General features: G+C 42.2%; 8 protein-coding genes across 11 annotated transcripts in view; 5 read left to right on the top strand and 3 right to left on the bottom strand.

Moving 5' to 3' along the window:
- The first annotated feature begins 33,926 nt into the window (after positions 1-33,926).
- Positions 33,927-44,660, top strand: kpna6 (karyopherin alpha 6 (importin alpha 7)). The gene is made up of 14 exons (XM_080045617.1): positions 33,927-34,056; positions 36,325-36,458; positions 37,418-37,510; positions 37,708-37,807; positions 37,904-37,998; positions 38,108-38,239; positions 38,337-38,425; positions 38,551-38,650; positions 39,546-39,709; positions 39,799-39,877; positions 40,430-40,555; positions 41,898-42,025; positions 43,157-43,341; positions 43,748-44,660. Exons 1-14 carry the CDS (start codon positions 34,053-34,055, stop codon positions 43,933-43,935), a joined length of 1,617 nt encoding a protein of 538 aa, XP_079901743.1. The 5' UTR covers positions 33,927-34,052; the 3' UTR covers positions 43,936-44,660.
- Positions 44,661-49,417: 4,757 nt separating this feature from the next.
- txlna (taxilin alpha) lies at positions 49,418-61,120 on the top strand. Of its 2 annotated transcripts, none has more exons than XM_080044951.1 (11): positions 49,418-49,496; positions 50,269-50,567; positions 52,131-52,388; positions 52,702-52,793; positions 55,693-55,863; positions 56,432-56,626; positions 57,051-57,170; positions 57,312-57,386; positions 57,785-57,877; positions 58,010-58,105; positions 58,805-61,120. In XM_080044951.1, exons 2-11 carry the CDS (start codon positions 50,318-50,320, stop codon positions 59,147-59,149), a joined length of 1,695 nt encoding a protein of 564 aa, XP_079901077.1. In that variant the 5' UTR covers positions 49,418-49,496; positions 50,269-50,317; the 3' UTR covers positions 59,150-61,120. The 2 variants fall into 2 exon arrangements, with proteins under 2 accessions (XP_079901077.1, XP_079901078.1); XM_080044952.1 differs by having other exon boundaries at positions 49,432-49,496; positions 50,305-50,567.
- Positions 61,121-61,574: 454 nt separating this feature from the next.
- On the top strand, positions 61,575-66,261 carry eif3i (eukaryotic translation initiation factor 3, subunit I). Its single transcript, XM_080045049.1, has 11 exons — positions 61,575-61,677; positions 62,134-62,226; positions 62,332-62,419; positions 63,019-63,084; positions 63,199-63,348; positions 64,309-64,436; positions 64,885-64,995; positions 65,085-65,174; positions 65,283-65,356; positions 65,778-65,870; positions 65,976-66,261. The coding sequence occupies exons 1-11, from the start codon at positions 61,675-61,677 to the stop codon at positions 66,055-66,057; spliced, it is 978 nt and encodes a 325-aa protein (XP_079901175.1). The 5' UTR covers positions 61,575-61,674; the 3' UTR covers positions 66,058-66,261.
- Positions 66,262-67,163: 902 nt separating this feature from the next.
- Positions 67,164-72,521, bottom strand: LOC307264164 (putative histone deacetylase 1-B). Its single transcript, XM_080045455.1, has 12 exons — positions 72,403-72,521; positions 71,920-72,032; positions 71,173-71,290; positions 71,002-71,076; positions 70,344-70,482; positions 70,069-70,210; positions 69,879-69,971; positions 69,659-69,767; positions 69,185-69,565; positions 68,479-68,634; positions 68,354-68,399; positions 67,164-68,041 (listed from the first exon to the last, which is right to left on the bottom strand). Exons 1-12 carry the CDS (start codon positions 72,449-72,451, stop codon positions 68,014-68,016), a joined length of 1,449 nt encoding a protein of 482 aa, XP_079901581.1. The 5' UTR covers positions 72,452-72,521; the 3' UTR covers positions 67,164-68,013.
- A 1,532-nt stretch (positions 72,522-74,053) lies between these two features.
- On the top strand, positions 74,054-80,799 carry cdca7b (cell division cycle associated 7b). Of its 2 annotated transcripts, XM_080045517.1 has the most exons (10): positions 74,054-74,161; positions 75,465-75,587; positions 75,681-75,778; positions 76,122-76,362; positions 76,488-76,550; positions 76,837-77,019; positions 78,558-78,713; positions 78,991-79,140; positions 79,961-80,097; positions 80,364-80,799. In XM_080045517.1, the coding sequence occupies exons 1-10, from the start codon at positions 74,144-74,146 to the stop codon at positions 80,383-80,385; spliced, it is 1,191 nt and encodes a 396-aa protein (XP_079901643.1). In that variant the 5' UTR covers positions 74,054-74,143; the 3' UTR covers positions 80,386-80,799. The 2 variants fall into 2 exon arrangements, with proteins under 2 accessions (XP_079901643.1, XP_079901642.1); XM_080045516.1 differs by having other exon boundaries at positions 75,465-75,778.
- Positions 80,800-81,866: 1,067 nt separating this feature from the next.
- On the bottom strand, positions 81,867-89,994 carry sp4 (sp4 transcription factor). Of its 2 annotated transcripts, none has more exons than XM_080045226.1 (7): positions 89,464-89,994; positions 89,096-89,166; positions 87,668-88,021; positions 86,360-87,551; positions 85,842-86,031; positions 85,048-85,247; positions 81,867-84,372 (listed from the first exon to the last, which is right to left on the bottom strand). In XM_080045226.1, the coding sequence occupies exons 1-7, from the start codon at positions 89,468-89,470 to the stop codon at positions 84,077-84,079; spliced, it is 2,310 nt and encodes a 769-aa protein (XP_079901352.1). In that variant the 5' UTR covers positions 89,471-89,994; the 3' UTR covers positions 81,867-84,076. The 2 variants fall into 2 exon arrangements, with proteins under 2 accessions (XP_079901352.1, XP_079901353.1); XM_080045227.1 differs by having other exon boundaries at positions 85,048-85,241.
- A 19,022-nt stretch (positions 89,995-109,016) lies between these two features.
- On the top strand, positions 109,017-111,305 carry LOC307264528 (transcription factor Sp8-like). The gene is made up of 2 exons (XM_080045946.1): positions 109,017-109,106; positions 109,797-111,305. Exons 1-2 carry the CDS (start codon positions 109,086-109,088, stop codon positions 111,003-111,005), a joined length of 1,230 nt encoding a protein of 409 aa, XP_079902072.1. The 5' UTR covers positions 109,017-109,085; the 3' UTR covers positions 111,006-111,305.
- A 2,572-nt stretch (positions 111,306-113,877) lies between these two features.
- itgb8 (integrin, beta 8) overlaps positions 113,878-120,000 on the bottom strand; it is a gene marked incomplete at both ends in the record, with an annotated part of 15,745 nt that continues 9,622 nt past the window's right edge. The window contains 6 exons of the mRNA XM_080045531.1: positions 113,878-114,006; positions 115,133-115,299; positions 117,482-117,598; positions 118,409-118,512; positions 118,638-118,860; positions 119,014-119,410. Coding sequence (XP_079901657.1) covers positions 113,878-114,006; positions 115,133-115,299; positions 117,482-117,598; positions 118,409-118,512; positions 118,638-118,860; positions 119,014-119,410 — 1,137 coding nt within the window. The remainder of the gene's footprint in view (positions 114,007-115,132; positions 115,300-117,481; positions 117,599-118,408; positions 118,513-118,637; positions 118,861-119,013; positions 119,411-120,000) is intronic.

The following is a 120,000-nucleotide window of genomic DNA, read 5'->3' as shown; positions in this document are numbered from 1 at the left end:
AAAAACAGACATGGAGCGTTGTAAAAGGTTGTTCACCAGAAATGATATCCAGGACCTTCCAGGATCCCAACCTGGGTGGACAACCTGGTCAACTAGCTGCTGGAAAGCTACAGGGGGCTGACATAGAGCAAATCAGAACCACTGTTTAAGTGAATGGGGGTGGGCTAATAGGGAATTTTTTAAACCTATAGATATCATTATGAAACTTTGCAAGTTGATTACTGACATTAAAACAACAACTTTTTGTATTACAGTATTTTCCAAAAAGTTTGAATAAATATGAAAAATCATCAATATCTTACTAGTACATTTGCATATCTGCAAAGCCCCAAAATCTAGATATTGGACAAAAGCAGAGTCAATTTGTTTTTACATTTTTAAAACAAAACAAGTGTCCAACTGCCTGAAGCTTTTCATAATCACAGTTCAAATTTGATCAATAACCCATGGAAAATGAATTTTTTACACTGTTTTTTCCAAGGGAATGTCTAGCCGTTTCCTAAAATACCAGCTGGAGACTCCAAAAGGACACCTTTGGTCCAAAGCACATGAAATATAACTGTGTAAAAAAATTATTTTCTATATGTTATTGATCAAATTTGAACTGTGATTAGGAAAGGCTTCAGGCAGTTGGACACTTGTTTTGTTTTCAAAATTTAAAAACAAATTGACTTTGTTTTCTTCCAACATCTAGATTTTGGGGCTTTGCAGATATGCACATTTACGCATCATTAGTAAGATATGGATTATTTTTCATATTTATTTAAACATTTTGGAAAATACTGTAATACAAAAAGTTTTTGTATTAATGTCAGTAATCAACTGGCAAAGTTTCATAATGATATTTATAAGTTCAAAAAATTCCCCATTAGCCCATCCCCATTCACCCCCATTCACTTAAACAGTGATTCTGATTTGCTATGTCGGCCCGCTGTAGCTTTCCAGCAGCTTGTTGACAAGGTTGTCCACCCAGGTTGTGATCGTGGAAGATCCTAGATGTCACTTTTGGTGAACAACCTTTTACAACGCTCCATGTCCATAAAATCACTTTGCCCCCTGGGTAGCATGGGAAATAAGTAAGGTTCTATTTCAGAAGGAATAATAATCAGTTGTCCACTCACGTATGGGATGGAATAGATAAACCTAGGATTTAATCAGCACAGCTGTCCACACTGGCTGTATAATGGCTCCTGTTTCTATCATAGCTGCCCGACAAATGTGTCATTTTTTGACCCAAGGTGTAAAGCGGTGCCAGTGACTACATTGGGGCAAGTGACCAGACGCACACAAACCACAAGGTCGTTGGAAGTGGAAGACCTCTCTCCATCTAACATTAACAGCACAGGTCATTGAGAGTGACAAGATTATGTGTAGGGTTAGGGTTCATCTCCCTCAAACACACAGAGAAAGCCTCAAAAACAGTACGATTTTCAAGTCATGGAAGAAAACAGGCTTTTTCTTTAGCATTTTATAGATTATTATTTTTTAACAGTATGAGTTAGAATTGTAACCTTAGCGTGCTGTGGGAAAATAGAGTAGGCTAGGGGTAACTAAACATCCATTAAAGATCGGCTTGTTGTATTTGATGATTGTGTGTGTCAGTGAAGTAACCATGTTACACACCTTCCACTGCAGACTGAAAACTCATTTGTTCAAACTGCACCTTGGTCCATCTGTCTGACTGTCTCTTATTGTTTTCTAATGGCAGCATAGTTGATGAAGTTGATAAACTTGCCTTATCATTGTATTTGTGTGTTATAAGCCACAAAGAGAGAGACACACACACACACACACACACACACACACACACACACACACATATAGATAGATAGATAGATAGATAGACAGACAGACAGACAGACAGACAGACAGACAGACAGACAGACAGACAGACAGACAGACAGACAGACAGACAGACAGACAGACAGACATACAAGGGACAGATAGAGAAAGACAGGATAGCTGGATACTAAAAAAAGAGGATAGGTTAAACCTGCGGGGGGTCCAGTAATGGAATGAGGCACCGACACAGCCAGGGGAAAAGTCTGGTCCCAGGACGACTGATGGTCCAGCACGAATAACTGAAAGTGAAAAGAGAGGACGGAGGAGGAGGAGGAGAAATCTAGGAGAAGTATTTCAAGGTGCTCTTTTAATAGTATCTCTACGGGAACTGTCTTCAACATCATCTTCAAAATATTACTTGATTTCCACTGAGGAAAGGAAATAAGAAATACTGACTGGCTATTAGCTGAATTCATGGTATAATATACAGTATATGCATTTTTTTTGTAATGCGCTTAAGCATACTGAGAAGGCCTATTTTCAGCTATAGTATGTGTATTTCTGATAGATGATATAGGCTATTGGGTATTCTGCCCCCATGTCAATCAATGCCATTAAAGGTTAAAACAAATGGAGTGTCTTCATCTGAATATGACTCGAAATTATTGTGGGGAAATGTGTGAACATTTTTAGCTGAAATTTGAATAAAGTTGCTCCTAAAGTTCTATTAACACTATCCATTATTCTAGCTTTTATTCGGTTTTTCATGTAAACTGTATGTATAAAGAATAAGATGTGTTGCAATAATTGCAAAGCTATAGCAGCGTGAAGAGTTTGACACACTGACACGAATCTGTCTTATTTCCCATAGTCCCACTGGGCAAATGAGTCCCAATGCATTTAAACAGAGTAAAATAGTGGAATGATTTTTCTTCCACCACTCGGCTTTTTCAATAGGGAAACAGAAATCTATGGATATGGTGAAGGTGTTTTTTTAAAGTATCCCTTTTGCCTCATCACATCTGGGGAAATCACAACCATCTGCAGGCATTGTGCCTTGGCCTAAACTTGCCGCTTCTGAAAAAAATTTAAAAAAGGCATGGCAAATTAAATCAAAAACAAGAAACAGGCTTACTCAGCAGAACAACTGCCCCCCGTCGGCTAACAAGGGCTCTCCTGCGACGCAATTAGGGGAATCACAGCCCGCGGAGAGAAGATGGAGTAGGAGAAAAAAAACAGAAGTTTACTGCAGGGACGCCACATGTTGAGAGTGTGTGTGTGTGTGTGTGTGTGTGTGTGTGTGTGTGTGTGTGTGTGTGTGTGTGTGTGTGTGTGTGTGTGTGTGTGTGTGTGTGTGTGTGTGTGTGTGTGTGTGTGTGTGTGTGTGTGTGTGTGCAAAGACGGCACGAAGGGAAGGAAAAGTAGTGATGGGTAGAGCTGTACCCCATGTGGAGCTACCTGTATTTTCACTGTGAGTTCAGCATAACAAGCTTAGAGATGTTGCAGCAGCTTAGAGCAGCAAGCAAGAGCAAATAAGGAGAAGAGGAGGAAGTAAGTAAGGAGAAAGTTTTCCACTCCACACAGTGTTTGCGTGCTCTTGTTTTTCAGCTCTAAGATGAAGGAATATATGTGCGTCGCACCACACGATATGTATGTTGAACACCATACTGTGAGTGTTACTTACGCAACACAAGTGCAATGTGCTTTATCAAGTCAAGCTGCACTCTGTTAACCGCTGTTAGCCGAGAAGGGAGATGATACGTGGACTACCACGGCATCATGCTGTGCACTACACTATCACAGTCAGCAGGCGCCTAATTACAAGAGCAGTCTCACCCATTTTTCCCCGCTCACATATGGCTTGTGTCCAATGAGCAGCATGGTTCGGTTCAGTTCGGCACAGCATAGTTCGGCATAGTTTGTTTGGTAGGCAGGGGTTTATGCTAGACGGTCAGAGTTTATAGGCCTATACAGTCTACGGGTCTGAGCCATTGAACTGCCCTTAGCTGCGGAAACTACGTAAGTATGGTGACATCATTACAACGGGACACTGTGCAGGCCACTGACTTATTCAATGAAGAGGAAAAATGACACACAATAAACCAAATGCTGCACGCCAAAAAAAAGGGACCCTTTGGGACAGCTTTGGAACTGCTTTGTACCCCAATGAAAGGATGACAAAAATAGGTGCGGCACGGTGCGGTTATTTTGGTACCCTTTACAACTGTTGTCGTTGGAAATGCAAATAAAAGCGCGCTGAGCTGCACCGAACTGCACCGTTCAGTGAGAACGAGGCTCTAGTCACTCTTACTCACAGTTTCTCCCCTCTGTCTCTCATGGTTTGTTCACACCGTAATACATGATCATAGTGTACCCATGAGATGGACACTTGGGGAAGTTAACCATTTCAGCTTGGCATATGTGTCAAGCTTGGAAACATATGGTGGGTCAGGGTCTATCTCTCTTATGGTGATTATGTTGCTGCGAACATGGCTGGGCGGCTTTCAAATGTTCCTCTCTCTCTGCTCTGTTATTTCCGTCCATCTCATTGTCCTCTATCCCATCCTCCCATCGCTCCGGATCTTTTGTAAAGGCAGACGCAGAACATGAATTTTACATGGGTTTGCACACACACACACACACAGTCTTTTGTCAATACTCCCACTGACCTCTGCAGTTATGCACTTCCCATACGCCCACGCATTCACCCACACATGTGCAAATACACACAACCTTGCATGACCCTGTAAGTCCATGAAATACAGACACACACACACACACACACTCACAAAAACCCAATTTATCCCTTAAAATGAGAATCGAAGCATGCAGCGTATTCACAACACAGATGAAATGCCTCCGATCAAAGAGGATCTGATGGCTGCCTGATGTTTTATTGATCATAAACCATGTTAAGTATATTTTTTTCGAGGGGTGAATACTTGCTGCAAATCTTGTTTATTTCTGGTGGAGTTTTGAAAGTTTTTTTTCTTTTTTGGCGCAGGAGTAGCTCTGACAGAGGAGATGATGATCCAAATGTGACACATAAAAAGGCAAATCTCATCCCCCCAGAAGCAGAAGTCCTAGATGTTACTCTTATGATTTTTTGGGATAATTTGGTCGACTGGGAGGGTAAACAAGCCCTCATCAAAGGCATGGAACAAGAAATTTGCGAGACCCTGGAGGGCGAGTCTTACAACACTTCCATTCACTTTGAACCGCAGAGTGATGACCGTGAGCACACACCACGGCTGACACTATTTGCCTCTCTGATTAAGGATACAAGCACATTTTCTGCTCCATAACTGCTAACATTATGACACGTAAAACAATGAATTATTTGTGAAAAGCTTGGAAAAACATTGCATGAAAAAAAAGGCTTTGCTCTGTTATTTCTGGGGTGTTTGGTTTCAAGGGCCTCTTGAGCTTTGCGTTTCCAGCTATTTGAGAGAGTTGTACACAAACATTGGCTGAACAGTCTGAGGTTATTACAAGTGTGTGATTTGTGGTTCGGGGGGGGGGGGGGCTGTATTTGCCTTAAAGCTATAGTGTGCAACTTCTGTTGCTCTGGTGAGTAGTTCTGAGTAATTACAACAACACTGTCAGCACATATACATGAGGTATAAGCTTTTGGTGATGGTGCATGGATTTTATACCTTCTTCTGTATATGTCCAGATGTTTTTTCTTAGCAGTAGAATCAACAACTGAAACATTTCTTGGGCACTTCTTCTGATTTGATCTGAGCTCCTCCACCAGTGTCGGGGGGCAACACCAGCTTGTGAACACTGCCATACTGAGAAATACAGATAGAGTTTTAGAGGAGCTGACAGACTTAATCAACTTTCATTTAATCAACATTCATTTATATATGAAAATGTTATGTAGGGGAGAACGGGGTAATCTGAGACACTTTTTACATTTGCTCCCCTCTAAGCGAGCTAAAATGATGTATCACTCAAGTTTACACATTTCCCATTAATTCAGGATGTTTCCTAGAAATGGGCATTAGCAGAATTGTTTCAAGACAAAGGGCAGTGAAAATATGATTGTTTTAAAAAAAGTTGTCATGTGTCTCACTTTACCTCAGCTGTGGGGTAAACTGAGACAGACCAGAAAAATCAAGGGGGTAAACTGAACCACTTACTTTTTACACTCTGAAACTGCCATAACAACAAATGTTGTAACGGTTACAATCCTGACAGCTAGCTTGAAAACCAAATATTACAAAACTAATGTCGGACTAGTAACAGAATCATGCAGTTTGGTCAATTAAGCAAATCATTTTTCTAAACACTTGAAAGTAACTCTGATCAAATACAACATATAATTCATATTCAATAATTAACATTCAAATGACAGATAGAACCAGTTAGATTAAAACACAGTTTGGGGGTCAGAACACAGGACCCTTAGAGCCAGCTAGTGTCTGGAGGTCAGAGAGAAGGACAATCAGAACCAGAACAGTCTGGGACTCAGAATAGGACTAGACCCAGCTGTCATTTTACATCTTTTGAGTCTTTTTTTCTGAAAATTTACTTTTACATACAAAAAAGACATTTTTGTGAAAAAAACATGCTTACCTCCTCTCTTTCATGGCCAAAGGGAAATGAGAGGGACTTGAAAACATATATCTCACATGACCAAAAATGTGTTCCGTGTCCTAGATACAGGGGGTGTCTCACATTACCCGATGGCTCACATACCCCGTCCTCCCCTACTATGTATTTAAAGGCCCAAAAAATTGACCCTAGTCTGGTGAAACAGGCTGTTTTTTCAACCTCTTTGATGATATCGAGGGCTATGGAGAACACAAAAGCGATTTGAGGTATTTGAGATCGGGCTTTGAGTGTCCAGCCTGGTCTTCACCCGGCTGTTTGGACACCAGCACTACAAAATGTAATTGACCCTGAACACCTACACATAGCACTGCCGACAGCTTGCCGATTGTCTTCACTAGAAGTCTTGTTCTCCCCCCATTTGCCATGTATTTGGTGATAGCTTACTGATTACATTTCTGGGCTGAACAAAAAAAACATGGTGGAAAAGAAAGTTGGAAAGTTGCTCATCTTGTTCGAGGAGTCGAGGAAGAAGAGACAGCTCCCAAATGGAGGATTCGTACTTGAGGGTAATGTTACTGACCTGTAAACTGTAACGGCCTTGGATTTTTCTCCGGGCCTGCCATTTTGCTTTTCCCCTCTCTTTTTCCAACGTTGATATATTCTGTGGGATGACTCAAATCGAGATTACATGAGCTGTCTCACCCATTTTTTGGACAATTAGGGCCTTGGGGTGAGAAACCCAGAAATGCACTTTGTCCAAATGTGTGACGCACATAATCCGTAACTAAAATGCCCAGATGGAAAACTTTTAGGGTACTGTAGGGGCTTGAATTTGGTTCAAGGGAGAGTTTCACCAACTTAGGTTTCCCTGGCTGCCAAAAAATTGCCATTTAAATAACTTGAATTTTTCATCACATCGGTTATACTGTCTCATGCATCAGGGGACAGCAAGAACTTTCTTGTGCATTTCACAAAACTTTCAATAGTCAGTGTCTGCGTCCCACAGGCTAACCGCTCCATTACCCTCTCTATGAGACCTGTTGTCATCATAAAACACATTACACGCTGCAATGTACTACTCATACTCTAGCCCTATCTTCTAATACATCGACATATCAATCATTTTCTTATGTTAAACGTGAACTGCTGCTTATATATATATATATATATATAATGGACAAAAAACCCAACCAGATGACTGTACAAAAAAAGTGTTGAGAGTTCAAGGCTCTGATTGGGATATATTGGTGTCATTGGTGTAACACTGCACACATCACTTGGCATTGAAGACTGTAGCTACTTAAACTCTGGCTGATTTTAAGGGAAGATGGTTGTTTTGGTCTAGAGAAATGGCTGCATCATGTCTTGCACTTTCAAACAATTTTTTTTCGTTTTTTTTCAAAAAATAAATCTTTTTTCAGATGCCTCATTCTACATTCCTTATTTCTCACTATCCCCAGACCTTTTCAATTTACAATCAAGACCATGATCTTTACCTGACCTAGACTCAATAGAAATATCTAAAGTTGGTATTACATTTGTTGCAAAAGAATTTCGTACTTCAAATTTGTACGCATGATTGTTTATTTTTCGGGGGACTGGAACATGGGGTGTAGGAAATAAATTAATTATCCTCTCCCCTGTGACCAAAAGACACAGTGAGAAACTTCACAGCATGGAAACGATATCCCAGGTGTCAACAAGATAGCTGACAAAGCGACGTCTCAAATTGATTTTCACCTCAATGTGAGCTATTTGATGGGTTTCAGAAAAAAAAATGTCAAGTACAGAGCGCCATTCATTATACATACATTGCCATCACATTCCTTTACTCAACTATCATTTTCATTACATCTCAGACACAGTAGGTGTCAATTACCTAGATTGCATTTGACCATTCAAAGTCTGTACATAAAAGATGCATGAGCCTCACCACAGGGGTTCCATTTCGACGTATACACCCTGTCTGATTGCTCTGCATGGCACACGGGGTAAGCCTGTGATCGCATAGGAAAATAAACACGAGCTGGTTTCATAACCGCGCCAACAGCTCAATCTCGGTTCATTATCTTCAACCGTATTTCTCTTTATGTCTGTCTCCATCTGTCTCTCTATTTTCCCCTCCTTTATTGCAGCTTGTCTCGTCGATTCTCCCTTTCAGCAAATTCCGCGGCCTAGCAGAGATATTTACGAGAATAAATAGCTGTCCAATTCCCTATCTGTGCCTTCCATTGCCTGTCATTTTGTCAGATCTTCCCCCTTTATTTCCAACCCCCCCCCCCCCCCACACACACACCCTGTTGCTTTGCTTCCTCCCACCCTGTTGTCCCTTCTTCTTTCCTCTATATTGCACCTGTCCCTCAAATTCTTTAGTATCTCCGGAGTCCTCTTTATCCTCCACACACAAACACACACACACACACACACACACACACACACACACACACACACACACACACACACACACACACACAAACACGTTTACTTGTATACTTGTGAGGACATGCATTTACATAATGCATTCCCTAGCCTCTTACCCTAACCCTATAGCCATCCAAACTATGCCTAACAAGCAACCACAACCCTTACACTAACCCTAACCTAAACCCAATTCATACCTGAACCTTAAAATGTAGCCTTTTTAAGTCCTGAAGTGAGAACAGGCCACAATGTCCTCACTCCTAAGGTCTTAAACTGAAATTGGTTCTCACAAAAATAGTTCTAGAAGTACAGACACACACACACACACACACACTAGCTGCCGTTCTCTGTCTATTGCTATCTTGCCTTCTACCCTGTTTTATTTATGCCGGTCTTCTCCCAACAGAGGTGTATCACAGCAGAGGTGGCTCTCAATCTCGGAAAAGTCACTTTATCATGTAGCTAGTCTGCTGCGGGTGGCGGAGCTGGTTTGGTGGCGACCGGCGTGGCACTGCATTGCTTTTACATCCGTCAAATGCTTTGGGCACGCACACACAAACACACAAACACACACACACACACACACACACACACACACACACACACACTTGATAAGACATGCAGAATGCGCAACCGTCATCCTCCAATCGCACAGTCGTCCCAGGTGCATATCCTCCTTAAGACATAGTGAGATTGCTGTACACACACACACACACACACACAGCCCAGCACTACATCCCAAAGCTATTAGTTCCTGACAGCGTCCTCCATTCAGCCTTGTCTAGCCCCCACCCAGCCCCTCTTGTTCCCCCTCCCAGCACGCACTCACACACAACTCTCGGGGCTCGCCTCTCCGCATGCCACGCAGCACCCCTTTAATAGCTTTTCCACGCTGGCAATCTAGCCGCCCGCCCGCCGAGTCAATTGAGTGCATTATATTCGTAATTGGAGGCTATTGATTGACAGACTCTGAAACGCATCACGGGACAAAAGACTATGTGCACAAAAACGCAAAGCACAAAGGGATTTCTTTTTTTGTGTGTGTGTGTGTGGGATCAGGACAGGACTACACACACGTGGGCTGTGTCTATACACTCACACACAGACACCTGCGCACACATGCTGACAGTTGCCAAAAGGAAGCTTAAAGTCCTCGGCCCCAAAGTCATTCCATCAACAGAGGCTGAAAAATTCCCTGAGACAGGGACTTGAGAGAGATTCCAGCCAGACACAACTGTACAGGAAAAGATGGCTTTGGGTCTATCAGTATGCTTGATTTGTAGCCTGTTGTGTGCTGTGTAAAGGAATGTGTCGTTAAGCCAAACAAACCCGTGTGTGTGAGTGTGCGTGTGTGTGTGTGTGTGTGTATGTGTGTGCGCTAGTGAGTGAGTGAGTGAGTGTGTTTGTGTCTGCCTGTACGGTATTTACCAATTTTCAAAACAGGCCTCATAAAAGTGTCATAACTTTACGTTAAACGACTCTGACGTGCCCTCGTCCTCATCCCCCCTCTCCCTCCTCCCCCACACTTAATCAAGATCCATCGCTCCCAGGAGGCTCGCAATGTGTGTGTGTGTGTGTGTGTGTGTGTGTGTGTGTGTGTGTGTGTGTGTGTGTGTGTGTGGCTGTGTGTGTGTGACTGTGTGTGTGTGTGAAAGTGTGTGTGTGTGTGTGTGTGTGTGTGTGTGTGTGTGTGTGTGTGTGTGTGTGTGTGTGTGTGTGTGTGTGCATATTTGTGTGTGAATTTCCGTTTGAATTAGTGCCTGTCACATCATTAATACGGCGTCTTCAAATATATGCTCTCCTTTCATCAGCGCTGCTTTTGTGTAACTTCTTTCACAAAGTCAGGCCTGGCTGGAGGTCATGCAGATGGATGACTGCATGTTTCTAAAGGGAGAGGAGGAAACCGGGCTGGCTGATGGGAAATTACTAAGAAAAATGGCCTGAAATGCATTTTGCCAAACAGAAAGACTTTCAGTGGGTGGGCATTTATTAATAAACAGAATTGGATGCTTTGGAGGCTTGACCTTGTAGTGTTGTTATGACCAACTAAGCTCAAAGCCAGGTGGCCTAATTGCATACAAAGTCAATAAAGAGAGGAAAGTGAATGTGAACAGATCTAGATGGCGCAAACCAAAGCAAAGACAAAACTCTATGGGCTTATTGCACTATGAATCCATAGACAACAGTTTTAGAATCCAATGAGAGAGAAGAAACAGTTTGGCAAGTTTCAAATTTTAAACATTTACAGCTAGTCTAGTGGTACAGTACATTTGTTAGACACTGAAATAGATACAATATAGGATATGTTGCTAGCAAGCAACAGATAGCCTCTATCCATTGGAAAATCAAGGACGTTGCTAGCAGGCCTCGAGTCCAACCACGTTAGCAGCTTGTCTCTGTACAGTCGATACATTAGGAACATTGCTATAATTACAGCTCTAAACAGTTGGTAAATTAGGCTTTTTTTTGCACAGACAGTGGGCCAACTATCAGAATTGGATTAATAAGGTAATGTAAAAAATAAAATAAAAGAGTTTCACTTACAGTCTGAATGCACCTCTAGATATATCACAAGAGACAGAATAGGAAGGTCGGCATTTTCAAGGTTTAGTCTGTATTCAATATTCACTGGTGTAGACATGGATCCCAGGTGTAGCCTTTAACGAATGGAGAAGATCAGCAAACCTTTTCTAAAGAGGAGGGCAGATAATACCGGGCAATATACGATTAAACCAGACAGTTCACACAAATCAATACAGAATCAAATGTTCATGATCATGTTCAAACCCAGGAGTGGTTTATGTCAGGGGGTAGTCATGAAATTCTACATCTGGGTCACAATGTGTAAAACAAAATAACTGCCCATTAAATGTTCATGTGCTTATGTGTGCACGGTCCACTCTCCACCTTGCGTTTCATGAGAATGCTGCCATTTCAACAGCAACATATCACAGCCATTCCTGTCATGTCCATTTTCCTCTTCAAACGCATTCAGAATGACATTGTGAGGTCACAACCCAACTGGTAACAAACTGAACCAAGAAAAACACAAGAGAAGAAGGCATGCAGTCCCAGTAGGTGAAAGAAAGAAATTGCTACTAATAGTCACCACAGTATACGGCGTGGGGAAGAGGTCAAGGGTGAGGAGCAGGGGTTGTTGGATGTCTTTAGTTGTGGGGTCAAATTAGCCAGGGGGCTCCACACAGGTGCCCTGGGTCACCCTGGCCCCAATTGATCCCGACCCACTCTTGGGTTGACATCGTGCCAGAAACTGCCTGCGTTCGCAATTCAGCCTCGGGGAGACGGATGCTAGTTAGCTGCTCCAGTTGAAGAAAAATAACCAGCAAGACAACAACAGAACAGAGACACAGGCAGGATCCATGTTAACACGACCAACTAGGGAATATGCTGTAAATTAAGCCTTGTTTCAACTGAGCGGTATGCAGTTTGGTTCCGTACGGTTAAAAGTTGGGAAGGGTACCAAAAATAAGCGTACAGTGCCGTGCTTATTTTTGTCACCCTTTCGTTGGGGTACCAAGCTGTCCCAAGAGAGAGGAGCTACACACTGTAATCCGTTGATTGGTTTTGACAAAATAGACATTTGATATTACACCGCCAAGAGTGAAGAATCATGTGTTTTTAAGAAAAGTGTTGGCACGCAGCTCTTAGATTACCGTGTTGCATTCTTCCTCTTTATTGAATTCATGGCGGGAAACACTGTGTCCCACCTTGGCTAGAGTATATATTTATAAGAGCCAGTGCTGTTGAATGGCTAAAGCGCACTGCCAGCACAGCATACATCTTGGACACTGTCTCTTTTCTCTGCAGCCAATTATGCTAGAAACAAATTCCTCTGAGAATGGCATATTGAGATTAATAGTCTACATGTTGGGGCTTTTAGCTTTTTTTTTCCATCTGGCTCCATCTTTGCCTTTCACACCTTCACACCTTCTCCCCCATCAACACTGACCCGCAAAAGGCTTTCTATCACCGTTCCAGCTAGCAAAGCAAGGATTCATTTTCTGCACTTGTAAATAAGAAATATGGAAAGGCTAAAAACCTCTCTTCCCCTCGTGTAGTTTTTCCATTTATTTTTGTCTGGGCACTTGCATTTTTAAGTTAACATTTAGGAACACGTTTTTTGAGAGTGAATAGCCTTGTTTTTCCTTTTTTTAACTGTAGCCTATATGCTTATGAGTTGCATACTAAAAAACATCCTTGCAACTTAAGAAGAAAAGGTAATTGCTAATTGTATAACTGTTGCAGCAGTTTAATTTAAACTATGTTATGATTCACTATTGATATTTGAAAGTGGAGTGACTTAAATGTCTGTTTAATAGCCTACTGTAGGTTGGACTGTTATTTTGACTGTCTTTTTTTAAGCTTCATTGATATTGTACTATTTTACGGGACTTGCATTTGAATTGACTTGTGTTTTTATAATTCAATTCTAATAGATCTATACAATTTTATGTCTCTTCGTTGCCACCATTCTCTGCAGGAAATAGTTGAAAAAATATTTCACTCATATAAATACGAATAATAGCCTACGTGAGGCTGTCAAATTAAACCAGAGTGTTGTCGTGGCCAATGACCGGACCTATATACTATTGCCACTTGTGACAGCGAGAACGTTTTTGGAATACCTCAAGAGGCAGTTCACAGGCTAAATTAATTTAATTGTGGCGTATCCAGTGAATGATGGAAGGGCAGGGGGTGAGGGCAGTCTGTTTCATCAACATTTCACATGAAAGCTGTGGATGTAATGAGAAGAAGGCTGCTCTTTGAACCCCCCACCACCCCCCCCCCCACACACACACACACACACACACACACACCACCAGCCGCCGGGCTTTGATATGAGCCGGGGCCGTCTGCGGTGAGTGATGTATTTCGCCGGTGAGCGCTCGACCGCACTCTTCAACCCTTTTTCCTCTGAGCTTACAGTATCTAAAGAGGAAAAAGAGCCTAAAGAGTCTCACCTTTTTCCTTCCTCCTTACCTATTGACCAACTCCAGGGCTTTTAAGAGCAGGCATTACTCAAACCACTCAAGTGCACTTGTGAGTGAGCTGTTTAGCCAACTAATGCACAGTGTACGAGCATATTGCTATTCCCCTAAACTCGCTTTCCGACTTAAGTGATAAAGGAACAAGTCGTTTTTTTTTATGAGTGCTTGTGTGGGTGGTACAGGAGATGAGGAAACACTTATTTCCCTGAGCTAGTATATCAGAACTCCTGGGGAAATCAAATCCCCCTATAACTTGAATTGGGTGTTAAATATTAAACACGAAGCAGTGTTTTTCCCAGAATTCTGCTTTGAGTGGAAGGGATGTTAAGGGGTTAAGTTAAGGTTTTTTTCGACGCGCTAATTTACCCTACATGACCGTCCGTGTGTCCTTTTGGGTTCATCTGGGATAAGTTATAGCCTAACGCTCAGAGACTCATTGCTATTCCGGATCCAGACTTGACATTTCTTTCATTCGTTCCAAATGTGACCATATCTGATTGAGCCGGTTTTGTCAGAGTCACGGCTGCAATGTTCCCCGGTCAAGTTGTTTCATCTTTTCTGATATAAAATCTCCCTATCTCATCTTAGGCGCCCAGGTAACAATTTTGCACACACGTACATACACATTAATACAAAGAGCTTAGGGATAACTTGATAACCTTCAGTCTACATTTGGCTCTGTCTGTTCAAACATCCCCAATTTGATGAACATGGAAATGTTGAAAAAAGGAAAGTTTCTGTAGCCTATTGGTTTTTAAAGTGCAAGTTGCCTCTTCTCTGATCTGTGCTATGGATCAGAGGAGGCTTGATACCAGTTTGCATACTGACCTTCCTGTCTGGTTGAAATGACAACTGACACGAGATAGTGCAGATTGTTGCACATCCGTTGGCATTTCAATCATCAGAAAAGATGTGGACATCAATGCGCCGCATGCTGACACTTGCGCAGGAGCTCAGAAAAATCCCATGAAGCGCCCACGAAATGTTTCAGTGGTTGATTCTACTACTAAGAAAAACAAATGGACGTACAGCAGAAGGTACAGTATAAAATCCATGCGGGATCACCGAACGCTTTCCTCATGTAGATGCGCCGACAGAGTCGTTGTAATTGCGCAGAATTCCGCATGGGTTTCAACAGAAAGTACGCACTAAAGCTTTAAGTCAAAATCTACTGAGACCTGACATTATAATTACTATATTAATGTGATGTGATCACTCAGAGGGCTTTGGTTAAAAAGGGTCATTCTACCCTTTCATGTAAGACACAATGACAAGCGAGGAATTAATCACCAGACATAAAGAACAGAACACTTTGATACACTAAGTCAAGAAAGGGCCGGGAGAGGCATGCGTAATTATAATTAAGCCAATCCATTTCTCAACCTGCATTTGAAATATCACGGTGTTCCCTATTGGCCTAAAATGCGGGTCTGTCTACCAACCAGATCCCACAATACAGGAATTGTTGCCTACCAATGAACAAATCATAATTTATCAGCTGTAAAGGGTTAATACATGGACAGTAGGGGCACAGGAAGATGATCTTGCTGTATGTGATATTGAGAGTAGCATACATTTAGTCTTGGATGAGATATATGAAAGGTGTAAATCGGATTGTAAATATTTCAATGGCCAGATTAAGAGTAGAGCTGGTGGCAAATAGAAGGGTATCATTTGCATTAGATGTACATTGCAATGTGCAGTGGCTCGGATGATATTATTCATGTATACAGTGTACAGAAGTGGACCATAAATAGACCCTTGTGCTGTCGGGTGACACCTTTAATAACCTTGAGAGCGCCTGATCTGGAATCACTAGAAACTACAGCTTGAGTTCCAGTCATAAAAGCCCATAATGCAGAATTTATTGAAAGCTAGAAATGATTTCCAATAGAATATGATCAACAGTATTGAATGTCCACTAACAATATCATTTATTACACACAGTGAAGCTGTATAGTGTGCCTTTATTACATTTGACAGCATTCAAAATAACAACAAAAAGGGTTAAAGTAACCAACTAATAATTGAATATGGCTTTCTGCGAGTGACATGGCATAATATTACATAACATTATTCCATGCTATTGCTGGTGCCAACGCTCGTTAAGACACCTCAAACACACACGCACACACACACACACACACACACACCAACCTGGAAAACGTGGCAAAACCTGCAGAGTGTGAACCTCCTTTAGTGGTCTGTGGAAAGTGGAGAGTAAGTCCCAGAAAGCCATTACATTGTGATGTCCTTTCAGTTATATAAAAAAATCTCTTCTTCTCTTAGAGGAAAATCCATTGTGACACCAACACTTTTCTTTTTCCTTTTTTTCTTTTTTTTTTACAGAAGCACGACATCAACAGTAAAAGTTCTGCTTTTTAAATGGAATCCATGGGCAAGCGGACTTTAATTTACTTTTCATTCAGAGTGTGTGATGTGCCTTTGATTGGCCATCAGTCTGGACTACCGCTGCCAATTCAAGATCACGGTTAATGGATGTCACTCGGCTTGGTGTGTTTTATTGTTGTTGTTGTTGCCTTTACAGTACATCAGGGATACTGTGTTCATCTTGGAACAGTGAGGGTGACTTTGACAGTGCGCCAGAGGGCAGGCAGAGAAGAAAACCAGGAAATGTGACAGAGGGTAAAGCCTAGAGAGTCTGCAGAGGCCAAGAAATGCCATCAGGAAAATCTGTGAATAGCAACAACAACAACTGTACGGAGTGGTAAACACAAAGAGCCTTCCTCTGTGGCTCCTCGTGCAATCGCGCCCGTCACATTCTGCAAAGCTTAAGTTCGCCTGTCACAAAAACAAGGTTAGCGGTTGTTTTATTTATTTTTTTCTGGCTTAGTGGCCCCCTTTCTGTGTGGCAGATACAAAATGTTTTATTAAAAAAAAACCTGTTTTGGAAAAATGTCGTGTCTCGCTGCGAAGAGGAACAAAAAAGGCAGATGAAGAAGAAAAAAAAACAGCAGAGTCTGACAAGCCCAGTGAGTGACAGGAAGTTCCAGCGCCTAAATGAAATTCAAACAGCAGGTTTTTTTTCTCTTTTTCTTTCGGCAGAAAATGACCCGCGTTGACGAGAAAAGATCAGTCGGCTTGATATATTCTTTCACGATGAACGCACATCGCCGCATTTTTCCCAGCGAGGTCTTGATGGGTTTAGAGATCCTATCTGCCAGTCTGTTTGTGGAAAGAAAATGCCCCAGTTCCACAGAAAGAAAAAAAAAATAACAGCAAAGATGTTAGAGGGAGATGATGGGAATGGATGTTGCAAAATGTATTAAAAGTTTTGCCTGTCAAACATTTGTGTGAAAAGGGCTTTGGGTTTACGCGTATTATTGGTAGCGGGGCATGCTATCTTGGTGCTGTTATAACCGCCAAGATGGCTTCCTCATACTGAATTTCATCAGCAGCCAATATGCTCTCAACGTAAAAATAAGAATTCCTACAAGTCCTCTCCATTGACCCAGTTAGATATCATTTGGCGGTCCCCAATTTCCAAAAGGCACCAGATGTTTGGAGGCTTGGCACCAGGGGATAGGCACATAGGAACAAGATCAAAACTGGGGAAAGCTGTCAATGATTTGAGTCCCTTTTCAATCTGTCAAGAAATAAAAGTTTGCTTCAGGAATATATTACATACTTATATAACACAAAAGACTTAACATTTCAAAGTACCTGCTGTGTCATCCTCTATAGGGCTATATATAATTCCGTAATAATTGCAATGTAGACTTCCTACCTCAGGGGCTAAGGAACTCACACATGCATATGTATAATGCGGAGGCCCTCTTGGTCCCCACACACACACACCCACAACAACTGAAGCCTTTCCTTGGAGGGAAGCAGCAGCAGAACACCCACATTCTGTAGTCTGCTGTGTAGCCCAAGCAGCTGCTGTCTGTTTAGCCAGACGGAGCAGAAAGCCGAGAAGTATCTTCCAGCAGAGAGAAGACCTTGTTATCCAGTGACCGCGAAAAAAAAGTGTACTGTAAGATCTACTGCACACAGCAACAGCAGCGGGCAAGTAACATCCAGTTATCCTTTGCCCCCCCCCCCCCCCCCCACCCCCTGGGAGGACTGCAAGGAATGAAGGAGATACACAATGCACCAGCCCCAAGCCTCATGTCACGCGCTGGGTCAATATATGGAGGGGGCTAATATAAACCCAGGCAGACGGGCCCGCAGAAAGGCTGCTGTATGGGGAACAGAGCGAGAAGCATGTCCCACAATTGGCAGTCCTGGTGGGGGCCCAAGAGGGTTGAACACACACAGAGGCGGACTTAACTTCAGGCAAGGGGTGCCTTGGGACCTCAAGCTACTAAAAAACGCCTCATAATGGTGAATATACAATGGTTCTTTTGTTGTTATTTGTCCGGCTTCTCATTAATTAATGATGTCTCCCTCAGAATTCCTATACTAAAATGACACAACAATGCCTAATTCATAAGTTTATAGATTCAGAGATAGATAATATAGATCTTGTGTTCCTATGGTAGATAACACACAAGAGGTCCACTATGGAGGAATATGTTTATATAAAAGAAATCATTATGGATGGAAAAATAGTTATTCGTATAGCTCCTTCTAAGTTCAATAGGGATTGAAAAAGTGGGAAAATAATACGATGTGGACGGCCCTGTGCTTGCATTTGCCTTGGGCCCCAAAATGATTTAATCCTACCCTGAACACACACACACACACACACACACACACACACACACACACACACACACACACACACTGCTGCATGGGATTCACAAGATGTGGAGGAGAATAATATGACAGGCTATGGGATGACAGTGGGAGGATATTATATTATGAAAGCTTTGTGGAGTTAATATCAGGGAATGGGGTTTGCCCTATTCAATCCCAGGGATCCAGGGGCTAAGTCTGTCATGTAATTAGATGCTCTTTCATTCCTCGCCTTCCTCTGTCTCATCTTTTTTTTCTCTCTCTCTCCTGCTCTTGCATACTCAATGAAACACGCCACACACTCGCCGTACAAAGCCGTATTTTCAAATCAAAAGGCTACACGTTAATGACACCCCCCCCCCACACACACACACACACACACACACACACACTGTTACACACACACACACACACACACACTTTTCTGTGTAACGTGACAGGCGTGACTGTTGAAATGTCACCCGGATCGTGGAGAGACGGGAGGAGATTTAGCGAAAATTAGATGAGGGAGAAGATACAAAAATGGGGTCGTAGGGAAGCGAACAAAAGATAGAAGAATACTGTGGCAGAGGTTCTAGGGTCAGACAGTGGGATTACAGAGTGATGGAAAGAAAATTGAAGTAGCCAGGCGGTTTCCAGGCACAGGAGGCCATAGGGTAGGACTGGGGGGTTGGTATAGGTGAGAGGGGCTTGATATAATGATATTATGGGGAAATGGCAAGCACGGGTTGAAAGCCATCGAGGAATATGGGCAACGCTCTCTTAATCCACATGCACAGTAATTGGCAGAGAAAGTCGATGTTGTAGCATCACCACGGGATTGATGATCGTATAGCATGTGAATTCATCTCGGTGTGAGAAATGACGGGTGTGTATCCAGTCATCTTGTCCATCTGTAAAAAAGAATAATGTTTTAAATAAGTAATAAAAATAATTTGATTTTTATTATTATTAGATAATATTATTTTCCTTTGTGATATACGTGTGTGTGTGTGTGTGTGTGTGTGTGTGTGTGTGCGTGCACCAGATTTTGGTAACTAAGTACATTTACTCAAGTACTGTACTTAAGCACAAGTTTGAGGCACTTGTACATTACTAGACTTTATACTTCCACTCTGCTACAATTCAGTGGGAAATATTCTAAGTTCTACTCCACTACATTTATCGGATAACTTAAAGGTATAGTGCTTAACTTTTGTTGCCCCCATGAGGAATTCTGAGTAATTACAACACAACACTGCCTGCAAATCTAAGTGAGGTAAGCCTTCTGTGATTGTGCACGGATTGTATTACTTCTGCTGTATGTGTAGGATTTTTCTAAGCAGTAGAATCAACAACTGGGACATTTCAAAGGCTCTTTTTGGATGTTTCGGAGCTCCTGCGCCAGTGTCAGGGGGTGACACCAGTTTATAAACGCTGCCATACTGAGAAATACAGAGAGATTTTTGTGGAGCTGATAGGCTTAATCAACATTGTGTCAACTCATTTCCAGATGGCTTGAATGTAACCGGCGTTCATTTATATGAAAAAGTTACGCACTATAGCTTTAAGTTCCTATTAACTTTACAGATTAAGATGTTTGCACAGGAAACACATTAGTTTTTAAAATATTCTACTCTAGCCAACAGTGTGTAGGCCTACAAGTACAGAAGAAACATAAGTTGATTCATTGATAAGTTGATTGACAAAAAATACCTCAACATTTGAGGAATTGCTGCTTTCATTAAAATGATTTCAATTGTTACCAAGCAAACAATCAATATATTGAATGAAATAAATAAATATTTATATCCCAAACCTGCTTTTACATTACTGATTGAATAATACTCTAATAGTTGTATAACAGAAGAACACTTTTACACTCTTACTTTTAATACTTTAAGTATATTTTCCTGATAATGTTTTAAATACTTTTAACTTTTAACGTTTTCAATGCAGGACCTTTATAATAGGCTCTTCATTCAATTCAATTCAGTTTATTTACGAAGGTGACACTAGTGCAAATGATAAAACACATGATATAACATGGGTTAAAAATGCCAGAATTGGCCAAAAAGGTTACTTTTCATCTGTACGTTGTCCCCCGGCCTCCATTCAGCCCTCCTGCAGAAATGGCCATCTATTTCCGTGCTGGGATGATAACAACGGAAGAGTGGAAATGGCTTTGGGGGTTTTTATTTTTCACTTAAGTCTCCCTGCTCTTCGGCAGGGTTTTTTTTTCCGGAGGCTATCTGCGATGTGTTTGGACTTCTTTGTGTGTCTCCCAGTGGTGTACTTTGCTGCTCACTGATACTGAGCTATGGTCTGTCTGTCTGTGAGTGGGTGTGGGAGAATTTGCAAGCAGTGGTGAGCAAGCCACTCGAAAAAATTATGAATATACGTATATATATAATGCTATGAATATTTTCAGTTGAAAAAGTCATTACTTTACTAAATTACTCATTACAATTCTTATTTAACTATAACCACCACACGTCACATCCTCTGTAGTTCATAAGTTTAGAACGAGAAATGAGTCATTGTGCTCAGACTAACACTTCGTTGTTTTTTTACTTTGTGCCAACAGAGGGACCGAAACACGAATGCTCCATAGTTGCAATTATGCTTTGATTACGACCAACTGAAATGCTGCTTTACTTCATTGAAATGATCTGATTTCGAAAATTGATGGAAACATTTGTGATGTTTTTAGTATACAACTCAACAATATATGTCAAATCGGTGATGTCAATTTGTATGTACATTTTGAATGTAAAACTAAAAGCCATATTGGCCCTTTGAGCACAGTGCATGAGCAAATGGACTAGTTTGTTTCTCTCGAGCCCTTGCATTGTGTACATCTGTTTTCTTCTGTGTGCAGTCTGTGTATGGCTCAGCACCCTCTCTTGGTGTGTGTGTGTGTGTGCGCGCAGAGACGAAACACACCGCCACGCTGAGCGATTGTACCCTTCCACTGACGGGGAAACAGCAGCAGCAGCAGCAGCAGTAGCAGCAGTTGTTCTCTGTCAGCTAACTGCTAGGCTCTGTCCTGCTGAGACTAACTAGAGGTGAGATTTCTTCCTGCGCTGCTTTGTCACAGCTATGCAGTCCACACACACACACACACACACACACACACACACACACACACACACACACACACACACACACACACACACACACACACAACACAGAAACAAATAAAGCACTCAGAGTGAAAAGTTTATCTCATCTCTCCTAGTTAAGGATTAGGATGGCTCTGCTCTCTCCTCTTTCTCTTTCTCTTTCACTCTCTCTCTCTCTCTCTCTCTCTCTCTCTCTCTCTCATATAGCTCCGAGGCATGTGCAGCAGACAGTAAATTTGGTTTAAGTCCCCGTTATTTTCATAATACCTGGCATTCTCCGTGTGCCTGGAAAACAGGCCGAGTCAGCGATCTCATGAAAAGCGTATAGGGGCAGGCCTTGGCGTTGGTAGCGCTCCCGGAATAAGAACACTTGAGTGTTGAGGGATTAACACAGACTCCTTGAGTATTTCTTAAAGGCAGTATTCATAGAGAAAATCAAAGAAGCGGTCCCCCCCCCATGGAGTAAGCAGTAATGTGACATCCCGGTCAATGAAGTGTATAGCTTTTTACAGTTTTACAACATCCATTGATTTAGAAATCTGTGTGACCTTCTGTGAGCATTAGGCCTATACACACACACATTGTGGGGCCGCCAAAGAAAAGCTGTATCAAATATTAAAGCACACATGAATTCAATGAAGCACCGGAGTGAAATGCTTTACATGTTGTAAAGCGTGTGTGTGTGTGTGTGTGTGTGTGTGTGTGTGTGTGTGTGTGTGTGTGTGTGTGTGTGTCTGTGTGTGAGAGAGAGAGAGGGGGGGGGGGGGTGTTGTGTACTTTTGATGCTGATGGGAAATTTAAAGGGGGACATTATTGTTCACTTGATGTTAAGAGGGTACAATAGTGTACAAAACAGGGTACAATGATATTGTTAAGGAGATTTTAGATTCAGTATACATGTCATTTTCAATTGTCAATGTTTCATTGAGTTAAAACAGGGCTTCGACAATTTTATATAAAAAGGTTAGTTCATGTAATAATGATATATTTTGGGAAATAAACAAAAAAAAATCGAGCAGATATGAGAAGATTGCCACTTTCATATGTATTGGTTGAATATGAAGCCACAGGCAGGAGACACTTTGTATAGCATAGCTTTGCCAAATGACTTCAATACAGGGAAGGAAAGGACTCCTTAGCCTGTGAAGACGGCTAAATAATATCCTCTGTGGTTAAAGTCTGGGAAAGTAACCCTGAAGATGTCATTCAATTATGTCATTGGGGTCATTGTTACTGGGATTGGTTGCTACACTTTAAAAACATAATAATGTTGTTATAAATTGAGAGTATGAATTTTGAAAGGCATTGGAATTCGGAGGCCTGGGAGAGTCTAATGAAAAGAGATGCAGGTGTTGCATTATGGGAATTGTAGGATCTAGTGTTTTTGGAGTTTGGCCCATCCTAGGAACCAAAAGTTAGGATGTCACCACTAACTGTTGCTTCAATTCTGTCCATTATTTCAGACAAAAACAATGTCTATTGTAAGTCATTAAAAATGGAAGAGCAATACTGGATTGCTGGCGTATTTACTTTGAGCAGAAATCAAATGGTTTACAGTCAAAATACAGGGGAGGAAATGTGCACATAGCCCCATACCCTTTTAAGGAAAGGCATTCTCTTTGCCGACAGTGACACATGTAAACATGTCTTGTGGTTTCTCCATGAAAAGATGAAAGGAAACTCATCTTTCATTGCAATCTCATCTCACCAACACTTCATGAAAAAAATAGACCATATGAAGTCGACTTCTATGTTGAGTTTGTCTCCATACTGGTTTGACGATGACAGGTGTAGACAGAGAAGACCTTTTCAAGAAATGTTATGTTTTCAAAGTGATTTTCTAAGCGCTACGTACACATCTGAAATAGATCTCTGCCTTTATTTCCATGTTGTTATGATGTTCCAAGCGTTTGTCTCTATACTTCGCCTGTCAAGAATTACTTTCATACACGTGTTATTTATACTGGAACTCCTTCTTGAACAGTCATTCATTTCTCTGTTCAGTCGTTTTACGCATGCAGGGATAAATCTGGCGTGTGTGTGTGAAACATGGCGGAAATAATTCGACTCATTTAAAATGCGTGACAACTTTTGTGTGAAATACCATGGCATCATTTCATACCCACATCTGTGTGTGTGAAAATGACCTAAAGTAAGTTGAACATCAGTATAAGACTCTAGCCATGTATCTGGCCCTTTTCTCGACAAGAAGGAAGAATCAACTATAGCCCTCGCTGACTTGTCCCTCTCAAATGTTAATGTTGTCGGCTTTGACTTTTTCTCAATGTAATGACTCCACTTATTTCTATCTAAATCCATTTTGCAATTAATTTCAGAAACAACCTTGGAGTTAACAACTCATTGCTAACTTTTTATTTCATTTGTTAGGCTGAAACTCTACCGAGGGAAGAAGACGGCCATTTGAATAAGTTTTGCATTGTATGACCTTGCAGATATCGTGGGAGCACACAGTACACACTTTCACGCGTGCCATGTTGGGCCGTGCCATATGGCTGTAAGTGATCAAAGATCCTATATTTGACTTTGAGATTTCTCCAGAGAAAAAGCGGCGCTGCATTGGAAAAAGGAATTTGCATTAAAAAGTCTCCAGCTGAATCTAATTGCTCCCCAGCTCCCCTCATTTCTTTAAGATGGAGCTCCTGCCATGCCGTATGTGTGTGTGCTTGTGTGTGTGTGTGTGTGTGTGTGTGTGTGTGCGTGCATGTGCGTGTGTGCAAGTGTGTGTGTGTGTGTGTGTGTGCGTGCATGCGTGTGTGTGTGCGTGTGCGTGTGTGTGTGTGTGTGTGCGTGCATGTGCGTGTGTGCATGTGCGCGTGCGTGTGTGTGTGTGTGTGTGTGTGTGTGCAAAGAAAGGGAATATGAGGGGTGGGGAGAGGCTTTGAGGAATATTGGTCTTATGGTATGGTGGATATTACATCCTTTAATAAAAGGCGGATGCCACAGGCGAATTGGGACTGAGCAGAAAATATGGACAGACAAGGAAAAGGGGCAACACTTTTTTTTCACTTCTAAGTCTCCAATCATCCGGAAGATATAAGACCTGCCTAATGAATTGATTCAATTATGTCTGACAACATCAGACATTGAGAGTTAGCCTCTGATGGTAAAATGATTAATTAGTTGATTAAGAAAGAAAGTGGTTCATACATAATACAGAGAGTTTCTAATAAAAAGAAATGCTGTTATTTATCCCACTGGGCATCTAAAAGAGGATTTTCATTTCTAGGCTCATAACAGGGACTGACAAGTTTGACAAAATCAGTTAAATGTTGCAAATGAAATAGTGCTGGCTATTTTTATTTGTTATGCATGACATAACTGTTATTCCAAATCATGGAAGAGGAAATGTTGAGGCAAAACTTGCTCCCTCTGGGGATCAGTCATGTTATGTCAAAGGAACACAAAACCACTTACGTGTGCAGAAAACTGTGTGATGGGAGACCTATCACTTTTACAAATGACTTTCAAAATTGTGTTCCTCAAAAAATTGGGGGATATTGCAGGAATTTTTAAAGGAACTTGTGCTCAAGGTATGTGCCTCTGGAAAGTTGTTTTTCTTCTAATGGCGAGAAATGATCACCGCACATTTCATAGTTTTACAGTGAGGCTTTGTATTGTCTTAAAACACAAGTATCAAACAAAACAATAATATGAATCATCATCAAGCAATCAACATGTATTATGTAGCCCTTTACAGCAACCAGCAGGTTTCAAAATTGCTTAATATCAAGGAAAAAATATAATAATATATATATCCCTTATGACTTTTATATAGGCTAGCATTGACAAATCCCATTTTGTTAGTGTGACTTATTGAAGAACCTCTCATCAGACTGGAAAAGTAGTTTCGGTCCTATATGTAGATCTCTGCAGTAAGGATTTCCATGAAGTTACAGACATTCATATTCCACTAAAGTATGAAGATGATAATAATCACTCTGGTGACCCCTTGACTTTCCTCTAGTGCACATGGGAAATGTACTTATTTTTCAGAATGTCTTGATATGTAGGCTATTGGAGAATGCCACACATCCCTATATGCTATCATTCCTATCGGCCTTAGCTGTACATTGTGTTTGGCACATTTTCTTTTAGATTAGCTTGTTTTTAAGTAATTTTCTTTTCTTTCACTGTGCTGTATTAATACATATGTTTTTGCTTCAAATGGATGAACATTGTCCTCATAGCAGATATTTAGCTCAAAGCAGCCCTGTAGTATAGGCTACAACCTCAGCAAGCTGCTAGCATGGCTGCAGACTCTAGTCTCTGCCTTTATTATACTATCTATGGTCTCTGCACACTCTGTAGCTGTATCCCATTCCAGAGGCCGCATCCTTCTAAGGACGCGGTCTACGCGGTCTATGAAGGCCATAGCCTGTGAAGGCCGATTCGAAGGCGGAACGAGCGTTAGGTCTCCGTTTACGAGCATTTCCGGTTTGCGTAACAAGCCGTTACCTTGCGTGACGACTCGCCGCTCCTGTGCTGCCTAGCAACCCTGATTGCTGCCAATGGAGACAGCCTTGTCAACGGAGGAAAAAAGAAAAAGAAGTTTCCTACCAGACAAAAAGAAAAAAAAAGTACAAGAAAAAAGAAAGGAAGATAAAAGTTAAGAAGATGGAGCAACACGTTGCTGTTTTGTTATTTTTTATTTTATTTTATGCCATCTCTGAAAAAAACGCAATGAATCTTGGGATATGTTGGGCCGCGAAGGATACATCTGTTGGACCGTTCAAAACCGGAAGGCTGCATTTCTCGGCCGCATATGAAGGAGCCTTCCAAATGGAACAAGCCTTTGCGCGCCGCTATGACGCAATCGGTCTTCGAATGCAGCCTTCGTAGGCTGCAGCCGCTCGATTGAGATACACCTACTGTCTCGTTTTCTGTTTGTTTGTTTGTTTGTTTACTCTCACAATGAAAGGCTTTGCTTGTGATACACTCATTGACCTTCATAATTAAATGATGTAATATACTTCATGAACTAGCTGTGTTCAAGAGCCCTGGGACAACGCAGAGCTGCACCAGTGAAGTGATAACACTCGATCTTCAAACGATCTGCATTTCCCAATTACTGATATACAAAAATGTGGAGTAATTATTTTTATCTATGAAAAGCCCACCCACACTCACACTCTCTCTCTCTCTGATGACACGCCATAATTAGCTAATTCAATTTCGAGAAACGCTTCCAAATATCTGACTAATGTTACAACAATGTTTTTGCTTGCTGTAATCAAAACCTATATTGTTGAGACAGTAATGAGGCAGAACCGCAGGTATAACGCGCTAGTATGACGCAAACACAAACACAGACACACCAACAGACACACATACAAAAACACATACACACACACACACACACACACAGACAGACGCACACACAAATGCGCTGCAGATGAAAGAGGTAGCACACCGACGAGGATCCTGTGTGTAGAGCCTGCCAAGTGCTCACCCATAATTAGGTGGTGATGTAGTGGCTTTTTGTTCTCTCTGATTAATTAACAGCCGCTTTCGGAGTATACTGAAACAGCCAATTAACTTCACCCAGGTTCTCATTCAATTACTCACACGCTACATGTTGAAAGGTCAGCAGAGGTTGAGTTGGGTTTTGGTATTTTGAGTAAACAGGAAAAAGGCCCTGTTTCCAGACTCGTGAAAGGGCAAGAGGCAATTTGTTGATCCACTTATCATCACGCCATGCTGTTCCCCCCCCCCCCCCCCCCCCCCCCCGACGTTTTCCCCTCAATCTCCCTGTTAGATCAACAACAGGGCGCTTGAATAACAATCCAATTGCCACTGTGGTGTAATGCCCAATACAGGAACACACCCGGTTAAAGGTGGAGGCCGCGATTCTGGGAGAGCTTGTTGACGAATACATTTTCATGTCAAAATCTGTGAATATCTACTCACGATCCGCTACCTGTACTTTGTGTGGACTGAAAAAAAATCCAGTGTCAATACACACCCTAGGCTTTGTATACAGGTATGTTGCTAGCTTTAGTAGCCCCCCTTTGTTTACATTTACCAGTTGTCAGAGCCTATGGCTGTGTATTAACACTAGATTTTTTCACTATGGACAGGCAGCAGATTTTAAGGAGATATTCACTGATTTTGACATAAAGGTATTTTGTCAACAAGCATTCTCCAGCATCTCTGACTCCACCTTTAAGTGACACACTGTCAGAAAACATCCAGACTTTTGTTGTTTGAAGTTAACTTAAAAAGACATGTGTCGCCTTGAAACCAAATTGTTCACCGTGTCCATCCATTCTACACGTCCGACTCTTTTGGAAAGCAGACAATCAATACTGCAAAGAATGCCAAACAAAAAATACGTTTACCTTTATTCAGTGAATTTGGACTCCTGTCAGAATCTATGACGCTTGCCAAGGCCTCTGATTGACTGGTAGGAGAGAGTCTTGGGTTTCAGAGTGCAGAGTTAATTAGATAGATTTACTGGAGGAAGGTGACTGTGGCAGACCAAGATGATCGGACCGCTGTCAGGGGGGCCAGGGCTGCTGTTATTTACGGAGAACTGTGTGTGTGTGTGTGTGTGTGTGTGTGTGTGTGTGTGTGTGTGTGTGTGTGTGTGTGTGTGTGTGTGTGTGTGTGTGTGTGTGGCAGGCAGCCGAGTGCACCAGGCCCCTCATTACCGATCCCCTCTCCAATCACAGGGTGGATTTATGGCGGCCGCCGGGTGTGTGTGAAAGCCCCCGTAGTGAGGTAGTTAGGTGCTCCAGCACATCCACAGCCATACACATCACCTTTATAGTCTTCTCCTGTCCTATTCTTACATCAGAAGCCAAGCCGTAGTGGTGGGACTCCCCAATGCTCAGGAGCGAAACATCAAACGGCTTTAATTAAAGTAAATACCAGTCGGGATGTTGAAAGCAATATAATTTGAAGGACTATTTTTTAATTTCTATGTTAAATTTTTCTGCAGTGGAAGCCATGGCAAAAAAAAAAGCAGTTGAGCGAGCTGGTATTTCCGGGACTTTAGACCTACTCAACATGCTCTATTGTAAATAAGGAGCTAATAGATAGGTGGAAATCCCTCGATAGTCAAGGACTTGCCAGACAAAAAATGCTTCTTCAGAAAATAAGTTTGATAAAAACAAGCAATGCTAGGTGTAATAAGTCTAATGAATCGGCCAATTGAAAAAGTTAAAATTCACATGGTAAGATTTCTTGAGAAAAGATGCTATATCAAGATATAGAAGATATCTTGAAATCAGCTAATTTTTTAGCTTTATTTTATGACTCGAGTGTTAGGAAGTGTGGTGTGTATCCTAATAAGCCTGTAATGCTCAAAAGCAGGTCTACCCCCGACTTGTCCATGTCATTCTCTTAATTTCAAATGCAATTGAACTTATTTTAAGTGGCACTCTTCTAGATTTAAGATAATCACTTACTTGAAATAAGATCATTAAGTGATATTTTAGCATTAGATGTATCTTGAGCTAAGCTAGAAATTGAGCATGTGTTATACAGTATAGGAAGAGCTTTTGTGTCATAGAAAGCCAGCCTTGTAATCTTCATTTTCAATTCAAGCGTATTGAACTAACAAGTCCCCATACATATCACTAAATTGTTGCTTGTTAGTTGATTGTGTCTTATATTAAGGGTCATTGGATATTTTGAAATAGACATAAGACCAATATACTTGGTGAGATTTAGAAATGTTGCAGTGTGCAGCACTTTGTTGCTGCCTGTCACTTTACAGAGAACCCAAAAACAACAACATTGAAAGGTCCCAGCACATGGTAAATTAAAGCACTTTGTGTTAATGGGGCCCTATTGACCCGCTTCGATTGGGGCTGAAATTGGCTTGTATATAGGGGTTAGAGAGTCGCGAGGAAGTCCTCCAAAGCCACGTGTTCATCAATTACAGTTTGTGTACAATAATTGTGTCGTATTGATTTCTCTGCTTCATCAACTTTGCCGGCGTCCCCTCCCCCTCCGCCTCTCTCTCTCTCTTTCTTGCTTTCTCTCTCTCTCACTCACTCTTTGGCCTCAGACTGGTGCATCCCTGCCACCTCAGCCCACACTGTGACATTGCCGTGCCATATTGTTAGCATCATTTATTCCACTTTATGAGACATCCAGCAACCGGGCAGGGCAGATATATTCTGTGGAGTGTAGAATTTCACTTGTTTTATGGCTTTCAGCAATCTGATATTCCGGGTCAGTACTGCCACCAATAGCGACTATCGACCATGCCTTTGACCTATTGACATTAAATACATTTCCTTTGTCAATGTCATTATACATTTACATTTTTTTCATAGCGCCATGACAATCAATCCCTGGCCTCACGTCACCTATCTATATAAATGATGAAGCAATGGGGTGTAGTCGATTTCAATTTAGGGGAAAAGAGAACACTTGTATTGGATGGGTACTTGTTATTCATAGATACTCTCCACATTGAGTTTAGGTTATTGGAATTTGTATGGGCAGAGGAAAAGTTGGCTCTGTGTACAGTATGTGTCTCCTGTGAATATACCAGCTTTGGTTCCTTGGATATATGAATAGATTTCACCGGAAGAGCGCTGCACAGGAGACATTTACATAAGGAAGAATAGGTATTTAGATGTTTATTTTATTTATTTATTTAACCTTTATTTACCCAGGCAAGCAAATTAAGAACAAAATTCTTATTTTCAAGTGCAGCCTGAAGGGGAAGGGGGAGGGGAGTGCTAAAAGTGAAAACAAGGTTATATATATATATTACACTTTTACAAAAATATATAAAATACACTTTAAAAAATTCAATATAATACAATACAATAAAATAAACAGTTAATCAATAGTGTATGACAAGAAGGGATGTTATACCTAAGGTAAAGGAACTCCACACTATAGAGAATTATCCATTACAAGTAGTAAGTCCTACAAAGAATACAATGATTAGAATTAAGATAACTCACACAAAGAGGAAAAAAACAAAACAAAAAAAGCGAACGTAACACCACACAGTGACAACCGCTGCATCTAAGCAAGAGACACAAACACAGACATCCAGACAATAAGCCTGATAGAACTAGAACTACCACCTGGCAGTTATATGCTTCAACGAGGCACACAATTTCCAAATGGTAAAAGAACAGTGAAGGTTGCCAAAACAAAAGAAGGCAAAAGCTCCGAATAAACTACAATGTGATACAAGGTCACCGCAACCTGTCAATATGAAAGGGTTGTAGTGACCTTTGACCTCCAAAATCTAATCAGTTCACCCTGGAGTCCACTTGTAAGTTTGTGCTGAATTTAACAAAATATCCCCCAGTGACCTTGACCTTTGAACCATGACCTGAGAACCAACTCTGATCAGAGCATCATTGAGTCAGAGTCGACAGTTGTGCAAAATCGGAAGAAAATCCCTCAAAGCGTTCTTGAGATATCATGTTCAACCCGAAAACATAATGCCGCCATAAAAGAACAATTGACAGTCTCCCCTTCAAGATATGAGTGGTGTTACAATCAGCACAAAGAGCCATAGAAAAAATAAAAATAATAAGTTCAACATTGTTGTGTGTGCCAATGAAGTGCCAATTCACATTTTCAGATGCAGCTGTTCCCCCACCAGCAATGTACATTAGAGGATCTGGCTAGCACTTGGATTGAAGCTATAACAGACCACTTTAGATACCACTTTAGTACATTAAAGAGAATGGCATTGAATTATAATTTGAAACGATCACACCACGACAACACAGTTAAAGAGTTCAGTGAGATCCCGTGCAGAACAAAATAACAAAACAGAGAAGAAGTGGTTGGCATCATTTTCTCAATGACATTGCCGTCTTTAGTCCACGCTTGGCTTTCAATCCACGGCTACAGATTTGTCTCTCCGAGCTTTTTATCCATGTGAGGTGAAAGTTATACATCAGTATTCAAAATGCTTTCCACAAATCTCTCCCCCCCCCCCCCCACACACACGCGAGGAATGATCGAATGATCCTCTGGAATAATATTCTAAAATCACCTACTCAGCATCTCTACTTATCGGCCCGCGCCACCTGCTAGATGTCAGCAAGCGAGAGGGGGAGACAGGGAGAGAGAGAGAGAGAGAGAGAGAGACAAGGAGAGAGAGGGATGATTCAGATAAAAAGGATTTTCCAAAAGGAATGGACAGCGCTGAATGGATTTTCAACACTATATTATGAAGACGTATCTTCTCTTTCCCATTCACGGCCCCACATACATACACTGACACACTGCTGCTCTCCATACGCACACTATATCCTCCCCACGGCGTTATCTCCCTCTACCCTTTATTTCTCTCACACAAAGCGTTCAGCAGACAGCTTTTGCAGATGTTCCCTATACTCTCCCACAGGCAAAGGCCCGCCCAACCACATTCTCCCATTTTAAGCAAACCAGCCCCTTATTATCATACTTGGGATGTAATTGAATTAAGCAGCAGTTTAAAGACGGGCATATTCGCACAATCAAATAAGCACAATCAAAACTAAACTGCTTTTTACATACTATAATTGAGTTTTTCAATTATGTTCAGGGCTCTGAAAACAATCTACTTGATGTTGTTAGCCTCTTTATGTGGTAAAGGTAAATAATTAAAGGTGCACTATGTAATCTTTGGTGTGTCGGAGAAGTGCATTTTTTGTAAGGTATTCTCATAAACAAACTTCACTCGCAGGAAAATTGGATCCCTGGAACACTGTTAGAAAGTTAGAGTATGTGTTTTTTTTGCAAACTACCTTATGGCTCTGTAAATGCAAACAAATCCCCCCCCACCTCTAAAACTGCACAGTGCACCTTAAGAGGAAATGCTGTGCTGTCCTTTCAGAATCAACCTAACTCATTTTGATGAACTCCGCTTTAATCTACATTACATCTAGCCGTGGCTCTCGCCGTTTTTTTAATTTGCTTGTTGACAATGCAGTGCGGTTTTTCAATATTGCTGACTCAGCCTGGATGTGCAACACACCACTAATGAGGTCGACAGCAGAGGCCTTACCATTTGCTCATTTAGATCTCGTTTTTTCTTTCTATTTAATTTACAGACGTTTGAATTTGGATTGAAAAAGAGGGTATCGATTGTAGTGTTTATTATATCTACATTAGGAGCTGACGAGTGGGAGGCTGCACTATAGAAGTGGCCGTGTCCTGTCTGTTTAAAACCCCTGGGTTGTGTGCCTCGCTCGGCTCTTATGATTCCATTACAGAGGCAGTCTTTACTCACTGGCATTGACTAATGGATAGCCTTTGCTTCTGTGCCGAGTGGAGGCTGCTGTATGATGTGCTTCAGCAGGCCTAGAAATGAGAACGGCTAAGGAACTCCACAAAGGAGGCTGTGTGAAATCAGACTGGATGAGCCCCAGCTAAAGCCCTGCAGGCTGGATCTGAGAGCATTTGAACGCTGCTGCCTCTGTGGCACAGATTGGTTGGGCGTGTACTGTTTGTGTTATTTACCGGTGGAGTGCTGCAGCTATCGTGCAAGCAAGAGTCTTTTGATTCATCCCCTCGCCAGCACACCTGCTGAAGACTGTGCATTCTCAAGTCATCATGGCTCATGGAGTGAGGCTCAGCCAAGAGCCTGTGGCTACACACAGATCTAAGAACAATATGTGTTCCTTGTCTGATAAGAAATTGTAATCATGGGAAAGTATCTCAGTTGTGCAACAGTTGACGAGACCTCCCACGATCTTTCCAATAGGCCTATAGGAAAGAGCAAGATTGACAGCAGCTAATGCTCTATTACATTCAAACTATTTTAATTGTGCAACATTGCCCCCTAAAGTTTTTCTCTGGTTTATCTCACCAGGCTCCTTTAGGAGCCCATGTCAGAAGACTACTCTGGACAACGCTTGCTGTCGAAATTTATTTTTGTCAGAAAAAGGGAATATCTCTTCAAGATCAGCTACCATGTAGTCTATACTGTAGGCTATGTAAAATGACAGGTAGCGGGTAATGGGGAGATATTTACTGATTTTGACAAAGTGATTTTGACAATAAGTCAATCCTAATTAGGCCTACCTCTAATCTCCTCACCTACAATTGACCTACTCCTAAGTGTCCACGGATGCAACTCAGCTGCATCAGCTCTATCTACTGTAGCCTTGGCCTACATGGGATGATAGGAGGAGTGCGACATTGGCTTTGGAATAATCAATGGTCTCGGACGTGAAATCATGTTTCCCTTTGACCTTCTCCTGGTGTGGCACTTGATTGGGCCATGTATGCAATGAACGCCGATACGTCTGATGTATGCATATAGTTGGTATGGTATAGTGTAGTTGGGCGGGTGTATCGTTTAGTTATTTGAGCCTGGCGCGCCCTCTGGTGGCAGGACGTCGGCGTTATAGTGTGACATTTCCGTCTCCGGCAGACATATCGCTTACAGGCGCAAATTCTGGGAAAGCTAGAGGAGAGAAAGGATTTAAAATAGATTTCCATCTGTAACATTTGATACTACCAAGCCACATAGGACACAATGGGTAAGCTGTTCGGCAAATCGTTGGTACAGATATGATGTCAAATGGTAAAGGACTCGTGTGTGTCATCGGGAGTAACGATTATGAAATCCTCATCCTGTCACTGGTGTTCAGCTAGTTGGCTAACTCCTTGGCTAGCTAACGATGCTACCATTTAGCGCCGGATGGGTTGCTATTTTTTACTTGCTGTACATTATAATAAACTATCGACAAACCATATGCCACAGAGGACGTAATAATATAATTCCAACCCATTCCGACAAGCAGTGTCAGTGTCATTTGTGAGCCAACTTGGAGAAATTTGGCTAAGGGCTACTAGCAGTCTAGCACCGTATCGTTTTTATTGCTATTTCAAACACACATGTGTCGTGTTATGTTCAAATATGTTATCGACTCTGTCAAGATATTGCCTTGTCTGTCGCCAACTGGAAAATAGCATTCGCCAGTCTCCTGTGCTTATTTACAACTGTTGCTAGCTGTAAGCTAACGTTAGCAAGCTGTCGAGGACAGTGCTTTTTAGTGGATATTTCAAAAACGTTGTTTATTTGGATGTTTGTTCTCTGCTATTCTGTGGGAAAGTCGACTGTAACTTGGCAAGAGTGTTAATACGACTGATAACATTTTACAAGTCATCACTTACAAGATGACACAATCGAATAGTTGATTTTATTGGGCACACGTTTGTCTAAGCGCAGGGGCTAGCGCTAACATTAGCTTAGCTGCGATAGCTCTGTTATTCAGTCTTGCTCATAAAACCCAATTATTCACATTTTACTTTATGAACATATAACTAATTTAATATAGTTAGTTTTCATATTCAACGGTTTGGTAATACCTTATAAAGCAGAGAGCTAATTTAAATCATGGAACATTTTTGTCGGCTTGCTAACACGAGTGAGCAACAGTGACACTGACATATCTGACAGTACAGTCATGAACCAACCAGCGTGTACAGTACATGTGACTCCGGGGCTCCCCATGATTTCCAGAGTGTTCCCGCACGGGCTTACCGGTGCATGTTTATTTGTGTTTGTTTGTTTTGTTGCTTTGCACGTCTTGTCATTAACAAGGTTAGCCTTTAATAAGGAAACTGTCAAAAGCCATATGTTTGGCATTTATTTGCTGACATGACTTGATGTTTAGAGTTCTTCTTCCATCACTTTACAACAGAGGGTTTCCATTCCACGCCTATTGTTTTCAGATGGTGACAGAAATCTCTGTAGCGTATACCACAGACATTAGCAAATAAAACCTAATCTCTTAGCAATGTTGGATACCACCAAATGCAACTAGGACCATGATTGTTTTTTCTTCCATTGTGCTGACGAATGCTTCAAGGCCTTCCACCATTCTGCTTTCTTTTCCTGACTAACTCCTTGCGGTAGTAGGTAGATAGGGTCTCCTCTCCTCCCAAATGCCAAAGCAGACATAGCGCTGTCAGCTCCCTCCATTTCTGTTTCATCCAGCTCCAATGGATATGCAGCACACACAGAGAAGCTTATCAAAACACAGTAGAGAAATGAGAGCATCCAGCAGCAACCTGTGCTCGTGTGCCGTTCACGCCTGTGGCTTTACCATCTGCACACATTACGCTCATACATAAGCTTATTATGAAGCTGGTCCTGGTTGTGCTAATGCCCCCGAAACCATAACATGACCTCAATTTGCGCCACTTGTTCCGATATTTAACCTCGGAAACCACCCGCTGGCAGCTGCAATGGAAGGCTTTTTGGCACAGAAGGCTGGCACCATCCTGCGCTGGTGGCAGTTTTTTTTTAATGTTGTCCCGGCCCTCACTTCTCTTTCTCTCCCTTTCCGCCCCCGGGTGACTCAGGGCTCTGCTGCCCAGTGCCCTGTTCTGGTGGCATGACTGCACAAATGCAGAGAATGGGCAGTCTGTCCTGTGCCGGCACAGCAGTGGGCACCAATTTATGCTAACTCTGCGATTTAACTCTACTGAATAAATAAGTTTGTGCTGCCCGCCCGCTGACCGGTTGATGAGGAGCTTAGCTGTGTGTGTGTGTGCGTGCGTGCGTGTGTATTTTTAGTCTATGTTTTCTATGAGCTTGTTTATACAAGGCATATTTATATATAGACTTATGTACGTACGTGCTGTTTTATAATCACGGCCTATTATTAGAGAGATGTCCCCTGACTCTTTCCTACCCCTCAACTTGGCTGTAGCATTTGGTGCACAACTTGCATAGTTTCTTGCTTGTGTTTTAATACTGATGTTTATGTGTGTGTGTGTGTGTGTGTTTGTCCAATCAGAGCCGTCAGCCAGTCCGGCCAAAGATACCGACAGGATGAACCGCTACAAGAACAAAGCTCTGAACCCAGAGGAGATGAGGCGCAGGAGAGAGGATGAGAGCATCCAACTCAGGAAACAGAAACGAGAACAACAGGTATTAGCCAAGCCCCTCTCTCCCACTCCTATGATCCTTCATCTCCCTTGTTGAGTTCATAGCAGTAACTGTAGTCTATCTATACCAGGGATGTCCATTTTGAGTTTTTTTCTGAAAGATAACCCACCCTCATTAACCCATCATGGCAAATCACCCGGATTGCTGACTCCACCTTTTAAATGTAGCCTATTTATAGTGAAATTAGGGTTGTGTTGCGCAATAGAGAGACTTTCATTTTAATCTATGCTGCTTTCTGCACCAGTTCATTTTTGCTCAGAGGCATAAAGACGACCTAAACAGAACCTTACTAACCGGACCTTAAGGTGGTCTGTCTGATAAATGAATATTGTTACCTTGTATGACTTGCTTCAGTTCAGTACATCATCTGCATCATCAATGCAGAATTTGAACGTGAAACTGTGTTATTGTGTTTTACCGTTTAATCAAGTCTGTTCGTTTTTTAGATCTGCGGTTCAGTTTGAAATAAATACTTCTCCCAACTCTGCACCTAGTCTGCAGAATCTAGTCTGCCCACACACACACACACACACACACACACACACACACACACACACACACACACACACACACACACACACACACACACACACACACACACACACACACACACACACACACACTCTTTAGGGGTCTGATATATTGACAAAAATGTCTATATTTTTGTAGATTTTGCCAATAACGATAATTTGACCATATCTTGCATGGCTCCAATGTGTTTGTTAAAGCTTTGTATTGTAGGCCTACTAGGTTGCTCTTGTTCATAGTGTATCAGATGTTAATGATCATTTTAAGAAAAACGTATTTTTAAACTGATATAATATTACCGGTGATCGGTTAAAAGTCTTATTGGTTTACGGTTAACATTGAACATGCTTAATATACTGATAATAGTCTGGTTTGAATGTCTGTATTGATTCTGGTTGTGTTTTTAATCACAGCTTTTCAAGAGGAGGAACGTGGACATTGTCAATGAAGAGGATGCCATGTTTGAAAGTCCTCTGGTGGACTCCTACCTCAGCTCTCCAGTAACAGTGAGTGTTAATTTTCCAATTCCACTCGCACAACATAGTCAAAAAAAAGGCTCACAAAGGACCTATCAGAGATTATTTCACATTATATTTCTCTTTCGATAGCAATTGTAGCCTAGTCTATTTTCCAGCCTGCAGCTTAGGAAATAGTCCATTCTGTGCTGTGTGTGTAAAGAGTGCTTATGTATGTATTGTTGCAGGAAGGAGTCATTACCAGAGACATGGTTGAGATGCTTTTCTCAGAGGACCCAGAGCTCCAGCTCGCCACAACACAAAAGTTCAGAAAACTACTTTCCAAAGGTAGATGATGTAACGTACATACAGTAACTGTAGTGCCCGCTACCATAGGCCAAACAAAATCCATTATATCCATTTTTGTACTGTTGTTCATTTCAGAGCCCAACCCACCAATTGATGAAGTTATAAACACATCTGGAGTAGTAGAGAGGTTTGTGGAGTTCTTGAAGATGAGTGCCAACTGCACACTACAGGTCAGTACAGTATACAATGAATTGAAATATATGAATGATCATTTGTTTTAATTAAGATCCTATGGCTTCACGTTAAAATATTGTTTTTTTGCATTTTGTGCCCGTGCAGTTTGAAGCCGCTTGGGCACTGACCAACATAGCATCAGGCACATCCATGCAGACAAAGACTGTGATTGAGGCCGGAGCAGTGCCAATCTTCATAGAACTACTTAACTCTGACTTTGAAGACGTCCAGGAACAGGTAACACGCTTTCTTAACCGTTGATTGTTTGTCTTGCGTTGTGTCATACTCTTGTACCCACGGGTAACACAGGTTTGGTGTGTACTTTTCCCTGCAGGCTGTGTGGGCCTTGGGTAATATTGCGGGGGATAGTGCCGTATGCAGGGACTACGTGCTGAACTGCAACATCCTTCCACCACTATTAATGTAAGCACATCCTCCTTGAATCCTTATAGGAAGTACTTATTAAAGCCTTTATCTCATCTGTCTATAATAACATATTTCTGAAGTCATTATATACTGCTTTTGACGTTTCCTTGTCATCATCACAGGCTTCTGACCAAATCCACTAGATTGACCATGACAAGGAATGCAGTATGGGCACTGTCTAATCTCTGTAGAGGGAAAAACCCTCCACCTGCTTTTGAAAAGGTATCCCTACGCTTTATTGAGTAAACATAAAAAAAAAAAAAAAAAACTGCAATCATTTGAGATCAGGCTCACTGCTTTTTTTGATTTTCAACGTTTTTGCAATGGACATGTGAAGCTGTTGAAGAATGCATAATGGTGAGAACAGCTAGTCACAGTAGCGGGTGCAGGATAAAATCTGTATTTGTCAGGAGTTCGTGCACGAGGATTGCCATTCTTGCCAAACCTGGTTCTACAGCTTAAGTGTGATAGTTATCATTGCTTAACCATAGGGTAGATGGTTAGATATATAGACATAAAGACAGACTCACACACAGACACATACTAGAGATCAAATGTCGCAGTGTAGTAACAGTATTTTAACTTCATAGGATTTATTTTCTGAACTTGGTCACCTTATGGAAAATGTAACTCGACAACCTGCACTCAAAATAGTCTTAGATCTAGAAGAGCAGAAATGTCTGGTTGACGGGGCCAGAAGTCACAGCAGTTTTATGCCCTTCTAAATTAAAATGTATGAATTGCATTCATGTGAAATCCTGGTTATCAGCAGGCTCACCCAGTAAATGCTGCTGATACCAGGTCAGTTTGACAAGCAATTTTTTCAAATAAGCTAACAGGTCTAAACTCATATCAGAAGAACCAGCTTTCTTTAACCCACATGTGCATGAGAACATTTTGCTGGGAATGTTTTGTCTTGAGTGTATAGATATGCTTGGTGCCCGGTGAATATTTTCAGCATAGTTTTAAAAGAAAAACTTGAATAATGACTTTGAAAAAGGTCAGTCACGCTGCATATCTGCCGAAACGTTTTGCCTGATTTATCTATGTTGTTCTTGGGGCGGTTTGTTGATGTTATTCCTCATCATAAATATGCATTTGTGTCCGCTTTGTCTAGGTGTCACCCTGTCTGCCAGTGCTGTCCAGGCTTTTATTTAGCAGTGACCCAGACTTGCTGGCAGACGCCTGCTGGGCCCTGTCCTACCTCTCTGACGGCCCCAATGACAAGATCCAGGCTGTCATCGACTCTGGTGTCTGCAGGCGTCTGGTGGAACTGCTCATGTAAGTCCAGCCCTGGCTCTCTGTTGTCCTCCAAGTCACAGTGAGTATGACCTGTAAATACTGAATTCTCTTGTCTATTGAACCTGCAGGCACACTGACTACAAGGTGGCCTCCCCTGCCTTAAGAGCTGTAGGAAACATAGTCACTGGAGATGACATCCAAACCCAGGTGAGAGCATAAGAAATACAACTTAACATTATAACCAGTCCTTTATTGCAGGACTGTTGCATTACATTACATTAGTTTTAGCAAGGTGTTCCGTACACTGGCAACTGTATTGTCTATTTTCTTTCTAAAGGGCTCATTTGTAGTCTCTATGAGAAGCTCCATCTTGGTATGATGAGCACAATCTAGGAGGATTAAACAGCAACTGCTGTGTTACAATGAAGGAATATTTTACTTTGGGCATAGGCAGAGCCGTAAACTATACTTGGCTGTGTAAAAGACCACATTTCTTATTAGAAAAAAAATCATCCATGGTTTTGAGTTTTTATACTTCAACAAGAACCATTTTTATAACTGAATGAAAGCTTTGTTAACCCCATTGCTTTAATTGTTAAGTTTTTAATCTTAATCACAAACCGTTTTTTATAACCTGCTCGAAAGCTTTCTTACCCCTAAGGTAAATTCATTGTTAATTTTAGTTTTTATATTAAATCTTGAAGCGTTTTTTTATAATCGACTTCAAAGTTGTTTCACCCTCTCTGTGGCTGTGTGTAGGTGGTGTTGAACTGCTCAGCTCTGCCCTGTCTGCTGCACCTCCTCAGCAGTGCTAAAGAGTCCATTCGCAAAGAGGCCTGCTGGACCATCTCAAACATCACAGCTGGAAACAGAGCACAAATTCAGGTGACGCATAACACACAAAGCTTCCAACGAAAATGGGGACAAGCTGCAGCATAACCAGTCCACCTAAGGGGGGAATAAATGGGAATGGCTTTGTAGGAAATGACTATGAACACATTGTCCATTGTGATACTTGAAAATAACCTATATTTTTCTACAATATGAAACATTTGCTTCTCTCTGGTTGCCTGCCCTGCACTAATGTTGTTCTGTTCTACTGTAGTAATGTAGCTCTCACAGTTTAATGAAAAAATGATTACCAACACTCCTCTGTTTTGCTACTAATAAATAAGTACATTTATACAAGACTGTCCCCCGCGCGCCTCGACATTTTAAAAAAACTGTTGCCGAAGGATTCGCGATGGTCTGATGTGGAAATGGAATGTTAGCTGCAAATATGGCCGGATAAAAAAAAATCATGCTCCAAATCCCAAACCTGAGCGCTTATAGACGTGGTGACGTATGGCGAGACGCAATGGTGCCTGGCAATCGTGCTTGGGCACGATACGGGGCAACTTTGCCTAGTGTGTGAGTGCACCCTTGTATTCACGCTACAAAATACCTTCGATATATTACTTTATTTATGAGAAGTATGCACTGTATTATACACAGTCAGTAATATGCTCATCAATTATATTTCGTATCCCACTGGCTGACCTTTTTCTCCAGTAAAACTTTTTTTTTTTCTCTCTCGTGGGGGCTATAGTGTTTTGTAATAATATTATGCATGTCAAAATGAATGGCATTGTAATCATTTGTTGTCAACGTAACACACCATTGTTGACCTTATTGTTTTACTATTAAGTCCTTGTGTTTATTAATTATTTTTTGTTTTCTGTTTTCTTTATTGTGTGACCTTATCAAAACTAATTCAAACTGCATTTGCCCGATGTTCAAACCTAATCTGTGTTTTACATCATCTTCTAATAGTCTACTTTGGGTCTGCATTAGATTGTGTGGTTGATTTATAAATACTGGCCCTCACTCTTGGAAGCATAAAACCAACTGGCTGTATTTCTAGTATTCTTCTAATTCTATTAAAGTAATTACACAATGGTCTTTTTTTTCTTTTCTTTTTTACTCCTAAGATTTATCTATAATGTAGACCATGTAGAATTTGAGTTAAGATGGGCCCCTGAAATACACACATACATACAGATGCGTCCATTCATCCCAGCTTTTATGACCCACAATACAGTATCTGAGATTCAATGGACTTGACTCATTCTTACACGGCCACCAGGGGTTAGGTTTTGTGGAAGTTGCAAAGGTAAATATGTCCTAACTATGTTGAGGCAGCTTTTTGAAGAACGTCCCTGACTCCATATCTTCTCCTGACCCACAGACAGTAATAGATGCCAACATCTTCCCCGTGCTGATCGACATTCTACAGAAAGCAGAGTTCAGGACCAGGAAAGAGGCGGCCTGGGCCATCACTAACGCCACCTCGGGAGGAACACCGGAACAGATGAGGTCAGACCTTTAGTCAGTTAACCATAGTATGCTACAGTGTGCCCTCAACTAATAGCATGACCAGATTGCATCCGATGAATTATTCCTGATTCATGTATTCCTCTATTGATGGTCCAGCTTTGAGTGATGACTGAGCTTACACAACGACTATACTTTTTAGTTGGAAGAGTTTCTAACGACCATTAAAAATTCTTGACATGTTTGAACCGTCCAGTCAACTCATCTGTGTATCATGTCGGTATGCTTGAATTGACTGAGTTATGACTGTGAGAACAAGGGATAATCTAACTGTGGCATTCGCGTGCTAAGGGAATTTGAAGCATCGTAATTGCCTTCATGAGATGTGTGTCCAAACCACAGCTGTGCCAAATGTTTGACTGTGTTGAAAAGCAATCAGTCTACAATAACTACCCACCACTTGTGTTTACACAACACAGAGGCATGCGCCCGTCCCTTTCACCACTCAAGCTGTCTTTAGCCTTGTTTCCACTGATTGGCTCGATTTGGCGCGGCTTGCACGCATTTATTTGCTTTTCCACTATCAAAAGTTGGGAAAGGTACCAAAATAAGCCAGCCGAAGCGCACCCAATTTTGTCACCCTTTCGTTGGGGTACCAAGCTGTCCCAAACACACTGCAGTCATTTCATTAGTCGACGGAATCTTTTCCATGTTAGAGATAAACAGCCGTGTATAATCACCTCGACAGGAGTAAAGAGTTTTGTGCACAGAGAAAAATGTTGGCGCTCAGCTTTTTGTTTATTGTGAGGCGTTTTTCCTCTTCATTGAATTAATCAGCGGACTCCACTGTGTCCCGCTGCTTAGATGTCACAATACTGGTAGTTATGTAGCTGCCGTGGCCAGCGCTCTTCAACAGCTATGACACATAGACTGTACTCTAATCGTGGCTACCGCATTCCATCATACACCCGCCCAGGTTGATGTCAGCAGTGGAAACGCGAGCCAGATTTAGATCTGGGGAAATTAGGCATTTGCCTCTCATCTCTCCCTGACCAGTTTGAAATTCCCCTTTTTGATCTGGAGTAGGAACACTGTATTGTAAATAAACTCATGGCCCTGAAGTTAACCATAAGAATTAAATGTGTATATGTGTTGGTGTGTCTGTCCTTGTAGGTATCTGGTGAACCTGGGCTGCATTAAGCCCCTGTGTGACCTGCTGACGGTGATGGACTCTAAGATCGTCCAGGTTGCTCTGAACGGGCTGGAGAACATCCTGAGGCTGGGAGAGCAGGAGGCCAAGCAGGAGAACAGCGCCACCGGAGTCAATCCTTACTGCAGCCTCATCGAAGAAGCATATGGTAATGTGCTCCATATCCACACACATTTCCCCATTTTTAAAATGAAATTTAGACTAGTTGACTGATAGTGAGGAAAAACAAGCACATTATAAATGTTTTAGGAGCCATCTAGCCTTAACATTCTTCTAGACAATTACCAAGTGATTAATGTGAATGTCCTTGTACCGTTAATTACTAATATTGTGCACATTAAGAAAAACAAAAAACTAGAGTTTCCACACCGGTTTCTTGAGTGATAAATACAGTTGCTGTGCCTTTCCAGCGGCGGTCACGGAAACCTCTTTGCTTTGTGCTCTTTCCCCTTTTTATCTCTCTCCCTCTTCTACTAACCTACACCTATTTAGACACGCATTCATTTGCTAAAATACATTGATCTAATGTAAGGTTTTTTTCTTTCTTCTTCCAGGTCTGGACAAGATCGAGTTCCTCCAGAGCCACGACAACCAGGAGATCTACCAGAAGGCCTTTGACCTGATCGAGCACTACTTTGGGGTGGAGGACGAGGACAACAGTCTAGCCCCCCAGGTGGACCAGGCCAACCAGCAGTTCCTTTTCCCCCAGCAGGAGGCCCCTATGGAGGGCTTCCAGCTATAAGTCAAGCACCCCTTGTCCTTCTAAAAACACACACCATTTACCCTCTCCACACCCACCCACCCGCTCCTACCATCACCACAAACTAAAGCTAAAACTCTCCCACTATCCAGCCCCTACAAATGCCCCCCCCCGCCCCACCTTTTCATCATTTTCCTCAACCTATTGACTGGCTTGTATCCGGGCAGCCTCCTGTGTCAGCTGGCCAGGAAGGGGTGGCGGGGGGCGAGCCACACAAATGTGAGTCTGCCCTGGCTTTAAAAAAACGCACACACAAACATCTTCCTGCCATTTGTCAGCTCTTAGATTTCATCATTGGCAGTTACGATAATAACTTGTTGGTTAGTATATTTTATATACACTTACATTTCTTTTCCAATGGGACATTTCTTTTTTTCTTTTCTTTTTTTTCTTCCTTTTCTTTTTTAGGATTACCCACGCATCCCCTGGAAAGACTGGGGTGCATGGGGGTGAACTACGCCTAGCTCTTGATGTCAGTTTGACTAAGATTAGTTTCCCAAACCTTTAATTTATCTGCTCCTTTTTTAGTCCTTTTGGATAATTTTTTTCTTGATTGGCTTAGGGCTGATCTCTGCTTATCTTCTGATGGACAAACTAATCTCATCTGTAAAGGGGGTTCAGAGGCACAAGTGTCCGACAACAGAGTCTGATGCCCAAGCTAACGTGTGATTTTTTTTTTTTTTCCCCTTCCGATTAACTAACAAGTGGGACACATTTCGGGGGCAGGGTTGAGGTGGGAAGAAGTGGGAAGATTTCTAAAACTATCTGGACTTGGGAAGGGCTTTGAGTGGGGATATTAGGAAATGGTTTGCGTTTTTATAGGATATGTTTAAAGGGCATAACATCCAGGTTTGGAGGGTGGTATAGTTAGAAATCCAATGTTCGTCGTGTGCCGTGTTATTAATAACAATACATTTGAATTATGAAGTGATCTAACTATTAAAACGAGGCACAGCCCTGGGGGTTAAGGGGTGAAAAGAGCCGACGGCAGCAGCAGCAGCAAACTAAACTTATTGTTTACGTTGAATTGAATTCAAAGGATTGCAGATGTTGAAAGTAAGGTAAAATAAAATACCACTTGGCATCTCCTGGGGGAATTTCACGAGACAAAACATTTCTAGTTTGAAATGTCTTTTGATTTCTTTGAAACCCAGTGTAAACAGGTTGCTGCTGGTTAGCTAATAGGCCCCTCCCCCTCCCCAGATGTTGGTGGTAGGGTTTTTGCATGGTGTTCTATTACCCTGCCTCCTGTCACTGAGTATCCCTGGCCAAACAGACAGTTGGCACAGAGAGAAACAGAATTGTGTGAAGAGAAACTCTTATTTGGAGGTAAAAATCCCAAAGTGGGCCACAATCGATTGGTTTGATGACGTGAACAGTGCTAGTGAAGTGACGGTGGTGGTGTTTCTGTATAGTGGTAGAGTTGATATATAACCTATGGCATTCTGTATCACATTTATTTTTTTGAGAAAGGGGGAATGGTCAACTGTAAATGAATTTTGCATGGGTCCATAGCGATAAGTCCAGGTGATGATGTAAATAGCCCCTCCTCTTCCAGGAGAGCAAAGCCTACGCCGCTTCTTTAATGACAACATTACGGAGTTTGGCTAGGGATACATCTCAGACAAAGTGACAAGCCTAACTGCAACAGAAGATTCAAGTATAAATGTTGATTTGAATTTCAATGTATCTGCATTATATATAGATATATATATCTGCGCACACTTCATGCACACTTGCATACAACACCAGCAGACACTGTACACACACCTCACACAGATATGAGTGGCTAGCAGCAAGTGAAATGGTTTCCATAGTGTTTGGAATGAGATTTATTTTTTTCTCTAAATTGTGCTCTTTCTCCACGGGTTGAAGAAGGCCATTTTGGCTGCTTTTTGTTACAGAGCACTTAGTATATTTTCTTCATTTATAAAAAAAGAATGTGGCCCTTGGTTCCGTTTTAATTAAGATTGTTTCCTGTTTGAATTGAGACAATGAAACGAGACGTTTGTTGAATTCAAAAGTGATTTGTAGCACAAACGGGGTCTTATGGAAACTATTTTTTGTTGTTCCTAGCCACGTGACTTACGATGGTTTTAAATTAGCCCCGTAAACCCTGATCTCGGGTCAGACGCTGATCTGGGGTCAGGGTTTGGGCTTTGTGGATGGAGCAGAACTGTGATTGTGTGATGTTTGACTGACAGGCACTGTGTGAGGAAGAGGTTGATTGACTCTATGACTACATGTCCCTATCAGAGGCTAGGAGCGCCTGTTCTGTGGATAACTGAACCAGCCCTAACATGAAATCATGGAACTATGAACAGAATGATGTTACTCAATGCAAATAGGATTGGATCAGTCTGAATATTGTGTATACATGGGCAAGCACTTTCATAAACACTTTGCATTTATATGACAGAACATCTCTTAAAGTGGATGGACATAGATTTTTCCATTTGGTTAAATTTTTATAAACACCTTTAATGTCAGTCAAATATATTTATAGTGATAGGGGCCGCTATGACATGAGATACAAAGGTTTGACAGAGGCCCATACGAACGCACAGGTTTTATTTTCTTTGTTTCATGACTTTGAGACGTTCTCCACAGAACACGTGTGCTCCTAGCAGACATAAAGAGTTTAAATCCAGAATAATTGAGCATCAATAACTTAACTCTACACGACAGATGTGTAGAAGCAGCATTTACAACTGAAATCTTTGATTTCATGGCCAATTCTGCGCTTGGCTTACAATAATTGCCAGAATTGCAATTATAAAAAATAAAAAAAGTTGAGAGAATCAGTGCATCAACCAGGAAAGAATATTTATATTTCTGGAAAGAAAATGAAAATGCACTCCTATTCACAAAAGTGCCAATCCGACCAACAAAGACTTGAGGTTCTTATGTATCTGTCTTTGATTTATAGATTATTTTTCTTTATATCTTTTATTTACTTGAATGTGCACACATTTTGTGCAGAACATTGCTGCTCTATTTTCCTTATCTTTAAAGTTACATTATTTGCCATTGTTCCTTTGGAAAAGTGGCATTCTTTACTGTGGGCACCTAAATAAGGAATGAATTAAAGCTGTGTAATTGTCTGGGGCGGAGGGGATTACTTGATTCATTGCATAAAACTGGTCTCTCCAGCTGCCTTTTGTAATTTGGTGTGATGCTCCCCACTATTGCAGTAAAACATTTTGGAATCGATTGATTTCATGTGACGGATACAGTCGAGTATTGTATTTAGCATTTTCTTGAGATTCCTCTTGGTGCAAAAACAAACTCGGCGCCGATTTAAAAAATCTTGTAGTACTTAGGAGACGTTAGTGACTATCATAGCAGACAATTGGTGGTACTAAACCTGTATTGTCATAGTTGACCAAAGTTTTACCATTGGGAAGGCTGGTTGAAATGATTCAGTGCATGTTTTGTTTTCAGGTCCTCTATGTAATTGGCTTGTGTTGACCCAGTCAGTAGGACTGAGAAATTGTTCCAGGCCATTAAAAAAACTGCTTCTTTTCATAATAAGCTGCAATCGCTCAGTCCCTTGCTCCTCAGTTTTATTTTGTACTCTAGCTCAAGGAACGGTTTATGTAGTTAAAAAATAAATCTGCAAAATAATCCCGAAGACTGCAATAAATATTGTCCAAAATCAGGCACCCCGGCCGAAGGCAACCATCCACCTACTTACTGCTCTCGAAAGGTGACGGGAGCTAACTGAGGCAACTTACTGGACATTTTTCTAAGATAAAATCTGGGATTCAGGAATTGTGCAGTGATGATTTACATTAAAAAGTATTATAAGTTAAACTATATGTATGTTCTGATACATTGATAGGGATTCACATGCAATTCTAATCACTTCTGAGAAGTGGAGAAAAAAAGCCTCATTAGAACACGTCACAGGAAAGAAGAAATAAAGGTAAAATAGGAGGTGAGAATACACGCCTTTTCTGCTTTTTCTTGGTCTTTTTCCGGATCAGGATATTCTGGGCTATATTTTATGGATAACTGTGTTAAGAGAGTAAAGGTTTGTCCTAGTCAGGCTGCGTGACCAGGAACCTTGTTATCCATAGGGGAATGAAGAGATGTCAATATCTCACATCTGACTTGTCTTCCGTCCTAGAAGCTGTTCTATGTCTATTTATCAAAATACATGCCATGCTCGGCTTGGTCAAATGTCATCTACGCTACAAATGTTTACAATGCTACATGTTTGTAAAAAAAAAAATACTTTTCATATGCCATCACTGACCAGTCCTGATGTATTCTCTACTCTGGTCCTCTCATTTCTTTTACATGTATTTATTTTCTCTATTCTTGTTTGATTTTTTTTTTTTTTTTTTTTTTTTTTGCTCAAAATTACCCATCTTTAAACTGTGACTTGACTTGACTTTACCGACGGTATGAATGAGTGACGAGAAACTTATACACTTCAACTGAACATGACACACAAACATGAACATGAGAAGAAACATGCATACAGGAAACAGCAACAATATTAAAAGTGTAAAGAAAATATATATTGAATTTATAATTGTTCAGTGGGAATACTGTGCAAAGACAAATAAAGTTATGTTGCAACCCTTTAATGCTAGTGTTTGCTCTTTTGTTTCCGACGTACTATGCAAATGAATTGCTATTGTACTATGCCATGTATACAACACTGGAATGACTAGCAAATCTGTGTCTTTAGCTCAAGGTGTGAACCTTCTTCATGGTGGAAGTGAAAATGTGTACAGTACATCTGGCTTGGAAAAATTAAGCCACATGTTTATGGTCTAAAAAAATTATCCAACATGTATTACATTAGTCAGATACAGACAACTATTAATTCCAAAGGGGAAATTCATTTCTACAGTATATCCCATCCATGTTAATAAAATAAACGAACATCAATTAAAATCATCATACAAGTGACAAGATATACTGGATCATGTGATCAGTGTGTTCAAATTATTGCAGAAATGAGTACTACCCACCCAGTACACATGACACACCTCATTTGCTTATTCTATTTTATATGTGTTTTTCTTCAATAGCTCACAGTTCATGTGACCCAGTGGGTTCAAATTATTGCAGAAAGTTGTATTTCCCAGTCGGCACCTCAAACCTTATATTTGATTGTAGTGCTTGTGTGATTTTATTTGAATATTTTTATGGAAAATCCATGGATTTTTCTTTAATAGCTCCTACGGTTTGTGACCCAGTGTTAACAGTATTGCAGTATCGGGCCCGTCCCTGGTTTTTAAAAGTTTGAGATCACAACCTCAGGGACCAAAAACTTCACTTTCAAAGTCAAAGGAAAAAACAGCTTGCACCCGCTGCACCTCAACCAAGGAGAGACTACCGCAAACATGAATTAATCCACTAGGGGACGACAGAGGGCAGCGCTGGGGTGTTTACCGCCGTTTACTGTTAGAACAAATAAGAATCCAAAGTTATGACCGGAAGTAATTTTTCCTCTTCTCACGCTGTTGACTGTTGAGGATACCTGCAGTACACAGACACTAGCTATTTCCACCTTGAGTCTAAAGGTAAACAAGTACCTACTATCTAAGAATGCGAGACCTACTTTAGAAACTAGCACGCGTGTGGTCAGCCTGTTTGTGTGCCCTGTGTGCATTACCTAACGGGTTATCGTGCAAGCTGATTTAGCCGCATCTGGCAGCTAGCGAGCGTTAGCATGTGGTAGCTAACGTAATGTGAAAGCTAGGTAGCTTGTAGTGAAGCGAAAGCCAGCGAGAAAAGGGCACCGTTTAAAGGAAATGTAAATAGTATTTGCTATGACATATGGAAGTCTACATGCTGAGCTAAAACTCGTTTCAATTTCCTGTTTATTTACGTATAGTAGTTTAGTAACGTGTAACGAGGTCTACCAACAGAAGAGTTTTACAGAATTCTATATTATTTAGCTGACTTTCAGATCATTAAACATTTCAGTACAAATGATCAATTCGACATGTTTATTACGAGATAAGCTATATTTTGTGTCGAGCTTTCACCAAATGTACACTGCAGCGGTATATATAAGCTGTAGCATTTCAGTCTTAAAAATACTAACTATAAAAATCTAATTGATTATACCACCGACCAGTTATTTCAGTCGTATTAATCAAACGTCAATTTTGTTCCGCAATGGCTGTTTTACATGACTCCTTAACAGCTGTGTTTAGAGTAGAAAAACCTGCCTTAGATGCGTCATGTAAATGACTTGATAGAACCTAGTAGTAGTATTAATAAAGCTCCACTGGAAAAACAAGTTCTGCTGCTGTGTTGTAATTTAACCTCTCTGTGTCATTTTCACAGTGAGCTGAGTGTCACAGGTTGTTCTGCTTGTACCAGATACGAGCCAGAGATGAAAAAACAGGACACGGAAGAGTCTGTCGCTCAGGCCAGTGACGAGGCTGCTTCTACGGCAGGAGGGATGGAGTCACCTGGAGCTGTGAAGGACACCAACAGCCCCAAAGAGCCTGAACCAGAGATGCCACAGACCGACACACAGACGGATACAGCGCCTCAAAAGGACAGTCCACCACAAACTGACACGCCGCCACACACACCGCCACAGATGGATACACCACAGGGCAAAGAGGCAGCCAGTGAAGGTAACATTTTTAGTTATTTGTTTGTTGTTGTTGTTGTTGTTGTTGACATGACCGTCTCAGTGTCTTTGTTGCATAAGAACCATTTATAAAATGAACAGCAAGGTATGGGAAGTCTGTCAGTGTGGTTGGCAAATCCTAATGCCTCGTTTCCACGGAGCAGCACAGTTCAGTTTGGCACGGTTCGGCAGGGCACGGTAACCATAGTTTTGGCTTGCGTTTCCACTGACGACAGCATCCTAACTTGGTAGGCGGGGTTTAAGTCAGGTCAGCGTATATATACCAGTGTTTCCCACAGAATTTTTTGAAAGTGTGGGGGGGGTCCGGGGGTATGCTCCCCCGGAAGAAAATGTTGTACCTTTTTAAATGTTAAATGCATCAATCTGGTGTACTTTGAGGAACACTATTCCTATATAAATGGTGATTAAGATGGAGTTTAACACACTTATCAATGGTTAATGAATAAATAATTTTCTATGATACACATTTGAGCCATCAAAAAAATGAAGCAAAGGTGGTGGTTACCTGTGGTTCAAAAGAGTGAACACAAGCGCCCTTTTGTTTTATTAGATTGTTGAATTACTAGTACTCAAATAACTGTGACTACAATCACGAAGGATAGCTCACAATATTCTTTCCAGCAGAGGGTGCTCAAAGAGCGCAGTATGAATTGTGATGGAAAAATTGCAGAAAATAGCTACTTATGAATACAGTCACAGCGCGTGTTGACACCGCAGGGGGAGGGGCTGATTGACTCGGGGAGATTGAAGCCTCGATCCCTCAAGCGGCGCTTTGATAATACGTCCATGATTGAAGGAAATATTGTTTCTTGAGATCACAGCGCGAATCACACGTTAAAGATTTTTATGCGGAAATGCTATTGTTTCCAAGTGAAACTTGCGCATTGCAAATGAAATGTATACATGTATATTTTTAAATAGTAAAATATACATATATAAAAAAAAATTAAAAATTAAAGTGAAAGTGAAAGTGTGGCGGCCCGCCACGGAATGATATATTATTGGGAAACACTGTATACAGTCTATGGATCGGAGCTGTTGAAGGCACTGGTTGGGCAGCTACGTTACTATGTGGTGACATCGTAGCAGCGGGACACAGTGTGTGTAGCCTGCTGAATTCAATAGAAGAGGAAAAACGCCACACAATAAACACAGAGCTGCACACCCTTATCATTCTCTACTCCTCCTCACTCTTGCCCAGGTGATTAAACACTGCAATTTATCTCAGGCACTGAAATGCCGATTCTGTCGATCCAATCAACGGACTGGAGTGTGTAGCTCCACCAGCAATAATATTTTTTTTAAACACAGAATGTCTGTGTAGCTGCACTGCTAGTTCTTTAACCTTTATTATATATTAGTTTTGTATGGAAAACACTACTAAATTATGACCAGGAAATTATTATTGCCGGAAATAAGGATATTTTGCAAATATTGTTCCCAGGTTTCATGTTGTATTTAATAGGTTCCCATCTTTCCCCGTAGAAGTGGGAAAGAGCCTTCCGTTAGTCATGTTTTTTTGTTCCTCTTCCGTCACTGTGTCTAGTTGCAGCGGCAGCACTTTCTCAGCGCGACATGGCCGAGGAGCTGAGCCGGCAGCTGGAGGACATCCTCAGCACCTACTGCAGGGAGAGCCTTTCAGACGACGGCAGCAGCCTGCCCAACGGCCAATCACACAGCCCCGAGCTCAACGGACTGACCAATGAGAGGGAGGACGGCAAGCCGGGCAAAGTCAATGGAGCAAAGAAAGGGCCGGAGAAGGAGCAAAAGAAGACTCAGGACAAAAAGAAAGTGAAGGGTCTGGGTAAGGAGAAACTCTTTCTTTCTTTTTTTCAACCTAAGAATAGGTCTTTACTATGCATTTGGCATATAGCATAATTCAGACACAAGGCAATTCAAAGTGCTTTACAAGGGCATAAAAATATGAGAAATAGTAAAATTAAGAGTGGAAACAGCCAGATTTTTGAAAAATGTAAAGAAAATTACATTAAAATTTGGCCGAAAAGAAATCCAGAGAGCAAAAGGTCTTGGAGCTTTTGCATCCTTTCAACGGTTAGTAGTTGTATTGTGTTTTCTAACAGGCTCACTGTTTCTGTCCGTTTCCCTTGTGTATTCAGGCAAAGAGATCACTCTTCTCATGCAGACTCTGAACACACTGAGCACCCCAGAGGAGAAGCTGACAGGCCTCTGCAAGAAGTATGCTGAACTGGTGAGTGTTTACTACACTGTGTTGCTACACTTGACCTAGATCTGTTTGAAGATGAAGAGTGAGTAGAACGGCCAAAGTTATAAGTTGAACAAAGTACCTCAGACATTACAAGTGAAACATGGTGTGTAGTGAGTCAGTTTAGGAGATACTGCCCAGACTGTAACTAACTTGAAGAGTTTCCTTCTCTGTCTGATTTAAAGGTTGAATCAGCGATTTTGAGACTGCTTGTTGTCAAAAGAAGTTTTTGTCAAAATCAGTGAATATCTCCTCACGATCCGCTGCCTGTCTGTACTGTGTGTGTGAACCGAAACAAATCCAGTGTTGATAGAAATACACAGCTGTAAACGAGCATGGTGCTAGCTACGCTGGGCCCACTTTGTTATCATACTAGTTTACAGAGCCTAGGCAGTGTATTAACACAAGAATTCTAGTCAGCACACACAAAGTACGGACAGGTAGCGTTAGGAGATAGTCACTTATTTTGACAAAGTGATTTTTGACAAGTGTTCTCCAGAATGGTTGATTTCACCTTTAAAGGCTCTCTGGGGGGAGAATGCAGTCAAAATGAAAATAGAGGAATCCCCTTGAAACAAGGAGAGTAATCAAAGGTGATGCCGCAATATTTGTCAAACAGACACAGAGTGGTGCAATGCAGAGCTCTTTACTATGACCTCAAGAATACCTGACAGGGTGTTATTAGCACTGGGGTTTTGTATGCTGTGCTAAGTTTGTATAGTGTGTGTGTGTGTGTGTGAGCTTGAGAAAGCTGCTGTGTGACTTGGCAGCGTGTCAGAGCAGATGGATGAAGGCTGTTCTGCAGTGTTGTTATTGGATGGAGGTCGAACAAAGATTCCAAAGGGATTTTCCCCCGGCAGCTGAATGATATGTTGATTCAGCATCATGCATGCATGTCACATTTCCAAAGGATATTATTTATTTGTTTGCATACCTGTTTACAGAGCCTAGGCTGTGTATTCACAACATGTTTCTTTCCAGCAAACACAAAGTACAGAAATATAGCAATGAGATTGTGAGGAGATATTTACTGAATTTGACAAAGTGATTTTGACAACAAGCATTCTCCAGAATCACCGACTCCACCTTTTTAAAGTAGTACTAGCCCCTTTTACACAGAGATTGCGGCATATTGACGGAACAACATCACTCCAATATGCCGGCTTTGCTTGCTTCTGTGTTATTTACACAGAACCAAGCAACGCCGGCCTGCTGGCGCATCAGTAGTCCCTTTTACACAGCGCTCCGGAATGAAAGAGGTGCTTGTAAACAGCGTCAGGTGTGACGTAAACATTTAGCGCCGCGCCGGTCAGCTGCTTTACAACAACAACACTGGCCAGTGAATTGAGAGCAGAAGTGCTGGAGCTTGCAGTAAGAGGGCCGTATTTTACTGTCCCCACGATGTGCCAGTTGATCTCGCTACGCGCTGAGTCCAACATCACTGGGACAGTTAACCAAACTGACAAAATCAATCCGACCGCTTCACCTCTGTGTGTGTGTGTGTGTGTGACAGGTTGGTTGTGAGCGAGTCTCTTTGTGAGGGCAGCGATCTGCCAATCAGACATACACATACACACAGTGTGTGAAGTCACGTTACTGTAGACAGAAATAAAGTGTGGATATACGCTCAGATTTAGGATAATAATAGCGGCGGCGGAATGTGTTAGCAAAACAGTAGCTCTGTGGCTAACAGCTGAGCCGGAGCCTTCAGTCAGCTGAAGCAGACAGTCTAGCGGGGCGAGCAGACTATTCCCCCGTTACTAGGTCGACCTTCAAGCTGAACAAGAGCCCTCCGCTGCGTGTCGGACTCCTGCTTCAGCTTGTCGGTCTTTATTTCTAGCAAGTGACCCGTTCGCTATACTTTATCCCTTACTTAGCCTAGCCTAGCTTTCCATTGTACAACTTCTCCTGGGCAGAAATAGACTCATACACTCTGCAAAATGAAGCGCGGGGGTTTGGATTGAGCAACGGACCTTATGATCAGCTAGATTATACACCGTTCCTTTTATTTGGTGATTTTTACGGGACATCAGGCCGCCGTGGTTAATGTTAAACACACGTCCTTCAACTGCTAACATGGTCGCATGTTTAGAACGTAAGACTATGGAACGTCAAACGCCCCCCTGTTCCGCAACAACAAGCTGGAGCATTTAAACAGAGAGGCGGAACTGATCGTGTCGGGAATCTTACTACCCCCCGAGGTAGTAAAATTCCCGGAACGATCACTCGCACCTTTCTTCCCTCGTTCCGCAACTGTCGCATTTACACAGCTGGGGGGAGGGCCGAAAGGCCGGCATATTCCCGGCTTTCACTGGCTGTGTAAAAGGGGCTATTAATACTGCTGTTATTACAACCTCACACCAAAGCAGGAGACCATCCCTGCGTTCCAAATCGCATACTCTTTCTTTTTTCAATTCTACATACTAGATCTGACCATAACAATAATCTAATTAGGATGCGGTAGGCATGCAATTGGGAAATACTTTTACTTATTTATGCCATCATAACATTGCGCCTTGATATTTCCTCTTGCTTTTATATCCGTCGCATCCCCGTTTGTTTTCATATGGGGGCTCCGTCGATGTGACATCACTTCCGGTGTGCACTGGATTGTGGGTCAGAATCGCCCAAATAGGATGCTGTTTTTAACATCAAAAATCTCGGCCGGATGTAGTAGACATCCGAGTATTTCTAACCATACTAAATCTGGCCACAAGAATCGGGACATTCTAAATCTTTTTTTCTACCATACTAAATAGTAGATCGTATTGGTATGAGAACGCAGGGTATGTTTTAGATGCATTCTGTTTTTTTTTAAAGAGTGACAATAATATCAGCAAATAACACCTCAGCACATGTGTGTGTGTGTGTGTGTGTGTGACAGTTGGAGGAGCACCGTAACACCCAGAAGCAGATGCGCGTGCTGCAGAAGAAGCAGAACCAGCTTGTGCAGGAGAAAGACAACCTGAGGAACGAACACAGCAAGGCCATCCTGGCTCGCAGCAAGCTGGAGAGTCTGTGTAGGGAGCTGCAGAGACACAACCGCACACTCAAGGTACAACACACACAGCCAGCAATATCTGCATATATGAATGTAGACAGCTGAAATGATTTGATCAATGACCTCCTTCAACCACAGCTTCTCTCAGGTGCAGCTTCTGTGTATTTAGCGCTTTATTTTAAAGTGGTCAGATTAGCTGCCTTCATCTCTATACAGTTTTCTGTTAAGGATCCGTTATAAAACATATATAAAGATGCATTTGTGGTGGCTCCGGGTTTTAAAATTGGTTAGATCTGGGGCAGATGTTTACCAACCTGTCCCAATAGAACACAAGTGAAATGTCTTAATTAAAGTCCAGAACTTAGTGTCAGATTCAGAAAACTTCATTGTCTGTTATGACAGAAGCTCGTCAGAGACGTGGCTCATCATACAGTATGGAACACAAACCCATGATATACAGACATTTGTTCCTAAACACAGAATAAAATACCTAATACATGATTCACACAGGATAAAAATGACATTATTTGTTAAAAAATTCCAAGATTTTGTTCCCAGGTGGAAGCATGCAACCCAGCATCAGTGCTCATTTTCCCCACGTTCTCCTCGTTTCCCTGTTCAGGAAGAAGGAGTGCAGAGGACGCGCCAGGAGGAGGAGAAGAGGAAGGAAGTGACCTCACACTTCCAGGTGACGCTGTACGACATCCAGGCTCAGATGGAGCAGCACAACGAGAGGAACGCCAGTCTGAGGCAGGAGAACACCGAGCTGGCTGAGAAGCTCAAGAAGCTCTACGACCAGTACAAGCTACGAGAGGAGGTTCATCACCCACTGTTTCTTAATCACTCACAATCATGACATTTTACCACCATTTTTTTTAATACTTTTTTTTTATTTATTTTTTAAAGAACACAAATACACATAATGGTAAAAGCGTACGCACAAACAAAATAAACAACTGACATGGCGTACTCTACTTAAAAGGTTTCTAAGACATTGTTTAAATTAAAGGTAAATGTTAAGCAAAACGCCGAAAATTGTCATGCAGGTCACTTCAGCGCTGCTATATTGGTCGAGGAGACGCTGCCATATCTGTTTAAATTTTTCCACTTTTCCTGAAATCTCACAGATTTTCTCCATATAGAGAGTTGCTGGAGAACTCCATGAATTTGTTCCACATTTGTTTTACATGGTGTCTTAAACAGGTGTTTCTCTCTCTTTCTCTCTGACCTTGTGAAACCAGCACATAGACAAAGTGGTGAAGCACAAAGACCTGCAGCAGCAGCTGGTGGACGCCAAGCTGCACCAGGCCACGGAGCTGCTGAAGGAGTCGGAGGATCGCCACGACAGAGAGAAAGACTTTGTAAGTAACCTCCTACTCAACTACACAACGCATACAGTCACACAATACAAGACAATACCAGCACATGCATTGCATAGGGTTTGGTCCTGTTGTAATGTTTAGATGTAAAGAGGATTTTTTTTTCCCCCCTTGTCTCCTCAGCTGCTGAAGGAAGCGGTGGAGTCTCAAAAGATGTGTGAGCTGATGAAGCAGCAGGAGGTTCACCTCAAACAGCAGGTCTCCCATCAGTCAAATACTCTTCCTTTGTTATTGTGTTGAAGTCAAATGATGAAACAGACATTTGCACACTAGTTTATTTTGACCGCTTTTTTGAAAATGGAAGAGGAGCATAATATCGCTTAATATTCTTTTGATACACTCTAAAATACAAATTTGTGTTCCAAATAAAATAAGAAAAACAATCAAATGCGATGGAAGAACAGTATAGTTACTTAAAGCCAAATAATTAATTGAATTTACAAAAAGAAATACTAGAACGTGATGTATACCGTTAGCGTGAAACAAGATTTTGATCATATCACCCGACCTTACTATGAACGAATGTAGCGTATCTGCACCAAGCATCTTTTAGGTGTTCAAACTTGCATTTTGTTGTTGTTGTTGTTTTTTTGCAGCTGTCACTGTACACGGAGAAGTTTGAGGAGTTTCAGACCACGCTGTCCAAGAGCAACGAGGTCTTCACCACATTCAAACAGGAGATGGAGAAGGTGAGGGTGAAAGACATGGGGACGGAGGTGGAATGTGATCTTACCTTGTGATCGTATGTGACGCTCTCTCTCTCTCTCTCTCTCTCTCTCTCTCTCTCTCTCTCTGTCTCTCTCTCTTCCTTTGTGCTACAGATGACCAAGAAGATCAAGAAGCTGGAGAAGGAGACGGCCATGTATCGCTCCAGATGGGAGAGCAGCAACAAGGCTCTTCTGGAGATGGCGGAGGAGGTAAAGGAACTTGTTCTTAAGACATAATACAGGTTTTATTTTTTTATTTAGGGGATCTCACAGAACATCTGGGAAGTAATGGAACTTAACAGCTACTACTAAAAAGAATCTTCACCTCATCCCTTGATATTGTGGAAAGACTTGAGGCAGTGGTGGATTGATGCCCTCTTTAGTAACTAGCTTCTTGTCCTTGAAGACCATTGTGTAGCTACTGTAAATTCTCCAAAAGCAAGGGAGGGAGTATTGCAATCTAGAATCTTGCTACTAGATGCTGCTTAAGGAACTTTCAGTTTGTGTTCATTCTTGCACTCCCTTTGGACAAATGTGGTAGTGTTTTTACTACACCAGCTGTACTTCCTGGGTGAGCGTACCTATGACGAAGTCATTGAGAAAAACGATATAAAAATAGCATTCTTTGCACTGATCTCGTTTGCTGTTCCATGTAATTTATAATCACCACAGGATAAATGAGACTGTTTCAGAAATATTGCAAAGTTCCTCGTAGTACCTTTTAATACTCCAATATTACACACTGTAGCCTTAAGCTGTACTCTGTGATGTAATTAACTAAAAAGGCAAAATAATTTGAATGTAATTGGCCTGATAAATAGGTAACATTTAATCAAGTTTGTAGTCAGTTTGTCTCACAAATCGGTGCACAGGAGTATAAAGCCATCATATTGTGTGATATGCTTACAGAAATCCGGGCGGGACCGTGAATTTGACGCGCTCCAGGGTAAAGTGCAGCGGCTGGAGAAGCTGCGGCGGGCGCTCAAAGTGGAACGCAACGAGCTGAACAAGAAGGTCCAGACCCTGAGTGATCCAGACGGAGGCACCGCGGCCACCTCAGCAGCAGCAGCAGCCCCAACCTCCACCCATGACCCAGGGACAGACTCCCCCTCTCCACCACCCACTGACTGTTTGACTGAGCCTCTCCCAGACACCACGCCCTGCTCCCAGGCCTGCCACTGTCAACCACACCTGGACACTGACACCGGACTAGAAGCCGGGGCACAGGCTCTGACCATAGCCGCCCAGGAATGAAGCAATGCCACTGCTGCTGCTCACAGTCTACTACTCTATCCACCTCCAGCATCAAGCCACCAGCCTCACCTTAAACACTGGTCCCCAAGCAGATTATATAGCAAGGTTAACTTGTGTCCTCCCAGCATGCCCTGCACAAAGAGAAGAAGATTGGTGCCTCATTTTGTCAGTACATACATTTACATGCACACCATAACTCAATTACTGATCTAGGCAAAATTTCGATTATAAACGTCACAATAATCAAATGATCTACTTAATTATAATTGAAGGTATTTATAAGTCTAGTTCGTTTTCATAGAAGGCTCACAGGGAACATCTTATTAGCATCACAAAGTAACTAATGCATTGACCATAAAGTAACCACATTTTATGTAACACTCCAAAAAAAGCTGCTACTGCTAAATGCTGCTGTGTGTAGAAGAATGGCTCCCAGTCCACAACCTCTACAACTAATTATATGAAAAGATAAGTAATCCAGCTCTGTTTAATCGCGCCAAGCTAAACCCTTAACTTGATGACGTCAGCACTGTTAATTCGATTGCTGCAACCGTTTGTCATTTAATCTAATTATTAGTGTGCATGTAAAAGCACAGGCGGCCTCTGTGTTGTGCTGTTCCATTACACTTTGCTTACTTGACTTGCAGCTCACACAGGACCATTGCAAAAGAGAAAAAAAACGGTGCTGCTTGGGACGACACAAGCCTTGGTGTGCGTGTGTGTGTGTGTGTGTGTGTGTGTGTGTGTGTGTGTGTGTGTGTGTGTGTGTGTGTGTGTGTGTGTGTGTGTGTGTGTGTGTGTGTGTGTGTGTGTGTGTGTGTGTGTGTGTGTGTGTGTGTGTGTGTGTGTGTGTGTGGACACTCAGTCGGGTTTAATGTGCATCTTGAGTGTCACTGTTAGAAGGTCAAGTCTTAACAGAGATGTCAAACTTCTTTAGCTAATCTAATTCTTAATAAATAACAAAATATATAGAGAAGTCTACGTTATTGAAGTAAATTACATTTTTTTATTCTTGTTTCATTTATCCTTTTGGCATTCCATTGCTTCATTTGATTGTGTGGGCTCTGATATTGAAATGTATGTGTCCTACAGAGCACTTACTAAAATACATCTTTTTTTTTTTTTTTTTTTTTTTCTATAGATCTATAAATGTGTTTCCTTTACGACCAATTTATCATTCCGTAACTTTCAGTTGTTAGCTACATTTGTTTTACATGTTTTTCAGTCAGCTTACAACCTGGTATTGATGACCACTTTAAACGTGTTTGACTCCATATTTGTGTGTGTGTGTGTGTGTGTGTGTGTGGGGCTTACGATTGTCTCCTCCCTGCCCTGGTAATTGCAGTAGCTTGTTATCAGGTTTTAAATAGAGAATGTTAAAGGACCTCTATGCAACACTTGCCTTTTGGTTTTATTCTGTGGCAGTCTGAACTGACAAGCACTTCGCTGAGAATGTATATTCATTATCTCCACTGTCCTGCATGGATGTATTGTATAAACAGACAACATATCTCACATCAAAACTCTATCTGGATTTAGGTTCAAACCCTGTTGATTGCCTCTCAGTCACTGTTTAATGCTGAAAGTAATATTGTGGATCTACCTGATGCTGTTAAAAGTGACTGAGCTTAGTGGGAATAATTAGGAAAGAATTTGAGAAAAAGTTATTGGACTTCTGTATTGTAATTGGTGGTTTCACACCACATCATGTCCATTCCCTCTTCAGACATTCTAATGTACTACTTGATATGTAGCATCGGTGACAAGGTGTCCACTCATGAAAAGGAAATGGCAAACTTGATTTCTTTCCGTTCTCTCACAGGACATATTCCTTGTACCTCTCTGGACCAGAGGTGGATATGAGAGGTTCATTGACCATGAGAAGGAAGCAAAGATGTTTCCTTTTGTTTGTCTTTTTTGCAGTACTTTTATCTGGCCCTGTATATTTTGTTTCTTGTTAAATAAAAGATGTAACGGCGTATAATATTTGAGTTGTTGGTTGATTGGACAAAAGGTGCTAAAGCATGTTTGAATGGGAGAAGGATGTATGCATTAATGCAAGAACCTGTAGCAGTGCTCTACCTTAGTTAATAGTCTGTTACAGCAGGATTCTCAGTTGTGTGTACATTGTACCAGAGAACACCATTTGGAGACTCCTAAGAAATGTAGTCACATAAAGCTTATAATTGTCAATAGATTTTCACACCAGTGTACAGGTAACTTTTTTGATTATGCTATTTTATAGTGCTTTAAATGATCCTTATTCTCTAGTTTTAATAAATATATATAATATAATAAATAGGGATATATTTTTTAATTAGTATTTTTGTACCACATGCTAGAGTGTATTATTAGTATTACCGTTAGAGGGCGCACTGACGCCCTCTTGCCGTTTCGCGCCGGAAGTATATCATCTTCCTCTTCCGCCGCTGCTCCGGCGCCTCAAACACGAGTGTTATCTTTTCTCTTTTTTCGGGAGGCTAAGTGAATATACTGGACCGACCGGCGACACGTAGCTGACAAAAATGGTAAGTTTATCCATTGGTGAGCGTCCGCCGCGAAACATATCGTGCCCAGAACAATGCGAATTCTCTAGCTGAGACCGGTATCCACAGTGTAGCTAGCACATCTAGCTTTGTAGCATATCTGCCATGGCTGGGGTTAGCCTAGCTTTCAAGTTAGCCAACGTTAACATAAACGTTAGCTACCGTTAGCTGGGTGATGCAAGAAGATAACCATCCCCTGACAACACGTAGAGATGCACCGGTGGGCCTGGTGTAATGATAAATAAGTGAAGCTATTTCAAGCTAACACCAGTAGGTATATTGTTAGTTCAGATCGCATATGTTTAAAACCTCATACCTGTCTTTGAGCAACCTGCTACATTGAAGACCCATCGCTATCGTTAATTGTGGTTGACAGCTAAACGTCTTCTAAACCGCTATGAATGTCCAAACTCTGATGTTCTTCACTGCTCTCCACAGAAACCCATCCTGCTCCAGGGCCATGAGAGGTCCATCACTCAAATCAAGTACAACAGAGAAGGAGACCTGATCTTCTCTGTATCCAAAGACACAGTGAGTCCATAGAACTCCACATCTGCTTTGTGTTCTGCCACTGTATTATTTCACCTGTACGTTTGTTTGGTCTTAACTTCTTCTGTGTATCTTTTTGTAACATAGGTAGCCAACGTGTGGTACTCTGTCAATGGCGAGAGGCTCGGCACCTACAATGGACACACAGGAGCAGTGTGGTGTGTCGATTGTGACTGTATCCTTTTTCAAGAAAGTCCAAAGTTTATACCTGGCTAGACCAGCCTGATCTCGTGAGCTTCACATATGTTTCTCTCCCGCGGATCAGTCTGGCCTTTCTCCAAACTCTGTGGGGCCAATCAGGACCTGCATTCTGACCTAACGTTGGTCCCTAATAGTGTAAGGCGTCTTCTGATTGGTTCGTGTAGTCGTCAATCTAGCCTTGTGAGACCAGCTATATCTCACAAGCTCAAGCGCTGATCCAAGATGTTGATGTCAACAACTACAAGAACCAATCAGGGGCTGCCTTCTCCACTAACGGTCGGAAAGTGGGGAGGATCTGACTAAAAAACTAGATTGACGACTACATGAACTAATCCAAGGCTGCCTTCCACTAATTGTGCGGCGCGCCTCTCGATGGAGATTGGAGAAAGTCCAGACTGATCTGTGGAAGAGAAACAAATGTGAAGCTCTCAAGATTTAGGTCGATCTCGCCAGGCTACAAAGTTTTTATGCTGTTTAATCTCAAACAAAAGTTAGAACTTTTCTCCAAATGATGCATTGTCTGTAGCTGGGTGTGGTACTACATGTTGGTCCCCTTGACCTGCTCCATCTCAGGGGACACTAAGAACGTACTGACGGGATCTGCAGACAACAGCTGTCGACTGTGGGACTGTCAGACGGGTAGGAAGAAACCAGCTGCGTGCGTTTTTTTTATATGATGTTTGTCCCAGTTCAGCAACGTTGTGCTAACCCCTCCCCCCCCTCCCCCCGCTGTGTCTCTCTGTGCTGCTGCAGGTAAACAGCTGGCCCTGCTCAACACCAACTCTGCGGTCAGAACGTGCGGCTTCGACTTCAGCGGCAACATCATCATGTTCTCCACGGACAAGCAGATGGGTTACCAGTGCTTCCTCAACTTCTTTGACCTGAGGGACCCACAGCAGATCGGTACGTGCCACACAATGAATGCACACAGACCCCGCTCGTTCATTTTTTCCCAGGACATTGTGTGACACTTAAAAATGGCTATCAAAGAAACACGCATTGTGTGAATTTGATTGGATCATCCTTGTTAAACTTATCAAATCACATTTTATACATCTATGATCACACGTTTCCCTTATTAGTTGCTATTGGCGATTTCATTTAGATTTTTTTTTTCTGACCAACGACGCTCATTAACTGCTTCTTAACCATTAACCGACAGATTAAATGTAGCCTATTTATAGTGAAATACAGTAGGCATCAAAAAAAATAATTATATATTTGTCAGACCACATATTTTATTATTTTATATTCACAATCTGGGATATTGAGAGAGAGAGAGAGAGACAGTCCTTTCCTTGTTTGGTGGCAGGCTATTCCCCGATATTGACGTTGTGACAGAAAAATTATGATGATGTTGCATTTTCATGGTGCCATCTTTCTTTTCTTTCTGGTTTTCCAACATTGGGATAATAATTTTTGGCGGTACCCGTGATGAGCTGCAACACGGTTGAGAAAGGCTTGACTAGAACATGCACAGTCGGGGCGCTTTCCATAAGGACTGTCGCGCAGTGTATATATACATTTTTCAACCGTTTAACTGAAAGTATAAATCGGTTATATTTATTCTCAGCAGTTAACGGTTAAAAGGTTAACCATGGACATCCCTAGTTGCTAATTCTATTAAATATGTATTGATGTGTGGCTCTCTTTCCAACATTTGGAGATATAGTAAGACATTTTTTGATTCACATTCATGAAAGGTGATTGAAAGTCAAAGCCGTTGACAGAGTAAAACCTGTCATGTTCTTCTGCTGTAAACCTGGTGTAGCTCTCTATCACTATGTAACAAAGCAATGAGGAGATGTGGCTCCTGGTGTAGTGAGTGATTCTCTGTCTCTCTCTGTGTCTGTCTGTCTGCAGAGGACAACCAGCCCTACCAGTCCATTCCCTGCAGCGATCACAAGATCACCAGTGCTGTGTGGGGACCTCTGGGAGAGTTCGTCATTGCAGGCCATGAGAACGGAGAGATCAACCAGTTCAGCGCCAAGGTTGGTCTCGCACACACACACACACATGTATCACACACTGTCTGTTAGGGGTGTGTGACACATATTGTCCATGATGATATCTTACTTGTTTTAACAATGTGTGAAATGACAACAATGACACAATTTCAAGGGATGCAAAATATCGTCAATTGTCGTAAAATCCCCCAAAATATTAAGATATTATTATTATTTGTCAATAACTGCACACCCTACTGTTTTTTCGGAAACACATGGGAATGTATTAAAACTGTGTTCATGTGCCACTGGCTGTAAGGCGTAACATTAGTAAACAAAAGTAAATACATTTGATTTTCTACCTTCTTAATTTGCCAGAAAATATGTATAAATAAATTGCAGCGAATGAAGATGATAAAGATCAGCTTGGAAGAGATTATATATTTTGTTTTACAGTGAAGTTGTGTGACTCTTTACTGTTATTTGTTGGCAGGACGGCGAGATCCTGAAGCAGTGCAAGGAGCACAGCAAGCAGATCAACGACATCCAGCCGTCAGTGGACCTCACCATGTTCATCACCGCCTCCAAAGACAACACCGCCAAGGTAAGAGCCACGTCTGCTCTGCTGTTCCTTTGACACAGCCACGAGCCATGTCATAAACATGGATTTCATCTAATTTCTTTCCTCTTTAGCTGTTTGACTCCTCCTCTCTGGATCACATCAAGACCTTCAGGACGGAGAGACCAGTCAACTCGGCTGCCATCTCCCCCATCATGGATCATGTGAGTGAGGCTGCCACAGTGCTGTGTCGTCCTATCACCACTGTGTTTGTCACCTCCCTCCTAATCTAATCTCATGACTGACTTTTGACGTGTGTGTGTTTGGTCCAGGTGGTGATGGGAGGTGGACAGGAAGCCATGGAGGTCACCACAACCTCCACCAGGATCGGCAAGTTTGAGGCCAGGTGAGCGTATTTACTTAAACCTGAGTGAGTCAGGTATTCTGGAGAACGCTTGTTGTCCAAATCAGCACCTGTCCGTACTGTGTATGTGCCGGAAAAAACAATCCATTGTTAATAAACAGCCTAGGCTCTGTAAACAGGGATGTTGCTAGCTACAGTGGGTCAGTCCGAGCTGTGTATCAACACCCAATAATTATCTCACCGCGCACAGCGTACGGACCAGGTTAGCAAATCAACTTTGCCACAAGCCCCCCCCCCCCCCCCTTGATTTTCTTCCCCGGTACGGACAGGTGGCAGATCGTGAGGAGTTATTCACTGGTTTTGAAAACAAGCGTCCTTGAGAATCTTTTTAAAGGGTGCTCCATATACCGTTTCCATTATGCTCAGATTTCAGCACTAACCTGCCTCTCTGCTCTATCCTCAGGTTCTTCCACGCTTGCTATGAAGAGGAGTTTGGCAGAGTCAAAGGTCATTTCGGACCCATCAACTGCGTGGCATTCCACCCTGATGGCAAGAGGTAGGAGACAAACACACTTGGAAATACACTGCCCTAAAAAGTATTTGTCAACGTCTTTGTGCAAAATGGCTAATGTTGTTCTTGTTGTGTGCTTTTTGTCCACAGTTACAGCAGTGGAGGAGAGGACGGATACGTTAGGGTTCATTACTTTGACCCACATTACTTTGACTTTGAACTGGAGGCATAAACAGGCACGACCACACAGCTTCAACTAACATCGCATTCTAGTCCAGTCTGAAGGCAGAAAAACGGACTAAAGTGCATTTGCATCCTACTGACCACCTTGCCTCCTTCCCTTCATCTGAACTGCTCTGAAGTCAGGGGTAAAGCCATTCACTTTGTCCCTTATACTTCTCACAGATAACTTCTAATAAAGGAAAAGAGGAGACTACATCCCTGAGACAAGAGTGTGGTGTTTTTTCAAAAGTCATTTTTCTTACATCACTTGGACATGGCTGGTTGGGATCTGAAGTAATTTTTTATTACCCTGGATGTGCAACGCTATCTGAACTGGACTTTAAAAAACCCACACTCCCCGATTCCCAAGCCTATTTAATCTGATTCTGATGCATTTTCTGTAAGCCATTCCATCACAAGTCCCCATTAAATGACTACATTTAACTTGTTCCTTTGTGATCAATACACCACATGACCATTATGATGAGTTATTAAGAGCACCCTTTACTATGTTCAACAAAAGCCTTTTAAACAATGATACCTTAGTGATAGACTAACCGGATATAGACAACTATTATCGTGCTCACGACAGATACTGTCATCAAACTCCTCCCCTTCCCTGCTGTTGCCTACCGTTTATGCCATGGATCTAATTCTAAGGTGTATGCTCCGCTCAGAACGGGAGACGACAAAGGGCGCGTGTTTGATAGTATCTAGCTCATAATGTTGCTGCACGCACAGTTTTTGTCAGTGTTGGTCAGCACCAAATTGCACTACTTTGGAAAGACAAGTTGCGGCTTCTTGAGCTTATGCGCGACCCAAGACAATTGTAATTGGTTTAAAGAAATGAAAATAGGCCAGCTTGGTTTCCCTCCCCCCCACCCATTGACACAAAATAGCATGTGACCATACCACTACTAACTGTAGTTTGGTCTGGCTGTGCGAGACTACCTCAGTGATAGCTGGACTGCTAAAATGAGCATTTATAAAAATATTTTGTCCACTTCCATTTTCAGTACCAACCGAGCCATATAAAAACAGCTGTAAGAGGATTAGTTTTACAGATAGAATACAATTTGCAAGTGTTAACAAATTTAAACAAGGAATAATCTGGATCAGTTCTTTATTTTTTTTATAACAAAGTTATGATAATGCACATTTCACAAGGATCGAACTCCAGACAGCCAGTTGTAGAGCCATTTTTCTCCAGCTCACTCCACCATGTGTGTAATGGTACAAAATATCTAAAACTAGTCATTCACTTCCCAACATAAGCCTCTGTAGAGCTTCACACCCATTCATACATACATCCAAATAGCAATAGAAGTTAAACTAAAGGGAGAAACACTGGGCAGATATTCAGAGGAAGAAGGGCTGTAGTCATGATTTAAAATAACTTACTGAGCAGAGATCAGGCACTGGAATATGTACATGCTAAAGGCCAGATCACTCTAAACATGCATTCACTGATAAATTAACACAGCACGCCAAATGCTGGTTACAGTAACAGTTTCATAAATAGATGTTTAAAAACTAACATAAGCCTATCTGCATGTGAGCACTGGACTTAGCCATCCCCAAGTCTCTGCAGGCCTTTTAGCGTGAGCCCCACACACATTTACATCAGAGATGCCATGATAGGAACAGTAACAACTTGTATGGTTTTCTTCACATTGAAGCAGACCTGGTTCACACTACAGCTGAGGGGGATTTGTTAGATACTACATGGAGCCACAGTTGGGTGGGGGTTACGCACAGCAAACATAGAAGGGATTTCAATCAGAAACGCAGGGTAGCACCGCCCACTCAACTCAACCAAATGGAATAACACACGTGTGAGCCAGGTTTGCTCATAGGAATACATAATTAAAACAAATACAAAATGGGTCCCATCATAATCAGATTACAGGAATCAGTGGGTGTTGAGGACAACAGTACAACCATTAGTCTCTCCTGCTGCCAAACTTCAAGTTGTCTTCACTTCTTCTTTTGGTCTGAAACACATACAGTTACAACATTCAGTGATAACCAGCTAATTGCTCTTAAGTTACAAAATGATGAGATGAGACATGGTCTATTGTTAGAGTTTTCCCTGTCACACAAGCAAAGTGGGCAGCAAGTCTGTTATTCAGCCAAACCTTGTTCAAAGACACAATGGAATAAGGAGTAAGCCAGCCTGGAAACTTTGCATTTTGCTGCCAAATACCAAACTACTATCAAACGCTGATGGTATGTTTAATATCTTGCACTCTGCAACCAATGGTTTAAGGTTAAAGAAGACTATTGACAATGTGCGATTCTCTTACCCTGATGTGTCCATCTTCTCCTCCTCCTTCTCTTCCTCTTTCACTTCTAGGAGGCAAAAACATGAGCGATTATATAAAGATGTTTTGTCGGTCTACAAATACACGCTAGAGTGGTGAAGTCTCACCTTTCTTCTCCTCTCCTTCCTTGTCTTCCTCTTTCTTCACTCGTTTGACCTTCTTGTGGTTGGCTGTGTTCCTGCGGCCTCCTCCCTGGCCCTCAGCTTCATCCTCAGAGTCGGAGAACTCCTCTTCACAGGCTATCCTCTTGTCATGGGCGCGAACTGAAACACACAGAGGCACAGTTCATTAGGATGCCTTTAGCAGCAAACACATCTCAGACATGTGACACGTACAGGGCTTAACCAGCCAACAGTCACTCCCACTAGCCACTTTGGCTGCTTGGAATGTTATAGATATATTTTGAACTTTAGTCTTTATTGCAACGTGACACTACACCCCCCATGCGCGTAAGCTTTTTGTTAATTAATACAGGGCAGAAAGAAAGGATGATCTTTTCTCCGCACTTTGCTAAATTTGGCTGAATTATAAAAAAGGCAGAAGTGGTCAAATGTAGAGCTTTTTCTGAGCCGAAAGACCTGGCTCTTCTTGGTGAGCTGAGCCAAATTTTATGGCTAAAGCCAAGGAGGTTTAAATCTAGTTCAAATTAATTGCAGCACATCGGCAACTTTAAATTATATAAAATACCATTTCCAAACATTAAAATTGTGCCCAGTGAAAACACAGGAGGGGCTATTAACTTAGGAAAACAACTAGCCACAGTGGCTGGTGACAAGCCCTGGACACATATCTCTGACTGTCCTACTCTCTTACTAGACACTCGTTTGTCGGGGTCCTCCTCCTCCTCGTCTCCACTGTCTGGGTGAGGGGCGTCCTCGGGGATGGCTTGCATCTGGACCCCGGGGGCGTGAGGCAGCATGCGCAGGTTCTCAAACAGACGCTGCTTGATCTTCTCCAGGTACTCGTTGGTGTTCTGGTTGGTCATGTTGGAGGGGCTGATGTGCAGCTTGAAGTCCGGACCAAAGTATTCAAAGTAATCGTTGTAGGGAAGCTCGTTGGGGATGGAGCAGTCCAAGGCCACGGCCGTCTCGTAGGTCCAGCAGCGGGCCACGTTACGGATGGTGTAGCCCCCGCCGCCCAGCATCAACAGGGGGAGGTTGAAACTTTTGATGTACTCCACACATTTGGCATGGCCTGGAAGAACACGTGCATATATTAAATACTGGAAAGAAGAAACGCTTCTATGCCTTTGAGTGTTATCTTGATGGGAGTGAATTTTGTTTATACCTTTGATGGTGAGGTTGAAGCAGCCCAGTCTGTCTCCAGAGAGAGAATCCGCTCCACACTGGAGAACTACAGCACTTGGTTGGTACATCTCCATGACTTTGGCCATGATCTAACACACACACACACACACACACACACACACACACACACACATTAACAACCTTGCTTCAAGAAATAGTCTAGTTGTGAGGAGTACATAGAACCTAAATGAAAGACTTACAGGTTTGAAGATGGCTTCATAGGACTCGTCATCAATACCGTCTCTGAGCGGGTAGTTGACTGCATAGTACTTGCCCTTTCCTGCTCCGATGTCCTGCACACATCACAGATATCATTGGATTACTGCTCACATTAACACACAATATAATCCGATGAGAATGATCTGAGAATGAAAACTAGAAGAAACTAACCCTCAGGTCTCCAGTGCCGGGGAAGTATTCCCCATACTTGTGGAAAGAGACAGTCATGACCCTGTCTGTGGTGTAGAAGGCCTCCTCCACTCCATCACCATGGTGGATGTCAATGTCAATGTACAACACTCTCTGGTGGTACCTAAAGGAGAGGGGATTCAGTTAAAAGATGTCTTTAGAGGCATTGGAGTTACCTGACAGACAAATCATGTGTATAGGGAACTCATTTTACAGTATGGAGCAGAGCGAAATGGGATGATAAGGCAGCAGCTTACTTGAGCAGTTCCAGGATGGCGAGGACGATGTCATTGACGTAGCAGAAGCCAGAGGCCTCAGACTTCTTGGCGTGATGGAGGCCGCCGGCCCAGTTGACCGCGATGTCTGTCTGCTGCTTGTTCAGCTTCAGTGCCCCGGCTACAGGATAGAACAGAGTAAGAAATGTGCAAGTTGAATTGACTTCTGTGTGTAGATCCAAATTTGCTTCAACATTTATACTGTGCAGTGAAGTTAATTTGTCCATTGTGTATGTTTTATCACCTTAGATAACTATGTCTCTAATTTATTGCATCTTTTCTTAACAGCGTTGTGTGCAAATATTTATCCAGTGAAGACTAGACTACCGGTCCATAATGTTGGCCGCTGAAAAGAATCCAGTGTTAATAAAAAGCCTATGCTCTGTAAATGGGTATTTAAACAAAGGGGGCTCACAGTAGCTAACAACATGCCTGTTTACAGAGCCTAGGCTGTGTATTAACTCTGGATATAATTTCAGCGCGCACACGCAAACAAAACAGACAGGTGAATAATTCTAGTGTTAATGCAGTTCAGACACTCCATAATCATAAAGTCACTCGAACAATTTTTTTTTTTTGCCATATGTCACTACCATGGTGCACCAGAAGGATTATGGGAAATGTGGTTTGAATAACATACCGACAGATCCACCTGTTGAGAGCTGGCAGAACTCAAACAGACCATCAAACACCGGACAGTCCTCTCCCACGTTGACTGTGAGAAAAAGAACAAAATAAAAAGGTGTAAGTCATTTAGACAGTCGGAACACATCGACGTCTCATTGGAGGGAAAGGGAAGAACACTACTCACATCTCTGCATCTGTTTGCTATACTCAGACATGTTGTCTGGTCGGATGGACCTCAGGAACTTAATGTAGTCATCACTGTGGTATTTGGTCATCTCTTCACCACTGGCTTTGTGGGGTCTCTGGACAAAGGCAGAAAGGAAATAACCAAAGTGTCAGCAATATACACTGTTTACGCTCTTTGACTGGTAGGTCTATATTCCCCAGCATGTGTACAAGGCATAGGCTGTAAAAGCTCATGCTGTGTATTTATTGGTTGGAGAAAGGTGGAGTCAGTGATTTAAAAAATTAAAAAACGTCAAAATCAGTGAATATGTCCTCACGATCCGCTTCTTATAAAAAATAGCAGTGTTAATACACAGCCTAGGCTCTCTAAACAAGCATGCTGCTAGATACAGTGCCCCCCAACCCCTTTTACAGGACAGGGACAGGTAGTGACCCTGAGGAGTAATTCACTGATTTTGACCACAAGCGTTTTCGAGAATACCCCCTTACAATATGAAGAAAACCTATATCACAGTTCGAAAAACTTAAACTTAAATATGGTATGTACATATTTTGAATGAATTGTTCTAAAACTTTTTATTAAAAAAATGTTTTAAATTATTGTAAATGGCTATTTTGTATGTTGTTGTTAAGCGCATTGATCACATACCAATGGATTTGCTCAGAATATAGACGGTGGTGTAATTTTCTCTTGAAGTAGTGTGAGGACTAGTACAGTGAATTTGTGTGGAGGGATGCGACTCACATAGATTTCCATTTTCCTGTACAGTCCATAGTTAAGAAGGAGGTTGTGTGTCATGCGGATCCTGTGAGGTTTCATGGGATGACCCTGGCCATAGTAGTAGTTCCCCACATCGCCTTGGAAGGAAAAGGTTATTTAACAGGATGATTACATTTCAAATGTGGTTGCAAACATGCTGCGACAATGTATGTTGGCGCTTCTGTATGTGGGTAAAAAAAAGCATGCCAAACTCCATTCAAAATCTTGTCCATTTAAAATTTATATTAAGAAAAATAAATTGCTTTAGCTTGAAATTAAAATGAACACCGGCTCAGCTTCAGGCTAACAGCTAGCTACCATTAGCTAAAACAGGCTAGTTAGCCAATCGAGCAAGCTAACGTTAGCACGCTACATCGGCCAGAGATACGTAAAATGTCCTAAACATATCCACTCCTTCAAGGCTGCTTCAAGCATCGATAAAAGTAGGTGCACAAGCTCTATATTTACCGTCATAGTAATAGCAAACTTTTTTCTTTGTTCCTTGAGACAGCGCCATTTTACACCAATTAACCCACTGATTCTGTGCCCACTGCCCACCGGCTCCTCTCTCTTACAGCAGGGAGCTCGCGCTGAGTTCGCGGCAACCAATCACAGATGCCCAACCGCCCAGCTGGGAGGCGCCGGTATTACAAACCGAGGACACTGTCTAGACTGATAGACCCCAAGTGTTTTGGTGTTGGATTGTACTGGTAAATAAAATAATCCTAAAACATTTATGACCAACTACTGATAGTCAGACAGTCATTTGTTTTCTTTATTTATGTTTCTCTTGCCCCCCCCCCCTCTGCAGGGAGGTCTTTAGTCACTGGGCTTCAGTCATGTCCATTTGATTGAGCTCAAGAAGGATAATCAAATAGGGAAAGGGGTGTGTTTACTGATCCATTCTTTATTTTAAGCTTTGCTCTTGGTGTTTGCAATATTTAACATGGCTTACTACTATTGAATCTGTGGTTCAATTGAAACTTAAAGCAATAAGTAGACAATAAAATGCCATAGCCACTTAATGTGAAGTTATGTATAAACAATAAACATATTTACATTTATTTTATTCTATTAATTTATTCAACTGGGATGAACTGGGATGAACAGATAAATGGGTTCATGTTTCCATCTGTTGTTCCCAGTCAGAAAAGGCAACCCAACATTCATTCATTAATGTACATTCACCCTGTTGATCAATAAAGACTGATTGTTCAAAATAGAATAAAATTACATCTGAAAACATTTGTATCTTATGTTGCCTAGGTGATGTATTTTAGCCAACACTGTTATCTGGCTTTGCGAGACTACAAAACCACTAATTGTCCTCCCAAACAATAGCTGATCAGATTTGTGGCATTCCACATTAAGGCCACCAGGTGGCAGCGTAATCTCACTAGTTTTTTGACTGTCACTTCCAGATCTCTGCAGTAACGCAATAAATAAATATTGAAATAAATGATGATCAAATAATGAATAACACTAAAAAAGAAAAAATAGGCTTGACGATCTCATCATTTATTAGGCTACATTTATTTCTGTTTTTAGTCATTTGCCTATATAGGCCTATTTATTTAAAGTCTTAATCTGCACTGTAACTATAGGTATATAATATAATAGAGTAAAAAATACAATATTTACCAGAAATGGGGTGGAGTATCATATATATATATATATATATATATATATATATATATATATATATATATATATATATATATATATATATATATATATATATATATATATATATATATATATATATATATATATATATAACAACGTGGAAATACTTGTATTTCACTCAATTTCACTATTTCATTGTAATAATGTAGGGGCGGGTTCTCTGGCTGTCCGGGATTACCACGCCCATAAGCAGTTTTCGCGCGAAAGTACGGACCGCACCATTGTTATAGCGGGGGGACTATGAAGATACACTACTCCTAAACACTGAGATAAACGTTTCATCTAAAGTTGCAAGTGACCGTAGGCTCTATTATGCCACTTGGACATTAGTGGCATTTAAAATTAACAATAATTGAGCGTAACTACAAGTGAATGTAAAAACCGACCGACAACATCGACCCTACTTTTGCAATCACCAGCCTGTCTAGTAGTTCATTTTTAAATCCACCTCTCCACTCTTGGTTTTAATGTAACAAGACAAAACTTTCTGCAGGACGGAAAATTGCCACACAACGGAGATAAAATGACTCTTACATCAAAGGTAAGCCGCATGTTATTGCGTGTAAATGTAGTTCACTTTTCCCGGTTGGTGCTTTTGTGAGGAAAATCCCAAATTAGTCAAAATGAACACCATTGTTGTTAACCCAAGCAGTTTGATTGTTGGGCCTGAACCCCCTCCATTGTGAATTTGCATATTTATTTTTGCTATAGCTTTCAGTTCTGTATCCCAGACATTATGTAGGCCTAGTGATGTTATGGGTTGCACACCATTTGAAAATTGTTCATGGTTTTTTCGGTTTTTACATGGTACACCAGTTAGCTAGCTGACACGTGAAGCGTGGTATAGATCTTTGTTCAAGTGATAGTTTACATTTTGGTTTTCAATGCCAGAACATGAATTATGTTAGGGTCCAGCATGCTCAATGTTTTTGTCAAATCTGTAACGGTCCAATCTGTGTCACCCTGCCTCCTTTTAGGAAGGTCGGAGGTCAACACCCCTTTATTTGGGTGGTTCAGCAGATATAAACAAGTTCCAACCAAGGTCATCAAATACATGGATCGCACACAATTTGATGCCATTTTACACTCTTAATTACAGACTTGCACATATCAAAGACGTAGTTTGGCATAGAAAGCCATGAAAGAATAACCTGTTAACACTTTACCCTAACAATCTGTTTGGGGCCCCAGGCCCTCTTTTCTTTTCTGGGTCTCAGATCCTAGCTGTCAAATCTGGTCAAATAATTTTATTTTTTTTAATTTCATGAATATTTGGTCTATATGTGTCACACATAGCTTTGTAACATAACAATGAAATGGTTGAATAAATACTTGTTTATTTCGCATATGGCATTTGGGTCTGTGTAACCCTCGCCAATAAGGAAGTTAAGCCAATGTAAACAAAGTCCAAGGGTTAAGTGTCTGTTCCTGTTCCATTTTATTATGTCATTGTTAACATTAAGTGTTGCTGGAGTAACACATTGTGTGTATTCTTGTGGTTTGGCAATGTGTTATAGTTTACATCCTTCCTTATCAAAACCTTTTTAGCGAAGCATTTTGAATACAAAATAAAAGTGTTTTAAAGTCAGCAAAGGTGAAGCTCTCTCACTACGTTATCTGCAGCACTTCACTGATGGAATTCTACAAGTTACTGGGATGAACAATGTACTTAGTTGTGTACTGGAAGTGAATTGTTATCACAGTCAGTAATGTAACAATATTTATCAGTTCAATTCTGATTTGTAGTTTTGTGTTGTGAGGATAACAGTGAATACATGTAGAATATGTCATCTATTCCACCAAACCTAGCTCAATGTAATGCTTGATATTATGAATGCCAACAGGCTCAGCGTTTCAAATCTAAGTTCATCACTGCAGAGCTGGTCCATCTGTTCAGCCAGTCGGACAGCGAGGAGGAGGAGTTTGAAGGTTTCAGCGATGAAGAGGACAAACGGCCAAAGACCAAGGTTTGTAAAGTGTCATGTTCACTGACAATGTGTGCGACAGTGCAGCCAAAGCAACACACTACAGCAGGCCCCTTTCTCTCTGCTTTTCTCCAGGTGGTGGATTCGGAGGACAGCGACGTGGACACAGGATTTTACTCTGATGGAGAAGAGGCCCCCCCACCAAAGAGGAAGAGTCTATTGATAGCTATGAGGTAGGTTTGCTGCACTTTCTTTTTTTTATTAAAGATCACATCTGATTAGCTTTTTCCTAGATCTGTATGTAGAAGTTGGCTCTGTTTGCTGAAATACGAATTCAGTGTGCACAAATTGTGTAGGTTTCAATGTCCCTAAGTGCTGCTAGCATTAAAGGTGGAGAACACTTTTTGTCAATATCACTTTTGGTCAAAATCAGTTAACATTTCCTCAAGATATCCCACTACAACCACCCATAAGATGAATTATTTGTCTCGCATTAAAAGTCCTGAACCCTTGCAATCAGTTGTGTTGATTCTCCAACGATAGAAAAATGGATCTAATGTTAATCTTGCTCCACAGGTTTCCTGTCAAAAGAGTGTCTGCCCCCAAACAGGAACCGCAAGAGAAAAGTGTCAAAAAGCCTGTCACAGAAACTCCCCCTCCACGGAGAGGCAGAGGCAGGCAGAAGATAAAGGTAGAGCAGGAAGAGAAAGAAGAGGAGGAGGAGGAGAAAGATGAAGAGGAGGAGGAGGACGAAGAGGAAGTCCTGTCTCGGAGCCTTAGGAAACGAGACAAGAACATCCAGGAAAACAAGGCCATGGTAATGAACCGTTACCACTATGAGAGTTTTCTCAAGCTCTTCACAGATCTGTATAGTAAAATGATATCCGTCCCTCACCTTGCTTGATGTCCTTTGACTCTGGTCTTATGTGTTGTCTTTTTCAGCTGGCTAAGCTGTTTGCTGATCTGAACACCATGGCTGACATGGCTTTGCCCTCCACCCCTCAAGTGAGTGTGCGCACCAACACTGGATTCATACAATCATTCAAGAAAAATGGAGATACGCTCAGCTTTCAGCATCCAACCGTCTTTTTTCTTTACTCTGGTACATTATGAACAGTTAATGCAACAACTCGGTAATAACTAATGTTGTCAATTTTAACGTTAATGGGTGATTCTTTTCCTCCAAAGTATTGTAGAAACTCAATTATTTGTCAACAAACATTCTCCAGAATGACCTATTATGCCTTTTTTAAAGAGTGGCTCAGAACATTTCCTTGTTGTATTTCTGCAGAAGAAGAAGCGAGCGTCAGAGAAGGCAACGCCACGGAAACGCAAGCTTGAAGCAGAGATTGGGACAGAGAGGAGGAACCCGTCCCGTAAGGCCCGCCCTCCTGAGAACTTTGGGGTGGAGCCAAAGAGTGAGCCAGCCCCCCACCGCAGCCCCAGGACTGTAGACATCAGGAGGCTGCTGGAGGTACCATGTGCAACACACACTACTTTAGTTAAGGCGGGCGGATTGCCTTGTCCAGGCTTAACCATAATGTGCTGTGGGAAACACTAGCCCCTTTTACACAGCCAGTGAAAGCCGGGAATATGCCGGCCTTTCGGCCCTCCCCCCAGCTGTGTAAATGCGACAGTTGCGGAACGAGGGAAGAAAGGCGCGAGTGATCGTTCCGGGAATTTTACTACCTCGGGGGGTAGTAAGATTCCCGACACGATCAGTTCCGCCTCTCTGTTTAAATGCTCCAGCTTGTTGTTGCGGAACAGGGGGGCGTTTGATGTTCCATAGTCTACGTTCTAAACATGCGACCATGTTAGCAGTTGAAGGACGTGTGTTTAACATTAACCACGGCGGCCTGATGTCCCGTAAAAATCACAAAATAAAAGGAACGGTGTATAATCTAGCTGATCATAAGGTCCGTTGCTCAATCCAAACCCCCGCGCTTCATTTTGCAGAGTGTATGAGTCTATTTCTGCCCAGGAGAAGTTGTACAATGGAAAGCTAGGCTAGGCTAAGTAAGGGATAAAGTATAGCGAACGGGTCACTTGCTAGAAATAAAGACCGACTAGCTGAAGCAGGAGCCCGACGCGCAGCGGAGGGCTCTTGTTCAGCTTGAAGGTCGACCTAGTAACGGGGGAATAGTCTGCTCGCCCCGCTAGACTGTCTGCTTCAGCTGACTGAAGGCTCCGGCTCAGCTGTTAGCCACAGAGCTACTGTTTTGCTAACACATTCCGCCGCCGCTATTATTATCCTAAGTCTGAGCGTATATCCACACTTTATTTCTGTCTACAGTAACGTGACTTCACACACTGTGTGTATGTGTATGTCTGATTGGCAGATCGCTGCCCTCACAAAGAGACTCGCTCACAACCAACCTGTCACACACACACACACACACACACACACACACACACACACACACACACACACAGAGGTGAAGCGGTCGGATTGATTTAGTCAGTTTGGTTAACTGTCCCAGTGATGTTGGACTCAGCGCGTAGCGAGATCAACTGGCACATCGTGGGGACAGTAAAATACGGCCCTCTTACTGCAAGCTCCAGCACTTCTGCTCTCAATTCACCGGCCATTGTTGTTGTTGTAAAGCAGCTGACCGGCGCGGCGCTAAATGTTTACGTCACACCTGACGCTGTTTACAAGCACCTCTTTCATTCCGGAGCGCTGTGTAAAAGGGACTACTGATGCGCCAGCAGGCCGGCGTTGCTTGGTTCTGTGTAAATAACACAGAAGCAAGCAAAGCCGGCATATTGGAGTGATGTTGTTCCGTCAATATGCCGCAATCTCTGTGTAAAAGGGGCTACTGCAATGAAGTTAATATGGGGGGGGGGACTTGCTCGACATATGGGGTTAAAGGTGGAGTCAGTGATTCAGGAGAATGTGTATTCTCAACATTGTTTTTGCTTGTATAAAAGTTTACATTAAAACCCTAGTAGTTACAGAGCAATGCCCTGTCTGCGTTCTGTTGGTTTAACCTGCGGGTTGTGATTGGTCAGGTGGACGATGAACATGTGGATGGGGGACGGAAGAAGAGGAGAAGCCACAGTCACAGGAGGAGCCAGTATGAGGTGAGGTCAGTCGACGACATCACCAAAGAAGAACTGGACAACATATGCTACCGAGCTAAAGACAAGATCTGGGACAAAGAGAATGTAAGTCACTTCAGGCCTTAGCTCATTTAGTGCTGTCTGTACTTTACCACAATATATATGTACAGTTGTTCACTGTCTGTGTGTGTGTGTGTGTGTGTGTGTGTGTGTGTGTGTGTGTGTGTGTGTGTGTGTGTGTGTGTGTGTGTGTGTGTGTGTGTGTGTGTGTGTGTGTGTGTGTGTGTGTGTGTGTGTGTGTGTGTGTGTGTGTGTGTGTGTGTGTGTGTGTGTGTGTGTGTGTGTGTGTGTGTGTGTGTGTGTGTGTTTCTTTGTCTTCCAGGGCAGCTCATGCCACCAGTGCAGACAGAAGACTCTGGACACTAAGACAGTGTGTCGCAGTGGCTTCTGTGTAGGGGGCAAAGGCCAGTTCTGTGGGCTGTGCCTGAAGAACCGCTACGGAGAGGAGGTTAGGGATGTGCTGCTAGACCCGGTCAGTACTATAACACACACGTTAGACATTCAACACACAAGACTTGGTCAACTTGGGGGCGAATTTAGAGTCTCTACAGACTGAAAAAGATGCCAGAAACGAAAAAGTTTTATTAGTGACTGAATTTTTTACAAAAAGCAGTTACAAATAAATCTATAAAAAACAAACATTTTTATGCTTATAATTATTATTTTCTTTTATTCATTTTATGGGGAAAAAACGCACTGATGTGACAATTAAAGTCAAATAATATGTGACAGCAAGCATAAGAATATTATGATTTACTACTGGGGTAATGCACTGGTTACGGAAAAAATATTAACTCGGAAGGGCTTTAATTTGAATACATTTTCTTTTATGCTGATTGATATCTGGTTGGTGAATGCTTTTAGAATTTCATTCAAACACCCTACATCTGGTGGGGAAAACGTTTGATCCAGTTTGAATTTCTAGCAATACATTTTATTTTTTGTGTTTTGATTTAAATAAAAGCAGCACTGAGTTACAAACTTCACTCGAATATTGAAAAATCCCAGAAAAAAAGGGCTGTGTAAGGTCATGATAAAGATACTGTGTCCAAGCTGGAAATAGACTAAAAGATTAAAAAAAATAAGTTGAAAACTGTTGAATGTTTGATAAGAAGAGCTGTCATCCCAATGTGGATTTATTTTTCATTACTTTATATTATCCACCGTTTACATGGAGTAGCATGTTAGCTGCTGTTTGAAAACCAGTGACATCTTTTTGTTCTTATTTAAAATTGAAGTAGAGTAAGTACACCATTGGTCAGCAACATTACATTTGGACTGTTTTGTTGCAGACTTGGTCGTGTCCCATCTGCAGAGGGGTGTGTAACTGCAGTCTGTGTCGGAAGAAGGAAGGCCGCTGTCCCACCGGCATCCTGGTGGGATTGGCTCGCTACAGCGGCCACGACAACGTCCAGGAGTATCTGGAGAGGTACGCCACCTCACTCAGCAGTTTATTGTTACACACCTAATGGGGTTTCCCTCAAATATGAACCTTTTTAGATCTGTAATTCAGAACATATGCCCAGTGAGTGTAAAACAACCATTAGAAATGTGCATTTAGTATGAGTAAGTGTTTATTGATGATTTGGAAACATTTCTGAGGGATCGAGCATGACAATGACCCCTGGTCGCAGCCTTACTTCAGACTATTGTGAAAGCACACAGAGCTAATGTATGGTTCTGTCTCCATCGCAGCATTCAGAAGGAGCTGCAGTGAAGTCCAGAGAGGAGAACCTGCTCATGCAGCTGGCACCTGGATGAGGCTCTCGTGCTGCACAGTACAGTACTGTAGAACTCGTTTTAATGCACATTTTTAGTTGTAGATCAACCTTTTATCTAACTAGAGAAACGGAAGCAAAAAATAGATTTTTTTTTTTTTTTTTTTGAAGGCACATACACTGTTCATATGTTTAATATACCCAGATTTAAGGCTGCATAAGATGTTTATGTTTTTATTGTTTTATAGTCGGCACTCAGTTTTGAGTTGTATATTTCCATTTGAATACTTTACTCTTGGGATGTTCACTTGAACCAATAGTAAGGTGTGGTTATTTTCTGTGTTACGGATGCAAAAGGAGCCGTTTTATAGCCAACTACTTTTCTGTAAGTGAGTAACTTCACAGCATTCCTGTCAGTCCACTGTATATTTTAATAAAGAATGGCATTATCTAAAATAATTTGCCATGTTTCTGTTTTATACATTCCTGCTGTCTGTTGTCTGTCAGAAGCATGTTTTTGGCTCTCACAAATTCCAGTACTAAACCATAATGTCAGGGAAATCAAGCTGCTGTGTAGCTGTTGATGAGTGGGGTCAGGATGGATGTCAACCTGAGGTCCCTGGATCTTAACCAGGCAGGCATCACTGGCATGAGAGAAAAGGTTTATTACAATTTTGATTTAATCCCTGGTGTCTTACTGATCTATCTTCAGTCTCAGTCCTACAGTACACACTCGAGTTCATGCAGAGCCAGTCCTGGACAACATTTCACCCCGGTGTCCAAATCCTGTGTTCTCCCAGCTCTGTAGTCCCAATGTGTCATTTATTATCCAAAGTGAAAAAATAATAATAATGGAGTCAAAATAACAAAAATCCTGTCCTCATAATACTTTTAAGAGTTCATCACATTAAACCTCAAAATGTCATAAAAAGACAGAAAGGTTGTCAAATAAAGGTATATTTAATTTGAGTGACTTGGCAGAGGGTGCTCTTTAACTGCATGTTACACGCACACACTTTTTGTTAAGACAGTCTAAAGTGCCCTGGCAATGAACTTGCTCAAGTCACTCGGGGCCTGTTGTCTTGGGATAGACAGTTTATTGGCTTATTATTCATCTGGGGGAAAAACCAACCAACAACCTCCATCCGTTAAAGCAGCTGTGTCTTTTTGAGGAACATTGGTATAGGACAGATTATCCAGTAACTGAACGGTCACATGTTAGATCCTTGCAGCATCTATGTGGAGTCTGTCAACAACAGAAACAGTAGCTGGTTGCACAGTCATTGTTCCCCAGAGGGAGCACAGATACTCCATCATCCCTGCTGTCACAACACAGCTGAGAGATTAGCCAGTACAGAGAGAGAGAGTGTGTGTGTGTGTGTGTGTGTGTGTGTACACATGTAGTTTCTGTGTGATGAGGACAAAGTGTTCCCATCTGATTAACACACACAAATACCAGAGGGGAATTTAAGACCGTTTTTATCACTTTATTGTCAAGTGTTATGCAGGCAAAGCATCTTTTCTGCTTGAAGTTTTTTTTTTCTTGACATAACACATTTGTACAAACCAGTTTTTAAAAATATCAATTAACTGGAGCCTTTAAGGCTAATCTGGCAAAAAACCCATTATCAAATGTCATGGAGACGAACAAACATCTTTTTAGAAAAAGATTTTACAAATGAGATGTCACTACAAAATATCAAAGGGAAAACAAAAGTTGGTTGTCACACAAAATATTACCAAAAACATCTAAATTTGTTTGGTATCAACCTTTTCAACTTGGAAACGACGATTTTTTTTTTTTGCTTAATTCTTCTTTTGTTATTTATTTTTCTCCAAAAACAAGTTATGGCGCAAAGAGAAGAAGAAGAAGAAATGGTCGGACGTAGAAAAACGAAAAACGAAAGCACAAAAGAGTAAAGAAGAGAGAAGCAGCACTACGGCAAAAAAACTCAAAAACATGCTGTACACAAACCTCGGAATCAACGCACACAAAATACAAAGTACAGCAAAAAGGCAAATAGTACAAATCAAGGATAAATAATAAATTAGCCGTACACACACTCTGGGATCCTGTGTGTTAACATAGTGGGGAGGGGGATTTATTTGAACTTTTTCTAAAACAAATGATAAAACTCTATAAAATAAAAGTATTTTTTTTTTAATTTAAAAAGAAATGTACGCACTGGACTAACACGGAGCAACACCACCATAAAAACATCTCGTAATATCCACATTAGCTAAATAGCCCGACCCACTCCTAACCACAGCTCTCGTCCCGTCTGTCTCTCTCACCCTCTGTGCTGTGCTCTGTTCTCCATGTTCGCTCCCCCTCTCTGTCTCCATCCACCTAACTCTGGAGTGCCCTGTGTACAACAGCTTGTGTTAAGGCAATTGTGGTACATGGGGGTCACAGGGCCAGGGTTAAGAGGTGGAGAGAGATTGTCACCGGAGCACAGAAAGAAAAAAAAATCAACTTCGGTGACTGCCCTTACATCTACCACGTGCCATCCCATAATGGCAATCCATCGAAAGTTACAAACTCTCACTGGATGGACGGAGGCAGCTGAAATGTTTAAAAGCCCCCCGTGTGGTATCTGCAAAGTACCCGGCTTTCCAGATGTCCTAATCTTGGAGCGAACTGGCTTGTTTTTTTTTATTAACAAGAGAAAGACTTCCCCCCTGACAATGTAAACATGGTTTCACTAGGATTGTCATTTATAGTATTGCTTTCACTACACAAACAAAGTTGTAGAAAGCTAGATTGTATTTCTCTATAGAAACCTTTTTTTTTTATTTTATTCTTTCTTTCTAATGGCCACTGTGCCTCAAAAGGAATGCATTATTTATAAATCTTTTTTTTTTATATGTGCTTTTTTCCCCCTTGACTCCTCCTCCTTTTTTTTTTTTTCCTAGAATTATCCTCTCTCTCTCTCTTCTTCAATAACAGTTTATCCGTTGACTGGTCTCGAAGGAATCAACACCTGAAATCTGATCTGAGGACTAAACCTGAACCATGAATATAAATTAAGATTAGGTAGATCCTCTCCATGAGGGCATGGGAATACAAATCACTCATTCATACAGGTTACATACACACACACACACACACACACCACCACCACCCAGACCGCCCCCCCCCTGCTTTATATCAATGATCTGAAACAGTCCTGTACCATGATTGACCCTCAGCACTGTCTGACAGGTATGAAACAGGAAACACAACTTTGTGCATAGAGTTAGAATTCTGTTCAGAGCCACAAAAAAAAAAGCTCTCCATGTCAGATGGTTTTAGATTCAGCAGGTTCCCCCGCTGTCTTGTGCTAATCTAGACACAACTTGCATTCCTTTCGCATGGAAATTATTATTATAGATTCATTTTTTTATAAATTCCAAACTAACTTTCATACCTTTTTAGACTAAATTTATGATACTAATGTGTTAGTTTATTTTTTTTTAGATTGTGATTTGTATATCTTTCGCTTTTCTGTCCATTGCATGATCCCGTCTCTTTTGAGTCCCTTTTCATGAGAAAAAAGAATGTAGAATGAAGTCCAAAAAAATGTAAAAAGGAAGAAGAAGAAATAACAAGTCGCCACTACCCTTACAGTCTCTGCAAAGAACTCCCAAAAAAACAGGAAGTCAGCCTTTTTTTTCTTCCTGCAAAGCGACAGAAGTGGGGGGTTTTGCCTATTTAAACTCCTCCTCTTCCTCCTCCTCCTCTTCCTCCAGGTGATTAGAGGTGGTGGGTGTGGCCGGGTCAGAGTCGCCACGGGAGAGGGTCGCCACGGCAACAATCTGAGGGGAGGCGGCCTGGCCTTCTTCTTCTTCTTCTTCTGCGGCGACGTCGTCCTCCATGTCGTCGGTGGTGATGATGGCCACCGCCGCGCCGCCCTTCTTGTTCTGGTGGGTCTTGATGTGCTTGGAGAGGTGGTCGCTGCGCATGAAACGCTTGGAGCATTCGGGACACTCGAAGCGCTTCTCTCCTACAGAGGGGGATAAGACGGAGAATTTTTTTTTTTATTATTATTATTCTTTTAGGGAACAATGTGATCAGGAAAAAGGATCCCTGGTTTTCTACAGATACTGTGTCCGAAAAAAAAAAAACCTGCTTTGGTTGAGGCCTTCCTTCTTGTAGCTCGGTTAGAGATTGGACTTGCTAATTATTGATGACTAAATACATGTGTAGCTGTTGGACAGGAAATTGAATTATTTTAATAAAAGTTATGGGGAAATTGTTATTTGTTAAAATCCAAACAAAAGGGTTAAAATATGGGATTTTAAAGTAGAAAATTAGATCTGAACTACCTTTTGATTGACATAAAAAAAAAAGTGTGAACTCCTTTTTCCCACCTTTTTTTGTAATCTAAAAAAAAACATCCTACAGTGTGTAGTTCAAGCCTCTGAAACTGTTTGATTGTGTAATTGTTTGCCACTTTATTATTTATGTTTCCTTATAAACGGAACATCTATATCATGTGTTTGTGACTGATGATGACATCTGGTGATGACATCTTGGGCTCTAAGAAGTTGCAAGTCAAGTTTCTTTTCTTTTACTATTTTTTTTAAATTGCAGCCTAAATTGGGATTCAGTCGGGGATTCAAACTCCATCCAATGCTATCAAACCCCAACTTCTCCATCCATGTCTCATTCTTCTAACCTGTGTGTGTTCTGCGGTGTCTCTGCAGTTCGTCGCTCCTGGTGAACCTCTTGCCACAGAAGATCCAGTTACAGACAAAGGGCCTCTCCCCGGTGTGCCAGCGCAGGTGAGCCCTCAGGTGGGACGTCTTGCCGTAGACCTTCCCACAGCCCTCCATGTGACAGATGTGCTGCTTCTTCTTTGTGGGGTCTCCGCTGTTCCTGCGAGAAGAAACACTTCAGTTAGATGTGAGCAGAATTGTGTGTCTGTGTGTGTATGAATGTGCTTGTGAGTATGTGGTTACAAAAGTCATTTGCGTGCACAATGCTACAATTAAATTGTGCAGATAAACAGTCTGTTTCATAAATTAAATAAATCTGAACAAGTCAGACTTTGAAAAAAACCAAACCAGATTCACCGACTATTCTAGAATGGATGAATACATTTGACTGGTCTCTGAATATTCGCAGTGTGCGTTTTTCGGGTGCCAGCTCCTCATTACAATGAGTGAAGTGCTGGGTGGAGAGAGGTCGGATCTCTCACTTTAGTATACAAGCTGCACTGTGTTCTGACCATCGGTCAAACCACCATGGGTCATCAATCCTTTTGGATCAAGTATAAACTTGGGTGCATGTAGTTCCAGGTTTCTGACCAAGAAACAATCTAATTTAGTTTTGTAACTGAAAGTGGCTCAGTGAGAACTGCAGGTGGGGTGAAACACACTCTATTTGTATTTCTTTTAACTTAATTTACAGTGTGTATCTTCAAGTGATCTGACACATATCTCTGTGTTTGTAATGTGTTCTTAACAGTACCTTCCCTCTCCATCCCGACAGTTGGGACAAGAGCAGGCGACCCGTCGAAGCCTCTTGCTGGGCAGCCCCTCTTGGTCTGAAGAACTCTGTACGGAGCCCAGCTGGTCTGGACTCAGGGACGAGCCTGATGCCACGGTGACCGTCACCGGAGACGACTGCACTTTGATCCCATCCTGACCCTGTGGTTGACCTGAGAGGTGATTGAAAATGACAAAATGTGTAAACATATCTATTGGAAACAGGTGCTGTACTGTCTAAAGGAAATACGACAATAGAGAAAGCTGGGGGGAAAAACGTATCTCAAACAGTCCTTAAAAGTGTAGTAAAGTGCCAGATGTAATTTGACTGAGCCAGCAGGACAACCTGCTATAGTTGGGCTGTGAATCGTTCATGTAGAAAGTAGTGTACAACACAACTGAGCATTGCAGATAAGTTACATCTTTGTTTGTGGTAGTAATATATGGATCAGCAATGAATTAGTCAAAACACATTCACACAGTTCCTCTAAAAGCCCTTACCCTGTAGACCAGTAATGGTGAGGGGAACCCCCTGCATCTGAACCCCTGCAGTACCCAGCCCTGCGATGCTGACGGTCTGTACCCCAGACCCTGGGTTGATCTGTGCTGCACTCAGCGTCAGTGGAGCTCCACTCAGGGAGACCAGCCCTCCACTCCCCACTGTGGTCCCCCCAGACATTGGGGCCAATGTCAGCTGCTGGGGCATGGCCGCCCCGAGGCCGCCCTGCAGGGACACTCCACCAGGCAGCTGCAGCGTCTGCCAGGTGATCTGCCCGGAGGGGGACATGGTCGGGGTGCGGATCAGGACCTGGGCTTGGTTTTGGAAGGCCTGGATGGGCTGCAGTGTCTGCCCCGGGGCCAGCTGCAGGGTCTGAATGTGCTGAGTTTGCTGCTGGCCCTGGGCCTGAGGCTGCAGCTGGAACTGCTGCACCAGCTGGTGGCCCATCTGGCCCACGATCACCTGTTGGATGGTGCCTGCTGTATCGCCCTGGTTCTGCAGCCCGTTGGCCTGGTTCTGACTCTGACAGTCTGCCTCACTGCTCTGCACCTGGCTGTCTGCCTGTCCACCCTCTGACCCAGCAGATATCACCTGTGTCCCGTCCGACTCGCCTTCCGCTATTGCCATCGTCGAGCCGGTGGACGCTGTAGCGGGAGCCGACCCGGACAATGCTGTTGTCACCAACTGGTTGCTATTGGCCACAGAGAATGTGCCGTCTGCTGATTGGATAAGCTGCACAGCCCCTCCCCCTCCAACATTATTTATCACAGGTAAAGCCAGGGTCATGCCACCGATGTTTATGGGTACAGTGGTCATGACCGGAGTCTGGTGGGCGCTCTGCAGAGTCTGCAGCTGAAGAGGGAAAGACTGCGCAGGGCGGATCTGCAGTGGGACCGTCTGATTGGCTGTACTGGTCAGGATGGCTTGATGGTTGGCTGGCTGGAGGATGGCCTGGGTCTGGCTGGGACTCTGGGTCTGGATGAGCTGGACCTGCTCGGGCAGAGCCCCGAAGGAGGAGGTGTGAGCGGGGCTGATGTGGATCTGCTGTCCATCTGCAGTCTGAAGGTGAGGGATGACCTGATACTGGACCCCGCCCCCCGCATTAGGCAGGTTCTGAACCTGGATGATCTGGAACTGCTGCTGTTGCTGTTGCTGATTGGCTGCTATGGTGGTGATCCCGCCTGCTGGTTTTACCTACCCAACAGGAAAGAAGCAGTGATATATTTAGTATGGATAATAGGACAGTCATTGATAGACAACAATGAAACACTTGCTCAAACTCACTGCTCCCTCCCCCCAACCCTATTCACCTTGCGACCGCCAAGCAGGCTATCACTAGCCAAGGTGGTGGCCACCGTCACGGCAACAGGCTGATTGGTGTTGTCCTTGGCCATAGTGGGAGCTGTGGTGATGATCTGCCAGCCGTTCCCCGTAAACTGAGCCGGGACCAGTTCCAGCTGCTGGGGCACCAGGGCCTGACCCCCAGACGTGTCCAGCACTATCTGACCCTGGAGCTGCCCAGCCTGTAGCTGGAGCTGACCCGCCTGGACCTGGATCTGCTGGGCCCCAGCCCCAGCCTGGGCCCCCTCAGTTCCTCCACCCTGCCCTCCAATCTTACTGCAGGTGGCCGCTAGCAGGGCCAACGGAGAGGGCTGCGAGGAGTCCTAGAGGAGGGGTGGGAAGGAGGGACAGACAGAGAGAGAGAAAGAGAGAGAGAGAGAAAGAGAGACAGAGAGAGAGAGAGAGAGACACACAGACAGAGAGAGAGAAAGAGAGAGAGAGAGAGAGAGAGAGAGAGAGAGAGAGACGGTTATACCAGAGTCACAAGGGAAGGAGGGAGGGAGGAGAAGCCAGTCAGGGGTTAGAGACAGCCGGAAACACACAAACACACAAACAAACATCCAGAGCTCATATGTAAACAAGAAGATACCACATGTAAGTTAAAAAAAGGAAGGGGATATACAACAGGGAAAAATTTAGAAAGTACATAGCGAAGAAGAGAGGTGTAGAAAAAAAAGAAACACACAAAGCTGAGAGAGATGGAGGGAGAGCTGTCAGTGGAAGTGGGCGGTATTACAGGAAGCGAGTGGGTGGGCGTGTGTGAAACCACATTTCTCTTTTCTCAGAACACTGGAGGAAAATGCTGCCTTCTCTCTCTCTCTCTCTCTCCCTCTCTCTCTCTCCTTCCTTTCAAAGGAACTAGGTCGCGGGCACATTTCTTATGCTATAGTACACCTCTCAACGCTGAGCGCAAACGCCACTCCATGCTTACGACAAACACAGCAGCAGCGTGTTGGCAACAATGCTTGTCGTGCACGTTTAACTACAAGATCTCCATATGTACACAACCTAAAAGGAAGCAGCTGAAAATACAGCTTCCACAGGTGTAGAGCTGCTCACTGCCTTTGTGTTGTTGTTGTTGTTCATAAAACCAACTGCAGGAGAAAAAAATATATATTTTGACCCTAATTCCAACCGACAGTTTAAAAAAAAGTTCAGTGGTGGAAGTGTGACAGCCATATAAGCCTATTCAAGGGAGCTCTCTCTCTCTAGGGCTGGCTCACACAGCAGGCCTGCACAGAAGCAGGAAGTGGAATTCACCAGAGAAACGCCCCCAGAGATGTCTGGCTGGCTGGCTGGAAGGGAGGGAGGAGTAGCCTACATATTTGGCCTACTACTACAGACAAGGCAAAAGTACACACAACTGCAATAAACTCCACCATTTATTTTCCATTTACCTGCGATCCAGAGCTTTTCCCCCGTTTAGATGCTTTCCCTCCTTCGGTTCCAGGTGATTCCTTCTTCGAGTCTGTGCAAGAGAGAGTTTAAAAAAAAAAAAAAAGTGAGAATACTCCCTAATTACAACATCAGCACAACATGAGGATTTCTGACAACTACGAGCTCCCAGGACAAGACACAGTCATGTAGAGACCCTTGAGTTGCCCTGATCAAAACTGATCACAACGAGCATATTTAAAATGTGATCAATAAGGGCAGAGAGGGATAACCTCATCATCAATATCAAAGGGGGGAGCCTCCTATCTGTCAAACAGAGGGGGGGAGAGAGAGGGGGGTGGAGACGGAGAGAGGGGGGGAGGGTACCTACCACTCATAACGCATTAATATACCGAGAGGGAGAGGAGGGTGTAGTTCACGGTAGAAGGCCGGCCGGGTAGGCTACGGAGGCGGAGGACGGCCTATATGTTTCGGCGCTGGGCCGTGGCGGATCTGCCCGTTTGACGAAACCACCCACCGGCCAGGAAGGGCGGTGCCAATGAGCGCAGGCACAAGCAGGCAGGCAGCCCCCGAATAACGGAAATAACCCACGACACGGTGACCGTCCCCGGCCCGTTGGCCCCCCCTCGCAGCCCCGTTGTATGTCTCTTTTACCGGAAAGCCAGTCCATAAACGAGCGAATTAGAGCTTGTCAGAGCGTTGTATCCACAGTGGAGTTGTCAGTGTGTGACCGTAGAGGCCCACCCACTTCCATTTAAGCATCAGGACAACACCCTCTTCGCTGCCTCCAGCCTGTCGCCGCCGTTTCTCTTCTCGCCGCGTCGCCGTCCGTCGTGCACCGAAAACGAACCGTCCTTGTTTGTATTTAACGCGTATACCCTATTATTCGTGCCCAGTTGCCTTTTTTTCTTTTTTTTTAAGTGGAGATACTGTGAGATAGCTGTGGCTTTTGTGGGCGGAAACGCTCCTCCCACATATTCAGATTGGACGACGGGGCTCGGCGTGCGAGGGTCTAGATGGGAGTTGTATTTTGGTGAGGCCTCGCCTTCTCGAGATGGATTAGGCGAGCGGGACCACAACTCCCATGATGCCGCGCGGCGTGTCGGGCGAGCAGCAACAGCGGCGGTGTTTGGTAGTCATGTTGGTGTGAGAGCGAGAGGGAAGGGCGGTGACTTGTGTGTTGTGGGGGTTGGGCGAACGGGAAAGTGCGTGCGCGCGTTTTTGTGTGTTTGTTTCCACTTGCTGCACGCTGTGTGGTGGTGTCATTTGGGTGACAGTCCTGTTGAAAAAGACGAGAGAGAGGAAGATGAGAAGGCAGCGGAACTGAAGTGTTTTGTAAAGAATGAAACAATGTTGCCTCTATGCTCTATGCTGATGGGCCTACATTTTTTTTCTCTGGCTCTTAAGAACTTTTTTCTCATCAGTCTCTCTTCTGCTTGTCCTTATGGCCATGTGACAATTACAATGACTAAATGACATTAGGCTGTGTAATGTGATGGACAGAAAATGAACTGCCAGGCAGATATTTTGACAATAGATTCACCCTTAAAGTTAGGCTAATTAACACGCACAAATACCCTATTAAGGGCGTACTGGTCTTGGCCTCTCAAATCTGAGGATGTGATCTTTTAGGAATATTATCTTTAAGTTGTAAATTGGATTTTGGACTGTTGGTTCAAAGAACAAATGTAGCCTAGATGTCAAAACTGGAAAAAATGTGTATGGGAAATGGATAAGAGCTTAAAGTAATGAAGTAGGCCGATTATCCAATTTATATATTAGTCCATCGATGGAAAATTAGCAGCATTCTTCTTTTTGATATTAGTAGGCTATCATAAAAAGAGGAAAGCTGCTCAAAACCTTTGATCTAAAGGCTTTACACATGTGAAATTGTGAGTGGCTTCTTTTCAGATTTTTAGAGGACAGGTAGGTTAATCAATAGTGAAAAGAATCATTAACTTTGCAGTCCTTCACTGGTTGTGGATTACTACAACGGGTCCAAACGATTTATTGTATTCAGATTCAGAATTCAGATGTAGTCGATGTGAATCAAATGTAAAAACTTAGCCTTCGTACTTCATATTTAGCTAAAAAAAAATAACTCTGCTTCCACTGTTCAGTAAATGTGTGTTTAGAGGAGAGGATTCAGGCCAAGTGTTGCATCATGGGTATTCAGCAGGAAAAGGGCAACAGTGAACATGAATGATGAAAGTCATTTGTTGCGGTGGCAGCAGCAGTGACCACACAGAGAAGTTCCCTTGTGTTTGTACCAGTCTGGAGCAAAAGTCATGTCTCCCCCCCAACACGTGCCAGATCCGTGTCCTCTCCTTCAGAGAAAGCCTCCCTGAGCGAGGAGTGACTTTAGCCAAGCACAGTCACCCTGGTTCACCAAGCAGAAAACATCATTAGCAGGCAGCCAACTGTGGATATGCCCCTGGCTCACAAGGGAAATATTTAGGCTTATATACTGTCAAAGCAATACTCTGTCTGAGATGTAGGCCTACAATCAGTCACATTAACACCAAGTCAGGATGGTACTGAAAGCTGCTCAGTAGTAGGCCTACTATAGCCTATTGGCCTAGATTTCAGGAGTTCCCATTGATACCTTAAAATAGGCTATGTAAAAGTTGGATATTTTTCAGCTCCACATTTATGATTTCATCATTTTGAGTCTCTGTTATATCCAATATGGAATTTGATACAAAGGATAGTATATCAAGATATATGGATGTTTTCTTCTTTCATTTGTGTGGCCTATAAGAGCAATAACTGGCTGCTACCCCAGGCCTGATAATACACTGTCTCTTTCTTGTTGGTCATGAGACTGCTAGTAGTCCACCAGAAGCATGTTCTCGCTGCTCAACTACTCTCTCTCACACACACACACACACACACACACACACACGCACGCGCGCACGCACACACACACGCACACACCTGGGGTGGCCCAGAAACATACATATACACACACATGCACTGTAATTACTGTGAAAGCCAAGTGCCTTGTCCCCGCCCCCTGGGCCACTCTTCAGGAGGTTGCTAGGCAACGGGGTCTGGTCTGAGGAAGGGTTGTTGCCTGTGTGTGTGTGTGTGAGGCGGTGAGGGGGTGTGGTAAAGAGAAGGCTTTTTTATATTATAGATAACTACATTGCATAGCTAATTTCCAATAGTATGCCTAAGTGGTATAGGCTAATACTATAATACACCTCTGTAGTGAGTTATTTATTGACAAAAGCATTCATCCTTATTAACGTTATATTTAATATTTAATGATCAGACAGAGATTCACAATACTGAAGTATTAATAGCTAGTGAAAGAATATTCCTACATCATGATGAATTTGAGACTTTGTGATAGGCCTAGGCCTACTTGTTTTCCAGCTGCTGCCACTAGATGGCGCCATATACCAGGTGGGGCGTCATAGTTATTTAGACTGGACTCACACCTGCCCCTCTAGTGTTAGAGGCAGGATACTCTGTTAGATGCAAAAGTTCTACATTGCAAATATGAGGAGCAATATGTAGGCGTACTTAAGGTTTCAAAGTAAAAGTTTGCTATTGTATCAATAACTATGCAGCAAGGTTTAGCTCATGAAGGTGGATCCCTTTTTTGCTGCTTAACCAACTGTTTGTTATAGGTTAGTTGGTTTTGACTTTGTTGTAAAGTATTAATGTGTAGGTTTCCCTCTGAAAAATGTGGTTCCGTATGAAGTTTCATTGAATTAAAATAGGCAACTCAATTAAAGTGCAAAGTTCCTCAACATTTTACAGAAGTACTGCTACATTTATTCCATTTCCCTAATGACCTCTCTGTCTCTTTCAAAAGAAAATATTTAAAGGAACTAGCTGCTTTAAGCTACTTTTCTGTGAGGAACTGCTTCCCCTTTACTTAAATATTTCATGCTGCAATGATACTAAAACATAAGACTAAATTCATATTTAAAAAAGCACATTATTTGTAAAGTGTATTCTTTTTATACTTATAGTGTACCCTGTTTGGTTTTGGATATACAGTACATACATGTCAAAACTAAACTTCTACTACAACTGAGTGTGGGAACTAACCTGAGACAGAAAATGAAGCCAAAACGTTGGTATATCAGATGTTTAAGTCATGTATTTGTTGCTCTTTTTTTAGCATGGAATACGGGGTTACTTACTATATTTAAAGCTGATGTGCTCTCTCAAATGTGAAGTGTCAGCCTGATGTGTTAAATGGTCAGAATCAGCTGAATAATAGCCAAGGAAGAACAGTCCAAACTGAACATGCTCATGAGCTGATATGTGTATTTCTGAATGTGTCCTAGAATTTGGACATACAGTGGCTTGAAAAAGCTTGGTCATGCAGGTCTACAATGGAATAGTTTAGATCAAAGCATAGTCATGTGTTAGAATGGCCCAGTCAAAGTCCAGACCTAAATACAATTGAGAAGATCTGGAAAGACTTGAAAATTGCTGTTCACACACGCTTTCCATCCAATCTGACGCTGAATCTGAAGCTCCAGCTATTTTGCAAAGAAGAATGGGCAAAATGGTCAGTCTGCAGATGTACAAAGCATACCTCAATAGACTTTAAGCTGTAATTGCAGCGATGGGTTGTTCTACAACGCATTGACTCAGGGGGGCTGAATACTTATGCACGGCACATATTTCAGTTTTGTATTTATAAAAAAAATTGAAAACCATATTTAATTTTCCTTCCACTTCACAATTATGCGCCACTTTGTGTTGGTCTATCACATGAAATCCCAATGAAATAAATGCACGTGTGTGGTTTTTACGTGACAAAATGTGCAAAAGTTCAAGGGGTATGAATACTTTTTCAAGCCACTGTACATGTTGATCAATGCCAATCGTTTTGTATTATTAATGAACTTACTTGTCAGCCCCAAATCAAAATGGGAACAAAATAAAACAAGCTTTCTGAGTAATCGTACAGACATCAACGTTGCACTTCAGACACACAGAGCATCCTTTCAAACAGCTCTGATGGGTTTGATATGTAGCTCCTCGGAGGAGACTTGTAACGTCCACCTCTCTTCCAGGTGTCTCTCATGGACACGAGGGGCGTGTGTGTGTGCCCAGGAATGTCAGGTTGAAATGGTGCTTCTATGCATGAGCATGTTGGCATGTGTGAGTCAGTGTGTGTTGCGTGATATCCCAAGCTTTCTTCTCTCATACATACTTACACACACACACACACACACACACACAAACACACACACATAGACACACACACACACAAGCACACACACACACACGTATGCGTAGGTGTGCATTTGTCACACGCGGCCTTGGCGTCAGGATGTCTCCCTTTCCCTAAAGGTGAGGTTGTAAAGACAGAGAGATTTACGACTTCTACCATGAGTTAATGTTTTGGCAGATGCCTCCCTTGTTCATACCGTGTGGGTGCGTGTGTATGTGTGTGTGTCGACAAGTGATAACAGACATGTTTCACATAACTTTCCTGTAACAAGCTGTGATTATAGATCAATACAGTAGATTGTCACTCTGCATTCATCCTTTAGTGTCAGTACACAGGAATGAGAACATGGTGATGTTGCTGCTTTGCTATGTAGCATCATCATCATATCAACTTATTATACCACTACATCAGACGCACACAAATACAACATTTGGGTTAAACTCTAGCTGTGGATTTTGATTATTTCTCCAATATCCACCAGTCAACCCATGAATCATGGCGTTATTGAAGGATGTTTTTTTTCTATTCCTGGCAGCACTGAACTAGACTTACATGACTGTGTGAAAGTTGGCAGCGTCTCACTTTAATGATAGTGGAATGATTGATGCTTCCTGCTGTCTGAATGAAGTGGAAAACAACCGGTGTGTCTCAGTGGGCATGGTGCCATTGCAGGGTGTGGGCAGGGCATGTATCTAAGCCACAACCAACAGCACCTATCTTTTGTTAAGCTGATTTTCTTTATTCTCTGAGTGCATCACTTTGTTTTCCTTTTGAAAAGCCAAGCGGATGAGTGATGGCTCTAACCCAGTATGGCTTGAGACCAATTTAAACAAAGCCACCATCTGACTTGCCAGCACATTTTATCTTATCAATATATTCATCATCAACTTGTGTTCCTACGTGGATCCATATAAACAAACAGGGAATCTCCATGTCAGTATATATATGTGTGTGTGTGTGTGTGTCCATAAAAGTAGACAACAATGCTTTGTGTCTTTTTATGAGTAAGTGGGTGTGTCAACTGCATATAAAAATGTGAAAGATTCTGTCAGCACCCTTAACATTTGTGAAATATGAATTATTGGCCTGAATAGTAATTGTTGAAAGTGAATGTATTTTGTCCACGTGTGTTTGTGAGAGTTATTTCAGTGGAACACCAGAGTGCATAGTGGAACAGAGTGTGTGTAATTGTCATGAGAGCAGAAAAGGAAAGCCGCCAATCAATGGCAGGTGTTTGGTGTTTTGTGCCCCCAGAGGAGCCTTCCAGGCAGGCAAGGCTCCTCTGGGGGCACAACAGTTAGGGTGAAGGTTAAGGCCTTCCAGCAGCACTGCCTTGGAGGCACCGTTGGGGGCACAAAACACAATCAAGCTCAGTGGCAAGATTGGATTAAGTATTTGATTAATTCATACTTATTATCTTTGGGATTTTAGATTATTGGTTGCCCTCAAAAAATATGTAGAAAGTTAAAGAATTAATGGGGTAGATGTAGAAACCTAGTACTTTTTATTTTGAAAGTGTAAATTGTTTAAATGTAGTCTGCGGCCGTTTTACAAGGGACGTGTTCAGATTAATGGTTATAAGGACATCAGTTTCTTGAGACAGGTGCATTGGAGGGGAAGGAGCAAATTCAAAAAGAAAGTAGGCTCCTGCACACTGTCTTACTTGCAGAAAAAGGGTTTATTAGCTGCAACGTGTCTGTCTTGGATGGATGTTCTACTGTATTTGCCGTCCAGTCTGTTTGGAAAGGTGACCGGCCAGGTATCTGTAGCCCTGCTATCAGCTCAACCTCTCCTCCCAACATGGACACAGTGCTCAGCTTAGTCCTTTTCTGTCTTCCCAAAAATCCACCACCATGTGAAATATTGTCTCCGCCAACAGATAATGTCTTTGATTGACGAGCACGGAGCAATAACATGTCGAGGAGCTGCTTCTTCTTTTCTAAAGACTGCGTGCAAACACCACTCACTCAGGACTTCAAATAGTAACAAACAGTTCACCGCTCGGTCTTCACAACTCTTTGTTCCAACAGAGAGGCAGAGAGAGAGACAGAGACAGAGGTGAACGTAATTACAAGTCACTTCAGAAGAAAAAAAAACAGCTTCAAAGACTCTTCCTGAATGACCAGAATGTTCAGAATGTGTATATGTCGGGCGGCAAGTGCAGGTATTTATTATATATGCTCTCAGACTAATATACTGCAAGCTTAAGTCTCTCTGGTCACTCTGTGTGCATGACTTTACAGCTATAGGTCAGGTCATTTGTCTATACTCTTTCGCCACACATCCATGCACAGATGACATAGGAAGCATTTCATATGTAGCGATAGAGAGAGAGAGAGAGGTGAAAAGTCAACCTGCGGTCAGCTTCTTTCTGGAGGTATATACGACCCCCGAGGAGGGCTCAAAGGTCACTGCAGAGAGCTCCTGAGGACAGGAGATGAGATGCCATCAGATGCAACCATCGTAATGGGAGAGATAGGAGCCCAAACCTTGAACTGAGACTGAACTCTTTCAGTTGAACCGTGACCCCATAAATCATGAGTTTTTTTTAAAAATGTAGTTGAGAATCGTATGATGTTTGATTCTGCCGTTGGCAAACAAAGGCAGAAAAATACTTATACTCACGTGAAAATAAAATTGGAGGCTGGAACAAAACACATTGCAGTCAAACAAGAATGGCACAATCCTTATGTATTTTATCGTTCAGGACAACAAAACCTTCCCTCTTTGTTTATGAGGGGCGGCAGTGTGCACACAAGTACAAGGTGCTGTTTAGTCCATAGAGTCAATCTGAAGGGATTGGCAGATGGATTGAATTGAATTGGAAACTTGCTCTCCATTATCTCGGTTGTTTCACCCCAACAACGTCCCTTTGCCTGACATGCAGCTGAACTCAAAGATGCAGAATTAAGCTGAATTGAATGTCTATCGGAGAGGAAGGGGACCCATGCTGTGGTTTTTCAGACAGTGACACAAGCATGTGTTTAAACAGTCTCTTTGAAGCCAAAATGTGAAATGATTAAGTCAGCTCAGAAGTCTGCGTGGCTCTTCTTGTGTGTGTGTTTGTATGTGTGTGTGTGTGTGTGTGTGTGTGCGCGCGCGTTCATGGACCTCTTTGAAGATGGCACTCTTGTACGAGTTTGGGGAAACCTTTACAGCAGTGCTAAGTGGAGGGTGCAGCACGCCATAAAGATTGGAGATAAGTGTGTAAATGTGTATGTGTAGTAGTGCAGCGCAGGACCTGACTTGCGGGCCTGGTTGGAGCTGACGCCAACCTCTTTTTTTCTGACTGTCTGTGTATGTCCTGAATGACAGCCCAGAGGCAGTGCGTGTGTGTGTGTGTGTGTGTGTGTGTGTGTGTGTGTGTGTGTGTGTGTGTTTGCAAGTGTGGTGAGGTTGGGAAAGAAGCGTTTCATGTTTGACGGGAACCATCAATAAAACAGCAACCATGAATTCACCTCAAAACCACCTGAACCTGGTCTGAGGAAGTGTGTGTGTGTGTGTGTGTGTGTGAGAGAGAGAGAAAGAGAGAGAGAGAAAAAGTGTCTCTTTTGAGAAGAAGATGTGTATTGACTTGAGTTCTTTTCTCTAATCTGTTTTGCACCACCATCCACCCTAACCTGATTGATTACCACGCAAAGCAGGATGTGTGTGTGTGTGTGTGTGTGTGTGTGTGTGTGTGCATGTGCGTGTATGTGTCAATGCAGAGATACTGAGAGTGTAAATATGTGATTGTCACATTCAAACACAACGTTTTCGATTCAAGCCTCATAAAGTGCACACACATTTCCAGCGTGATCCGGGGTTGTTTTGCAGTTCTTTGTGGAATAAATTAACAATTTGTTGCACGGCAATTAGCATGAAAAAGCAGCCAGTTTTTTTCCAGTCAATTTAACATCAAGCCATCTCTCTGTGCTTTCCTTAACCCCTTCTCTTCTCCTGCTCCCCCAGCCCCCAAATTTTATGGCAGGCATTGTGGCGAGATGAAGCGCAATGAGTGGGAGGAGCACTAGTTAACCAGGGACATAGCATGAATAATGTGTGTGTGTGTGTGTGTGTGTGTGTGTGTGTGTGTGTGTGTGTGTGTGTGTGTGTGTGTGTGTGTGTGTGTGTGTGTGTGTGTGTGTGTGTGTGTGTGTGTGTGTGTGTGTGTGTGTGTGTGTGTGGTTGTGTGTGGTTGTGTGTGTGTGTGTGTGTGTGTGTGTATATCTATCTGCATGCATATGTTTGTGCAGGGCTGGATGTTATTTGCATCAGTTTGTGCTAAAAAAGGGCTTTGGATCCACATATAAGTCATGGTAACCCCATTCACATACCACACATTAAACAAAAAGTTAGAAAGCATAGCTGAGTAAAACTGAGTAGATTATCTATAGAAAATTAACATGGCGTCTCATTAAAAAATGAGAAAGAAATGAGAAAAGACTAAATTTACTGATTCCACGCAAGAACTAATGTCACAGTACAGATACGTACAACTATAAGTAAAAATAAAACTATAACATATACATATGTTTATGCTTACTGTCCATTACTATATAGAATACTTTAAGATTTACAGTTTAAGTTAAAGCAATTCAGAGCACTCAAACATGTAAGTGTCTACAGTTAGCATTATTTGATAGCTTTTGATATGATAGTAGTGTATGTATGATAGCTTAAAAGTAGCCCAACTGTCAGCCAAAGGGTTAAAACAACAGTGATTGCTGGGGTCTGGTTTTACTGCTGACTTTTTTTTTAGGAAAACTTTACAGGAATTGCATGTCATCTTGGCGGGCAAATAGCGGAATTTCCCCTTTTAAAAAATTGCACATGAACGCACACACACACACACACACACTCACACACACACACACACACACACACACACACACACACACATACACACACACACACACACACACAAAAATCTCCACATACTTGGCTTGACTGGTTTTCCTCGGGGCACGGGGAGAATAGACCCCACAAACAGGCTGATGGGGATGGGGAAGTCCACTCAATCAATACGACTCACCTCAGACAGACAGACCAATGGACTGCCGGACTATGACACACACACACACACACACACACACACACACACACACACACACACACACACACACACACACACACACACACACACACACACACACACACACACACACACACCTAGAAGATGACCTAGACCCCCCACGCTGAGGAAGCAGTGATCAGATGCATCAAGTTCATCCATCAAGACTGAAAGTGAAAAATGACGTCTGGAAGTGTATGATTATGCTCCTGGGCTTCTACACATCAATCAACGGCCAACACACACACACACACACACACACACACACACACACACACACACACACACATGCACATGCTCGGCCACATATTAAACACGGTAGTGACGAAGAACTTGAAAAATGAACAAGAGTAAATTCATCTCCTTGTCGAAGTTGTGTGTGTGTGTGTGTGTGTGTGTGTGTGTGTGTGTGTGTGTGTGTGTGTGTGTGTGTGTGTGTGTGTGTGTGTGTGTGTGTGTGTGTGTGTGTGTGTGTGTGTGTGTGTGTGTGTGTGTGTGTGTGTGTGTGTGTGTGTGTGTGTGTGTGTGTGTGTGTGTGTGTGAGAGTGTGAGTATGCTGGGGAAGAGCAGAAAGAGGGATGAAGAGTGTTATTGGTGAAGAGAACAGAGATCACGGTCAGAGAAGGATTTAATCAAGGAAATAGATAGAGAGGGAGAGAGCGAGAGAGGCTGAGAACAAGTTTGTGTATGTGTGAGTGGGAGTGGGGTGTATATAGTGGTGAGATGGAACTCCTCGGTGGTTGATGCTGAAAAACATCACCAGTTTTCAGTCAAAAAAAGAAAGAGAATCTTAAGGGGGCTTTAAAAGACATTGGAGAAATGTGTGACACCAGCCTTTCTCTTCTTATTTCTTCATCCCCCGCTCTTCATCTTCTTCTACCCGCCTCCACATCGCACTTCCACCCCGGTGTGTCAATCATGGCGCTATTACTTGACTAAATGTGTGTAATTCAGAATGGTGATGCGTTTGTGTGTATGTGTGTGTGTGTGTGTGTCAGTGCAGCTGTGTGGTAAATGCACCATAATAACAGTCTTTAAATCCAGCATCCGCTCCTATTTGTCACATAAAAAAGTGCCACTGCTCCCTCTGTTCATCTCTGCAGTAAAGGAGAAATTGTACGAGATCAAAAAAGAAAAATAACTGAAGAATGAACTTTTGAAGGGAGATGTTCATTTATGACCAATCGGATCAATCCTTTCCTAATTGAAAATTGTATAAATGTTACAGTTTTTTTTCGACCGCTAACCCACAGTGGGCACAACTGTAGCTCAATGTGCAAAACTCTAACTACAGTCTGCACTACCAACAGTCACTGGAGCTGAACATTTCACTTCACCTGCAAAATAGGCTCAGTGCAGCAAACACTATGAATTGTCCTCACTGAGATAACACACACTGTCACTCAGAATATGCTCAGAGTACAAACACTAGCATCAAACCCCAATACATAAATTACACATTTTTAATCTTTACTGTTTGAATAATTTGAGTTATTTCACACAAATTACGTAATATTTTCTTTGATGAAAGGGTGAAATCCTTTCACATGAAATTGTTTATTTTATAACATACCAGTTTTTTAGGAAAACAAAAAGAAATGAAAATCAGAAGTTTGCTTCAATAGATACATATTTTGTATATTTTATTGAAAACATTTCCAAATGTAGTATTTATCTGTGTAAATATTCTATAATTGTAATACAGAAATCTATCCTGTAATGCTGTCATTTACTGTAAGGATGCAACTCTAAGCTGTTTGTTTGCTGGAAAATTCGTATTACAGATGCAACTTTAGATTTTTGCAGATTGGGTTGCACTCTCAACCCTTCCTCTCTCAATGAGAGACCATGATTCACAACAGGGTCTATCAGTGTAGCCCTTATTGTATTTCATCAGACATTACAGCTCTGTCTTCCTCCACACATCCACACTCTCACTGCCACTCTTCTCCCTCCAACAACCTGTCTTCATTGGTCCATTTACAAAAAAATATATATTTTTGAGTTTTCCCTTTATACTGTATATGTTCACTAACAAGTCTAAAACAAGACACCTTCGTGTTTCAGTTGAAATTGCAATCTGCAGTGTTTGAAATGCATTAATTATGTTTTGAATGTGTGGTTTACAGTTGTGGCAGTAGTGTGTTAGCGTTTGAAAAAAAGCGCTGGAAATCCACAGTGTTGTGCAGGCTGTGGTTAAGCCATGAGATAGGTGTGTAGAGTTTTGAAAATTGTGTTTTATCAATGAAAAACGAGCTAAAGTTTGGCCCGAATGAACCGCTGCTCTGCATACTGTGGTTAGAGTTTTGCACTTGTCGCTCCAGTTTTGCCCACTGTGGTTTAGCAATCGAAAAAAAACAAGCAAGACTGGAAGAAGTCACACAGGCCTACAACAACTTTACATTATCACATAATAAGCTGCATGAATTACTTTAGTTAAACTATTATTGCATGCTAATGATGTTAACGTGCAGATAAATTGGAAAGGTCTGTGCTGCATTACCCCAAATACAACAGTAGCTTACAACCTGTCAATCTTTTAAAAACAAAAATTCAGAGTCGGCTAGTATTATTTCAAACTATACAGAAATAATACAGCGCCCGTATGGAATGGTGGAAAAACATGTTGAGATTCTCTAAAGGAAGCAATCTGGTTTGTAAAAGTGGTGTAACATACAATATGTGGTTTGTGGAAAACGACCAAAAGTCCTGATGTGGCCTTCATTTTTATGTGTGTTTTTGCTGTCATGCAGGTCTCTTATTGGCTGTGTTGACCAGAGCAGATATTAACGGAGACTGACTGATGTAAAAGAGATCTAGGTGAGTAGAAGGAGGGAGAGGGAGATAACGTTTGTGTGCGTGATCACTGTGTGAAAATTTAAACCATGTCAATAAATCAGCAAACCATATTTCAATGTCAAAAAATACAAAAACAGATAGACCTAATGACACATTCCCCACCTTGCACAGATAGTTTTGTAGTTAGACGTGGTCAAACACAGAACTTTATTCTGAAGAGTCATGATTATAGCCTCATTGCGGCGGAGAGCTCGTGGCATAATGCAGGTTTAGTAAAATAAAAGATAACACACTGTCTGAAAGGCTATGGGAAGTCAACATGGTGTGCAGCAGGAGTGGATAAAAGCTATTGATCTGCAATCAACACACACACACACACACACACACACACACACACACACACACACACACACACAGATAAAGTCACCTCGCAAACGTCAACAGCATTTAGAGAAATCAATGAAGACTCCCTATTCAGACTCATCTCATTAATATCTTGGCGCGCGGCAAAGCTGCTCGGCATAAATCAGCAACTTTATTGTCAGTAGTTGACGGAGACAAGACGAAAGTTGATGGAGGAGCAGAGAAACCCATAACGCAGGCATGCAGCTTTTGGCGAAGACGCTTGTTAAAAAGACACCACTTTGCAGCACAAGTGTGTGCGTGTGCGTGTGTGTGTGTGCGTGTGTGTGTGTGTGCGTGTGTGTGTGTGTGTGTGTGTGTGTGTGTGTGTGTGTGTGTGTGAGAGAGAGAGAGAGACTTAGAGCTTTTCATCCACTCCAGTTACTAATCACAGCCTCATTCTCTCTCTGCCTGCATAATTCTCCCCCTTCGCCTTTATAAATCTTTCGTCTCTCTCCACCTCTTCCTCTCTCTCTGAGGGTGGAGACAGCAGATGTGTTGGCAGGTTAAATGACCTTTGTGATGTATGACTTAACAAACGCCACACATCCATCAATCCTGAACAACGTGTGTGTGTGTGTGTGTGTGTGTGTGTGTGTGTGTGTGTGTGTGTGTGTGTGTGTGTGTGTGTGTGTGTGTGTGTGTGTGTGTGTGTGTGTGTGTGTGTGTGTGTGTGTGTGTGTGTGTGTGTGTGTGTGTGTGTGTGTGTGTGTGTGTGTGTGTGTGTGTGTGTGTGTGTGTGTGTGTGTGTGTGTGTGTGTGAGTGTGTGTGAGTGTGTGTGAGTGAGGGAGAGAGAGATGCTCCTCGTGAAGTGTAATTTTAATTCACCTTCAGCCCAAACTTGGGCCCGACAAACACACAGCAGAGGGCCTCGCCCCATACTCCATCCCCCTCATTTCATGAACGAGTGTGTCTGCCCATGGATGTATAGATCCTAGGCTCTGTACATGAATGTGAATGAAGTGCTTCCAACAGTGTAATTACATTGGCCGGGATTCCCTCTGCTGCAAAGAGACTGATGAGAGATGGCCTTTCTGACCCCTGTGTGTGTGTGTGTGGGTGTGTGTGTGTGTGTGTGTGTGTGTGTGTGTGTGTGTGTGTGTGGCACATAAATATGAGGTGAACTTCGGTTTTGGTAGAGATTGGTGAAACAGCTGAAGAATATGTATTTGCTTGCCACACTCAAAGATCACCCCTTTACTGTCTACTGCACATGTATATGTTTGTACTGCAGTGGTAGAATGTACCTAAGCACACATTTGAGGTATTGTACTTGTACTTTACTTGTCTTCAAATGCCACTTTCTGCCTCTAATTCACTACAGAGGGAGACATTGTACGTTTCAATGCCCTACAGAGTCTGACAGTCTGAGTTATTAGTTATTTAACACATAGCCTAATTATAATTATTATAATAATTATAGTATACCAAGACGTTTCGAAACATTATTTTCAAACTACCCTTCTGTTTTTTTTTACAGTACAGTAGTACAGTTGAAACAGTCTGTCGAATTACAGAAAGATAATAGGCAACTAGTCTGATAATCATGTTGTTTTTCGTGTAAAACTTTGCATGTTTCCAGCTACGGTCTGTTGCTTTTCCTTTTTATTATTTAAATGTAGCATTAAAATATAAAATATTTGGACAATTTATGAAATATATTGTCACTTTGAGCTCTGCTTAAATGTGATTGCATTTATCCAAATTCTTACAAAACCAAACAATCAATTGTCTAATGGAAAAAAAATCAACAGATGAAAATAAAGGTAAAAAAAATTAGAACATTTATTTTTTTGATGTTCTTTACAAAATAGTTCAAAAGGAAAATGCTGCTCTTACATGAATGCATGACAAACATCAAAATGATCACACAATACACTTTATTACAACAGTCTGCATGGAGTGCTTTTCATTTTCCTGATTACATACCTTCACTTAGTTGTACTACTTTTACAGCATTTTTTTACAGTGCTCTTACCTGAGAAAAACAATCTGAATACTTCCTCCACCACTTTGTTTTCAGATGTTTGTCTTAGAGACTATGTAAAGTTAAGTCAACATGCCACTCAAGCTATGTGATGTGATTTGAGGGAGGAGGAACTTGCGAGGCCGTGTGCACAAGACGCAACACAGCAAAACAGATGGCAAGAGAGAGGGAGTTGGGAGTTAATAAACGGTATGTGTTCTTCTCATGCAGAATTACAGGGGTCTCAGTACTAATTGATCTTTTATCTCGCAAGTACATATAAAAGGTGGGATTCGGCTGAGAATTTCTTACGTGAAAGTGTTTCATGGGAGCACAACCCAAACACGTTTGCCCAGCTATTGCTGCCACAGTCGTCCATCAAGCTGCGTGCTGACAGACGGCGGACGTGCCCTCCCCACGCAGTAATTACAGGAAGCCAAGGGAGAAGCTGCTCCAGGCACATCCTGGCATACTGCTCACCTGCAGGACTCACCCCCTCCCCCTCCCCCCATCTCTCAGTAAGTACTGTATGTTTCAGGGTCTTGAGTTTTTGCTGGCCATCAACAGACCAAATTCAGGTCAGTCAGTTGGAGATGCTCCTCTGTGGGACAAAAAACATGAGTAACCTGTGGTGTGCCTAAGCCGTATTTAGCCATTTGGAAAATAACAAAGCAATACACAGACATACACACTCGCAAACGCACAAACACACACACACACACAATCAATCACACACACACACACACACACACACACACAGGACATAGGACATATTTCCGTCCTCTGGGTCTTTTTTTTATACTCAAACATTATTTATAAAGTTTTGGTTCAGTCAATGAAGTATGCCATCTTTTTAAAAATATATAACAATTTAATAACTTGATGCTATTAACCTAGTTTGTCTATTCCTAATGACTCTCTAATGATAATACATTAGCTTCATAATCAGAGTTTAACTAAATAGAATGATCATGATAATATTTGCAGGTCACATGTGTGTGTGTGTGTGTGGTTGGTATGGAAATCCTTATTGTGCAATTAAAAACATTTTACAGCAACCTTTCATGGATTAGCAATAGCTTTAAAGTAGAAAAGATGACTAATAAAAGTGAGAAAACAGCTAAGCTAAGGAGAGCGCCAAGGAGTATATATTTCAGTTGTTTCCAAATCCCTCTTCAAGTTTGACTCGCACTAACAAGAGAAAGCAGAAAGCACGCTACATCATTGTCACACATGCACCACAGGACTTAGCACTGAATCTGCAACCTATTTGCCTTTTTCTCCCTTTTCTTTTAACACAAATTGATTTGCCAACCTCCTGGCTGTGGTGAACATTTCTCGTGTCATGTGTAGCAGCTTGTCTTTTGACTCCCTGATTCTCCTGCTAATTGTCCCAGCAGGGCAGCTGACCAAGATGGTCGCCCTGCCCCCTGGATCATTGGGACTATTACTCCACCAAACAAAAGGGGAGTTGAGGAAAACACCAAGGAGAAATAAAATACTTCAACCCATCCCTCTTCCCGAGAAGTGCCAGATCTTTATTTCACTCCTTTCTCTCCGCTTTTCTTCTGTCTCAGTGCCCACCAAGTGAATGGAAAGCACACGACAATCTTTTTTTGTTGACGTTCGATGGCGCGTGATAATGTGGTCATTATGATCGCTAAAGGAACAGGTTGGGGCTCAGACAGGGTTTCATTGGGGGACGTTTAAGTGCACACACACACTCACACACACACACACACACACACACACACACATGCACGTGGACACACACACACACATGCACACACACACACACACACACACACACACACACACACACACACACACACACACACACACACTCACTTACTCACTCACACACACACATTTTCAGTGTGGGAAAAGAATGCATCTTAAAGAGGGGACAGCTGTTTGGGTGGCTCATGAGGATGGGCAAGATGGCCTATACTGTAAACTCCACCTGTGCACACGGCCATGCCTCAGGCTGTATGGGGGAAAGTAGGGGCCAGCAGCGTGGGAGCCTGTGATTTTCAGGTGTGTATTAGAGTGCGGGGCCTTACAAAATAAAAACAAATAAAATCATAATGGACACAATTTTAACATGAGGGCTTCTCATGACTGGCTTTTTTGTTTATCACTGAAAACTGTGTGGCAGATATAAAGGTTGTAATGTCTTCATTTTATTCATTTGTTGGCTTATTTTTGTACCCATAAATTAACAAAACATTATTTACATTTACATTTATTTATTAAAAAAATTCATTTATATTTTTTGATTTATTTGCAATATATTTAGCTATGCAATTTAAAGGTATCATATAGCCACAACACATCATGTGCATCTACGCGCCGGTTTCCTACGTTCAATTATTTCAACATATGGGAAAAAGTAAGTTAACTTTTAACTTACTTTTAGCTTTAGCATACAGCTAGCCATGCCTATCTCAGTAGATAGCCCTGTATAGCTAATTGGCTGGCTAAGCCCTTTGTGCTAGTAACTGGTACACAGTGAAGTGAGTGCGATTGCGGCTTTTATTTTTTAAAGTTATTTTATTTTTATATACTTTTTTTGTCAAAAACTAAGACTGAACTCTTGCCACTGTCTGTGCTTACATAAAGTGATGTCATTAAGGACCTTAACAAGATCGGTCTCAGTGCTGCTTTTTAAAAAAGGTAATTGGTGCATATTATTCAATGTGTCAGGCTTTAGAGGATTAATCATATCCTAACCCTTTTACAAAAATTCAGACCACCAGCTATTTTTTTTTCATTATTAATCAAAACTCTATATTAAACATCAGAGATCCCTTAGCAATGTATTTCCTGTTTTAGCCTTTAAACAATATTGTAGTGTATTGTAGAATAATGTACATGACTTACACTCTTGCTCATCCCCTAAAGCATTTTATGTAAAGCATGTGAAATGTGAGCTCTCTAATGGAGTCAGCTGTTTGTCTTTGCATAGCATCACAAAAATTAATCTTGTGCACTATCAATCACCCGGTGCAAACGATGGGTTAGTGTGTGTGTGGAGTGTGTGCATGTGTGAAGGGGGTTGAGTGGATGAGGAATGTGATTAACTTTTCCGTCTATGCGTGTCCAACAGACTCTATTCAGACCGGTCATAGAACAAGAGAGATGAAAAAAGGGGCAGGGAAGCAGTTAATACCAAACAATTGAAGGAAATGGATTAAACCCTGCTGTTTTTATTAAATTTGAAATTCAAATGAAATGCTCCGTGTGTGGCTTTTCCCCCTATATTAAGAAACTGAGGATCATTCAGGGTTATTACCATGGTGTAGTAGGCCATACGTCATCATGGTTAACAACCTGTAAACTTAAGAACTAGATTACCTGGCTATTTCCCTGTTTACATTAAGGTGATAAAAGTTGTGTTGAGTCCGAAGGCTGGACATGTTTTTAATGTGTACAAATGAGGAAAAGCACAGGAAAGAGGTGTCTTTTCAAAGGCAACATTAGTTTTAAGTTGAATGAGATGACAGTGTGGGGGCAGTGGCGGTATCCTCCCCTCCCTCCCCCAGGGCTGACTGGATACACCCCAGGGACAGGATGGGACGGTCCGGGCCAGCCTCTCATTCATCAGCCTCTCTCTCTCTCTCTCTCTCTCTCTGTCTTTGCATGGCTTCACAACATCAGGCTGTGTTGCTGAAACAAAGCTTTTTTTGTCGTTGCTTTAAACATTTAAGAGCTTAAAGTGTTTACCTTTAAAGACACACACACACACACACACACACACACACACACACACACACACACACACACACACACACACACACACACACTCATTTGTCAAAACTGTCCACAAGGCGTACCCCTCTACCAGGAAAGTGCGGTTGCTTTTGATGGTTTCAAATGTTTGTTTGTTTGTTTTTCTCAGTTAACTTGTAGGCCTACATATTTTCACACTTATTTAAAATGAATTGATTCCCTGACAGTGACCTGGATCTTTAGGGTTCCTTTGGGCCCTTGCATTTTGCCTGCCTGGCCTTGTGGTGTTTGAGCCCTGTCAATAAGTAAATAGGCTAAATGTTAAGTAAATCAAATCAAATAAATGTTGCTAAAACTGTTAGCATAAAAAAATATGTCTATTTGATAGCTGCACATCAGACTGCTACCTAATTTATTAAGCAAATTAAAACAAGATCTTGTTCAGCCCTCAACTTTTTTTAAGCCAATTGGTAATATTTGGGATTTGATTTGATAGGCTGCAACTGTTTGGTAGTAACCTATCAAGTCAATTTGTATTTATTTATTATTATTTAATTTATTCAGACAACTTCGTACCGTCTGCTTCTTCTCACAATTCGGAGCGCGCGCAATTCGCGAGACTTCACTTTTTAAAACTTAAAACGAGGTCGAGCGCAACCGTTTTAGAGACAGTGTGAGCTGCTCTCTTATTGGTCCTTGCGCTCTCAGCGGCACTTCAAAGCCACGAAGAAGCTACAACTAGCAAAGCAGAGAGAGAGAGGAAACACTCATCACAACCAATCCCCGCGAGCACACACACACACAGTCAGGCCCAACACATCACAGCACAGACCATGGCTGCTACACTGTTAGGGGTAAGTTCACATTTCTATATATTTGCTGAAACACCTTTTTTTTCCGAAAACTATTCTTTTAATAACATACTGTTGCGCTGTGTAGGATACCTGTGTGGCGTTCAGGGAGCGTTGTGTTGTTGTTTTTTGTTGTTGTCTAGGCTGTTGTGTCGCTGTAATACAAACAATAGGCTTAATATTCAAATATGTGTAAATAAACTGACGATATGCGTTATAGCTTGACTTACCGGACATAGTTAGTTGTTAGTTAGTAGTTAGTAAATGCTTGTAAAATGAAAGGAAAATGAGCATTTGTTTTTAGAAAACCATGAATAATCGAATGGCGTTAAAGTGGGGCTGCATTGGCATGAACATCTTTGTTTGTATTTATTTATTTGTTCATAATATAAAGACATTTACCTTCTGTAATATCGGTGTTCTAAGCTCACACAACTTTGAAACGCTCCTCAATTGTTTCGCGTTGGTCCCAGTCATAGGCGCACTCATTGTAAAACGTATAGGCCTACCTTGTCACATTATTAATTTACCATATTTGAAATGAATCTGTGAGGCACAACGTTTTGCGAAGATCGCATGACAAACTAGACTATATTAAATACAGACGTCTTATATTGTGCGCGTCTTTACGCGCACCAGGATCAGCCACGATGCTGGAGTGACATGCCCTAATGTTTCTGTGTTCGCCCACAGGAGGAGCCCCGGCTAGGCAGCACACCACTGGCCATGCTGGCCGCCACCTGCAGCAGGATCGGTGACCCCAGCCCCTCGTCTTCCCCATCTCTTTCCGACAGAGCCCCGGGACTCATCAGGGGTTTTCATCCGTGGAAAAGAGGCGCACCGGGCACAAACAACCATGGTTCTTGCCTCACCTCGCTCGGGGTTCCCTCTGGAACCTGCAGGAGTAACGGGACCGGACTGACCGAGAGCTCCAGTGCATTCTCAGTGACCCATGCCAACTCTCCCTTTGGAAATGATTATTCCATGTACCAGACCGCGTTGCCATCAGACAACAGTGTTCCTGATCCCGGGCACGCACAGCGGTCAGTGTTTCTGACCAAATTCCCGTCCTCAGTGGAAGGCATAGCTGGGATTTATCCGAGGATGCACGCGCATCCCTATGAGTCATGGTTTAAGCCCGTGGGTGAGCATGTCAATAACGGGTCTACCGCTTGGTGGGACATGGGAAACAGCTGGGTAGATACACAGAGCCAGACCGGGATACCCTCTCATCTGAGCGGCTACAGTACCGACTACAGCTCCGCCTTCAGCCCCGGTGCCTCTCAGCACCTGCACCCCGCCGCACAACACCTGTTTGACGGCTTCAGGCCACCTGTCCAGGGTCCTTACACAGAGTCTACGCCTGCGCCCACGGTAACCCCCGTGGTCTCTCTGCCCGCATCCTCCCGCTCCTCGCGGCGCTACTCCGGCAGAGCCACGTGCGACTGTCCGAACTGCCAGGAGGTGGAGAGCCTCGGCCAGGGGAGCACCAGCCCGCGGCGGAGGGGCCTGCACAGCTGCCACATCCCGGGTTGCGGCAAGGTTTACGGCAAGACCTCTCACCTGAAGGCTCACCTGCGCTGGCACACTGGGGAGAGGCCGTTTGTCTGCAACTGGCTCTTCTGCGGCAAACGCTTCACGCGCTCCGACGAGCTCCAGCGGCATTTGCGCACGCACACCGGGGAGAAGCGATTCGAGTGCTCCATCTGCCACAAACGGTTCATGCGTTCCGACCACCTAGCCAAGCACGCTAGGACGCACAACGCGGAGGGCTCGGAGGACGGCGCAGAACCGGGCCTCGGCAAAGGCAGCAGCGACACGGACAACAGCCTCTCCGGTAGCCCGAGACAGTCTCCAGGGCTACATGTGCGCGAGACTATTCAAACCGGTGCGGTGGAATAATTAAAAACAATTAACACGAACAAAGCAACAAGTGATGGACAATTGTTTTACTCTGTACCAGCCCGTGTGGAGTGTGTGTTTCTTGGACACTTAAACACTTAAATGGCACTTTATGATGAACACGGTGTCCTTACCTCATCTATCTTATTTGTAGCCGTCTTTAAAATAAATTTCTACTCTGAAGTTGATCAGACTTGTGTTATTGGACAATATGTTACTGTATGTGCCTAATTTATTCAACAAACACGAACTTTAATTAATGAAACACATTTAATTTAAATAAACAATTATACAAGTATAGCCTGTACAAGTATCATTCTTATTTCATGATTATTCATCACCTTGGTAAACTTTAAAAAGTTATGTCATATCATTGAATTAGAATGATATGACATATTAGAATATGTTTGGTGGAAAAACTAACTTGTGGAATTGTAATTAGTGTTTTTGAGAGTTTTTTGTTTCAGAAAATTACAAACACAAAACAGTAAGTAAGATCCAATGTCTATCTTGATGAGTCTTAAACACAAAAAATTACATACGAAATAACCAGAATTAATCGTATTATTTGTGATAATTAGGCACCTGGGTTGCCTGTTAAGATTTGATCAATATTTGTGGGTGTAAACCTAGATTAACATAACAGACATTGTACAGACCGGAATTACAATTTGGAGACCTATTTGAGTTGAGTTGGGGTATAAATGAGGCCTATAATAGCAGGCTGATGAAAATCAAGTGTGCCTGGTTTTGAAATGATTTCTGTTCTTGGTCAAACACTGTATTTTCTGTGGCTGTCTATTGATTAAAGTGTTTACAGTGTTCAGTTAACACTCATCTCAGTTGCCTTAGTGTGCATCTCCACCTAGTGTCCTGTTTGTACAGCCACCTGTTGGTTTGTTTTTTGGCCACACATGGATTTGAATCTTTTGTACATTTTGCTGTATCAAAAAAACAAATAAATCAATTTCAGATCTACAAAAACTCAGCAACATATTGACTGGGCTTAACATATTAAGACACTAGCTTAAAATGAGGCGCTACATTATGGGAATGCCTCAATAATTAGTTAAAGTACTATACAGGCATTAGGTCTAACACATGTTCCACATTTTCATTAAAACATTTTCAGCAATATAAAACTCTTGACCGGTTGGTGCAGGTAATTTGAAGAAGTCGAGAAATTATTAAAAATAAAAAAAGAGATCTTGCAGATTTTATTGTGATGCAAAATATTGGTGCTAAACAACTAGTCACATTAATCGGCAGCAATCTACACAGGAAAGTGCTGTTGTTGTTACTGCGGGACTCAAGAGTGTCCGCTTAGATGAGATGATTATTATGTTATTGCTGAATAACTGTCATTGTTAAGAGATAGAGACCGCTCTTCAACAACCAAACAGTACTTACTACCTGCAACTCAAGTCGCCTTCTCATAAAATAGCACAATCAACATAAATAAAAAGAAAAAATATATATAATCAAAATAAATAATAATAATAATTAGTGTTCCTGGCTTACAGTAAAACAGAGCAGGTATTGTTGTAAACAATATGGGGTTAAATACAATTTTTTTTTAAAAAGAACAGGATTGGGCAAGCGAAAAATCTCACAAGATGCCATGCAACTGGCACTCTGGATCAAGAGGATCTAGTGCATAAAGGGGCGAATTTTCACCTCTGATCTCGGTACCTTCAGAGATGATGTAGCATGTTGCTCAGGAGTTGTCAGTATTGATAGTAACGGCTCTGGGATCATCAACAGATGCATGCAAATACACACTTACTTCTCTGTTATAGAGAGCCACGTGTACAGCATTGGATGAGACAGTTGCCGTTTAAAAATGAATTTCCAGTCCATTGTTATTCCAGTGTTGCGGTTTTGTTACAATACTTTCGAATGCACTAAATGCTTAGATGCACTCTAATATAATGCCCAAACATATAGCAGTTGTTCCAAACTCAACATCACAGCTCGCGTGCCCCCCCCCCCCCCCCCCCAGACATCCCACAGTTTTCAGTAGTATAATGCAAACCCATTGTTCTAGTGCAAGTATAACCAGATCAACAACTGACCGTCATCATATAAAACTATGTTCTCACTTATCATATTATAAAAATCACATACAATAATCATTAACAATGCAGTTGATCGGTAAAAAAAAACAAAAAACAACAAACATTTAAAAACACTAAAATAAATGGGACACAACAGATGACTGTAAGAGAGTAAAAAAAAAAAAAAATTCATACAGTCAGTGGTGTGAATGAATGAAATCCCAAGGGGCTGAGATCGCCGTGTGATTTGAGAAAATAAAAGTGTCGTACCTCAAGCTGGCCACAGGGGGGCAGACAAAGACAGGTAGATAGTGCAGTTGGAGTGCCACACAATCACACGCTGTAAACCAAATGTAGTGTTTTTTTTATGTAAAATCCTAAATACAAAGCCTTGATAGACGATAAATGCATCTACCCGCACCAAGCTCACAAACTCACTCTCCCACACAAACGAACGCACAGTCATACACAGGCACACATAAGTTAGAGCGGTAAGTGTTGCATGGCTACAAAGCGAGGAATGATCACCCTTTACTCTGTGGAAGTAGCATCCTCCCTGCTGCTATACAGAGGAGGAAGAAGAAGTGGTGGGGTCTTGTGCTCTTGGTTTCTTCTCGAGAGTTTCTTCACGATACTGGCCTCATTAGTCACACAGTCTATGAGAGTTTAATCAGTGTGTGTTCCCATGGAGGTTTTACAGTTTTAGTTTCACCGTTATCAGTCTTCCACATACTAGCTGGTTGACGTGTTAAGAAGGTAGGCAGGCAGAAAGTCCACTTGTCTCTGCTGACTTTCTTTTGACCTCTGACCTCCGCCTAGCACTGCCAGGGGTCACCCAGGGCCATCTTAGGAACCTGGATGTGCAGCTCCATGGGACGGTCAGGTGGGCGGTCCCTCCTGTAGGTCACCGTCTTCTCATTGGTCGTAGGGATGTATGACAGGTCCTGACGGGCGCAGAAATACGGTCAGTAACAGGCACAAGCACACACACACACGACATGCATAAAACCCATAGAAATATACAGACGCACTCAAACCAAAATGAAATACTCTATATAGTGTTCATAAATTCAATGCAGCAGAAGCTGAGACATCCTGGTGTTTATGTCTCATGTGGGTTTACCTTTAAAAGACAAAATCCTACACTTGGAACAATGCAACTCAATAGCGTATTTTGGTAATACCGCGTTCATATTAAATGGAATGGATGGAAGAGATAATAAACACCATCTTGTGCTCACAACAACTGAAGATGGTTGCATAATTGCAAACTTGTTCATGTGAGGTTTTAAATTATTGTGCGTTGACAATATTAACACTAAATGATCCATTGAATATTATTTTACAAATGTGTTGCTCAAACCAAGATCACTGAAGAAATGCCCCTTGGTATATTTTCGCGAACGAAGCCCCTCCAAAACCACAAAGGATTATACAACTGTTTTCACACTGTCCCTAGTACCGTAGATTAATCACTCATAAAAGCAGCGAAGTGCCCCTTTAATAACACTTGCAGTATAAATATGTACTAGTTTTTCCCCTGAGAGTATAATGTTACACTTGCAACATCAACAGAGAATTGTGACCCGTGTGTTGAATTGAAATGTTACCCTAACAAATGCATCAAGTTTTTACCTTCTATAATATACAGTGTCATTAAGATGAGCTGCGGTCAACCATGAACAATAAATGAGGGGTTTAAACACACACTTATAAGCCCACCCCCCAACAGTTTAGGCACACACAGTCCATCTCCACATCAAGAACTCCACAAAGGCCCCCACTGTTGCAATTTCCATCATTTCCTCCTTCTCAAAGGTGCTGTTCATCATTGCAAAGCTCACAAATCTGGAAGAAACTCTAGATGGCCAACTGGGAATTCAGGAGGAAATGTAAAATACAGCTGTAAGCTCTAAGAGCGGAGTCAAATATCAGTCTCTCGGTTTCAGCGAACAGTGCACAACAACAATATCCTAAAAAAAATGAATGCTCCTGGGACACATCAGCCTTCCCCTCAGTTAAAAAACCCTGCTGCATTGCTGGCGTATACTTGACTTTTTGACAGCTAACCTTTCCAGTGCAGTGGTAGCCTCTGTCCTCGACAGCAGCTCCCCCTGGTGACCTGTCTCTCTTCTGAAGCAGCAGCCGGGACACAGCCACCACCACCAGCCCGCACAGCAGCGTCAGAGCACACACACCCAGGAAGGTTCCCACAAGCCGGCTGCTGCTGGCACACTCTGTAGACACACACACACACACACACACACACACACACACACACACACACACTATATATTATATATATATATGTATATATATATATAAGGTTTCACTGTGGAGAACTGGGACAGGGAACCAAAAATGAAACAGTGAATGGCAAAAATGAAACAGAGTGCACTGGTGGAGTATTGAGCCCACTCAAATATGTAAACACAATCATAAAGGGCATATATATATATATATATAGTTGCAAATAAATAATATATTCCTATAATTGTGAGCATCCTTTTGTTCAAACTCACATTGGTCCTCACAAATATGGATGTGCCAGAGCAAAAGGGGTGGAATAAGTATTCAGATTCCTTATTTAAAGGTTGAGTCAGCGATTCTGGAGAATGGTTGTTGTCAAAATCACTTTTTATCACTATTGGCTACCTCTCTGTACCAAATATGGTGTTGATACACAGCCTCTGTGAACAGGCATTCTAAACAAAGGGTATGTAAACAAAGTGGAGCCACCGTAGCTAGCAACATGCACGTTTACAGAGCCTAGGCTGTGTATTAACATTGTTTTTTTTTTCAGTTTACACGCTGATTTTGACAAAAAGTGATTTTGACAACAAACGTTCTCCAGAATCGCTTACTCCACCTTCAATTAAATGTACATATACAAAAATATAAAAATAAACTAAAAGTCCTTTATACAGTACGCACAATACGCACCAAATTACCTTAATGCAAAAGGATACTCAAAGCTGAGCTAGTTTTGACTACTATTATATAACTTAAAGGTGAAGTAAGCGATTTATTTCTGTTAATATAAGTGTTAAATCGCTCTTTATTCATACAGTGATCACTTACATAATGTGCGCGTTTCATAAAGTCGATCTCTCAGTCAGCTGCTCTGCATGTAATCGGCAAATAAACTTTTTCGGGGATCCCGAAATTAATATCCAATCACAAGAGAGAACGCTACAAACCGACACCCGTCTCACTCATGGTCTCACTGCCAGTGCACGCCAGAGGACAGATGGGTGAATGTTTAAGCGCCTACAATGGCGGAGCAGGTAAAAATCCTTCCCAATGTCTGTTTTGATGGTTTTTATCATGTTTTATCACAATTACTTATCTGAGATGGTGCTAGATATCTCCCTGTTTGAAGACCGCAGTGCATTAATGTGGTGACGTAGGGACGAGCGAGGGGACTGCTAACTGCAGTAACTGACAGGAAGTTAGCTAAAAGAACCATTCCGCTTACAGCACCTTTAACCAGTGAATACACCTGTCTAATGAAAGTAATGAGAGAAGTAAGGTAGTATAAGTAGATAAAGTGTTACAGTGTACAGTACTTGAGTGAGTTTTTGTAATTACTTTCCACGATAACACACACACACACACACACACACACACACACACACACACACACACACACACACCTAACACAGCGCGGTCTGTGGCAGCTGTGCCAGTGGTGCTGTAGCAGATAGTCAGCTGGCTGTGTGTCTGCTGGGGAGCATGTGTGGATGACAGGCTCCTCGCCCAAAACAAAGAGCCCAAAGAGAGCTCTGACATTTTGTAACTATGGAGACCTGGCTCCTGCTGCACCCGGGAGTGGGCGTGAGCAGGAAGAGAGTGTCCCGTTGGGTGGAGATGGGGGGGGGGTTTTAGGGGACGCACAATGAGCAGTGCTGTTCCAAAATATCGGGAAGGCGGAGATGAACTGTAACACTTGGATCTGCAATTGTGTGTGTGTGTGTGTTTGTGTGTGTGTGTGTGTGTGTTTGTGTGTGTGTGTGTGTGTGTGTGTGTGTGTGTGTGTGTGTGTGTGTGTGTGTGTGTGTGTGTGTGTGTGTGTGTGTTCGTATAAAACTCAGTGCATGGTGTGAACTAGTGGGTTTTAAATTATGTATATGTGTGTGCGCGTGTGTGTGTATGTGTAGTACGTCTGTGTGCGTCTGTGAATATCAAGAAAGTGAGCTGGGAACTGAGGGGAAATGTAAAATACAGCTGTAACACTTCTGACAGCAGGCTTGCTGACTCAAACACACCAGGGTGTAGTAGTGTAGCAATGGTAGCAACGGAAGTGACCTTGAACGAAGGCATGGTGTGTGTGTGTGTGTGTGTGTGTGTGTGTGTGTGTGTGTGTGTGTGTGTGTGTGTGTGTGTGTGTGTGTGTGTGTGTGTTGGCAGGTGGCATACCTGGTCTTCTGCTTATATGAAGCTGAGTCTGACCGGACTGTGAGCTTGTTTGAAAGCGATAGCGACAGCTGTCATTACTGATGTACATACACTGAACCCACATCCCCCCACTCTGACCTGAAAATGTAGAGAGAGAGAGAGAGAGAGAGAGAGAGACAGAGAAGGAGAGAGAGAGAGAGAGAGAGAGAGAGGGAGAGAGAGAGAGAGATGAAGTGTGAGACATTATTCATTCCAGACGTGTTACGCTCTCAGCCCCTTTGAAAAATCCTACTTGACTTCTAAAAACAAACAAATCGATGAGAGTAGCATTACAGGGGAGCTGCTGGGTTTTACCGCTCTTCAGTTCTCAGCTTTTTTTTCCTCGCACAAATCAATATCTCTATACTGCTGACACTTGATCAAATGACTGTGTAAGGTGTAGTTGCTCTTTCTGACAAATCCACAAAATAATATCCCAACTACGCAATTATCCTCAGTTCTACCGAGCCTCTGTGTACATTTTAGCTTGTTGTTTTGGTTATCTAATCAATTGGTTTTCAGCAGACAGATAACAATAAAGTTCCTGAAGGCTGGTTTATATTGTGTTGCATTTAGTTGCTTATGAGATAGATACACTGTTTTTTTTAGGAGACATAATAAACAAAGAGATCATATTAGAGTTTTAAAACTCAAGCCAAGACAACTTTAAGATGCAACTAAACAGCAGCTTAAAAGCTTGTTTTTGATGACCTCCAGTGGGTTAACTTCTCACTTTGCTGCAGTGATGTAGAACATGTATACCCCAGGGCATGTGTAATGCTACTTTTACTCTTTCAGTTCTATGTGAAATGTCCAATGAACCCATCATAGTCTTTATGAAACATGGAAACTGAAAATGGTGCAAATTCCAATGCCCAGAGCAATTTATCTTGGCTGAAATGGCCGTACCTGATACATCATCCATGTAGCCCACTAATGGGACACAGGTTTTGTTGCAGTGTCCTGTTTCTTTTTGTGTGAGGCCGTGAGACAGGTGGCAGTTCACACACTTCCTGAGATAGAGAGAGAGAGAGGGAGAGAGAGAGAGAGAGAGACAAGGAGAGAGCACAACAGTGTCAGCTTCAACTAACATCGCTCCTATCACGCTCTGCAGTGGCAAACAAAAAGTGACACATACCAGTATGATTGACAGGTGCTTTGGCAGGTAGGACATCTTTCACAGAAGTCTCCGGAGGCTCGGTGGTCGTCACACACACACCTGCCACACACACATCTGCCCCGCCCGCTGCAAAGCAAGCCGCTGGACGACTGGCAGCTTGCTGTGGAGACGGGGCAGCCACAGCTATCGCCCATCCAGCCGTCCTCGCACACACACTCGCCCGACACACACGCACCCCGCCCTGAAGGAGGATGAACACAGAGACAGAAGGAAGGAGTGTGACTGAAGTACACAAAAACATTATAGATTGTGTACGTTTGTTGCATTAAAAGTACTTGTAATAATATGTTTTGATTTATGAACTCATTTTCTAAAGTGTGTGCCCCCCCTTTACCTCCACAGGTCAGCCCCCCTTCGTACGGGCAGGAGAAGTCGTCGATCTCGCAATGCTTCCCATACACTCTCCCCAGCCTGCTCTGCTCACACGCACACCTCCCACACACACACACTCCCCGGCCGCTGCAGTCCGAATCGGAGCCCTCCACTCTGCACTTCCTGTTCGAGTCCGACATTAGTCCCTGATTGGTGCTGCCTTGTGCCGCTACCGTGCATTGCGATTGGCCGTCGTCGTCGTGGCAGCGTTTCGTTGGTCCACAGCTGCAGCGACATTTAGAGTGGATCCTGACCACGGTGGACTCGTTGTAACCCACAGGACGAACCAACACGGTCACGTCTTCATCCTCGCCGTCGTCGGGACAAGAACGCATGCCGATGGTGATGTTGAAGTAGACCTGTATGAGAAAGACAAATAAGGGGACGCTCAAAGCCAATGATGAATACTTAGACCTCTCGTAATCCCCCTGACTTTTCAGTGCCATCATTGGGTCAAAATTTTAATTTGTCCTTCAAATTTTTTTTAAGAGAAAATGCTTACAAAACTACTGATGTATATAGCTTCAGCTGTACTTCTGCTCAGTGCTAATAAGCAATTTTTCGCATACTAACTAAGATGGTGGACATGGAAAATGTCTACTGGTAAATTATTCATGATTTAACATCAGCATGTTAGCATTGTCGTTGTATATTAACAGGCAGATTTAGCATTTAGTTCAAAGGCCAGATGTGCCTAAATATAGCCTTACAGAGCTGCTAGGATGTCTAAAGAATAATAGTCTTGTTAGTAGATGATTGGGTATTTGACAGTATTACATGTCAATGTACTGTAAGACTGCAATCACCCAGGGCTCTTATATAATGTGGGGTACATTAAATTAAACTGCTCCTGGAGTAAATCCAAAAGCATGAAACATTAGATAAACTCCCTCTCATTGCATAATTATGGAAATCTCTGATTAGATTTAAACAGTTGGATAAGTGACCG

This window comes from Ammodytes marinus (assembly GCF_949987685.1).
Source record: "Ammodytes marinus genome assembly, chromosome: 17".
NCBI classification, from domain to species: Eukaryota; Metazoa; Chordata; class Actinopteri; order Uranoscopiformes; family Ammodytidae; genus Ammodytes; species Ammodytes marinus.
The sequence above is the reverse complement of the archived record's forward strand: the minus strand, read 5'-3'. Positions and strand labels throughout refer to the sequence as shown.

Bases quoted from the DNA above. Each gene is read 5' to 3' on its own strand.
- sp4 (XM_080045226.1), bottom strand. The intron at 88,022-89,095 runs GTAAATGGAAAA...CCCCTCCTCTAG, and splicing joins GGAAAAGCTCTGGATCGCAG to GACTCCTCGCAGCCCTCTCC. The intron at 85,248-85,841 runs GTACTGTTAAGA...TTCTTCTCGCAG, and splicing joins TGTCGGGATGGAGAGGGAAG to GAACAGCGGAGACCCCACAA.
- LOC307264528 (XM_080045946.1), top strand. From the start codon at position 109,086: ATGGCTGCTACACTGTTAGGG. The intron at 109,107-109,796 runs GTAAGTTCACAT...GTTCGCCCACAG, and splicing joins TGGCTGCTACACTGTTAGGG to GAGGAGCCCCGGCTAGGCAG.
- kpna6 (XM_080045617.1), top strand. The intron at 38,240-38,336 runs GTAACACGCTTT...TTTTCCCTGCAG, and splicing joins TTGAAGACGTCCAGGAACAG to GCTGTGTGGGCCTTGGGTAA. The intron at 42,026-43,156 runs GTCAGACCTTTA...CTGTCCTTGTAG, and splicing joins GGAACACCGGAACAGATGAG to GTATCTGGTGAACCTGGGCT.
- eif3i (XM_080045049.1), top strand. The intron at 63,085-63,198 runs GTAGGAAGAAAC...GTGCTGCTGCAG, and splicing joins ACTGTGGGACTGTCAGACGG to GTAAACAGCTGGCCCTGCTC. The intron at 63,349-64,308 runs GTACGTGCCACA...GTCTGTCTGCAG, and splicing joins GAGGGACCCACAGCAGATCG to AGGACAACCAGCCCTACCAG.
- txlna (XM_080044951.1), top strand. From the start codon at position 50,318: ATGAAAAAACAGGACACGGAAGAGTCTGTCGCTCAGGCCAGTGACGAG. The intron at 52,389-52,701 runs GTAAGGAGAAAC...TTGTGTATTCAG, and splicing joins AAAGAAAGTGAAGGGTCTGG to GCAAAGAGATCACTCTTCTC. The intron at 57,387-57,784 runs GTCTCCCATCAG...GTTTTTTTGCAG, and splicing joins AGGTTCACCTCAAACAGCAG to CTGTCACTGTACACGGAGAA.
- LOC307264164 (XM_080045455.1), bottom strand. From the start codon at position 72,451: ATGGCGCTGTCTCAAGGAACAAAGAAAAAAGTTTGCTATTACTATGAC. The intron at 72,033-72,402 runs GTAAATATAGAG...TTTCCTTCCAAG, and splicing joins AGTTTGCTATTACTATGACG to GCGATGTGGGGAACTACTAC. The intron at 69,768-69,878 runs GTAAGTCTTTCA...TGTGTGTGTTAG, and splicing joins ATGAAGCCATCTTCAAACCT to ATCATGGCCAAAGTCATGGA.
- cdca7b (XM_080045516.1), top strand. The intron at 76,551-76,836 runs GTGAGTGTGCGC...GTATTTCTGCAG, and splicing joins CTTTGCCCTCCACCCCTCAA to AAGAAGAAGCGAGCGTCAGA. The intron at 77,020-78,557 runs GTACCATGTGCA...GTGATTGGTCAG, and splicing joins ACATCAGGAGGCTGCTGGAG to GTGGACGATGAACATGTGGA.